Raw genomic sequence first — 125,159 nt, 5'->3', positions numbered from 1 at the left:
CTCCAGCAGTGGTGCCATGTCTTGCGACCGGCAGCAGGGCTGTTCTCATCCAGGTTCTACTGGTTAATCTGAATCCCTGCTGTCAGAGGAAGCAAACCAGCAGGTGCTGCAGAGGCTGCATTGCTGGGTTCCGTGGAATCCAGCTGCATGCCAGCCCCTGTTGCACAGTAAAATGTTTGGACTATCAGAGAGATTTGGTTCACAGTCATTTTCTTGCTACAGAGGTGTTTTGGGACACCTTTCTTTCCTCAGCTCCCCACAGAAAGTTGCAGGTATCTTCTGCAGCTCCTAAGGTCAGCAAAGCTGGCTGCTGCTAGAGTAGTAATTGTCTCCCTGAGGTGGTGGGATTCAAGTTGTTAAGTAAAGGCTGCAGTGCTGCTTTAACAAATCATGCCTTGGGATTAGTAACTTCATTTGGGAGTAATGTTGAGTGAGTGTATGATGTTGGCTTCTAATTGGCTTCCTTTTAAATCTCTGAGATAGGTACATTCTTCAGACATGCCATCTTCTCTCCTATTTGTATGTTGCTGATGTTTCATTGACCGTCCTAATAAAAACAGTGTCACTTTTACATGTCATCATCATGTATCTTCTTGGAGACCATCCTAAAAATGGGAAACTTCTGTAATGGTTCTTTCTCCAAAGTGCTGGAAAAAAGGCATTTTAGAGTCTTTGCCATACCAGGAAAATGTCATGGTGAAAGGAACCCCAGGCTGTGGAGACTTTGCATAAATCCTGGAGGGTCATTTGGAATTTTCAAGTTTTGTTGCCAGTAAGTGAAGAGAGAGGAGGAAAAAAACCCAACATTAACTCTTAGTGGTAGAATCAGTCATAAACCAGCATGAATTCTGAATCAACTTTGAAAACTGCGAGCTGTAGGCGCACTAATTTTCTTACCAACACAAGAGGAAGGGGGGACTGAAGCAGCTGCGCCCACTCTACCCATAGTCCCCTCAGCCCTGATGATTATCACTGATAGAGGAATCCCACAGACAAAACTTATACATAGTTCCAATGGGATTTATACAAGCAAAATCACTTTACTGTACTTTTCTGTATGTACTTGCTTTTTGCTGTTATCTTTGAAGCCATTTGGAACGTTCAGTACTTCCCGCTCCCGTGCATCTTACATTAGATTCATGTTAGATCCCCTATAGGGCAGAATCAAGGCTGGGTGTGTGTTGTCTGTGGTAGGCATTAGTACTTTCTGCTGGGAGCGGGCCAATTTGATTAATACTGAGAAAGATTCTTTCAAAGATAGATAATCAACCCAAGCCTGAAAGTGTGTATCAGCCTCTTGATGTGAGAGTCATAATGGCTAGTACTGCCATCAGAGTCATGTTTATAAATCTATATGGGAGATTTGCTGCAAAGGAACAAAACCCAGTGATATTAGTGCTTATGCTCATTACTGGTAGAGCTGACACAGCTGAGCACGGAGAGAGCTTGAGGCTGTCACTGAAAACAGATGCACCTTTCTTTGGTTTCAGCTTTTTTACCTGGTGGGCAAAGTTACACTCCATGCATAGTCTAAATGAGCCAGTTCTACCTTTTCTCCTAAATCTAGATGAATTATTTTAGCACAGTTCTGTCTGGAGGAACACTCTTGCTGTCCTGATGATGCAAAAAATTCCAGTGATTTTCATACCGTTTTTGTTTGTTGTTTGTCATGCATCCATGAGAAAGCATGAATGTGTATGTATGTCTAAGAGTACTCATTTTCTGATCTTCAGAATGGGCATTGTCCATGGGGACAAATAAGATGGTGTTAAAAATAGAAATTTCACTTAAAATTTGAATGCTAAGTCAATAAATCAAAACTCAAATATAAGTATGAAAATATACCTGAAAAAGACATCATATGAAAAAATTGAAGAGCATTTTTGGTATCATTTGCTGTTACTGTGTTTATTCCTTAAACAGCTGCTTCTCCGTGTCAGTACTGTGAGATTTTTTTGTTGTATTATCACATAGTGTTAGCCTTATTTTGTCCTAACTGCAGGTTTGAATGGAAGATGTTATGCTAAAGACCTTCAAGCAGGTCTGAGAACTAAAATTGACAGTATAACTTATTTTTTAATTGGCTTTCTCCTCAATACAGAATTGTTTCACAAAGAATATTGCAAGATCTTGGTCAGTCCAGGTTTTAATGACACAGGTATATTTTTCAGAGCTTCCTTTAGAATACCACTCCGTAGCCTTGTAGATTGTCACCGTTAGACTTTTTTTCCCTGTTTAAAAGTCTTATACTTCCCATTGCCTAATTTTATGTAAATGCTTGTCATTAATATATATCTTTATACAGCATTCTGAGTTTATTATCTTTTAGTAATTGTGTCCTATTCCTTTTAAACTTCCTTTAGCCAAGTTCTGTGCATTCAACTCACTTGCTTTTTTTTAGAAATATAATTTTAATTTTCACTTGTCTTGCATACATAGCAGCTTATATTGTCGGGGTTTTTGGTTGTTTTTACTAGTTTCAATTCGGTGGGTTTTGACCCTACTTTTTTTTCTCTTCCTAGAATTGTTACCAAAGAGAAACTGATTTAATCTTATAATTCAGGTAGCTTAGGTAAACATATAAAACTCATCCTAGAGTGAGTAATTACTGAGAAGGCTGGGATCAGATAAGATGTAACCCTGCAAATTTTTCAGAAAAGTGACATTAAGACAACTGGATCTCAGTTTTTTATGTATATTCTAGGACTTGGACTGAGGATGCCTATTTTTCTAAAATTTGCAGAGGCAGCTGCCTGCTTTTGAAACTGTCTAGCACCTTTTAGAAGTCTGTACTTTGGCTTCCCCAGCACCAGAACACAGTGAAACTACACCCCTTTGCAGAACGATGACCTCTAAAAGAAGTTGCATTCTGGCTTCCCTTGGCCCATCTTCAAAGACAGCCTCATTTTCATTGTCCATCCATCAGGAAACCCAGAGGATAGCCTTTGAATCTTCCCAGGGATTTTTGTATTCCCCACCACCCCTCCAGTCATCCAAATCCCTTGCTGTTTCCTGGCTCGGGAGATGGAACCACAGTGAACAGCAGTGTACCATCCAGGGAAAGAGCAGTTAATGTGGAAATGCAAGGAAACGAGCATTATAGTAGTTTGATATAGTTTGTTTTCTAACTGTACAGACTGAATGTGGCTACTGGGAGACTAAGTACATGAATATTTGTGAAGTATTTAGGTTCTTCCAAAGAAAGTTAGAAGTGTACAGTAAGATTATTTTCAGAGGAAAAACTAATCTCTTCAAGGACCATCTGTGCTGTGACAGCAGAAGTCAGTCAATTAATGATGGAGAGGTTGTAAGGCACCTCAATAGAAGATAAGGAGGCTTTTGTCATTAAAATCAAACTGTATGTTTGATACATGCTTTCCCTTTAGTATTACTGGCCTTAGATTGAAAGGTCTTCTAGGCTATGAGTTGTCTTTATATGTATTTAACAGTGTTTAACAGAGCAGGACCTCTCCTATTTGGTACCTTGGGGGAATATTAAATCTAACATGGAGAAAGCTGCTTAAAACAAACATTTCAAAATTACAGTTGTAATAAGGTAGTACATATGAGAATTCAAATAGATTGACAGTTCTTATATATCCTTCCTGATGTGTTACATTGCTCCTTTCACTTAAGATAGGATTCTGGTCAAGAACAAAAACCTGTCTCGGCTCCAGGCCTTTAGATTTATTCCTTCTCTTGGGTATCTCAGCTGGAGTGTCAAGACCCAAAGAGAACAGAAAACACCCTCTAGCATACAAAACCTAAGGTATTTTACCTGTTTTTTTTTCTTTCTTCTTGAACTTATTTTCCATCCTTGAGATGTTAGTACCAGCAGGCAGCAGCAGTCCACTTGATTCCTGATAACACCACACTGCCCAGGGAAATACTGGTACAGACTTCTCAGCTTCCCTCCAGCCCCCCAGGCCGTGAAGACAGGAGGAGTCTTTTGCATTCACTAAAACAACAGGTCTGAGGAGACCTTTGCCTATTATGCCAGGGAAAAAAAAATAATCCTCTCTTGTCAGGATGGTCAGAGATAATAGTTCTATCTATCAGATAGTTTGAGAGAGATCATTTGTAGCAGTCCACCTTGGTTTCATTTAGCTTTCTCTTCTTGTAGCCCTGGTTAAAAGCTCCTGCATGTATGGTAAGGGGTTAATGCAGTTCTCCCCACAAATACCTGTAACACACAATGTTGCTATGCAGGCTTTCCTCAGGATGACAGGAACAGAACTAGGATGTTCTTCCCCCACACCACCACTTTTAAACAATCTTTCAGATGGTTGTTACATCCCTCCCAGGGAAGCTTTCCTGGGGTGTCAGTGCCCTGCCTATACCCGCTGATCTGAGCAATCCCCTGTCGCAGTTCCAGCAATTGCTTTTGTTCATTCCTTTAAGCATTCCTTCTTGCCTACACTACCAAGTTTCAGTAGCCCCGGAAATCATATCCTTCCCAAAGCGCTGGACCCTCCCGCACATTTCATAGCATAGCAACGTAACTCCATTACCATGGATCCCAGACACAGGCGTGCAGAATTTATCTAACTAATCGAGCGGCTAAGGGACACCAATTCCAGCTACAGTCAGCTTGGAGTATAAAACAGTTACAGCTAAAAGATACTCTACAAGAACTTCCCTGGGAGGCAAAACAGCGAGATGTGTTTTCCTTTTTTTTCTTTTTTAATGGCCAATGTAATGGGTATAGTCTTGGTAAACAAGAGGACAGAATTATTCATTCATCCCTAAATTGCTTCGCACTGAGGTATCACACCTGCATGTGGTATGTGAGAGCTGGGAGCTCTTTCTTTAAAATACTGCCACGTTGTAGAAGTTTATTATCCAACTTTTACTCTAAATGTGGTTTTATGCATTGCCATCTTTTGCCCAAAATCAAAATACACTCTAAAAGAAAGATGCACTTGGTTGCTCTCTGCAAAGCAGCTGGCATGACTGGTGTCAAATGGAATATAGAGCAGTTGGTTTGTCCTTTGCCACATAGCAGTTAATGAAAACTTATCAAATCTCAACTAGTAGCTAATTGGAAATCTCTACAAGAGCCATCTATACAGCACTGGTCTTCCGGAGTAAACCAAACCTGATAAAATCTGTTCTTATCCAGGGAAGAAATCTGTTCTTCTGTATTCCCTGACTTCAAGCACCTTTGGCAAGGTGTTTGCGACTGTTTGCTGAGCATGTTATTCAAAATATACAGTTAAAACAAAGTGAGAGGGTTTTTTTCTAATTTTAGGTATACATTGAAGCCCTGATATAAGGCCTATTTGTTACAGAAAATTTGAACGCTTGCCATGGTGGGCAAATCTGTCTTGCACTAACTTGCAGAAAAATAGTGTCTTGTTTTAGAAATACTTCAAACAGGGAGGAAGGACACTTAAAACATGGCTTTGAAAAGCATGGAAGGATAATTCTTACCGAGTTGAGATGACAAAAGCATTTCGCATTAAGAAAATTTTAGAACTGACTTGAGACCAGCTTATAACAAACCTTGAATTACAAATGTAACCTGTTTTTGTAACAACAGTCTTCACCAAGCAGTGCTGTTTTGGTCAGCGATGAGTTCTTTTGTTGTTGGAGATGGCTTTCAATTTCATGATGTTGCAATCGGAAAGCCTTGAAGGTTTCAGGATCAGTTCTAATATTTTCCTGTTGTTAAGCCATTTTTAAGGCAATATACGGTTTATGGTTATTTTCCAAACATGGGTCCAAAATAAAAAGTCCAAGAAAGCCCATCCCATAATTCAGGCTGACTCTAAGTGTATGCTTCTCCAAGTTTGGCAGAGTGTGTTGTGTACGCTGGTTGTGTGATGAATGTAACATTTTATCTGAGATTCGCCTGCTCTTTCCCTCCTTTGAGGTATTTCTATTTTCTGTTATTTCTGTTTTCCTAGGGCCTTGACACTGTTATGTGTATTCACGTTGGCTGGTTTATGAGAGTTGTGAATACACAGCTAACAGTGATTTATATAACTGGGGTCTTGAAGGAAGATGAAATTTAACAATGCAGAGGAGACAAAAAAATCAGGCTTTTAGCTGTTACATCCATTCCGTTTATATTCAAGGTATTGCACGGTTTTTTCTGTATTTTATTTCCCTTGATCTATTCTTATTTTTCTTCACGTCTTCCATTCAGGTCCTCTTTATTTTGTCTTTTCCTTCAGAAAAAGTTACAATATGTTTTTCTTGACATTTCTACTTAGATATTCAGTACATCTCTCCTCAGCTGGCTGAGGGAAAAAAGCCCAAACTACTCATTTGCCCTGACAAGTGTTTTCGCTCTCTGTGTTTTCAATGATTGGTTGTGCTGTGCACTTGACTTCTGCAGCAGCTAATAAGTAACTCCTGATCCTGCAAAAGCTTCCAAAGGTTGATAGATACCACTTGAGGTCTCATTTCACAGGTAAGTGACAGCCCTTTAACTCAATTATAGCCCAGTGCAGCATAATTGGATTCACTTGTGATCCTCTACCAACCAGCTACTACAGTTAACTTACGGGGAATGGGACAGTATTCCTTTTTCAAGGGGAATTAGGGTCTGTTGTGCTTTAATTTATATATTGTTTTAAATCCTCCAGCCTGTTTCCACCATAGCGCCAATTCTTCCATTGCTGCATCTGCTTATTGTTTTCTAACTCCCTTTTTTTATACTGAAATCTATTGCCCTTGTGTTAACGTGTTTTATAGTAGTTTTCACTAAGACATTTGGGGTTTTTAGTTTTGTCTAGTTAGCTAGACACTTTTGTCACGGTGTCCCTCTAATTAATATGGCCAATTTGTCCATAATGTCAGTTAGTTTGTGGAGTAGGTAACTGCAATTGTGACGATCATCTAAATTTGTTCCTTATCGCACTGGTAGCAATCCAGCAGACCACTGCCACTAGCACCAAACTTTCCTGTAATTCTGACATTGTAGTGAATTCCTCCCCAACTGGCAATAAGAAGGTCTTACATGGCTTTTTCTCTGCTTGAATTCTCTGTTTTCTGGATTGTGAAATTATCCTCTGCATAATTCAAGAACCATTTCATGATCTATGTTTAGCAGAATTTGTTACCCAACAGATGTCTGGACAGTTAATGACCTCTGTAAGTACAGCCCTGTGATTTCTTGCTACTGATGGTCCAAGAATTTTTAATCTCTTCTGCTACAAGTCAGCACTAGGGCAGCATGTCACCTCTTACTAAAAAACAAAAGCATAAAATGTGTATAAATTTTCCCTTCAGAATTGTTATGCCGTGTCAGAAGTGGTATTTCTCCATCATCCTCTTTTGAATATTTATGTTCATGAATGTATGCATACATAAATGCGCATAGTTCCATATTTTTCTGGCCAAAAACAAAGGACATGAATAAACCCTCCTGAAATTAATCAAAATATAATTTCAAAGAAAAAGTACTTCCATAAATACAAGTCAGAACTGACACTGCCAGCCTTCAAGGGTGGATGACTAGAAAAATTCCTGGTAGGAAAGACTCTTTGATTGTCACTTTTATGCATATGGCAAATGTCCATTTGGAGGCACTGGAGCCAGATCATTAGCCCCAGCTAGTGATGTGTTCACACTGAAAAATCACGCTGCAGCTGCACAACCATTCCCTCTTTCCTCCTCCCCATTCCGATCAGGACTGAGCCCGTCCCTCCATAGGAAAATTGTCCTAGTTTCTCTTCTGTTTTTTTCTCTCTTTTCAGTTATCAGCACTTGGGAGAAGAAAAGTATCGGGCGGGATTGTATCAAAGAGGAGGTAAGAGAGTCCCTAACATCTGGCACTCCTCTCGTAGGCGAGGGAGTCAAGGAATTGAATGCTGATTGATACAGGTCCGGTCAGATGTCCCTATGGAGGGATTCTGCAAGCCAGATGCCAAAGACCCTAGAATATGAATCTGCACAATGAAGTGCTTGAGAGGATGACCCATACTTTGCCGCGTGCTACTGTGAAGGCGAGAAACTGGACTGCCTGCACCCAAGTGCTCCTCTAGCAGCTGGGCTCCCGGCAGCTGCCTGGAACTCCCACCACCTAGCTCCTGAATACTAAGAAGTTTGCTAGATGTCTTGTTGGTACCTGTTCCTACAGTGGAAGGGACATTGTGGCCAAACTGCTTGATTGGAAGGTACCAAAACCCTGGAGAAAGATTCATCAGCTGGATCTACACTGGTAAGGTTCAGAGGCCAATGCTTAGGCACTGCTATGCAGAGCTCTTACAACTGAATCGTAAACATGTTAGCTGGCAGTTTTGGCACGCGACTCTTAGCAAGCTCTCAGATGGTACCTGGACATGGCTTGGAAGACAGCATAGAGCAGGGACTCCCCCAAAGGGCAGTTTTACATCATCACTCTTTCCTGGGGGAAGAAGAAAATGTAGTTCTGTGATGCAAGCTGGGACACATCGTTTGGCTTCAGAACCAATGAACAATCTCTGGTCTGTTTTATGAGCAAATAGAGCTGGACCCATCCTGGAGCAGATACCAGAATTTCTTGCTATCGTTTTGGCCTCAGGCCTCTCTACCTTTAGGGAAAGGTTTCTTTTTTCATTCAGTTCTGTGGGGTTTTTTGGTTTTTTTAAAATGTGTTTCATTATATGCATATATGCACACCTACCCATGTGGCTTTTCAGATGGAGAGACCTATTTCCAACACTCATTCATTACAATTTGAGGGTCTTTACATGCTCTTAATTATTACCTGTCCCTTCTCCAATGTCTTATCACTTGAACACTTTGGGAGTACTAACATCGCCAATTCTTACAGTGTTTCTTGTCATGGTTCAGTGAAAAATAACTATTGCCCTCCTTCCCTCCTATTACTGTGAACTAATATAAAACACCAGACAAGTTCTTTTGACTTCAAGAGCATCACTTGGCCTCATATGGAGCCTTCTGAGCACCTTTCTTTTTGACACTAACACCTGATTTAGAGCCTCTGTGTGAAAATTTTCCTGTGCTTATATTAAGCATACAGTACAGAGGCTATTCTGGGGCCAGTTAGCCTGAACATCAGGGGCTAATCAAAACTACTAAGAATGTCAGACTTTTTTTTTTTTCAGTCAATCCCAGATGGGACTGACTCAGGAGTTTATTTTGTTTTCCCATTTGGAGTTTCCTCATCCACTTTTAGAGGTACAAGGTGTACATTCACCAGTTCCTCAGTCTTCACAGATGTATTTCTACTATCTTGTCAGATGGTATTGTTACACAAGGAGGTCACCAAGTTACAGATGAGGACATGACTGAATAATTGGTTTTCCCCTCCAAACATGTGTAGCCTTTTGTCTCCAGAGCATTTGCTATTTTACAAATAAAGAGTATTTCTCCCACTTTCGTGAATTTTCTCATTTGGTGGCTGTCCTGGAATGGGCCAGTGCTTCCACACCCGCTCTCGTCCCAAAGAATGTCTCCCCAAAGCAGCTAAACCTGACTCAGATATGGTTCTCTCTTCAAAATCAAAGGGCACTCTGTAGATTCTGACTATAGACATATGGGCCTACTACTGTGCAAGATGTTCAAAGCAATCAGACACTCTGGCTATAATCTATCTAGAATAAAAATGATGCTTATCAGGAAGGGCCATGAGATAATTGGGGAACCAAATGCTCCACAACACCATCTGCGATAGTGCCCATCTAAATGTGGCATCACTGGGACATATATATGTGCTCACCAGCTGAGGAACCCCTTCCTGTGGTGATGGCCAGAAATGCTGACTTACCTGCTAAAGTGAAGGTGACTCATAACATTTGCACAGAATAAGACATGAAAAAGTTTGATTAGACAATTTGGGATTCTTTTTTAACTCCTGGAACAGCCCTATGGTACTGAATCGTAAGTCCCTGTATACACTGAAACTTCTGCAATTTTGCTCTCAAGCTGCTTCTCAGGATTTCTTTGCAGGAATTGTTTTCCACAGAAAGGATGAGTTCAGCCACCCTGCTTCAGGAACGACAAGCTTTTAAAGTAATCTTTTGCCACAGGTTTGAGTCGACAAAAATTGGCAGCTTTAGCGAAAGTCTACTTAGTTTTTTAAAGACTCAGATGCTTGTTTTGTACAATATGAAGCTTTCCACATAATTGCAGTAAGGGGTAATCTACAAAATGGCTTGACTTCAAGAAAACTGTCTAGCTCCAAAAACTTTCTATTGAAAAATGCATATTAAAATGATGATAGAGCTTTGTTAGCAGTAGTACCATTAGGATCTTTTGGCCATAAGTTGTATCAGACTTTCTTTTTTGTAAACTATTCCTTCACTCCTACTTCTAAGGTACTTTCAATATTAGCAAGTAAAAAACCGTGTTTAATAGTTTAATAATAGTTTTCTTGTTTGATTTTCTTTTTATATGCTCAGATCATAGAATCACAGAATGGTTTGAGTTGGAAGTGACCTTTAAAGACCATCTAGTCCAATCCCCCTGCCATGGGCAGGGACATCTTCCACTAGACCAGATTGCTCAAAGCCCCATCCAACCTGACCTTGAACACTTCCAGGGGTGGGGCAGCCACAACTTCTCTGGGCAACCTGTCAAGTGCCTCACCACCCTCCTCGTAAAAAAATTTCTTCTTATGTCCAATCTAAACCTACCTTCCTTCAGTTTAAAACCATTGCCCCTTGTCCTGTCACTCAGGCCCTGGTAAGAAGTGTCTCCATCTTTCTTATAAGCCCCCTTTAAGTACTGAAAGGCTGTAATAAGGTCTCCCCAGAGCCTTCTCTTCTCCAGGCTGAACAACTCCAGCTGTCTCAGCCTTTCTTCATAGATGTTCCAGCACTCTGACCATTTTCGTGGCCCTGCTCTAGACCTGCTCCAACTGGTCCATGTCTTTCTTGTACTGAGAATTCCAGAGCTGGACACAGGACTCCAGGTGGGGTCTCACCAGCGTGAAGTAGAGGGGCAGAATCACCTCCCTCGACCTGCTGGTCATGCTTCTTTTGATGCAGCCCAAAATACTGTTGGTTTTCTAGGCTGCAAGCGCACATTGCCAGCTCATGTCCAATTTTTCAACCACCAGTATCCCCAAGACCTCCTCAGGGAGGTTTGCAATCCATTCATCACCCAGTCTGTACTGATGCTGGGAATTGCCCCAACCCAGGTGCAAGACCTTGCACTTCGCCTTGCTGACTTCATAAGGTTTCAGATGGTTGGAAGCATTTTGTCAACCTAACAATATCCACTGTAGGCCCACGTGTAGTAAAGGTGAGAGAATAAAAAAAAATTGCTAAAAGACAAAAGTTGTTGTAAGAAAATGTTGATATTCATTGATATTCCCTGGACATGGTCTTAATTGTACACTTTAGATGAAAGAAAAGGAAATACTTCAAAGCTTTCATATAGTTCTTGCATTATGTAAGAGAAATTTATTTACCTTTCAAGGAGGTTACATAGGTGATTTTAATGCATTTCCAAAATAGCAAATGTATTTATTGATGACACTACATGATTCTTAAATATCACAGAGGGAAGGAAGATTTAAAAAAAAAGAAGTTCTGAAGTCCTGAGGCCTAGAAAAATACAAGAATAAGGAGCTTAGAAAAATTAGTCGTCAGAAATTTCCACCAAAAAGACAGTGAAGTAAGTTACAGAGGTTTTTTACAGCAAGTCGGGAGCCCAAAATATGAGTAATACTATAGCAGGATCAATGAGGACAAAGGAAACAGCAATAAGACTGCATACAATGCCAGAACTGCTTATGGGGCAAAATGTATGAGCCAGGAGTTCTCATTTGCAGCCCACACACTGATACAGCATCACTTTTTTTGTTCTCACATGTTCACAGTCAGTTACAAAGCCAACAGCACTTGCATGGCAACTAAAAATGAGTGTATTTCTTCTCAATAAGGTGCTACACAGGGATACTGCCATGCATATTTTTTAAAGCTAATCTTTTTCTCCATAACTTTGACCTACAGCAGATTCAAGCTGTGTTTCTGATAGGTCCTCATTTTTTGAATGCCCGCATAAAACAAAACTAATGAAATATAGAAGAAAACTCTCATAATGAGCATGTAGGGCTTATTAATAGAAAAGTGATGGGCAGTACTATTCATTGTGTGACTGATAAATACCTGGACCACAATAAGGAGCAATGTCTAAATTTGAGGGTGCATTTTTGTAACAAGTTTTGTATTTTTAAGCAAGATGGACAAGCGAGTTTTCCATAGAACATTTTGGTGCTCCGTGAAGTTTGCCTTTCTATATAAAGAGCTCATCTATATTCGTTTCCCACACGCTTCCAAGAATGATGTAGCATCTGAAATTAAAAATATTTTTCAGTAACTATCTTATGAAGGCTATCACTGCTGACAAAACAGGGGAAGGAGAGAATTTTAAGCATGCATTTTTGCAGTTGCATGGAAATGCAAGTTTTGAAGAAATTGTAAATCCCATATACTGTAAAGTTGGAAAACATTTAGTTTACAAACAGGCAGAGAAGAAAAGCATGGGAGAGAATAAAATACTGCCACGTTCGACAGCTATTGAGAGGCAGCTCTACTTGTTGCCAAGTGGTTTTACCTCTTTTATGTGGTTATCTTTTGTGTATGTAAGTTCTTTGGTTTTGCATGGGTGATTGAGGAAGAGGCCTCAGAAGCCGAAATCTGGCTCGCTGTCAATGGAGCAGTTTTAAATTTAAGCACTGAATCTATCAAAGTGCAGTTTCACTCCCACACTAGTTGCCCTCTTGCAGAGTGAGAGCAACTGGAATCAGATTACTTAATGGCTCGAAGGGGCATGTGTTGAATAGTTTGGGCCTAAAATTTAATTGCCATAAAATAGTTTTTCTTTATTAAAGGCCTGTTCTTGGGATTATTAATATTACTGTTATTATTGATGAGCACTTCACAAAAGGACTGTTTTTCTTTGTATCCACAAAGAGGCCAACCTGTTTATTAAATTGTCAGTGGCCCCAGTGCTTGCCAGTTTTAGCTGAAAGGTATGCGAGATGTCACTATGTTGCCGGATCATGTAATGATCATAATTTTGCAGAAAAGTTACAATTATGCCAAAACAGAACATATTGCTGCGCTTTTTGGCCAAGGGATTTCCCCTCCTCTTGTAACAGAAGTTAACAACTTTGCAGACAGGAGTATCTAAATACAGGGCTGACAGCATAGCTGGAAACCCTCCAGCTCCCTCCTCTCTGGGCCACCCTTTTGACCTGCAGGTCGGGCTTCTCTCCTGCTTGTCGCAACTGTCACACAAGACGTGATTACCTACTTTTTTAAACAAACGTAGTTTGTAAAACTCAGAAGAATCTCACCGATAAACCAAAATAAATAAATAAATAAGTAACAACCCCAAGCCAACCAACAAACTAAACAGAAGATGGAGCCAGAGAGCAGCTTTTAAAGCAAATTGCCAGAGGAGATGGGGAATTCAATTTGCTCCAACTCCCAAGCTTCAAACAAGGCTGCAGATGAGGAATTGGAGAAGGTCCTCCAAGACTCTGGGACGGTACGAGGGCATTGAAAGTGGCTCCACTGTGTGTGAACGCATCGGTTCAAACCAGCACTGCTTCTTCCCAGAGGTCTTCTGTCGTCATCCTGTACATCAATACATGAGCCAGGCAGGCAGCCTAATTCTGCTCTATCCAAATCAAAGGAGCGAAAGTCAACCCACAACAAGAAAATAAAGGCCAAAACTAACAGAGGGAAGGATGTTTCATTTACCATGGTGGCATGCCAAAATGCAGAGTAAGAGAAATGACGCAAAAAACCAAAGATGAGGTAATATTAATTCAGTATAAAGAAAGCTGCATTTTTCAGCTTGTTTTTCACTCTGTGTTACTGATGGATATAATATTCCAAGAAAGTTCAAATAATCCAAGCATACCATACTAGTAACCACACTTTCTACTGACTCAGAATTTATGTTAACAAGAAAAAGAACCTTTAAATGAAGTAGTCATAGAACTTTTCTTCCATGTAATTTTTATGATTTCCTGCAAAATGCACATACCAGAGGAGCATCATATAATTCTTAACCCTACAATTTTTTTTTTAATATAGAAAAAGAACTGAATAAGCTTGTTTTTCTTGGCTTCAAATTCGGTTACTAAGTCGTCTTGCTTTCGGCCCTAGCAATATTTTTAATCCATGCAATTTGACCTGAAAGCTATGACAGAAAATTAAAAAAATCTCCTAAGAAGTATTTAAAAGATTTATTTTCTGGGGTTTTTTTCAATTATATGGTGAACCACTTTTCTAAACTACCCTAATTTTGCTTCTGTAGGTACTCATTAAACTTGATGTCTACAGCAATTCTAACTTGAAGCCTTTTTGTCCATTAGTTTTTGTCATTATAGGAGAATTGTTTTTTTAAAGTTTTTGATTGAATTGTGTGTGACAACAGTAGATCTGGGAGAACACTCAGGTCTTGTTGGCAATTTCAATGCCTTTTCCACCATTACAACAATATTCTTTTAGCCTGTTGGGTGGGATGCAGGAGGAAACTCCAGGTTCCCATCTCACTTTGAGATCTTTCTATTTCTTCTCTGCTTCCCCTCCTCCTCTCTCCAGTTTTCCATGCATTACTTTTTCTTCCCTCAGTCATAGCAAAACTGCTTTTGTGTGCAGTAATTTCCCAACCATATTTCCCCATCTTATAGGGGAGAGCAGAGCACTGACCTCAAGTTTGGACATCTGGTAAAGTGATGTACTAGATCTCAGGACACCTTTCTATTATTCAAGTGCCTTCCTGGTCTTTCAGAGGAAGTCACCATTACAGATAAGCTTTAAAACATGTCCTGAAGATTTTTATCTTGACTGGCCTCTGGAGCCTCTCTTGAATTGTGGGGTTTTCTTGTTTTTTGGGTTTTTTCCCAAAAGCGTAACTTACTTCCAAAGATCAAACCTTTATATAAAGCATATGTTTGATTTCAGCATATTATTATTTGGCTTTGGTCCAAAATGCATGCCCCCCTTTCAGTGTTTTCCTCCAAACAGTGTCTTAAACCTTGAAGGAATAGTGTTGGACCTGAAACTGTTTAAGGATGTAGGAGAGACAAGGTTAATAGCAAAATGTAGTATGTCTCAATAGGCAACCGAAGAAAATCCAGCTCATTTTGGGGGATACACAGGATCTACTTCCAGTCCTGTGAACTACGCCTTTTCCTATCAAGACATTCATTTTCTCCATTATTTGCTTCCTTAAAGGCCTGTTTGGCAAAAAGTATTCTGGGTCTCCCAAGACCCGTCAGTCTGTTGTCTCCAGCATACTCTCAGTCCCTGTTTATCTGTCAGCAATGCACAGTGCCCAGTCTTGAATGCAAACAACTGCAAAGACAGCAGACCTTGCCAGACTTCAGTTTTATAAAACATTTTTAGATACATATCCATTCTGAAAACTATCACGTATATCGACATCTTTAAGGAATATCTCACACGTCTCATCAAGTAGCAAGACAAGCATTTCTAGCTGTTGGTCTAGCCTAGGACTGCAGGATCATCCATAGTGGTAAGAGGACTGGTCTTTGCCTCTTTAGTAGTAGTTCTCTTCTAAGAATTGTGAGAAAGCGATCTTATCTGTTGTGATCACACATCCTCTGGGAAATAGTTTGAGACTGCAGATTCATTTCCTATAAGCCATTATACAGCCATTGGCTGTTGCTGACTGGACCTTTCCTTCCACAGTACACTTGTGAACCTCAAATAGTTTAGTCAAGTAAAACTTAAATGTCTTGCTGTGGTCCTGCACAGAATCACAGAATCACTAAGGTTGGAAAAGACCTGTAAGATCATCAAGTCCAATCAAAAAAAAAAAAAAAAAACCCCACACAACAACAACAAACCACAACACACCAAAAACCAACCCACCCAACACCACACAGCTCCATGCCCATCAAGCTACATCCCACAATGCCACATCCACACGCAGATACTGCAGATACTGCTTGTGTGCCTAGCATAACACACACATTACTAACATTGATTACTAAACATCGTGAAAATTTAGGTTTTGCCCCAAAGAATTTACTGTATCTTTCCTCTGTTGCCTATATCTACTGCATAGGCAACATAAGTGATGAGTGGGCAATCAGGATTTGTTCTGTTGCTGCCACTGCTGTATGTTACTCCAAGAGAAAAAGTAAACTCTTGATCTTTGAGTTTTTCATACCTGAACTCTTGCAAGTCTCCCCAGTTTTTCTGCTGATGGGCAGGAGCACTGAATTTTTTCGTGGAGAGCTGCTGCTCGTCAGCTTAGTGTGGGTAAATTTAAAGTTACAGCTGAAATAACGCTTTCCAATCTGCTGACGAATTCTGCAATGTAGGACAACAGTTCAGACATTGAGCATGATTTTCCAGAATCTTTTGAGACAGATTATGAAAGTTTGGTGTATACCTCAGGAAGAAGTGCTTTTTCACTGGCTTTAGCACAAAGTTTTGGGTAAGTTATCTGACCTTCTTGGACCTCAATGCATCCACCAGGAAAAGTGAGTGAAAAGTAGCATCTTGCCAAGAATGAGCTGCTGGAATTCTGTTGCGTTTCCCTTGGGAATCAGCTATCAGATGGTGAATTTCTACTGCCATCATGCAAGCAGCACTGCCACGCTGCAAACCTGCCACCAACCCCTGCCTGCCCCAAGGCTTGTACTGACCGTTACCTCTGTCCGGGCTGGCCCCGCATTTTATTTCCCCCATTTCCAACACCGAATACTGAAATTCACGTAGAAATTGTTCAATTATGTAAACGTTGTGTGATGCAGAAAATACTACAGAAAGATTAATACAAGGTCCTACTGTCTAACGTAGCAGCAGAAATCCGTATTTACCTCACGTGCTGACCTTCAGTCCCAAGATAAACTCAGATAGGAAAAAGTGATGTAAACAGTGGGAAGCAATCGCCCCGTTTAATCTTTACTCCCCTTTCTTTCGCAAAAGGGTTCCCAGCAGTGTGGCTGCGGGACGGACAGCAAAGCAGCCTAACCGTGCCAGCGGAGGAGCACCAGGCACTTGTCAGAAGCGGGACCCGTTTCCCTGGCTGCCCCCTGAGGCGTACCCGTGCTCGGCCCGGACAGCCCGCGCCCCTGGGAGGGCGGCCATGGAAGGAGATGTGTGTTTAAACCACCGTCTGGGCAAAGGTTTTCCTTTGCAAAGGCTCGGCACAGCAGCCCAACGCCGCGAGATGGCGGCGGGCGGCCGCCATTACCCCCGCGCCCCCCTCAGGCCATCGCGCCCCGCCCCGCCCGGCCCGGCCCAGCCCAGCCCGGCTCGGGGGCGGTGCCGCCGCCGCCGCCGCCGCCGCCGCCGCGTTGGTTCCTGCTTCCCAGGGAGCCCACAGCGGCGCCCGGCTCCGGCAAGTCCCTCCTCCGCCTCGGCAGTGCGGGCGGCCTCCCCCGGCCGCAGCCTCCTCCGGCCGCAGCCTCCTCCGGCCGCAGCGGCGGTGCCCGCCGGCCCTGCGGCGCCCATGGCGGCGGAGCCTCAGCCCAAGGCGCTGACTCGCAAGCCCCTCCTGCTCAACAAAGTGGAGGGCTCGCAGGAGGTGGTGAACATGGCAGCGATAGTGCCCAAGGAGGACGGGGTCATCAGCGTCTCCGAGGACAGGTACCGGGGAGCGGGCGTCCACAGGTCCTGCCGGGCCGTGGCCTGTCACCTCCACCATCACTCGTCAGTGATGGCGGTGGTGATGGTGGACCACCACCGCAGGACCGTCACTGACGAGTGATGGTGAGAGGTGGCCGGTCCTGCGGTGGTGGTCCACCACCATCACTGAGGAGTGATAGTTGTGACAGACCACTACCGTCACTGATGTGACCGTAGACTCCACCGCCAGACTCCAGGCAAGCGTCGGGGTTGTGGTGGTCCAGCATGGGGACGTTGCTTTAGGCAGCCACATCTGGTCTGGGAGGGGAGGGAGCTTGGGGCAGGGGTCTCCAGCTTGGTGTCCATCTCCTCCTCCACCACCGCGTTGGTCAGGTCAATGAATGGGCTGGCGTGCTGCTGAAACGTGCAGGACTTGAGTGACTTTTCTTAACGTGGGTAAAACGGGATTTGAGATTGCCTTCATCACAAGGATTGCTGGGGAGGCTGGGGAGGTCTTTGACCTTGCCTAAAGATTGTGGTGGCATTGGCTAAAACAGTAGTTTTGGTTCCCGTTTCCCCTCTCCAAATGTTTCTTAGTAATTGTTTAGAAATACCGTGTATCAGTGATAAGATCTTGGAGTTAAATCCCGTGTTGTAAAGGTGCCAAAGAGGAGAATGTTTTCAGGCCATTTAGCTGGGCTGTGCAGGGTCTGAGGCTGCCCAGAGGCAGCTTTGTCTCTTCTGAAAGAGCTCAAACTTAATTCAGCCCTGCAGCTGGAGCTTCAAAACTCCATCCTGAAGGTGCCTGCCTTTAAAGTGAGAGCTCATTTTTCTTCCGGAGTCCATAAATAATTATTTCAAGCAGAGTTTCTTTGCAACTCGAGTGCACGGTGTGTAACCTGTGTCCCTAGTCTGACAGACAAATGTTGACCAGGGTGTAAATATGTTTTGATTCTCAAGGCTTTTTTTGGTGGGCTGTTTCTCTTGGATGCCTGTTATCCTGTTGAGTGTCTGCTTTTATATCTCTGCCAGCTTTCCGGAAAACTGTCAGTATTTCTTTCATCTTGTCTTTGTCCTCACGGTAAGTTAGTTTTCAGCTAGTTGTCAAATATGTGCAAATTTAAGATCACTTGAGTTCATCTAAGCTGTGGTCTCCAAGTGAACTCTCATGCCTCATAGCAAGAGAAACTGAGCTACATAAAACAAGTACACTATCAAAGGGATTTCAAGCGGAGTTCTACATTGCTACGTGCTCATGATTTTGTTGTCTTTACATTTTTCGTGTATTTGTTGTGAAGTTGAATAAAGCTTGAGTGTGTTTTGGCTCATTGTAGCTTGTTAGGCTTACTCGGCCAATTCTTTTCATCTGTAAGAAAGTATTCCTAAAATTCATTTGCTCTTGTATAGGTCTCAATCTCTGTCTCTCCCCCCACCTTAGAAAAAAATGAGTAGCTTCTGCTGTTTTAGCATGTATGAGTTGTTGAGAATAGATTGATGCTCCAAGTTGAGATTTCTGTTTAGAGAAAGGGGTTGACCAGAGATCTTTGTTTCGCTAATAACTGAGATGTCAGGTTCAAGAAACAAGTGGTGAAGCGGAAGCCAGGGGTTTCACACTAAGAAACTCTTAGTTCATGAGCAACCATCTCTCTTCCTTCCCATCCCAGAGCAAACCCCTGCTTTAGGTCAGTTAGGTCCTGCTTGCTGATGAAACCAGGTAAAGAAATCTGCTGCTAGATGTGCTAATAGATGTATAAAGTTTTGCTGGTGATACAGGATAGCTCTATGGACATTAAAATACTGTAGTAAGTCTGGAGGTTCCCAGGATATTTTCTGTTTAAAGGCACTAACCAGGTAATTTGCCTGCTTGTTGGGCTGGTTTGCAGTGTCTTTGAGATGCTATAAACTACGATCGTGCTTTTTATTTCTTCAGGCATGAAGATGTTGATTGATGGCTTTTTCTTTCATTTTCCGCCTGCATTAGCATTTTTATAGTAAGTAAAAGGTTCAGAGTCTAAAACTTATTTGGAAGGAATAGCAGGCTGGGAGTCAAACTTGGAGGTTTTAGGATATGTGGGGTGGAAGCGTAGTTTACCAGACTTTCAATACCTGTGGCTTATGATTAGGCTTGTGCAGATCCTTATGGTACCTTTTCCTGTTTGAACCTGCCTTCTAGTGTTAGTGTTGACGTGGTTATTTAATGGCTTTGGAATGTTGAGGGCTTTTAGAGATTCATGGAAACTGTAAAGGACGGTTATGGAGATGTTATCTGTCTCTTTAATTGTTAGCCAAATAAGTGAGTTTTGGCTGTGTTTCCCAGCCTGTGATATATACTGCTCATATGACGGAAATGCTCTGAAACTTTTGCAGAGAGCTTCAGCTGGAATGACTTGCCATCTCCAGCACTTGCTTCAGGCTGGGGAGGACGGGTCTTCTGGAGATGAAGAGTAGGGAGTTCTCCGTTGGTTCACTGGTTAATGGCTGAACATATTGTTGTTGAAGTTGCTAGTAGTCTTAACATACACAATAACTAGGTACCGCTTTAAAGGTTTTCTTTAGTGCATGATGTGGCTCTGTACCCATAAACCCTTCAAAGCAGGAGCTCGGTCTCTAGTCTCTGTTTTGTATGGCACCAGTGGTTTTATCTGGTTTTAAAAGATACGGAAGTGGTTTCAGCTATAGCTTGCAGACATAGTCATGCATTATATAGCCTTGAATCATTGTATTTGTAGCACATACATGCATGTGTTTTAAGAAATAAAATTAAAATTAAGTAATAATAGTGTGGTTATTCCTCATAAAGAATAGTATAGAAGGGGAAAGAAGGAATCTTGGGGGGGGGTGTTGTGTTTATATAAACTAGTTTATCTAAACTTTACATAACCTGCAAGGTTGGAGTTTCTTTTCAGTGTGCATCACCTATATGCTCTACATATTTTCTTTTCTGAATCCTAGTCAGTCATGTTAGTTGAACCATGTGCATTGTGTCCTAATCTTAGTTAATTTGGCTGATTCCTTACTAGGGCAAAATAGACTGACTCTGTATCACTTTACAGTACAACTTGCATTGGGAGGGATAAGATGTAATTTTATTTTGTGTTTTTCTTTTAAGGACAAGGGATGCACCTGTCTAGGCTGGTGAGAGTTAAAGGCGTGGCAGCATTTGTTACCAAGAATGTATAAATCTGATGCAGGAGGGCTATAAGAAAGAAATTATTAGCTTTCATCCATGCTCTTTTGCCTGCCAGCAAATGGGTGGAATTAACAGACACTTATATCCAAAGGTGTGGAATCTTGAGTGATCCATAGTATTGAGTGCCCTAGGTGCTACATATGAAGCTAAAGTGGGATTTTCCTACTGTGCACAGCTGGCCCTAAGTTGTCATCAGCTTCCAGTGTGTTAAAAGCACATGCTACCATTTCAAAATTGCTGAGCATCCTTGTCTTTTGTTGCCTTCAGAGGGAGATGTGGGTGTTGGGCACGTCTGAAAAGTAGGTCACTGGCGTGTCAAGTTCAGACATATCTAACTCCGTGCTCCAGAGAGATTTAGTGTCATTAATCTTACCTTAGCATGGGTATACGGTGGGAGAGGTGCACTGACTCACCCAGCTTTCAGTGCAAGCAGTTCTGCTTGGTGTTGGCACACTTCTGTGTTTCTCAAGAGCCTGCCAGTGATGTGAGTGCTAATTCAGCTGCTCATCGTGTGACACCATGCAAGACTGGCAGGAGGCGGCTAGGTGTCATCGTGGTAAACCTGCACTGTGCCACTAGCCATCTTTTTTTCCACTAGCTATATTGTAGGTGAGGAAATTTTAGACATGTGCTTTCCTGATAATTATGAACTCTAGTCTGTGCCCTCTTTTGGGTGGGAGTTCTGTGCTCACTTCCATGCTACAGACCTTGGAAATGTAGGTGTTGCAGTCAAGAACTGTTGTCCTTAAAGTATTGACTGGAGGTAAAAGCTTTCACAGTCAACTGAAAATTGTCAAAATCCTTTCTTTTTCAAAAACGGGCATTCCAGGCTCCTAGAAGGTGACAAAACCTAGGAGAAAAGTATTTATGCCATAGGATTTTTTTTTTTTTTTTAAATAAGGGAACAGAGACCTTTGTCTTTACTACTTTGTATCATCTTAAGTTCCTTTTGAACTGAGATGTCTCAGCGTCTTTGTATGGATTGCTGTACAAACAGTGAGCCTAGACTGTTTGTCATGTAAATTTATAGTAGTGTCTTCATCTCACATAGAGAAAACTGTGCAGAGCTTATATTGCTAGGCTTGGTTTACAGTTTGAGGTTTTTAAACGCAGATGTGTGCTTAAGCTGTTGTCCAAGACTTGTCTTCTGGGTATGCTAACTAGCAGATTTTTTAGGGGATACAAAAAATGAGTGACTGTCTTGTGCAGATGAAATCTCGACTTTGCTAAACTAGTGGTGAACTAGGAATGTAACAAGATATGTGGGGGTTGTCTTTGGCGTCCTCCTGACATGTCTTCTAGCATGGAGAAGGGTGATCTTTCCACCCTTAAATATATCAAAAGGAATCTTTTGCTCCTTGTCGTTTTGTTGTCGAGATCCAGGACATAAAGCATATAGCACTATAGTTCATGTCTGTGAAATACCTCTAATGGAAAGGTTGGACTCTTCACTTGGTGCTGCATCCAGGCAGGACACGAGGAACTGCAGACCCTTGGTAAACTTTCTGGGTTTCCTTTCTCCTGTGGTGGAGGGGTAGAGGGCAATGGCTTTGCAGAGCTATGGTTGCGATACAGGTTTGTAATTCTCATCTAAACACAGGGTTATATCACTGACGGCCGCTCTGCTTTGTGTGTGGCTGTTGGTTTGCAGCAGAAGTGCAGGTGGTGCAAGAACTGATTTTGATGCTGGCTGTTTGTATATGTTTATCAGTCCAAGCCTGTAGGTTATTGCAGCATTAGCAGTAGTTTAAGTAGTGCAGAAGGTGTGGATGTTCTTTACGGGTGTAAAAAGACTTGTCCCTGCCTGGAGGTTCTTTAAATTTTGATAAAAACGTCAGTCCTTGATAAAATTCTTGAGAGGAAATGAAGGAACTCTATGTTAACAGTGCAAAGGTTCATAAGAGACCTATTGCTGTAGATGCAGCTTGTTTGTCTGAGTTTTTTTAAACTAATTGGATGTGTTGCAACTTGATGACTGTGTTTGGAATAAAGCTCAGGGTGGAGGTTAGTGCTGGCTGTTTGAGTGAAGGAAGTGGATGCTGGCAAGAGGTTTAAGACAAGACAGGAGGTCCAAAAGCTCTTGGAATCATTGTTGCAGATGTTGAAAAGTAACTGTTCCTAATTTGACTAACATGTATCCTGTTGAGATGCCAAAATCCTGGGACTAGCACATAAAATGTTTTGCTGAGTACTTGTTGGGGATGATAAACTCTACTTATTAACTTGTGGGAGACCTTACAATGTATTTTTTTAACCCCCTGTGGCACTTTGTGCCACCAGGAGATGACTTGTTCAAGTTTGCCAAAGCTTGTATATCCCTTGCCTTCTAACGCTCTCCCCCGAGTACTTAGTTAAAGATTTAAAGCACTAGCATTTAGTCTTGTCTTTCTGATTTGAGCTATCCTGCAACTGCTAGCTCATGTAGGTCAATGCACAAATTGGTGCAACTCCTGCAGTTGTATTAAGTTCATGTCTTAACTGCAAGGGGGCAGCTGCAAATGTGGCATGATGTGGCTTGGACCGTGACTTGTACAGACCCAGTTTCAGCAGCACAATTAGACATCAAAATAGAGCGGAACATAAGGTCCTTGAGCATTTAGAGTCAGAGATGCAGTGTGTTTTAGTCACCTCTCTGTTTAAGAGATTATTTTTTATATAAAAGGTATAGATGCATGTATCTTATCTTACAAGCTTTATTTGGAATAAGAAGAGCTACTTAATACAACTTCCATTTGCCTTATGGTAGCCTCTTTTTCCACCAGTTGCTGAACAGCGCACTTGAATGCAGCAAGTTTCAGGATGGTGCATCTGCCTCCCATATTAACCAGTTCTCATTTTTCTTCTTGTCTTCACTGACCCCGTCTTAATTTCACTGACATCTGCTTACACAGAGACTGGATCTCTCATCAGTGTGCCTTGTATCTGTCAGACTTGGTGACCTTCCCCTGCAGTCTCTCCAGTTCTGCAGCTGAACAACGCTCCTCGCTGAGAGGGGACTGCACAATGCCACCTTTGTGTGTGCCTTGCAGCCCCTGGAAGAAAAACAAATGCTGGTTATGGAGTATGTGCTGTACAGAGCTGGCATATAACTAAAAATGTACTGTTGCAGGAAACTTGTTGGTTTTTCTCCTAAAGCTAAAGATGGCTAGAGGAGGCAGTGATGCTACAGCATTAAATGGCTGCAATACCTTAAAATAAAGGAATTGCAACAGTTTTGAAGCTACCAGGCTTGTTCAGGAAGACTGGCCTTTCATTGAGGGTCACTTAGCGGTCTGAAGGTATCAAATAGCATGTGAAGTTGTAGCCCAATAGAAAGATGTCAGTAGCTTGTTTGACCTCCCTTATTGGTTATTGAGGCAGACTATTTTCTCTTTCCCTCTCTCCCGCCACACCAAGTCGCATGGTATCTGCAGACAGTGGTCTGTGGACAGGTTTCCCAGCAACATCTTTCAGCTATGTGATAATACATGCAAGAGAACCGCTGAAAAGTGGCACAAGTTTCATAAAATGTTGTTTGTAACAGTCTGAAGAGAAGTCAGAATATACTTGGTGGCTCAGGGAACAAATGGGAAGGAGAAAATGGGAGGGCGTCATGCAGGCACGCACCGCTCCTGTGCTCGGGAGCTCTAAAAACTTGGTAAATGATGCACAATGCTCTAAGGAGAGCAACTGGCTTTTGCACAAGTATCTTCTGTACATCACTGTGTTCTGTGCCCCGTAACCTCTCAGATGATGGAAGGCCATTCGCATGAAAGCACCCCAGAAGCCATGTTTAATTGCCTTGCCCCTGGTGCTTCCATCGCACACCTGTCAAATACAAGTGGTTTTATATAAAACTCTGCCCGTATCTGCATGTATTTGCCTAGGGATTTGATGAGAATTGCAGTAGTCCCTGGCGTAGTCTGTTGGAAAGGCAGGAAAAAGAAAAACCACAGCTGTTTCCCTTCTGCATATGGTGTGAGGGAGTGATGGATGCAGCAGTGGTGCTGCAGGATGCGGCAGGTGGGGATGGGGCACCATGGGAGGGGGCGGGAGCGGTGGCTGTGGGGTGCTGAGAATAGCCATACACAGTGGGATGCATCCTGTTCAGCAGAGCCTTGTCCTGCATGGGTCGTTTTAGGAAAGAGAAAATAAAACTTCCTTCTTTATACTTTGGTGAAGTATGAAATGCAGTAAATGGGGAAACTGTAAACCAAACCTCCACACAGGAATGGCAAGTACCCCAGCAAACAGGTTGGGTGAGTGGATGGAGCAAGCCTGGAGAATGAAAAGGACAATTTTGTGAAAGGAGAAGCAGGAGAGGGCAAGTTTACCAGGCAGGCCTCCAGGGAGGGAGCTTTACATAATTGTGAAACCATATGCATCTCTCAGGGTTCTTCATATGTCACAGTTTGCATGCCTGATGGCTTGAAACTGCACATAAATAATGGTCAAAATGGATATTTGGCTATCAGAAAGAAGGTAATAAATTTTGCAAATTAGACTGTGCTGAAGTTTTAGGTAGACAAAATACAACTTTCACCCTCATAAGAGGGACAACAGTTGTGGAGGCTGGGTTAAAAAAAGTGGTGTTTTAATTTTTCTCTTAGTGAGGCTGCAGGAAATAGTGTTGTGTAACTAACCTTGGCCAGACTTTGAACATATGGGCTTTGCTTGTCATACCATGTGTATTCACTGCTTAAATTAAGTTTTTCAGGGAACTCTTAAGGTTTCGAGCATTGAATCGAAGGCAATGCCAAAGCACAGTTCTGGGTAGAAGAGCACTGCTGTTCTACTGCCAAGTTTACAGAGAAATTTGATCTAATGTTGTCTTTTAATCTCCAAATCCTGTACCATTCCCTCTTACTGTGAGGTAAAAGATCGATGTTCTTAGCAGGTTTTTGAAATAACAGTAGTGATCGATCTACCCCTGAAGGCAATGCTTTTGACCTTTACGAGTCTGTAATAGCAGTTTCCTTAGGAGTTGAGTCCCGCGGAGAGAAATCTCAGAAAAGGCTGTCCTAACGTGAATTGGTCTATTTTGCCATCAGGTTGAATTATCTGCATTAGAATTATCTGGATTCAGGTGACAGAGCAAATACAGTGCCCTGTCTTGAAGGGATATGGAGCGAAGATCCTTGCTTGTGTTTAGAACATGACAGATAATGAGATTTTGCACCTCCAGCAGTTAGTGCAAATTTGATAAATTTACCTTTGGCTTTGAAGTCACTTACAATAGCAAATAAAGGCTTAACTGTATTCTTAAGCAAGTGGTGCATCTGCCTTGCGGAGTACTTTAGGGTCTTAAAGTAAACAGCTTTTTTTTTTTAAAGTTCTAGTAAGGTCTAATCATGAGTTGGTGCTAAAGCTTTTACTTTAGCTTAAAAGGTAATAAGGTATAGCAAAAACATAATTACATTTATGCAAGCTAATGCATGCTAGAGGATGGGTAATGAGAGAAGGTTTTGGTGTTGGTTTAGAGCAGTGGTACATATCCTCCCGGTACAATGGTTTCAAGATTTAGATATATAGGCCTATACCAACAGTCTCCGACTTCCACACTATTTAGCTTATCTGTGGCTTGAAATAAAAAACATATAGGCAGTGACTGAAAGAGGAAATCCAGTAGGTTTGTTGTGATGCAAGATAAGATGAAGCTGGAGAGCACTGAAAATTAGTCTGTTCTGATACGTTCCTTCTTGTCAATGTTTAGCCCTTCTAAAGCAGTACAGCAAAACTTATCTTACAGATGTCTCCTCTGATTTGGATGCTTCTCCGAGAATGTCTACGCTGAGGTTTCTTTCCTTGCAGATGTCAGCTGACACTGCAAGCTCAAGTGTTGGACTCAATATTCTGTAAGGTATTTGCCTATATGCATTTATTACACAAAGATCCAGAAGGGACTGCCTTTTCATTTAATACAATTGCCCCTTACCTCAAAAAACCATGTAATGTAATCCCTTTTAAGAGACAGGTCCTCATTAAGTATTTTGCCCCCTTTATGTATGTTGGAAACTTTAGGAATCTGTGTCGTCAAACTGGAAATGAGGGCTTACATTTTATTTGTAACTAGTTTGCACTAATTTTGCTTATGTGCTGAATTATCCTTACTTTACATATTTTCTTCATGATCCTTAGTGTTATTAAGCTGTATCTTCTCATTCCCCTACTCCATCCCTGTTTTTCGATTTGATACAGGGAAATTCTGTCCCCCCTCTGAGCTCTGCGTTTTGCTAGAGCAAATGCGGTCTGTGGAGTCATCCAATGAATCGTTCAAATTGACATTGTGAAGGCCTCATGTTTTGCAGCACCATGTGCATGGGATAGAATGAAAGTAGAATTTCTGATGAGATGTTTTCTACTTTGATGGTAAGGACATAGCCTGTGGTCCAGCCTAGCTTCTACTTCATGCAGGGTTGACTAAAGACAGCTGCAGAATTCTGGTGGCAGGGGAGGTCCTCTACACACAGTGCCTTGGCTGGATTTACAAATCATGCCTTTGCTTCACTGGCTGTTTCAGCAGCTCTGCCAGCAATAAGCTGTTGTCAATGGCTGATTGCACTTCTGCAATTACTGTAAGTCCAGTAGGAAAGCTCATGCTGTGCTATTCTCCGATATCAGGCATACAGCCCTTGTGCCTGCTCATCCTGTTGGTCCCATTGCTTTAGACTCCTGTGTCACAGGAGTCTTTGGTCAGGCAGTGGCCTTGGTGTAGCCTGCTTTGTGCTGGCCAAGAGCTTGAGGAGCGGTGAAAGGGCCTTTGCTGAAGAGCCCTGCATTTGGCTTCTAGAGATGAATGTTCTCTATGCTTTTAATATGCCATGGTAATGGATTACTTTACCAGTATCTGCTTCTGCCTGTGCTAAAAACTGGAGATCGAAGTAGGGCATTGTGGCAGTGCTAACATGGGGAAGAGAGGACTTAAGCTGGCTCAATGTTAATTTGGCTGAGGGAGGAAGATGAGAAGATAATGTATGTGTCAAGTCAAAATCGGCACCTTTGACTTTATTGTACCCTAGGGCTGGACTAAAGTTATTTGATGACTGGAATTAAGAAGTTGATACTTTTTGCTGCAGTGAAACAATGCATTTTATTCTGTTCCACTGAGCCCTATTTTATGTCCCATTCAGTCAGAATAACTATAATTAAACTCCAAAAGTGCATGTCAGGTCTACCGGTGCCTTGCTTGGGCTATTCTGTGTGCTGCTTTAGCAGCTGAGGCTTTTAGTACTGTTTGACAAGCAAAAGCCTGTCTGATATTACCTCATGTTTTCTACGTTGTGTTGCATCTGAAGTCAGGAATAATAGGAGGTTTTGAGACTGCATTAGCTGCCGTTGCCAGCTAAGAGTGTATGTATGCTGAATTTCTTCAGGCAGGAGAAAGCAGGGTAGGCAGCTAGCTTAAAAATATCAACTGCAATGAGTGGTAGACCGCTGTACTTGGCACAGTGTGTTACGTAGCACGGGTTGGTTACACAACGTAGAGGCACTAATCCATTTCCGAAGAAGAGTGCAGTCTCTTCCCTTCAGGAAATGAATCAGACTTCATAAACAAATCTCTTCTTACTAACTTCTGCAACTGCCAGTAGATGAGAGGGAATAGATGAATCCATCATCATGCTTTCAAACTATCAACTGTTAAATGATCCTGCCAGACTTCCAGCCGGGACATCAGCTCAGACCCGTACAAACACTTACTGAACTTTCAGGTTCACGTTCTGATTCCTGTTTTTGCTAGGTTTATTTGTAGCCAAAAAGCAAAAGCATATAGCATTTTGGAGAACTTGCTGCAGTGCTTGTTGTCCTATGGCAGCCTGAGCTGCGAAGCACCAGCAGATGAGGAGCCCTGTTGAGTGTGATGGGCTGTTGCAGAGACATGCTCTCAGCCCTGCGGCAGGCAGGGTTTCTGCAGGCTGCACAGCTGCCAGGACATTGCTCTGGGGGACATTTGGGACCTCTGTTGTTTGGCATCTCATCTTCACCTTTGTGTGCTCTTTATGGTTGCTTGTATGGTGGGGGAGCACGTGACCAGTGGGAAGGTAGGAAATCCCACAGTAGCTTGTACCACTACTTCAGTTCCAAAGTGTTGGTTTTGGAGTGGAAGATTAAAAGCAAAGGTACGTTTTTTTTGTTAAACAAGAAATGCTAGAAATTCTGGTGGTCATGGTCCTTAGGTTTCCAGCAGTTAACTTTTCCTCAAATATTGTGGCTAAGCCATATTAGATACTAGAGAAAGCAGTGGGGAAAGGGACTTATGAAGGTACTGATTGTTTAAAAAAAAAAAAATTTACATGCTGTAGTGTCTGAAAATGCACGAACTTTATGTGAATTCTGAAAGCTCCTCTGTGATTTAGGATGCTTTTAGTCCTTCGTTCCCTCCTCCCCAGTAGATACTTTGGTAGATAAGAGATAAGCTTGGTAAGGATTTCCTTATTAAGTTTTCATTAACAGGAAACCAAGCCAAGAAGTCTCTATACCCCAACTAGTTTCATCCACAGCATCCTTTTGGTCACAGCTTATATTTATCATCCTTCTAAAAACCTTATAACTTAAACTCTGTTTTGAGGAATCAGGAATGAACACCATTGTCTGCTTTTTACGAGGTGTGAACATGTCTGAATGAATGGCCTGAGGACTGCAAATGTTGAGGTCACCAGCAGGAAGCTTGGATAAACCTAACAAATGGCTTGGTCTGCCTTGGTCAGTGTCTCCCGTGGTCTTTCCTTTGCTCTATAACGGAGCTTGTGTTCACGTGCACTTTTTGACATGAACAGACATTTTTACATGGTTTAAAGAGCCAGATTATTTTAGAAACAAGTGTAATTGTTATTCAGCTCTCAATCACAAAACCAGGACTATTAACTATGTAGGCAAGTGTTTTGTATACAAAGTGATGTGGGAGAAGTAGATAAATAACCATTTTGACAAAAATTCTGGATGTGGGGAAAGCAAATGGCATGGGTAATTACTTAGTGATCTGTGTTTGAGTGTTCTGCATGTGGATTAAAAAGTGCAAATGGTGATTTCAAAAAGTGGGGGGTGTGTGTATTGACACCTCGGACTCAATTGTATTCTTCCAGAAGTAGATGATACTGCCTGTGTTTGCAGGCAGGTTCCTAATTTGCTAGGCAGCCGTTGTGTTTCTCTGAAGCATTATCCTGGCAATGGATTTCTTTGTCTTTTTAGTTTGATTTCCCTTTATGGCTATGTGTGATGACTCTATTTAGGCCATAAATTGCTGTTTATTCAGTTGCTGGTCAATGCCTTTACACTGACCTCAGGCTAATAAAAATGAAGGAGGGAAAGTGGGGAAAATATGGACCACCTTGAGATATTATTGTGGTGTACAAGGTAGCAAGAAGGGAGGGAGCTTGTGAGCAGAGACAGCAAATCCCTTGTTGTTCCAACTTTCCAATTCTTCTAAACAAGCGCAGTGTTGCACAGGGTGGTGTATGTAGGGCGGACTTCAGCAGCATCAATATTGTTCCTCTTTTCAATGATTGCATGAACTAGCTGGGAGAAACAGGCAGCTGAACCCAGGGCCAGTTGCTATAATGACTGTATTTCTAATAATTAAATAGTGTTAGGGTATGTATTGAGGCATGGGGATCTGGCTGGCTATACCATAAGGTTGTTGGTACCAGGCACTGTTCTTGCCATGAGCCAATTCACACAGTGTCGAACAATCCCCAGGCAGGTTTTGGGAGTCAGCTTGGACGAGGGACCATTCCCAGTACACAGCTTGGATGCAGCTGCTGGTTTCTGTGCCAGGTGGCCTTGCTGCCAGAGACTGGTCCCAGGCCTGTGTCATTTATTAATCTAGGTGTGTTTCACATCTTTAGGGCACCCAGATCATGTGACCATCCCTGCTGGTGGGGAGTCAGATTGCCTACAGGAAATTGGTTCTGTGATTTAAAAAAAAAACCAACAAACTAAGCTGCTGGTTTAAACAAGACATAGCCCTTAAAACTGGTCTGCCTGTAAACATTTCTGCTGGTTTAAGATCTGTAACAATAAGTTTAAAAAGCCTGAATTTAAGACCAAAAATAGTTCTATGGCCTTAAGACTAACTTCAACCAGGTGTCCAGGGGAGGGCAGGTCTCCTGGGGTCACAACACTGAGCAGAAGTGCACACGCTGCCAAATCCCTGCATGCAACATCAGCCAGTGACCTGCGGGGCTGGAACCCTGCTGAAGTGCAGAAGTGCCACTTATGGCCTCTCTAGCCACGTCCTCTGGTCAGACCCCTGAGTTAGTTTGCTGCACCACCAGAGGCCCAAGCATTGGACTTGCCACCTGTGCGAGTAGACCTCCCCCCGTTCCTCAATAGCGGTCAAGATAATTTGTCTCCACAAGCCTTTGCTTCAGACACCCAAGGAAGTATATTTGACTGGTGTGAGCAGAGCATTGCTTCGTAGTGTCCTGTAGCTCTGGTAGATAGGACATGAATGCTCCGTTACGTGTCAACTTGTTCTGTGCTTATATTGTCTTGGGGTGGCATCTTTCCAGTGGGCTTGGTGTCACTGCAGCTGCACTGGAGCTGTTCCACGTGCTGCCAGTAGAAAAGCCCAGGCCTCACTTCTCATAAGTATGACAGTCCCTCTACTGTTTCAAGGCAGTGAAAGCTTTGATCCTATATTTTTGAAGTCATAGAATTGTGCTAAGCTGTAGTAATGACCAGTTTGGAAATACGAGCCACTGATAATCTGTCCCTTTGAAACACATATACAGTTGGGTGTTACATGCTGAAGAGACTATTCTTCATTGGGGTGATCCAAATGTAGAGCAAAGCTTGGAGAAGATCAAGGAAGTCCAAAGACCCTCTTCAGGCAGGATTTACCTAAGCTTTTCATCTTTGTAAAGACCTTCAGTCATAACAATGACATTTCTGCTTCTTTCAGTCCCTAAAACACTTGAAATAAGTTGGGCATACAGTTGCCACAGACCTTACTCCAAGCATTGTTTTCCACCTATACATGTTTTCATCCCTCCTGGATTGTGAGGGAATTTATATATTCTGGTTTGAGTTTCTTGTGTGTAGTGTCTTGTTGTAGGAGCCTTTTGTGTTTACTCCTTTTCCACGAAAAGTTTCCTTTTTATTTTTTACTATCACTTTAATTGTTCTCAGGATGGTTGGTCTGAAATTATCCTCTGGTGTGGGTCCTCTGATACTAAGGAAATTGTGTCGAATTATTTTAGCCTAGCCCTAAGTTGTTACAAGATTATGATTGCCTTTTTAAGGTCCAAGATCAGAGGATCAAGAAAGCAACAAGATTTCCTTAGAATCATGTGTACCTTGAATACCCAGGACATAAAAGTTTTACAACAGTCTTTATAGTATTTTTCTACAAAATCTACTGCTTTTGCTGTGCCGCAAGATTGCACTTTCTCACTCTGGACCCAAATAGAAATTCTACTCTGCCTCCATTGCATCAAATCTTACGGAAACAACAATTTTAACCAGATACTAAGAGAGAGAGGAGCAGATTTAGAGTAAAATAAACTTAAATTATGAGTAGCTATCAATTATGCAGAAGTAACGTGAAAATAAACAGCACAAGATGTCTAACTTGGCTCCCCTTCCTCCTATGTAACTAAATTGATATTGTTTCCCTGAAATCACAGATCAGAGTGACATCAGTGTTGCCATTTGGCAATATATTATGGTTATGTATTATCTGAAAAAAATTAGGCAATTGGGGAAAAAAAAATTGCTGAAGCTGAAAGTTAGAAATTAAAAGTTTCTTTGTAGAGGGAGAGAATGTATATTTATTTATCCTGCCTTGCAGAGAAGTTCAATTCTTGTTCAGTTGGCGCATATCCAGTCTCTGCGTTATGTTTCTGACTGCTGGTGGAGCTAACTGCTGCGTCCTTGATAAGTTTGTCTAGGGGTTAGCTGCTGTTGTAAGAACTTAGCAGGGACAGGTGACTTCTGAGTCTCCTGGTGAGAAAATGGCCAGGCTAATGTTCATCCGACCAGGTGACCTAGCATCAACTGTTTATTTATTTCCGCCCCCCCCCGGCTCGTGTTTGAGATTTGGTTCTGGGGAGGATGGTGTCAATCACTGCACACTCAGGGGATCTTGTAGCCTGCCTTGTCCTCCTAGTTGAGTGCTCTTACAGCTAAGCTGTTATGGAGTAAAAATGGGTGTCATGAGATGAGTGTTTGGGATCCAGGTGCTTACACAGTCCAAATTAGGATTGCAAGAGTGTGTCTGGGTCTGGGGAGGATGTGGGATTTCACACATCTTTTTGGCATTTTGCATTGGTTGGCTTGAACTGCCGTGTTTAATGAGAATCCCATTCTTGAGTACCTACCTCTTTAGTGGGAGCAATGCTCCAAACCTGGCCATTACCTTAGACCTGCTGGTGTTTGATACCCCTGTCCTTAAGTTCTTTTGTGGAGCTGGGTCATGGCACTGCTTTCTTTACCTGTCCAGGACTGATTTGGAAGCATCTCAAACATCTGTTTTTTAGTTTTGACTAATATTAATATTTTGTAAATATTCCATGAACAGGACAAAGTTTGATTCTATGGTGTGTGTTTACTTATTCAAAAGCTAAGTTTCTTTGAACAAAAAAAAAGTTTTATCCTTGAGACTCAGTAGTAACTTGACTCAAGTTGGGGAGGGAACAAGAGGAGGAACTTGCTAAGAGCCAATGCTGAGACTTGAAACTTTCTACGAGCACTGCAGAGGAAGCCAACTGAAGTGAAGCTTTTTTTCTCCCTGAAAAAATGTGCAGTGAAAACTTTTTAATTCAAGTACAAATTTTGCAGTATGCAGTTGGGAAAAGATCACTTGAAATTGAATTCAGATAGTCTGCATTGGTCATTACTTCCCTTTTCAAACTATTGTTTATTTTTCTCTATGCTTATTTTGCAGTCATAGATAATGAAGCTTTGTTTGCCTTAAATGCCACCCCACCCCACCCCCCTTTAAAAGGAAACTGATACAGCCTAATGGATTTAGTGTCCCAAGTAGTAGAGCAAGAACATCCTATCTGTGAGGGACTGAGGTAAGTGCAAGCGCACTATCTGGGGAAGCCTTAATGTAGGAAATACTTTCCATGTTAGATATTTGGAGGTTACACGCAGGGAAATACTCAATTGTCAAGTGCAGCTGGAAGGGTTTTCATTACCATGTCTGTCATCACCTCAGTGCTGACCTTATGCACAGACTTCTTGATACCCCAGTAACTGGGATGTGGTGAGAGTCTTGGGGTTTGAAGCCTTTGTCTTCAGCCTGTTGCCTCAGTTTGGATAGATTTTTACCAAAATACTGTGCTGTTTCAGTTTTCTTGTCTGGGGGTTACTGAAGCAGCTGCTTGCTGCTGTCCTTACTTCAGGCTTTATATCATTCATACTTTATGACCTGTTTCCTACTGCTTATTCTTCCCATTCATGTTTTATCTTTAACACAACTCTTCTCAACTCACACTCTCCTTTCCTCACCTTCCTGTTTATTCATTCTTTTGGTGGCCCCATCTTATCAATTTGAAATTCAAAAAAAGACAGCTGCCTCCTTCCTGCATTAACTCTTGGAGCAGCCGCACATCCTTGCTAATGCTGACTGCTGTTAAATACCAATATCCAGCAGTCATCTGATATGAAAGTCAAATGGGGCAGCTTGGATCAGGAAAAACACTGGCACCAGAAATCTGATAAAAAGCGCCTTGTGCGTTGGTGATGTGAAAGGTGTTTGGCATGTTTAGCAGTTTTTATCTGCCCGATGCTGCCTTCTGAAAACCTGAAGTACCCATTGTATCCTTCTGTGTTCCAGTAGCTCCTTTCCCACCAGCAGCCCATAGCAATTCTGAGTTTATTAATGGATTTTTTTAACCTGTTTAAATATTATTAAAAATGCATTCAATTGTTTTGAGTAATTGAGAGACGGTGAATGTGTGATGCCTCTCAGGCAACAGGGAGCGGGCTGGGATGCTACAACCAGTAGAGGAATGGAAATCAAATGGGCAGAGATTCTTTCCTTTGCAGTGAGGTGGAGGGAATGGCAATATTTGCCTTTGCTTCATTGCTTCAAAGCCATGTTTGACTTGGTGAGGAAGGGGACAACAGCTGCTTCAGCAGGTATGTGGGCTAACTCTGCAGTTGCTTGAGAGTGCACAAATGCTGAAGGCTTGCTACTGCCAAGGAGAGGTGACCTTGGTAGACTGGTACCTGCTGGGTAATGGGTGTTTCTGAAAACAGGAGAACTGGGATGCGGAGGGAGTATCTGCACCTTTCCCACATACATGCACAAACATCTGAAGCTTATGTTCTTGCCAATAGCGAGAGTCTTTTTAAAAGGCTGAGTCTAGCAGGACTTGTAAATCACTGTCAGCCCTTGTTGAACCAGTGTGCTAGAGCCAAAACTCCGTGGAGAGAAGTAGCGTGGTTGAAATCTGTGTAAAAATAAAGGGTGCCAGAGGAGTAGACAGTGTGGGATGACTGGGAGAACTGATGGGAGTACAGAAAAATGTCTCTAAGCTTTTAAGTGCATGATTTGGAAGTGGACTACTGGACTGTCTTCTTTGGTTCCAGTGTCTTAAGTAGGCGTTACAGGTCAACCAGTGGGAAATCCAGGGAGTAGATCCCCAGCATTCAGTGGGCTGTAATTAGCATGTAGTTGCCATACCATGAGCTTTTGCTTCTTTCTACAGAAATATTTCCCTTTCAAAAAATTGATCAAACAAAACTATTAAATGCTCTGGCCAAAAAAAATAAAAAGTGAGTGGGAAAAGCAAAGACAAACCTTGGTCTTTCAGACTTATGTGAGTGAAGCAAGTATTTCAAAGGTGTGGTGCTGGGGGGAAATGATGCCATTTGTGAAGTCTGGTTGTTGTATTTCTAAGAGCCTTTGTTAGCTTGCATTTATTTATACTGTGGAGCACAGATGATGAAAATTTGCATGTATTTCCAGGACAACCTATTTGTTCACTGTTCAAGGTCATAACTGTTCTGGGTCTTTCTTGTAAACTTGCTGTTCCTGTTTATTGGTATTATTTGGAGCAAGCTGTACAGCTGATCTGTTTTAGGGGCCAGAGCCTGCCTACAGGACAGCTCTGTCTAATCTCTGAATGGTATTCTCCCTCCTCCCTGCCAACTGGAATAAAAATTGGTTATAAAAATTGTTACCTGCCACTGGCCTCTGAGTAAATTATTAAAATACTGCCCTCCATGTGGACTGCTTCCCTCTGGATGCTCAGTAGTTGGGACATCTTTGAATTAAATAAACTGCTTAATCTGCTGCAGATCGTTAATGATTTACATTTCTTGATATCTGCTCACAAATTGCATATATCCCTCCAAAGCTCACTCTGTGTGTTTGATAAGACACAATTCACTTGTAGTAGATGTGAAATGTGGAAGAAACTTACTGGACTGTCAGGTTGTTGCACCTGGATGTTTTCAGCATGTCTCAGATACCAGAACAGGAGAGTGGGAGGAGGAACTGCTTGACGCAGCAGAACACACATGGATTTTTGAAACCAAAAGAGTGGTTTTTAGTTTGTGGGAAGCATATCTCATGGTTTGAGGTAACTGGATGTATTGTCTCAGCCTTTTTTCACAGTAGCTTAACTGTCTGCAGGGAAAGCTGTTCCTCCCTTCTCTGCCCTCTGTGTAAGAAGAAATCCTGTCTGAGTTGTGAAGAGCTGAGCCAGAATTACAAACCTGATTTAATTTTTCAGGCAGTGCTGACCCTGCAAGGCAGTGGGATCATAAAATACTCTTCCCTTATTTACTGCCTTTACCCCATCTCAGCTCATCTTTTTCCCCGGCAGATGCTGTGAGCTGATTTTATGCTTTAACTAATAGCACAAGGATTTACTTGCCCAATGGGTGGTCTCCAGCCGCCTTCTACTTTGTATTACCTTTTAAAATCTGGTGTCCTCTGCCAAGGTCAATTATAGATCTAGTCTGCTTCAATCTCCTGCCATCCTCTGCTTCCAGCAGCCCTCGAATAACCCAAAGTCATTACTTCACACACCTTTCTTTGCACTGTCCATGCCTATGCTAATAGCTGCCTTCTGGAAGGCAACATCTCTGAATGAAGTGGTGTAGAACAAACTGTGTTCATGTGCATGCAATCCCTCTGCACGTAACTCAGGCCACTGTGAAAATATAACTTAACTGAAAGATCGGTGATGTGTAGTTGTCTTGATTAACACCAAGTTACACTTTCCTAAAAAGAAACTGTACAAATCATCCTCTTGTTGCCAGTAGAATAGCTTAGTCTCTCCACATCTTTACTCTCCAAATCTTTACTATTCTTTAAAGAGGATTGCCTGATTTGTTAACAGTACTAACAGGCGTAACACCATCCTGACCATGATAGGGATGGCTGGTACAGCGCTAACTTGCAGCATACGCTGCCTCTAATGGTGTAGCGCAGTGGATGATGTGCTCTTCATACCTCCATGTGCACTGTGCTGCTGTTGTAGGCCAGCTCTGTGGTACGCATTATAAAATACTTTGCACCTGTTTTAATCTCCTTATCTGTCAGCTGTCAGTGTTCTTTTATGTGAGTTCAGGAATCCTTACCTGTCTAAATTTGGGCAGGCTGGTGTGGGAGCTTACTGAAAGCAAGGTCTCTGGTAAGGAACCATGTCTTTATTCAGGATGGGGAAAGCTGATCAGCTTTTTCCAGTGAACATGTACAGTTGCTCAGTAGTTAAATCAGCAATGACGTTGTAATGTCTTTGCTTTGAAAGTACTCTGCCTCAAATCCCTGATTCCTGTGAATATATAAATATTAAGACCTTTATTGTGATCACCATGTCTAATAGCATGACCTAGTAAGAACTTACCATTTTTGAACCTCAAGACATTGCCTTTTGTATTAGCTTGGAATAAGATTTAAATGTGAGGGGTTGCAAGACAAAGAAGCAGATATTTAGAGCTGATTTTATCTCAAGACTTCAAATCTGTTTGTTCCAAAATAAGACTGATACTTCCCCTATGAATGGCAGCAATAAAGATCTGGAGAATGCAAGCTGAGACAGCATCTGGACAAGGAATTGCACAGGACTCTACTTGTAACCCTCTAGAGAAAAATAAGTCAGTAAAGTAAGCTAGTAACAAGGTGCCAGCAGAGAGGTTTTAATAATGTTTGATGCTTTTGTCATGAACTGGAAGCTGTCCCTTATTGCAAAGTGGAAGTTACCTATAAGGCAACGACTAGATAAATGGACTGAAAGTGCTACCAGCTTTATTGGTTTGGTGGATGGGTAGCAGTCTCCTAAGCAGCTGCCTCCTGTCAGTACACAGTTCCACCAGGTGTCTTTACAAAGCTGCACTGTAATATATTGCACCATTTCACATATTTAAAAAATGTATTTTTCCATACCTGAGGAGATAGTTGGTCTTGTGTTCTCCCTACACTGATGTAATAGACGTGGCTTTCCTGTCCCATCTTCACAAGGACAAACCGTGATGTATACCATCAAGGTTTTCCCTGGCATGTGATTGCTTCTGCCTGTTGCTCTCTTTTATCATTTTCTTTCCACCTCTCTTGCCAGGAACATGTGGTTCTGGGATTGCCCCTAGGAGCTGTAGCTGGCAAATCCTCTGTTCTCTCTCCTACCAGTGCAGTGTGGGCCAGTTGTCTGCCCCAAATTAGCAGCTAAGCTGATTGGTTCTGGAGAGATATGAAGAACTGCAGGAGAACATAGCAATTGGATAGCAGTGTGTCACAGAGAGAATCTAATATTGATAAATATACAAAATATGGATGAGAGAAAAAATGTAAGTTTCTATCATGCCAGTGTGAATAAAAAAAAAGGTACAGCTGCTGCCAAATAAGCAAACGCTGCTAGGGTACCTATGGGGAGTAGATGAATAAAGAAAAGAATGATAATGCTCTTATAATTCAGCAGGTTTGTCTGTGTCTGGATTGCTGCGTTTAGTACAGAAGATGCCAGTTCAGACAGGATATTGCCTCATTAGAGGGACTGGAAGACAGGCAAGGAGAAGGGAACACAAGAACAGCTTTCCCAAAAGATTGAAAAATTGATTGCCTTAAAGAGGAAGCATGTAAGAAGTGACAGGAGTATACACAGCAACTAACCACTGGAGAAAGTAGAGACAGCAGAAAATTCCAATCTTGTAACACAAGAGCAAGAGGATGTTCATTGAAATTAGCAGTTAACAACCTCAAAGATGATAGAATAAAAATAGCACAGTATGAAGTTGAATGCTGAAGAATGGGAAAGCTGTAACAAGGCTATATGAAAGAAGTATCTGAATGTGAAGAGGCACTGCATGTTTGAGGTGGATTTTTTTTAATAATCTAAAGTTTAGGATGTGACGTTCAGTCTTGTGATACAGGTTTGAAGAAAGCTTCCATTCACTTGTGTTGATTTCCATCTCCCCACACAAGCTCCACAGAAATGCAGAGGTGACAAACTGTGACTGTCTTGTAAGCCCTTGAAATGCCAGGTCACCTCTTAATTACAGAGTCAGAGGTTTGGGCTTTGCTGGCACCTCACAAGGCACTCCTCAGTATGTGTGATAAGAAGAAATCTGAGAACCCCTGGCAAGGCACTTCAAGGCTGCAGTTCTTTTTCAGCTGAAGAACAAACCTTTCAGGATGGGGCTGGGTTTACATTGGTTTGCCCTGTGTTCTCCATCCCTTTTTGCTGGTACTAAAGCTTCTGGGCTTGCTGCTTTCTTTCCCAGAGAGTACCATGACTCCCCAGCCAACGTTGTCCTGCTGGGTCAGAGCAACAGAGTGGCTTCTTGCCTCCTCTAGAAGGGCAAAGCAGGTAGGAGTTGGGTTTGTGCGAGGACAGTGAAAATATCTGTGAGTCAGGCTGCCCTGAGAGGAAAATAGCAATGAGCAGAAAAGCTGAGGGAATGTTTTATCACCCATGAATCATTGTTCGAGTTCAATGGTAAACTGGAGGAACTAGAAATGGGATTCCTCTGCAGAAAGTCTTTGCTCAAGGACAGCATTTCCAGAGGCGTCTTGGTGTGGTGTAGAGCACGCAAATATATTCCAAGTATATGTATTTGCTGTCTCTGGAAAAACAGTGCCATAATTGTTTATCAATATTTGAAATACAAAAGCTTATCTGTTCTTAGAGAGGATGTTTCAATAAGCCTTCAACATCTACAACCCCATGTGACCAGCTGACTGTCCTATGTGTTAGCTAAGGAACTTACCTATACCCTACGGGTATGAGGGTTGTGTTGTGTTTTGTTTTGGGTTTGTTTTTTAGTTGTTGGGGGTTTTTTTGCACAAAGAACGAAACCAGAGAAACAATTAATTAAAATGAAAGTTCATATAACAACAGAAATAAATGTGTAAATTGAGAGGTAACACTTTATGGGAACTGTGTGGATGTTAGAACTTAAGAGCTGTTTGCTTAGAAAGGGGTTCATTTGCATCAGGATGTGATTGATGCTCTTCTCAAAATCCAAGAAACACTGGTTTTCCCCTACAACTTTGTGTTGCATGAATTAAACGTTAGGTGCTTTCTGACTGAGTGTGATAAGTGTAACGTCAGTGGAAAACAACACTTTTACAGGTTGTGCATGCTCTTGTCTTTTTGCAGCTAGAACCCTATTTTCCTTATGCTAGGATTCTCAAATATCTGCAATGAATGGTTATGCTCTGTTTAATACATCAAATACCCTCCAAGAAGCACTGAAGTAGTTAATGATTTAATTTAGTCTTTTGCAATGGATGATGCAGATGACTTACAACCAGAAATCAAAATGCTGAGAGAGCGCATCACCCTATGGATGTGGAAATGGGGGTTCCTTCCCCTGCAGAAAAGGCATAATTTACTCGATGCTGCACTTTATAGTTAACCAAGGAAAACATTTATATGAAAAATAAATTGAGGCCTAAGGGTATGACGGTTTGAGCCAGGATCTCTCGTCTTCCTCCATATCCCTTTATTATTTGCAAACTTTTTTTTTTTTCTGCGTTCATCTCTCCTCCCAGGTGCTGTGCTGTTTTCTTACTGATGCGTTGGTATCATTGCAGAGCAGAATGGGAAAGAAGAGTAAAACTGAGGAAATTCTTTCTGCTCCAGCATACTAGCATTTATGTTTGTTATAAATTCCAGCTGGGGACTTAATTTAGTGCTTGGGAACAAATATCAATATTTTCCTATAAACTAACCTATGTATGAATAGAATTTCTTAGAAATGTCATGTTGGTGGTATGTATATTGAAAATGGGTATGTCCACCTTTCGATTCATAGATTCAAAAGCATAAGCTTACTTTTTTATCTGTTGAGTTCATTTTTATGCAGAATGAAGCATGCATAACTTAAAAATGAACATTAACTTAGTTGATAGCCCTTAGCAGCTTTGGAAAAAAAAAAGTGTTCTGTTCTTCTGGACTCATGTTCTTACCGGGCAGCCCGAAGCAGGCTCGTGACCTGGTAGGTTCTCGTTCTTTGCCTTTGCTACATGGACAATTTAGAGGGGAGCTGGAGGGTTGCTTTCTTGCAAATCGTGGATCCGCTAGGTATTTTTAGCATGGTTCCACAGAGTCACTTACTGCATAGCAGGCCTGTATTTTAATCTAATGAGGATCTTGTTAATAACTTCCATTACTGAAACATTTGAATATGAGAAGGAGGTGAAAGTAATTGGATTGCAATAATTAAATCATCCAATGCGATTACCTTCAAAAGGTTGTGTGTTTATGCTTCCCGAATGCAAATGGGAATTGATCAGTACAAGAAGCACGGAAGCTGCACCTGTTCTAGAAGGAAATAATTTGGTGGGGTGGGAGGGGCGGTCTGTGGGTAAGAAGGAGGGATGATCATTTTGTTACCCCAAAGCTATCTAAGGAAGACTGATGCATAGGTCTTAATGAGGGAGTTAATTTTGAAACTTTGCTTGAACAAAATCCTAGTGTGGTGTAACACTCATTGTTTAATAATTCCTAGAGCTGTAGGTTGATGCGCACTGAGAACTCCAGCTCTGCATTTACCTGCATTTGCAGATAAAATTAACTTCCCTACAGCATATATGCCGGAATGTGGTAAGTCACTGCACTGCTTCATGAGATATGTGATGAGCAGTGCTTTTGTGGAGCTGCTGAAGACCTGAGGCAGCTCGACTCTCTGAATCTTGTTCTAGTAACCTCAAGGTAACACAGTATTTTTATGTGGTTGTGACTTCTGGTCCATTTTCTGGGTCTGTCTTTACTTGCCCGAAGTTTCTGCAGTGGAAACTGGTTAGAATCTGATTTTGGTCCAGTGCCTGAACAGCAGAGCATGCACGGCTTCCAGGCATATGTGCTCGGGTAACTGGAAAAATCACTGAACTGCATTGCTCTTGTCCAGAAAACTGAAAAATGGGTGGAAACTGTTTCACAGCTGAGTAGTAAAACTGTCATGTCACTGTCATTTTTTTGAGTCATAAAAATCCATTTCTCCTGAGGTTGTCTCCTATGAATCTTTGTTTTCTAGTCGCTTCCCACAAAATACCCCAAAAGCCCTCTATATAAACCAAAACTGTGTTAAATAAAGTGGTGTCTCTTTCTCTTAGGTCTAAGTACCACTAATGGTTGTAACAGTTTTTCCCTGACAAACCCATGCAATTCTATAGCTGCATATAACCTACAAAAACTGTGACATTTTCCCTATTATGCAATATGCATTTGCATTTAGTTTACGGCAGCATGAATTAAATGGGGAAATATCTTACCAAGCATGGTTTGAGTTAGGATGTTGTGTAAGCTTTGTGTGAAAAAATTCCTGCCTTTTGATCCATCTGCCTGCTTGCTTGGCATACTGTTTTGTGCAGTGTTTTTTTCTGAAGATAGGTGGTAAATGTACAGTACCTCAAGTCTGCAGTTTTTTCCATAGTATACCTTTGCACTGAGCTTCATTCCGAGATTTTTCCACCGTGTTCCTCCTAAGCAGAAAGAAACTAGCAAAGTGCTCTGCAAGATCATTGACCTCTGAACTTAGTTTGCACAACACTTCAGTAGCTCATTCCCTGCATCTTGAGATGTTAGCTCAAAAAGACATTATTCATGATCAGAAGTTTCATATAATATATATACTTTAATTTTTGTAGGACCCAGGGTCTTGCTGGGGTCCACAGCAAGAAACTATACTAGTGACTCTGAGAATGGATGAGGCAAGAGGCATTTGCAGGGGAAGATTATGAAGGAGAGCACATAAGACTTTTTAGATTTAATAAGGAGAATCATTAAAGGTAGCAAAATTCAGATTCATTGCCACCAGTTGATGGTCAAAAATGTCCATGAATGAAGCCCCTTGTGCATTTCTCCTCTACCCTACTCTTTGCACCAGACTGCAGAGCTACTCCTGAGGTCCTGTTCAGCATCAGGTGTGTGCCTACATTGTAAATTCTGCATCTGGTGTCATTGTTGTGTGGTAGAAGGAGAAATGAGAAGTCTGGATGTTTATTGACCCACACCTAACAAGTGCTGTGTAGATCATTATCATGGAGATTGCTGTAGTGATGAACCTAAAACGTTCTCTGCTAGCCTGGGCGTGTATAAAATCAAAGCAGTGGCTTTTTACATCACTGGGTGGGATTGACAGTGCACTTGAACGTTCAAGGAATCATCAGACTCCTTCCCCCCACACAGTTGGTGCCTGAGCTACAACTGCAAGATCCAGATGCCTTCATGTGGTTTTCAGTGTGCACCCTGTGCTGTTCATATCTGGGACCGTGTGCAGCCATTATTTGGTTCATCTGCTTTGCAGCAATCATGTTTCTCTGGTGCTTCTGAGCTTTGTGCTCAAGCGTTGCTGGACTGGTGGCAATGGCAGCGGCGTTTTGGCTACAACAGTAAGATGTCAAAGGTGTTGGCTGTTGGGAGCTGGCCCAGCTTCCTCTTGAAGCCATACCTTACCGCTCTTATGGCTTTGTTGCAGGGCTTGAGGCATACAGAGTGAAGAGTGCGATTATTGCTCAAACAGCTTTTATTTTATAGGAAGCCTGATGCTTGAGTTACAGACCGAGGTTACAATGAAGATATTGTATCTTCTAGAAATGCCCTTATGTAATCACTGCTAAGAGAGAACCTCTCTAGAACAGCCCTGAAATAAAGCCCATACTTCAAAACTCTTTAATCTTTTCCCCAGGCATTGTTGCCCTTTCCTGAACTAGTAGCTCTTACACTTCATTTTAGAAACTGAACCTGCCCTTTTGTAATATGAAAGAACCTAAAACAGATCTACAGTGATTTATAGCTGTACAGCGTCTCATAGTCTTAGAAAAGAGTCCAGTGAGTAAACCCTTGATTAGTTCAGTTTAAATCACACATTTGTTCATCAAAACTGGTGAAAACGAGGTAGAATCTGGAATGTGCCCCAAAGTCATAGAGTTTATGCAGAACCCTCCGTCAGAGTTGTGTGATGGGCTTTGCGGGGACTAACATGGGTGAGCCTGAGAGACACAGTCATGTACTTCCCTGTGTCTTTGGGGTTGGGTTTGGGGGTCGTGGTGGTGTGGAAGTGTTGGGGTTTTGGGTTGGTTTGGTTTTGTTTTAGTTTTTTTCAGGAGGACATAAGATGAGGACCTGTTAGATAAAGTCCTCTTGGTGCCTGAGGTTTTGGCACTCTGCTATTAAATTTCTTTTTGTTTTCCCTGAAACACAGGCTGGCTCAGAAATCAGTTCTGGTTTTGACTTTTGCTCTCATATATTTTTCTTTCAAAATTTATCAGAGAAACGAAACTCCTTGTCGCTCGTTCCAGTACATTGGCAGTGGTTCATGAGCTGCCACTAAATGTGAAAGGTCTTTCATTCTTTCAGAAAATCCCAGTAGCAGCTCATGTCATTAATTGTTGGGAGCCAGAATCTCTTCACATCTTTTGCCCACAAAAGTCCCTGGAGAAGTTGGGGGCTTTATAGTACTGTAGTACCTTTAATGCAATTGTTAAATATTCTTCCTTATCCCACTTCTAATGACAATGTCTCTCTGTTGAAGGCAGTAAAATTGTCAGTGCTGTACTTGGACTTCAAATACTACTATTGCCATGTTTATTTAATGACAGCATATAAGGCTTTTGCTGTTTCCAATACAGATATTTAGTTTCCAGAGAGACATGGCTTTTGAATGCTTCTGAATTGTCTATTATTGGATATTTAGTAACAGGTGTAGTTTTTAAATTTTTTGTTTCAACACTAAAGAGGACTTTAATATATTGATGGTGAGAATATGTACTAATGCTCCATTAGGTATACCTGAAACCTTACAGATTGCACTAACCCTGGATATAGTATTATCCTAATCTCTTTTCCTTTCTTCTATTAAATAGCTAGATAAGCATTTTAAAGAATTTTCCAGAATAGTTTAGTGTCTTCTTTTTCCTATTTGGAAACTGTTCTGTAACTGTGTTAAATCAGCTCTGTGGTTAGGACAGCTGACAGAAGGGGATGTCTTTTATTTTTAACCATGTAATGTCATTTGCACTGACCTACCTCCCTTTCCCAAGTAGCAGTAATGCGCACAGGGCAGGCGTTAATCTCTGGATGAGCCTGATACAACCTTAGAAAGTGTCAGATGAAAATTTCTGTACCAGGTGCTCACTACAAATAAGAATAAAACTAATTTCACACATTGTACTGGGTTTGATGCTTACCCCTCTTGGTCCCTCAGCAAAACAGGAGATCAAAAAAACCCCACAATATATGGTCCAAGGTATAAACAATAATGATGAGTATGTTAAAATGCCATTTAAAACAATTTTCTGAAGCCCAAGAATACCTACAAAATGCTGTAGTGAATTGTATGTGTTGAGGGTTGCTCTGCTCTGTTATACAGCTGGTGTATGCCTGCGGCATGAAGGCGATGATAGTGAGTTACACAAGTGCATCTCAGCGAAGAGAAATGTTTTAAAAGCAGGAGTGAGGAAGGAAAACATTCACAAACAGGAAAGGAGGGATCTGTTATGGGAAGCTGATGTATCGGATTTCTTCGCTCACACTGTACAACTAGAACTGGTGGTTTTATGGAGAAGTGGAGTGGAATAGGGATAACTTGTTTTTCTAGGTAACGGTGGTGTTAGATGTCCCTACAACAGAGTTCACAGTATTGCAACATGCAAACATCTTGGGACAGTGCTTAGACATGTCTAATATGTCTGTACTGTATGCAACACCAGTATTTGTCTTTTGCCTCAATTTCACACAAGGCACCAAGGAGAAAAGACAAGAGCTCTGCCTATGAGTCAGTCACAGAGAGTCAACTCCACAGCTCCAAGCAACACCCAGTTTTCCAGCAGTGAGATGACAAGAAGCTCAGGCCAAACTAGGGATTGAGTAGAGAATCTTGCATCCTGCCCGGCAGCATTGTGCAGACTTTCATGGAGTACACTGCAACCTAAATGCATAAACTAGGATTTGTATGAGCAAAATGTCTTTATCAGAAGGAAGATACCATGGCATGTACCACTGATTGAATAAATTTCTGTAGATGGTGAAGTGCAGAGCTACCATGCTGAGGTGGTCATGCTGCTGTTGACATAGGCATCTCCCTGGGTAGTAGGTGCTTAGATGAAGCCTACCTCCTGCTCATGTGCACAGCCTAGCAGTGCTTTTGAGACCTGCCGGTACAACCACAGCCACTTGGACTTGACACACATACTCTTGAGCATAACAGAGAGAGGCAATTTTTCTTTTAAAATATACATTTTTCACATCCCCTTAATATATGAAGATGTAGCCTGTCTTTTGCATGGCAGAATTATTTCTGTATAGCCTGTCTCATTTAAAAATAAATCATCTCTGTTATGAAAAGACTAGAAGAGTATCCATCGGTTTGACAGGTTCTAAAAATCTTTCCAAGTCAATTCACTGGCAACAAAATGAAGGGACAACTCATTTCCATGGTGATGACGACTGAATCACTCTAGAGCAGGTGAAGAATAGATCCTGACCTGGGTGGGTGCTGTGTTTAAGTCCAGTAACCATGCAACCAGCAAGTACTCTTTGTGCTATATATCCATAAAAAAGCTTATTTTCATTCATGCTTGATTTTTTTCTTTGCATTCTTTAGAAGCTTCAAAAGCTCTGGGTTTCACATCTAGTGGGTAGTATTGTGTTAAGAAGTATACAAAGATGTGCAGAACTGCAGCTAAAAGAAAAGGCACTTTCTTTCAAGAGCGTTTGGCTTCTCCCAAGTTCAGTTGCTGGCACAGTTTGTTCTTTAGCCCGACTCTACTTTGAGAAAAAGTTACCCAGAAAAGTTTAATAAACTGAGGTCAGTTTTTCTTCTTTCAATAAAATGCCTTATCTAATCCAGTGATCTTAAGACAAGAAAACAATGTTACCATTTTCTGACATAAGGAAGAATTTTTACGCTTTTATATCAGCTTATACATAGATATTGGAATTCCATTATAATGCTTAACATAACTTTGAAATGCTTGTTTTAAAGCTGTGCATAATAATTTTCCTTGATTTTAAAATAAATTGTTTACAAGATCTTTTGTTTTCCTTTATTTAAAATTATTTATTGGGAGATAAATATTTCTGTAAACAGTTACATGAACTGACTTGCTGGTTATGTTCCCTTTCACACACCTTACAGTTAGATAACATCCTTTCATACTCTTTTTATTCTTAGAATGCTTTGTTTCTCATTTTGCATGAATTAGTCATTGAATGGAAATATATTTGACTACGTAATGAAATGAGCATACTATGTGCCTACAGAAGAGGCCTACACTAGTAAAAGTAGTTTCACTCTTAACTAGGAACCTTCACCGGTTTGTGGGGTTTTTTTTAACTTAAGTAGAAAATATTTTTTGTTTCAAAAGCATTCAGCTAAGTCTTAACATTGACATAATTGTCAAATTAATTAGTAAGTCTGTAGTGGGTACAGTTTAAAAAACAACAACAAAACCAGCCCAAAGCATCCAAATTATTGCCATTTTTGCAAATAAATTTGTTTTTTATTTCCTCCAGCTTTTGAAAAATCTTTTCTTGTACATAGTCCTTTTTTTAACAAGTTGAATAATCTGTACTGTGTTGTACCGGATTTATTATTTGCCAGAACCTTAAAGTGGAGAGGAGAGGCAATGTTCTGGAAGCCTGGGAGTTTTGAAACTGGTAGCACTGAACACACGGATTGGGATGATCAAGAAAGACAAGTCTCTCAGAGGATATTGGTGCATCTCCTCAGGGCTGTTTCATATTGAGTTATTTCAGCTCTCTGTGATTCATCCCATTATTTTTTTGTGCACATTCATTCATTCCCATGATAACTTCACTTGTCAAGGATAAGCACATTAGTAAGAGCTCGCCTGTTTGGGAAACAGAACGGCTGATCTGATTCCAGAATTACAGTGACCACCTTCTTAGCAAAGGTGGACCCCTTTGGGTGGACCTAAAGGTTTTGGACCTTGCCCCAAACCTGGTATACAGCCCCGTGACTGTGGGCATGTTCCCAGACCTGTGTGCTGATGTCCGGACGCAGAGTGATGCTCTGACAACAGCTATGGTTAGCTACAGTGAGAAATGATAGAAGGATTTGGCCCTCTCACGATCAACAACATGATAGCGTTGTTATCAGCTGATGAATTGTCCCTGAAAAAGTATTGGTGGTTTTGCTTCAGATCTGCTGAAGAGCTGCTGATGTGTTTGTTGTAAAAAGGCAGTTAGACTTAGGAGGTAATTATGCTGAATTTTGTATATTTTGGGTAATTCGTGAGAGCTTTCTAACCATGGGACTTGCTAAACCAGTGAAATACTAGTTTTTAGAGCTGCATGCTGTGTCAAAGTGTACGCCTGAGACGTTTCTAAAATGACGCAGCTTGTGTAGTGACCAAATACACAGGTCTCTGAATTATTTGCTGAAAAACTAGTTTGGATGCAGGGCAGGATGAGCAGAAACCTGATTTTGGATATATGCAATCCAGGAACACATAGTGGTGCAGCCCTTAGCTTGAAGTTTGCAGGACAGAGAACTAGTTCTTGAATTGCTTTATTATATTGCATGGCATGCCTGTTCAGACTCGATTTGTGTATGTAATGTCTTAGATCAATTTATATTATATTATATTTTATTATATTACATTAAGGTATTGCTCTAAACTTTTACTGGCTAAAAAGGGCTGAAATCTGCTTTTCCATGAAAATGAGGTAACAGTAGGAATGACCATGTAGTCTTCTCCATAAGGTATATTTCCACATGTTTCATAAACTGGAAAGAGCCATTCTTGCTTGTTTTTTTTCCTTAATACTATCAAGTGCCCATTATAGATTTGCTACAGGAAAATAAGGCTTATGTTTAACAATAGTTTTTTAGATCCCTCTTGTACCTACTATTGCGTACTCACTTTGGTGGAAAAGACTAAATAAAAGTGGGTAACGGGGTAAAATCTATTGTGCTACACTAACACGATGCTGTCTTGGATAACTAAATTTTCTAGAGAAGGTTCATACATTTGGTGTAAATCAGTAACACATGGAATACAGTATTATATGGAGAGTTTACTAGTTAAAATTGGCAATGATAAGGATTTGAGGAACAGTAAGGTGGGTAACAGTTGTCTGTAATTGAGGTGACAGTGGGCTATGCAGGAGCAAGCAGGAAATTACTGGTTGCCTGCTGCTTTAACTGGTGACACTAGGCATGTTTTGATGAAATTAGCTGATGAACTAAATTTAAGAGAGAGCTTCAGTTAGAAAGAGGCTTCAGAGATTGGACGAAAACAAATGGATGACACTGAGGACTGAAATAATAAATATTTAATGACCCAGATGGTACATCAGTCCAGATCCTCTGCTCAGGAAACAAGCAACAAGAGTCTCAATTGTGTGAAGGGCATGGATTGAGTGACAGGGAGCTGCCAGTGTGATATGATTATGAGAAAGTAAAAGTAATGCTGAGATACATTGGGAAGGTCTTCTAGCAGAGAGGAAACCACTGATGTGTTTGTGGAGAGGCCTGGAGCACTGTGTGGTTCTAGGTGCCTCTATATGAGGATGGCAACTCCAAACTGATGGGGCAGAGGAGGACTGCCAGGCTGTCTGTTGCCTTTTCAGAGAAGGATAAGAGTTTGGCTTCTTCAGCCTGATGCTCAATGGGCATCTGATAGCACTTGGAGTATACTGAGGAGAGGAGAAGGTCCTAAAGCAGAAGAGCTCATTGTTGGCACAAATGGACATAATCTTAGTAACTAGAAGCTGAAAATCTCAGAACCTCTTTCCTTTGCTTAGTGGTTTTCCTGAAGCAGAGCAATGAAACAACAGGCAGTGGATGGACCAAGGCCTACCCTGAGAGCAGGGGGAAGGCTTCTGCAGGGGTCTCAGCAAGTTTGCAATTACAATTACCTGCAAAGGGGTTGCAGAGAGGTGGGTGTTGGTCTCTTCTCCCAAGTGACTAGTGACAGGACAAGAGGAAATGGCCTCAAGTTGCGCCAGGGGAGGTTCGGGCTGGATATTAGGAAAAATTTCTTTCCGAGGGAGTGGTGAAACACTGGAATAAGCTGCCCAGGGAAGTGGTGGAGTCACCCTCACTGGAGGTGTTCAAGGAATGTGTGGATGAGGCATTGTGGGACATGGTTTAATGGGCATGGTGGTGTTGGGTTGATGGTTGGACTTGATGATCTTGTAGGTCTTTTCCAACCGTTGTGATTCTGTGACTGAGTGGGCTGATACAGGTGTGCTTTCCTGGGCTACCTGGGGTGTCCCAGAATCACAGAATCACTACGGTTGGAAAAGACCTGTAAGATCATCAAGTCCAACCTGGGAAAAAAAAAAACAAAAAAAAAAACACCACACAACAACAACAAGCCACAACCCACCCAACACCACAGAGCACCATGTCCATCAAGCTACATGCCACAATGCCACATCCACACACATTCCAGTCCTTGGGAAAGGCAAAGAACAAAAAGTCATAGCAGTTTCCAAAGACCGTTGTGATGTGTTTAGCCAAGATGCTGAGTACTACATGAAAACAAGGAAAGGGCTACCCTCATCACCTTAGAGAGGTTAATCTGAGGTTGATATATATGGTTGCTGTAGGAGTTTGCATGTTTATTTTCTCTCTCAGCAAAATAATTTAATTTTGAATGTGGTCTTGTGCGTTCATCATCACCACTTTGTTTTCATTCATGGTTACTTTTTCATTCTTCCTCATGTGTGTGTTGTGTTTTTTCTTTTGTAGAACAGTTCGTGTCTGGCTGAAGAGAGACAGTGGGCAGTACTGGCCCAGCATATACCATGCAATGCCATGTAAGTATAAGGAGACGTTCGCTATCTACTACGTGTTTGCAAAATGGCTTTTCTGGTTTAGATGAAGCTTCATGTTTACGACCATTTGCAAGCTTACCACTCCATATTAAATATTATTCTTGAACAAGCCTCGTGCCTTCTGTGAAGCTTTACCAAGTTGCATGCTAATGCTTCTGAGAGGCATCAGGGATTACAGCAGCAAAAGGATACAGACATGCTAGCAAGGGATGAGCATTTAATGCAAACACAGATTAAAAAATGTGGGAGCTCAAAATGTAGTCTTGCATTCTGCCACTAATGGAGTCCATAAAGCTTTGTAAGTCTCCAGTATAAATCACTCTACTCGTCCTACTGCATGTGCTCAGCCCATTAGAGTGCAATAGTAAATGGTTTTATTTGATAAGAACTTAATATCCTGCAGCAGCTAATAGGATAGAGAGGGTACTAGACAGGGAAGGCAGCTCTTCCAGTGAAGAAGCAGAATCATTTTACACCCTGCAATTAAATGTGGAAAATCAGGTCTCCCTGATGGATCCCTGCAGTATGATCTGCTATATGTCTCCTCTCCCAAAGTTCATGCTTTAAAAGAAACTGCAGATCAATGTCCATTTTTTCAAGAGACAGCTGAAGAAATCACAGCCCTAGCTGTTTGTCATAACCCCCGTGGTTGAGTGCAGGAATATAACTCTGCAGGTCACCAACGGCAGGGGTATGCTGATGCTCCTCAGTCGGTTTCAGATGTCCTGGGTTAGCCTGTCTTTGGAAAGCTTATAAAGCTGACCTTAAATCCACAGATTAGGGAACATTTATCAAGTCCCATCGAGGTGTTCTTCCTGTCTGGAGAAAGAACTATTTTAAGCTAAGGTAGCTAGATTTGGAAGAGACATCTGTCTCCATGATACGTAAAATATTTAATAGATATAAGTTGTAGTACCACAACATCATCAGCTTGGGACCCTAGACTGGCCATGGTGTTTGACTGCCTGCTCTAAGAAAGCATTCATTTGGTAAAAAGGAGGATCTCTCTTCTTCCTTTGGTGATGGACTAGCTCATAAGAATATGTCAAGCCTCAAAGGTACTTTCTGCTCAAGATTTTGCACAAAAAGGTATTGGAAACCAGCTAATGATGTGGTAGTCTGTGGAGCTCTGTCACAATCACTAGCAGTGGCCTGAGTTCCCTTGACCTGTCCCAAGAGTTTTGCTTTCCCCAGTCAAACTGTTACGAAATGGCTATTTTAGCAGTTTAGCAATGATACTTCTCTTTTTCCATGTGGTGTTTTTGCATACATTTGCATTTTAAAATCTTGTTAGGTCCTCTTCTGGTCTTAGCAAGGCTGCATTATTGTTAGTAATAACAGCTTCACTGGAAATGATGGACTAGATCCAGATCCACTCAAAGGGGACTGTTTTAAAACTCCTTCATAAATTTGAACACCTGCCACTGCTCCTTCACTTAGAAGGCTGGTAAGCTTTTGAGTCATGAGATATTAAAATTATGCTGTGTTACTCACCAGTTTCAAGAATGATCAGGTATAATTAATGACTGGAGCAATGCCAATTACATTGTTATCAGCCATGGCTTTAAGCTTGGAAATCATAAGGAAGGGCTCTGAGTCAGCCTCTGCACAAGTCTGCACTTGACTGGAAATGATCATTTTGTTTGTTTCTGTGTGGATCACCTTTTTGATGGTCCTCTGCTTTAGGTTCACATTGGTTTTTGTTGTCTAGAGAACAATGACTGCCCAGAGGTTCTCTGTGTAAAAAATGTAGTAGGCACGATGGTGGCTTTGTGCTGCTTAGCAAGCTGTGAGTGGCGGTTCCACCTATAGATACACCATTAGCATGACTCCTGACTTTGGTTACGGTGGCACATGACCCACACCTTTTTATGATTTGATAACAGGTAGCCTTAATAACTGAGTTTGCGCCCTGGGTATTCTGGGAGATGAGGAGGCTGAGGAGTTGGGCTGAGTCAGCCACGTGCTTTGGTCAAGCTCTGCACCCAAATGGGGCCATCAGTGCATTCTGAACGTGAAACCCATTAAATACCTGGAAAAAAGATCAAGATTGTAGATCCCTTCTGAGTAGGGACACTTGCTGCTCTTTAGAGGTGGGATTTCCCCAATTACGAAGTTTTATGCCCTGCCTATGGATGTTTCTGTGGTTGGAAAATTCTGGACAACATGGTGGCCCCATTTTGGTCATCTCCTGTAGCCCATGAAAAAGAAAGAGCTGTGGGTGTTATACACACTGTTGTATCATCACTAAGGCAAACTACGTAAGCTGGAAACCTGGGTAATGCATCTCCTTCATGCCAGCATTGTCTCAACAGCTATATTAACAACAGACCTCTGACAAGCAGGTTAACCTTCCTCATGGTTAGATGTGTACCCTTGATTACACCTGTGCCACACAGATTATACATGTGTAACCATGGTTAGATGTGTGACTTTTGGGCAGTGTCTGTATAGGAGAAAAAAAACAACAGTAGACACAAATTTATGAAAGAGAAAGGACTTGTAGTCAAGAGAAGTAAGCTTTGCAAAAAAAAAAAAAAAAGGCCACCCAAAAAGACCCAAACCCAACCAAACAAAAACCTCTCACAGATGTGGAACGGAGCAAAGGATTTATTGTAGTCAAGAACAGTGGAGTATCCAGTTTTTGAGGTGGATAATACACTGTCTGTCTTATGATGGTTTTCACAGCTGATACTTTACTTTGAACAGGAGGGTAAAAAAACTGCAAAGCAAAACACTCTTTTTCGGTCTTAAACTATGCCACTTTTAGGCACTTCAGAGGGGGGTACCTGAAGCTGCAGGTACAAAGTTTGTATTTCTCTTCTACTTCTGTCAGCCTCTAATAGCAGTGACACACTGTTGAGAGCATGAAGTATGTAATTGGGCTTTTCCTCCATAATTCATTTTCCAAAGGCTAAAATTAGTGTGTATTTGCCCTGTATTTAAGATAAAGACTACAACCAGGTTTCTGCATCAGTAATATCCTGCCTGTCCTTTATAGTAGTTCAAATCAATCTTTTTCTAGTCTGAAATCCAAATCATAGCTAGGTACTGAAGTAGGGGGCTTTCAGAGTGCTGTTATTTTTCCTGGCCATTATTTTAAAAGGATCTTAAACATCTCGGAAGCTTAGGGTTTGGGGTTTTTTGTTTGTTTTTTTTTCCTTTTTTTTCTACCCCTCTTCTTAATGAGCCTACGTGCTTAAGTATCTGAATGTCATCTTATTTCCACTAATGCATAAGCTGCTGCAGTCTTGTTACAACTGGCATCACTTTAACTACATTAGTGTAGCTGGTGTAGACATAATTTTATTGCTGACATAATGATTTTTCCAAGAGCACGTGTTACTGAAGAATTCCCTTAGGAAAATGATTACAGCAAAATAAGTATCTTTACACTGCTATGACTGTGTACACATGGGTCTGGAATTTAGAAGTGACTTTTTTGTAATGAGCCCGTGTCAAGCAGTTGCTTGCACCTTTTGTATCTGAAGTGTTTCAGGCTATTTGGGAAAAGCATACTTCAAATAGCTAATTTACCTGAGGGTTTTTCTCTGCGAGCTGTTTGTTGCCTTCGGAGTTACTAGTAGCTCTTTCAATGTATGCACAGTGTCTAGCGTTTGAAAGCTGGTATGTAGAATATGCCTGTTCTGGCATTAAGTGCCTTTAAAAGGATTTTATGTATATTCTGCTTAGAATTGCTTTTTTTTCTGTCTGTTTTTCCTACAACTGTCTCATTCTGCTACAACCCTAGAAGCCTCAGTATAATAGTAATGCACCACCATCTGAAGGCGTGATTCAAATTTGCCTTTTCTGATGGAGAGGTATAGAAACGACCAATTTTGTTACTGTTAGTAGCCCTAATTTAAGGTTTCCCCTCTGCCAGTTTCCTCGAACTGAAGTCATTCTTTGATTTAGTTCAGTCAACCCTTCCAGGAAAGAAATAAATTGAGGTGCCTGCCTGGATGTGGATCTAGTAGGCTTTCTGCTTGTAGTTGGTTGTCCTTTAGGAAGTGTTTCAAGGGGGAGTCAATGCTGAAGGTAGACCAAGTTTTGTAGGTCAACAGTCAACAGAGTCTCTTCTTATTCATATGGCTTTGCTGCCAACTAAACTATCGAGGAAGACTTGCTGAGCTATCGACTGTTTAATCCTAGGTGAGACATCACACAAATTGAGAATATACCAGATATACAGTACTGCAAAAGAGAGGACTCCAAGCTTGTTAGTAACAAAACCACTGCGAGTAATCACAATAGAGAGTAGAAACCAAGAGGTGGGAAAAAAAGCAGAACTAAAAGCACATCTGACTGTACTCTATATTTATCACAAGAATATGGTTTAAAAAACACTCTTATCACTATTGACAGAGCAAGAATGCCTGCCCCTAGCTGCAGTTTACAATTGCTGCTGAAAAATGATTCCTGAAGGTTTCTGTTGGGACAGCAGGACTCCCAGCTGCATGCTGCTGTGTTGAGCAGTAAAAACAATCCCTGCCTTCCGAATGCAACTTCACAATTTCTCAATTAAACCAAGCATAGCTCTTGAATTCTTGCAAGAAAATTCTGGTTTTACCCTTGATGCAAACCCTGCCAGATCCTCGAGGGTGTGTAGTATGACTGACTTGTGTGCAATTTAAGAGTATATCCCCATGTTTATTAGAGTAATATTGATATAATAAAGCAATGGCTAGTTTTCAGTACAATCTTTTATTTTGGCCGTAGTATGTGATGCTGTCATAGCGTTGTCTGTGGTGAAACTAGAGTAGGGGACAACTGGACTCACAGTCCTTAATATTGGCTGATATGTTGATTCCTACAGGTTAACTTTCTTAGTGCAGGTATGGGATGCAAGGCTCTGACGTAATACAGCGTTTTCTTTTATTGTCAGTGAAGTTCAGGCAAATGTAAAAAACGAAATTATTCAGCTAAGTAATCTCAGATTTATACTGAAACGTCAGGTGCCTCTTATATCAAAACACTACCTCTGCTCCTGTATGACATGCCTGTTTTCAGATAACTAGTAAGAAAAAATGAAGGAGCTGGAGAAAGCAATAGCTGTTGTTCCATGTCCTAATAGGATAGGGTTGAATGAATTGCTTGCAGGGGCAAAATCAGGATCATAAAGCATGTTAGCTAGTTTTAGGCTTTCCAGAACTTCAAGAAAATGAGAATCGCAGTTTTGTTAACTTCATCAACATGTTCATTTTTTTCAGCTCCATGTTCATGCATGTCTTTTAACCCGGAAACCAGAAGGCTGTCCATAGGTCTAGACAATGGTACAATCTCAGTAAGTACATCCAAAGCTTTCTAGTTGAAATGCTTCCCTTTTGAGAAGTATATGTGTGATGTTGTGGTGAGGGTATTTTTGCTAGTGTTTGGGAGAGAGACTTTTTACCGCTAGTGGAACTGAAGCTGTAGTGTAGAAAATGGCAGATTATTACAAATTTCATTCCAACTGCCACAAAGAGATTGAGTGGGGTTTACAATATTTATTAGGCAACTCAACAAACTGTCTTAATTTGCATATCTTAAAAAAATAACAACACAGAAAAACAGCTGTTGTTTTATTAAATTTGAGTGCCTTGTTATTCATACTATACCAAAGTTTTCTGAAAGCAACAATTAAGAGGGGGGAAAAAACAGAGGCAGAAGTTGGATTTCTGCTCCATATCTAGCTACTTTTCCAAAATTCAGGGTTCCGATTTTGTTTTCCTCTCACTTCCTTTAGAGGAGTTGCTCCTAACTGGCAGTGCTGTTGCTGAAAGATTTGGTTCATTAACCTCTAAGAAAGATCTGTGCTCATGGAAAGGAAGCAGGGTATTAAAACAAGAGTCTGTCTTTTAGATCTGGGACAGAGGGTAGCAGTTGACCTTATTCATTGGATTTTTCTTGTGGGATGATGAGTAAAGAGCTTTATCACTTTGTGGGAGGGTCAGAGAAGTATTTTTCACCTGTGCCTCATCAATAGACTCCTCTTCCAGTTTAAGATTATTTTACCATCATTTCAGATTTTTACTGCTGTTGTCTCTGCCTTATGGGCTTTATAACTGAATGAATGTTTGCAGGTTGACATAAGGGCAGCTGTCTGCACTAAAGCCAAGACAGTTTTGGGGAAAGGCTGTGTGACCCTTTGCCTGTGAGCTGTGTCAAAGATGTGAAGTTTTTGACCTATAAAGCTTTTAATAGCTAGTAGCAGAGATTTTTTTTTGTGCCTGTTAGGAAATTTCTCCTTTTGTATCTAGGAGATGGGACAGCTGCCAGAGAATTTCCTGAACCTCTGAAATTCCCTCCTTCCCACTCTCTGAAATAGCTGTAATTTGCCAGTCCTACTAGACACTTTTGTTTTCACCAGGCCCTTGAGGAATGTGAAGGCGACTGTAAATAAGGTATTTAAATACTCTGGCATGATGGAAGAGATGTGTTCTTTGTCTTCAGGGCATTTTGCCTTGAAGAGTCAGGGGGTGCTTGAGTCTGAATGGAGTAAAATATTTTCCATTCTGAAGCTAAGGAAGGTAAAAGAAATATGCAGGTGGTAAACCAGCATGTGACTTTGGATACTTATAGGTATATATTGCCATGTCCAAGGCAGATTCTCTTTGTTGCTAAGCTGGCCTTCTCTTTTCCCAGTCTTCTGGATACAAGTACATAGGAGGGGGGAAGGGCTTGTCTGTGTTGCTTGATCTACAAGAAGGGTCGGAAGGAGGATCCGGGGAACTACAGGCCTGTCAGCCTGACCTCGGTGCCGGGGAAGGTTATGGAGAGGCTCATCTTGAGGGCGCTCACGGGACACGTGCAGGTTACCCAAGGGATCAGGCCAAGCCAGCACGGGTTCATGAAAGGCAGGTCCTGCTTGACCAACCTGATCTCCTTCTATGACCAGGTGACCCGCCTAGTGGATGAGGGGAAGGCTGTTGATGTTGTCTACCTGGACTTCAGCAAAGCCTTTGACACTGTTCCCCACAGTATTCTCCTAGAGAAGCTGGCGGCCTGTGGTTTAGACAGGTACACTCTTCGCTGGGTAAAAAACTGGCTGGATGGCCGAGCCCAGAGGGTTGTGGTGAATGGGGTGAAATCCAGCTGGCGGCCGGTCACAAGCGGAGTCCCCCAGGGCTCGGTTTTGGGACCGGTCTTGTTTAATATCTTCATTGATGATCTGGATGAGGGGATAGAGTGCTCCCTCAGCAAGTTTGCAGATGACACCAAGTTGGGAGGGAGTGTTGATCTGCTTGAGGGTAGGAAGGCTCTGCAGAGGGATCTGGACAGGCTGGATCAATGGGCCCAGGCCAACCGGATGAAGTTCAATAAGGCCAAGTGCCGGGTTCTACACTTCGGCCACAACAACCCCAGGCAACGCTACAGGCTTGGGGATGAGTGGCTGGAAAGTTCCCCTGCAGAAAAGGACCTGGGGGTGTTGATCGACACCCGGCTGAATATGAGCCAGCAGTGTGCCCAGGTGGCCAAGAAGGCCAACGGCATCCTGGCTTGCATCAGAAATGGTGTGGCCAGCAGGAGCAGGGAGGTGATCATGCCTCTGTACTCGGCTCTGGTGAGGCCGCACCTCGAATACTGTGTTCAGTTTTGGGCCCCTCACTACAAGAAGGACATTGAGGTGCTGGAGCGTGTCCAGAGAAGGGCGACGAAGCTGGTGAGGGGTCTGGAACACAAGTCTTATGAGGAGCGGCTGAGCGAGCTGGGGTTGTTTAGCCTGGAGAAGAGGAGGCTGAGGGGAGACCTTATCGCTCTCTACAACTGCCTGAAAGGGGGTTGCAGAGAGGTGGGTGTTGGTCTCTTCTCCCAAGTGACTAGTGACAGGACTAGAGGAAATGGCCTCAAGTTGCGACAGGGGAGGTTCAGGCTAGACATTAGGAAAAAGTTCTTCACTGAGAGAGTGGTGAAACACTGGAATAGGCTGCCCAGGGAGGTGGTAGAGTCACCCTCCCTGGAGGTATTCAAGGAGCGTGTGGATGTGGCATTGTGGGATGTAGCTTGATGGACATGGTGCTGTGTGGTGTTGGGTGGGTTGTGGCTTGTTATTGTTGTTGTGTGGCGTGGGTTTTGTGGTTGTGTTGTGGGGTTTTTTTTTTTTTTTTGTGGGTTTTTTGATGTGGTTTTTTTTGGTGGTTTCCCCCCCCCCCCCCCCCCCCCCCAGGTTGGACTCGATGATCTTACAGGTCTTTTCCAACCGTACTGATTCTGTAATTCTGTAATTCTGTAATTTAGTTCCCTGTTGCTGCAGGCAGTTGTGTGGTAGAGGATTGTGCAGAAAATGCGCTCCACAAACTTCCACAAGTGATGAAATGTTTCCCTCTGTAGCAAACCTAAGGCTTATAAGAGAAGCCACAACTGTAATATGCTACAAGAAGTGGTGGAAGTGGGAATGGAGGAAGGGCAAGTGTAGCCCCATATTCAAGTCCCAGAAATATTGGGGTGTTAGAGAAAATACCCAGGTACTTGAAAGTGGGTTACAACCATCCTCTGGAGGAAAGGATAAATTTTCCTTCCTGGGCACAGCTATGATGATCAGTTTAGCATGGGGGTGTATAAACAGGGCACACTGAGCACAAAATAAGAGAACTTAACTGCAACAAGGTGACCTTAGTGCCCTTAATTTTAACCATGTGGCCCTCAAAGGGAAAGTACAGGCAATTCACTTGAGCAGGTTGAAATATTTGGGAATTAGTCAGCTGTTCCATGTTAGCACTTCTGGTAATGGCCAGCACCCTTGTGTACGCTGGGTGCAGGACCAAAAAAAATGCTGAAAATCATTCTGCATCTTCACTTTGACTGTGTAGAAGGAAAGGACTCCCGGCAAGGGCTGTGAGCTGATACAATACTCATAAGAGTGCCACATAATCTCAAACAAAGGAAGTACTGCCTTTACTTTCAGATGTAAATGGGGTAAGAAAGTGGAACTGCCTTTTTTCTTTTACATGAGATTTTTGTAAACTGTATGGGTTTTGGTTATAAGCCTGGCACCTCAGAAATGTGTATGGTGCATTCTGAGAAGGATGGGCAGCAATGCTATTGTCAAAGAAAGATGTTCCAGCAAAGCCACCATGAGGTGAGCTTGTATGGCCACCTTTCCTTGTGAAACAGGGTGACAATTTTTGCTTCTACAAAGATGAAGAGATTTTTTTCAACCTTCTGTAACTTCTCAGCATGAGGGCTGCACAAACATTTGTGCAGCATAGTAGACCATTCTCCTGAGTGAAAGATTGTCTAGCATCTTGCTTGAAGAGCAGTGGTACCTAAAGTAAAAAAAAAAAGTTTCTGTGATCTTTTTTTTTACACTTTGCAAAACTTTTTTGAGAAGAAATGGCATTTCTATTACTTTATGTCTTAGGGACTGCCTGAGGTCCCTTTTGGAAGCCAAAATACCTTATCATTGTCATAAACTCTTTGCTCTGAAGTGGAGAAAAACATGCTTTAATGGGTGCAAGTCTCTCACAACAAGAAGAAACAGAGGAAAAGTATATTACTTGCAATAGACAGGAGACTTCCACAGCCAAGATGAGACTCATCACCTAATTTCATCCATCTGAAAGTTAGCTTCCTAGATAAAGTTAATAATTAGGTTCTGCAGCCAGTAGAGCAGAGGTGAACTGCCTTTGGAGATACCCATGTTACTTACCCTAGAAACAGTTTTAGAATGGCATAAATCTCTCTCCCCATTTCTGGGGAGATTTAAATGGGGGATTTAGTTTTCAGGTAGCTGAAGCTGAGTTAAATAGATCTTTTTTGCTGACCATACCTGTGTCTAGATAAATCTGTTACACGCTTAGAGCAGGGCCACAAGGACAACAAGGTACCAGAATAACCCCTTCAGAATTCTTCCTTGGGGATGGTACTTATTAAGATAGATTCATCTTCCACATCACTTGATCTTGCAGGTGTCTACAGGTTTGGCTATAAACAGCACTTTGAATACCTGTGACTGAATCGGGCTCTACCTGCTGATGTGCACACTTCCCCTCTGCCACTGTGGAAAGTTTACTATTTTTTCCTTCAAGAAAACTACATGATACTTTCTGTCCTCTCCCAGTTTTTGTACTTTATAAAAAGTGAAAACACTGTAATAATTTTACAGGGTTTTCTTTGCAACAAACATAGATGTAGGGTCTGACAGTAAATTTAAGATTCTTCATTCCCTTCCATTTCTGAAGCGGGTTTGTTGTTCTCTGGAAGACATGGTGAGAGTGCTGCCGGTCACTTGTGTTAACAAGACAAAGTCAAGCCTTTAAGGAGATCTGCAATATGCTGTCAAAATGGCATCATCTATCAGAGTACAAACTGTAAAATCCCTGGGGTGGGACCTAGGTTGTGAATGGGTAACACATAACTTACATATAAAGATTATTAACTCTCAGAAATTGATTCAGTTGCCTAAGCAGAGGTCTCTAGTGCTATTTTGGGATGCATCAGTTGGCATCCACCTGCAGCTCTGGAAAGGCATGGGTCTTCCTTAGACCCTGGGCCATGTCAGCCAGCCCCATGGCCAAGGACTCTGACATGGCACACACCTGAGTATGGGTTTTGTTTGCCTTAACAAGAGTAATTTGAAACAAGATGCTGATAATATTTCCAGGGTGAGGATTTACAGAGGTCTTAGGCTCAAGAGAAGTTTATGATGGGTGTATATGTTTCAGTGTGAGGGAGATGTGCTCCATGAAGGTACAGTTGCGTCTTTGTACAACAGTGAGCACTAGATTGGACAGACTTTTCAAATGCTCAATACTTCCCCTTTCTGCTTTATGAAGGCTTTCATGGTATCGAGTCACTGTTGTAATAAGCTTACCTGAAACAGCCAAGACTGATCACTAACATTTTCATGTTAGCAAAAAAAACCTCTGAAAAGCAAAGTGCAATCTTGCTAGAAAAGATGTTTTTAATCCCTGCAAGGAGGGGTTTTGGGTTTGCCCTCTTGAGTGCTCTGATACATCCCAGCCCCTTCTGTGCAAAAGGGCTCGCACAGGGCTTAGAAATCTTTCTCTGTTCTGTTAAAAACACCAACTGAGCTGTGTAGGTAACCCCAGCCTTTCTAGCTCATTAAGAAGAGCCAAAAAGCTGCCTAATGAGAACTGACCGTCAGCAGCCTGAGAGGAGCAAAACATCTACGTATGGAAGGATAAAATAGCAGTTTCTGCTGGTACAATGTTAAAGAGATGTAGTCGGTGCTTTTGTAGTGCAGATGACACAATGTATGTGCAATAGGGCATGAATTTCTTGAGCAAGGTGCCCTGTGCTAAAATACCTGTTTGTTGATGCAACTAATACATTTGGCCTTGAGAGGGAGAGGGGAATGAGTGCAATGGAAGAACATGTGACAGTATAAAGGGCAGCAGGGAGTAAAAGACCCGGAGAAAGATCAGAAAATGCAAAACAAGAAAATGCATTGCAAATTATCATATGCTTTCAAAGGAGAAAATGAGAAGCGAAAAGTCTTCAGGGGAAAAAAAAAAAAGAAAAAATTATATCCAGTATTCAGGTTAATGGAACTGTGTTTATTTCGTACTGTGTTTGTTCATCTCTTTGGATGGAGCGGTATATTAATAGTACATAGCTGTAGTTTGTATTAAAGCATAAAGAGCTAATCAATACTTGAGCAAACCTTACAAACTGCAGTTGTGTTTGATTCACTGTATTATAATGGAGAGATTCAAAAGCCTTTCAGTCTTCCACTGAAACTGTGGGACTGTTCAAATCACAGAAGAGAATGGCTACATCACATTTATCAAGGGAAAAATGCAAAGAAAAATGAGAATGCAAACCACACTCTTCATCCCACCTAAAGTCATCAACATCTGTGTTGCCACCACAGTGAAAGTTGGGGTCAGTACCAGGACTGCCAAATTGGTAGGAAAGGCAGACATATTCTCCCACCATGTGTTGCAGCAATTGAAGCCATTTCCCTTTAGGTAATGACAGCAGAAAGTTTGCATTCATAGCAAAGGGTCTTGCTTCAAGTAGGCTTTGTAGTAAAGCATTTCATGTGGTGTTTAGCATTCTTCAGGCAGTGGTTAATGAAAACCACTTCCCCTGTAAGTTGCTAGGGAGGTATAGCAGATTTTTAACGTTCTGTGGTTTGTAGAGTTAAGGTGACCCTGGTATAGAAATCCAGCTGACTTAATTGATTTGTTACTGCTGTTTAAATAACACTGTTGTCCTCAGCTGCCAGGGGAAAGCTAATGGGAGGTGGAGCAGATTAAGAAAAAGAAGATGAAGCAGAGCAATTCAAGAGAACGTATTTATAACTAACTTATGATCAGAAACCTAGAAACAGCAGAATACATAGCTGCCTCAACTCACTCACAGTTGTTTTCCTGGAAGCTGGGTCTGTAGATATTCCACAGATTAGTATTGTAGCCTCTTCACCTCGGTGCCAAGCAGTAGATATGATGTGTTAGGGTAATTCTGGTGGTGGAAAGCCATGCAGATTACCTACAGTGACCCCACAGAAAATGCAGACTGACTTTTTCTTTAATTCCGGTTTGGAAACTGTGGGTAAATACTGGCTTTTCGGTGGTTAGAATGTCTTCTCATGCTCTTTCGCGGTAAATGTTTGGTTTGCCTTAAATATAGTCTGTAGGCTCCTGAAGTCCCCTCCTCTCCACCTGCATGTTGCACAGTGCTTTTGACAGTGCATAAACATGAATATTTCACAACTGTATGCTTTAAAATTTAGCTTATCTTGTGTTTATAATGCTTCTCTTATTTTGGCCCTATTTCCAGATTAAATGAGTTAGGTATTACTTCTGTCCCCAAGATAGATTAGCTCAGGGAGTTTCTGTGTAGTATGCTTTACATTATTAATATGCTGTGTTTTTACACTCCTTGTTTTTCCTTTGTGTTTCTCTGAGTAGGTGGTGTACGCATGTAGATACCTGACAGCAGTTTGAAAGCTAATTCATGCGGTGGGGCGGCAGAGCCTACCCTTTGCCTGGGTATTTCCTCCAGAGAGATGTTGCAGGAGTTTTGTTGTGGACACTCCGGCCCTGCTTTGAGCAAACTCTCTTCTTCAAAACGAGCAGCAGGGACACCCAGGTGCTCAGTCAGTCTAACCACATGGGGTTTTTCCAGGAGCCGAGGCTGCCATGCAGACTCTTAGCTGCTGTTTTCATCATTTCCTCGTGCAAAAGCCATATCAGCTGTTAAACAGCAGCACCAAGGCAGCAGGACTGTAGAGCCAGTCCCCATAGGTGTGCACTTCCCTGGCCGCAGGAGCAAGCCTGGCTGGGTCACACCACGCATCTCTCTCCAGGCAGCCACAGCCTGTGCTAAGGCACCCTCCATCCCATGCAGAACTGCTTGTTAGCCACAACGAAGCAGTAGCAAAGCAAGAAAGTCTGCTTCTGAGATACCAGAATAAATATTAACCAATAGTGGGATAAAATCAAGGGGGAGAAAAAGTCTGGGTTTCTATTTGTCTGAAGTACTGAGAGTCTTGAACAGAAACCTGAAATGTATTCCCATCATGGATTATTGGTACCTAGTTTGGATTGGGTGACTTCAAGGGGCTGTTACATATTTATATTGAGTTTCCTGAGTGTTCAGGTTGGGGTGTAGTGTATGCACATGCATGGATACCTGTGCATACACACATGCATGTGTGTACACACATAGCTGTGTACACATGCAGGTTTCTGCCCAGGCAGTCCTGAGCAATAGGTGTTTGCTATGCGCTAGATCCCAGGTCTCTCATTTTGTGGTACCTCGGCTCATAGCCAGCCATTTCTGTCAGCTTTTTTGACTTCTTGTTTAATAGTTCCTCTTTTATCTCCACCATTCTGTTCAGAAGCACTTGTGATGTTGTTTCTTAGGCAGGTTTAGAAAATGAAATAATCTAGTTTTTTAGATGGACGTACTCAAAATTAGCAAAAGTGTAGATAGGGCTGTGGTTGCAAAGAAGGGAGAGCTTATCTTGGTAATGAATTCAAATGAAAACACTCTCAAACACTTTACATCTCTAAGCACTATTTCTTTTGTTTTTTCTTTCTCCTCCCTCAGGAATTCATTTTATCAGAAGATTACAACAAGATGACACTAGTGAAAAGTTATCAGGGTAAGAATCATGATCCGTGTTAATTGGTTTGTATTGTCATTAATTTTTGTTAATGTTCTCTTAAGGAGTGTGAATGGAGAGAAGTCTCCTTTATAATGTTTGATTTTAATTTTTTTTTAAACTGATGTAAAAGCTGGTTTTATCAATAGATCAATAATGTGCTTTGTTCTGAGATTACAAGACTTTTAAAGAGCTGTTTCATGTTCTGTTTTTCTTTTTAAATGTTCCTTTGGAACATCATTCTGGACAGCAAACTGTCCAAAATCCAGACCATGTTTGGGGAAGAGCAGTATTAATTTTTAATCTTTATTAATCCAATGTATCCAATGAAACTACTTAGGAAACTAACCCGTCTTTTAGGGCTGAGGCATTTAGGACTGTAGCTTTTGGAGTTAGTGTGGTTATATTTCAATAACTGTCAGCTTCAGTAATCTCAAGATTATCAGTGAATACCTCTCATAGTAAAAGGTCCATACTTTTTCTAATTATATTCTGGTATTCACTAATGTGATGTTTTAAGAAACCTAACTATTTATCCTTGTCAAATCTCTGAAGGACATTGCGCTTGGGACAGGTATTCTTTTGGAAGGGGGGAATGTGTATCTTGGCAGTGCGGCAGAATAGCCAGGTGACTGTGGCAGCCCACCCAAGGCCTGGGGAGCACCCCTCATAAAATTAAAAATAAAATTTAGGAGAATGAAGGCTGTTCTCACGGCCTTCTGCTGCAGTGTGCCAGATTGGCTGCTGCTGCAGAGCATTGGAGTAGGCCTTTGGATAGGGAGATGCTATGGAGAACTTCCATGGGTTGTCCTGTGGAAGAACCCCAAGAGTTCAGATGGCATCCCCCAAACACTGGACAACAGTGGACTCTAATGAAAGTCCATTAACATCATCAGAGAGGAGGTACAACTGACCACAGTCCCAACTGGAGTCACCTCCTTCCTAGACTGCCTGTCTCAGCATGGGAAGGTTTTTGATCAGTTCGGGTCATTTTGTGCCAGGACTCTCAGACGATGTATTAGAAGGTTTTATCTGAAAACTGTGGACTTATTTTAGGGCAAGAGAAGCAATATTTGTGCCCAGAATAGTTCATTTCCGTTCTAGCCCAAATCATGGCAATCACTGACAGCAGATGGTGTCTGCCTTTAGGCGCTTAAGCCACTGTGTGCAACACTTATGCAACGCTTGCTGCTTGCTGTGTCCCTCAGGGGCACAGAGCCCCTGCCCCATTTTCCTCCCTCACTTCCAGAGTTTGATGTTTGGTCTCTTCCTTTTTTAAGCTGATGAAAACTGTTTTCCCCTAATTTAAAAAATACTGGCAGTGTGCTAGTGACCTAGTTTTGGGAGTTGAAAGAAAGTGTGGTGATCCCAGGCTGCTGGGATCCCCCAAATTCATGTGTGTGGGGATGTCTGTATAGTAAACCCCTCTGTGCAAGGGTCAAAGAAGCATTAGGGCTGGTGTTCCACTTTCTGCACATTGCTGGCCATATGAGCAAAAGTTTGGTTTTGGAAAAATACACCGTCAGGTACTGTTGGAGATGCTTTTTTTTCTTTTTTTTTCTCCCTCCACTGCTGGCTTAGGGAACCCAGACTGCTGTTAGTGCTGCAAATGGAGATGATGACCAGAGAGGAGGGAAGGCAGGTCCCAATTCATTGCTACAGGAGGGACAAGACTCAATGAAGGGCCATTCAGATTCAGTAGGAAACTTTCCCTGGAACAGCAGTTGATAGCTGCCATAACACGGGCAAGCAGGACATGGGGATGGAGGAGAGCTTCTGCATGAAGACATGCTCTGCCCAGCTTACCAGCAGTGCTGGCAACCCATGCTGAGCTACATAAACCCCTCTGGGCCACTCCTCTGTCCAGACCAGCAATGACATGACACTGAGTAGGTTACGGCAACCCAGGGACAATCTCAGCTTGCCTCAGCTCCACTGTAAAGTGTCACCCAAAGTCCCAAGGGGCAATTGCAGTGGGCAGATTTTTGATGGTACAAGGGAGGAAAACAAAGCAGAGATTCCCTACTGTTTGCAGTGCACTGATGACCTAAGGCTACCTGCTGCTCTGCAGCACAGTGCCTCCCGCCACCCCCATCCATAGAGACATGCTCCCTGATTCTCTGCTTTTCACACCGCATGTTGGTGGGTGAGTGCAGCACCCCTTCCACCAGTTCTCTGAGCTCGGCTGGACCCATACTGGAGGTCTGGGGTGCTGGGGAAGTGTCGCGAAAGCGAGATGCTCTGGGAGCTGCTTTCAGACATGGATTCCCGCAGTTCCATTGGACCACGCAGTTGTAGGCACTTCCAGGCTCCTCTTGCCTCCATCCAGGACACTGGATCTGGGCTTACTGGGGGCGTCACTGGGGCCAGAGTCTGGTGGTGCTGCAGGGACACAGCAAGGAGGAAAGAGCCCAATGTTCACCATGCTCTCTAGGAGAATATGCCCGGAAGGGCTACATAGTCCTTTGGGTAGGCATGTCATGATCCAACAGGGATGAACCTTCCTCACCTGGTCCAGGAGGACTCCCTTCCACAATCCCATCCCTGCAGTACACCTTCCTCATGTGGCTGTACCAAAGTGTAGGGGTTGGCATAAGCGACTTGGCAAAGCCCTGGGCCAGGGAAAAACATAATTAAAAAGGAACATGTACTTTTGTTGGGTATGGTGGCCTTCTAGTGGTTCATTCTTTAAAAGCCTTACTTTTAAAAAGTGTTGGTTTTGTTTAAAGTTTTCAAGTAAGGCCTTTAAATTGGATGTTGAAGAAACCCTTCCCTCCCCTCAGCATCCTCAGCTTCCAGCCTCTGCCAGCCCGTTCCAGCCCCTCACAGGCTGGTCCTGCCACGTGGCTGTTGCTGCTTCTCGCTCTGCACAGCCTTCTCCACCCTGCTCCTTGCAACTGCACCTTCTTGCCCACCCTGCTCCTTGCAACTGCACCTTCTTGCCAAGGGCCATGTTTCCAGTCCGTTGCCCCCTCTGGATGAAATAACAGCCCCTGCTTTTTTAATTTTTTTTTTTTAATTTATTTAACACGTGCTGGTTCTGGCAAGCAGGACTTGTAGATCTGCCTCTGCCCCATGCTTTCTGCAGCCTGCCCATTTCAGGGGTGTCCCCCTGCCTCCTTGCTTTTCAGGCCAGCTCATTCCATGTCCTTACTTCGGCTTTCCCCTATGTACAGCCTCTTCTTCTCTTGTGCTTTTCTTGCCCATGCTAAGATTTTCTTTCTTACTGCTAACTTCCACCTCTCTTTTTCGGTGTTTGCTGCTGCTTTCCACTATTAAAACTCCCTTTCACCCAGCACAACCTCTTGCTCTGCATTGTGCATGGCTGTACACTGGCTGTGCTTCACGAACCTTTGCCTTTACACACAGCATAGACCCTGTGCTCTGGCTGCTGAAGTCTGAGCATGCACCTCCTGGCTGCAGCTGCTTTTCTCTAGGTATAGCTCTTCCATCCTCTGTCCAATCTGCTCTTTGCACAGTGCTCTTTGCTGCTTTCTCATAGCAGGAGTGCAGCTCCCTCCCACCCTCCTGCTGCAGATGGACCTGCTCCCTTCTCCTGTCTGCTGCTTCTCTACCTTCTGTACAGCATAATCTTCCCCCACACATGGGCTCTCTTCTCACGCTGGCTTACACAGATTTGCTCTTGCCTGGTGCTCACTGTGGCTTTTTCTGTACTGTGACCACATTCACCCTCCATCCCCCCTTCTCCATCCTGATGTTGCAGTGAGCAGCTTTGGAAGTGTTTGCTCTACTTTTTTTCTGCACACAAATGTTGATGAAACCTTTCGTGGATGAAGGACCAGCTTTTTGTTCGCTGCTTCACGTCCCTGAACCCATGTTAAACTTAAGGCCCAGACTTCTTCCTTGTTCTACTATCAACTTCCAACCTTCTGGAATTTTGCTTCTTTCAGCCTTACATGGGTCAAATTTCCTGTAAATGACAAATGACTGCCTACATGCGTTTGTTCTCTCTTTCATCCCTTATTTAGATGACCTCCACTGTGTTCTTTCACTTGGTTCAGATATTTCTGCCATCAATGTGTGTGTGGTGGCACCAGCTAATATGTGCAGCGCTTGCAGGTGGGCAACAGAGTGCTGAATTGAAAGCTCTTTTTGGGGAGGGAGCGTAAGCAAAGCTATCACGTACACCCCTTCCACTTCTTGGCACGTACACATTTCTTTAATGTCTACTCCTTACTTGCCAGAGAGAGCTGCCTTACCATCCACAGGCAGTACTTATAGCCAAAGGTACAAGCCCTGCCTTTTAGAAGAAGTTTTAGGAGGAAGTAGGAGGAGATTTAGGAGAGTTGGGTGGTGCCAGCTATCCCCACGGCCAGTTCAAACCTTGGGAAGCTGACACTAGCAGTAGCAGTTACTACGTGCTGAGAACACGGCCCTCGACAGGCGTCGAACAGCCTGATCGCAGCCAGCTTTGCACATCCTATGGAAGTGCATGGGTCTGTCTATGGCATTGCTGGTGCACACAAGCCCCTGGGACATGTATACCAGTGCACCAGGTGCTTGTAGCAGCATGCATCCCATTGTGTCCCTTTCTGCAGTGCACCACTCCACCAGCTAGTGCAGGTGCTCCCAGGGAGACCAACAGATAGGTAAAGACAAGCATTAGTCACCCATGGGGTCACTGATTTTCTTCCCAGAGAAGAAATCTGGAGAATGGAGAGAAGAGATATCTCTTTAAAGGAGTTCAGGTGACTCCTGGGTGGTCCTCATCCCTCTGTCCTGGTTACAAACCTGGAGTTTAAAAGTATATGGAAACAAGAGCCAAGATCTAAGCTCTTCTATGGGTGAGGGTGAAAGCATCTGGGCACAGTTCAAGTCTGATGCTGTAAACTAGTCCAGCTGCCAATCACAGTTATGACAGCTTGTGTCAATGCATCTATTGACTTCTCTCCTCAGGGAATCTGGGTCTGTAAAGCAGTGTGGATCAGGGGCAGATGCTGGCTTGTGCAAGCCTCCTACTCTTTGCTGCAACTAGTTCCCCTCATAGGGTTTGAACACAGGTCTCATCTGTGCTGCATATTTCTATAGGGCAGGCAGCAATCGTCCCATACTGGCCTGAGGAATTTCTCTGCATTTCAAACAGAGGTTTCAGGATGGTTTTTAAGCTTCCAAAGATACTTAATCTTTCCAGTGGGTCAGCTTTTACACAAACAAATACAAGCAGCCTGCCTAGCGTGACACATGTTGCCAGGTCTCAGAGCAGTAATAAACCAGTAAGGCTGTGGATTGAGGAGTATGGCATTTGCTGCTAAGTTACAGCTGGGAATAATTCTGCATGTCTTTCCAGCCACTTGTTTTATTAAAAAGTTGGCTCAATCAGCACTTTTGCGACCAAGCCCACTGGTCATTCATACAAAAAACTGTCTGTACAAGCCTGGGTTTCCTTGCGTTAATGAAAAGCTTTTGACGGCTTTATTTAGGTAGCAGTAGAAATTTATTCTTTCAGCTGTTTTATTCATCTTGCCCAGCTGCGATCTTTTTAGAGTTTTTTTTTATTTTATTTTATTCCAATATCCTTTTTAGCTGGTTTACATGCAATGCTAAAACTTCCCTTTGGTGCAGGGTTGTGCCTGCGCTGTAATTCATCATTCTGCTGGGGTACTACAATCCATAGCCCAGATCCACCAGACCTCACAGTGGGAGGAGTGGGAGTGTAGGCATCTGCACTGCTGTCATAAAACCAGCTCAAAAAAGGTTTAAGTAGAGCCCAGAGTGCTTTCCACAATGGCAGCTTTGTTGGTGATGATACAATGATGGAAGGAAAACTTGTGCTACTGTAGAAGATCAATGGCTGCAATAGACATAGAAAGAATTAAATCTTGCTACTGCTCTTTCTCATGCAAACGCTGAACATGCAGAGCAGGGACCTTACAAGCTTGCATGGTAGCTTGTGTCAACAGGATTATTAAACATCAGCTTCTTCTGTAGGGAAGGGTGAATGGGTGAGTAGGGAGTGGAGGAATTGGGTGCAGTTGGTATTTGCAGTGGTCTTCTGCCCCCATGTTCTTCTCTGCAATGCGATTATATGTCCATCTGCTTAATTTTCAGCTCATCAAAGCAGGGTCATGATGATTCTGTTTGTCCTGGAGATGGAATGGGTGTTAAGCACTGGACAAGACAAACACTTCACGTGGCACTGTTCGGAGAGCGGCCAGCGACTGGGAGGGTACCGCACCAGCGCAGGGGCTTGTGGCCTGCAGTATCCTTTGCTGAGCTCTCAGTTTTATTTCTGCTCTTTGGCACTTAAACAGCCTCTTTGGTTTATTTTTCTAGTTGTCCTCCAAATTTTGTGCCCTGTATAGGTTCAGTGCTTTGTGAGAGAAACTGTTATTTAAAGCCAACTTTAAAAACTGTCTGTTCTCCTTGCTTTGTCTCCTTAATGCATGGTGGCATATTTAGGTCTAAGCATTTTTGAGCAAAACAATGGGCAACCTGCAACCTATTGTGATCTGCTATTGTAATAAATATGGACAGGGCCTTCATTTAAACATGCAGTGCATGCTTTCTTCTAAGAATTAACGGTAGCAAAGTAGGTCGGTGATCAGGTCAGCGTGCCTGTGTGTATGCATGGTAAAAATTAAATTACTTTAATATGAAATAATGAGTACTTGTCCTTCACTCTGGAATAGCCCCCTATGTCCTGGGAGTTTGGGTTAACTAAAGAGTTAAGTGGCTCCAGAAATGGCACTCAAGTGGCTTACTCACCTAGAGCTGCCCCAACTGCCTGACAATACAATAAATATTAATTCAGCTTTATTGCAAATAAAAAGGGAAGTGGAAAAGTACGAGCTTTTAGGCTGAAAGCAGGAGTTAGCATAAACAGACTTTTTGGTGCTCTGTAGTGTACGTAGTATAGATGATGTGTGTTTTGCTAGTTCATGGGAAGTGAGACTGACTCAAAATTACTGTCTGAGCATGGACTTGCTTTATATGATCTGTTTATTCAGCCAATCTAAATGGCATAAAGACTGAACTTAGTTTTTAATTAAATGATAAATACTTTTGAAAGTGTGATGCAGGAATTTGTCCTGTATTTCCTAAACCTCTCTAGAGAACAGACCATTTCGAACGAGTAAAAATTTTGGAGGACACTTTAATTTGGGTCATCAGATCACGCTGGTGGAAGGCAGGGGAAGGGAGAATCATTGACAAACATTGCAAAAAGCTTGGCAGAACCAGGAACGTGGGTTTTTTTCCCCCATGTCCTGTGTGCATAAAATCAGTGCTAAGCAGTTGCTCCTTAAATATCCAGTATGGGCTCTGAATGTGGAATTAAATTGGATGAAGAGGTCAGAATCTGTCCAGATAGGGGGTTCCAGTAGGTGGTTGAATGGGTCCAGATTTTATTCCGTTTAGAATATGATGTGTGATGCCCCTGATGTAGCTGACACTTCCGCAAATACGACAAAAACCAATACTCTTTCATTGTATTTGTAGACTTAACCATAATGAAGGAGCAGAAAACTAGTAATAATTATTTTATACAAGTTTGGGAAGGGAAAGAGAGAGTGTACACCATCCAACTTTAGGACCTAAGTTAGAGAGCCTGGGGTGATGACTCCTCTCTTCATGGCGAAGGGTTACTTCAAAGGTGTTTCATAACAAACCACAAATTGCGTCATCTGGAATAGTCTCATTTTTTTCTCACTCTTTGATTTACTCGGGGAGACCACACTTTTCATATGAACAGGTATGAGCTTGATGCCTAAAAATACATTCTCAATACCTCCTTGAGACTGGAGCACTATTCATGAGGTTGCAGCATACTCTTGTTAAAAGAATTAACAAGCCATGAAAGGAATGCAAAGCTTGTATAAACAATGTATTTTCCTCAGCATTTATCCATCAGATTTGATGTGGAAACTCGGCATGTGTTTGTTGGTGATCATTCTGGGCAAGTGACCATACTCAAACTAGAGCAAGAGTCCTGCAGCCTTGTTACGACATTTAAGGGACACACAGGTAAGGCCTCAGGAGGAGACCCAATTTGGTTCTTGATCTGTGCTCAGTGTCATGGTGGTTTGACTTTCCTGTGAAACACTAGGATGGCTTGTGTCAGTGCATAGCATGGAAGGGAGATCGACCTTAAACTGTCACTACAGCTCAGGGAAGTTTATTCTTTATTGGTAAAAACAAGAGCGATCAGACTTCTGATCAGAAAACTTCTATGGCAGAAAATGCCACAATCAGTAGCTGCTAATTAAAACAGAACGAGACTAGAATGAGCTGTGGTAATTCTGGGGGGAAAAGGATGCTCCTCAAGGAAAGACCCATTTTGGTAGACACTTCTGCCCAAGTGGAATAGGCAAATCTTGGAGGCACTAACTGCCTGTTTCACTGCTGGGACTTGTGCCCCATCACACTTTAGAAACAGCAACCCTGGGATGTGATCCTGCCATCTAACAGAAGAAATGGTGGTCATTCCTCAGCATTTTCTCTCCATATCCCTCCTCTCTGATTGAATGCTAATAGCTTAGTCATGAGGTAGCACAAGGCAGTTCAGTCCTCTTGCTAGGATACCGTGAAGATGCCCATAATACTCCACATTTGCTTCTCTTTTGTAATCTCCTGGGAATGTTGGAGATGAAAAGCTGTGTAGTCACACCATTACCATCCTTCTACCACGCTTTACCGCTCAGTGGATTCATTCATACGAGTGGCAGCGGAGCCCTCTGCCTGCAGAAGAGCAAGATGGGGGTTCAGTATGTTTTCTAGGCTATTAGTTTTCAATTGGCCAACACAGTGGCTGCATGGCCTTTGCTAGAGAGACCTGCATTTTAATCACTCTCTCTCCATATTTTTTGTTGTATCTTTTTATATATATAAATATATATATTTCGCTACATTCCTGTCTTCCACTTTCTGTAATGAAATGACTGTTGTGTGCATCTCCTGTTTCAGGTGGTGTCACTGCTCTCTGTTGGGACCCAATACAACGAGTTTTATTCTCTGGCAGTTCTGATCATTCCATCATAATGTGGGATATTGGAGGAAGAAAAGGAACAGCCATTGAGCTGCAAGGACATAAGTATGTTCAAAGCCCTTCCTTCTGCTTTTATGGGAGAAAAACTAAAGGCAGAAGCCACATCTGAAAACAAACAACCTAAAGGTTACAGTCTTCACATGCCTCAAGCTTGTATGTGTGACTCCCTGTAGTCCATATGCAAGTGGAATAAGTTGCTTACAGTAAGTTTTTCAGTGTTGGGCCCCCTGGCTGGTTTGAGAGTCTGCAAAGGGTGGTGAAGGAAAATACAATATCTATAGTCCTGAATGTGTTATGCCAGAGCCTGCACCTTTGTTGGAAAGAGGAAGGTCCTCAAAGGAGAACAGCTGCAGGGAAATTCTTGCTTTTTAGGTGTCAAGGTCTTTCCTTCCCCTAGAGGGAGCATCAGGCTTGGACAATTAATCCCTTTTTCCTCTGTGCACTAGCTTTTTTCATGCCACTTTGCCTACAGCTTGAATTCTAAGTAACGTCCTTTACCCATAGGGGCCTTCACCGTCTCCTCAATGCAAAGAGGCTTCATCTTTGCACGTACAGACATAGCATAGTAGATGTCGCTGAAGAAGAGTAAGCCTGTGCTGGGCATTGAGTAGAGATCAGAATGGCTCTAGTTGTAATGACCTCCTAGTCTTTTAACGCTGGCAATGCAACAAGTTTGTTTCAGTGTATTGGGAGTGCATATATGTGGGGCTTGCGTGCCAGGCTCAGGTCTGGAGAAGCAAAATCCCATGGTGGTTTTGGTCTAACAGTTTCTTACATATTCATACTTTTCTTCTGAGTGATGCTGCACTCTGCTGAGCGATTTGGATGCCACTGGGATTTCAGAGCACTGCAGAGAGCTCTTGCTGAAATTCCCAGATTACCCTCGTTCGTACCCTACCAGCGGTGCTTGCTAATGCACCTCTGCTAGATTTATTGCTGTGGAAATTATTTCTCCTAATCAAATTTAGCCTCCGGATCTTAATCATAGAATCATAGAATAGTTTGGTTGGAAGGGACCTTTAAAGGTTATCTAGTCCAAACCCCCTGCAATGAGCAGGGGCATTTTCAACTAGATCTGTGGCACGGCTGTTGTCTGGCACTGTACAGCATAGAGACCTGGTCTGAAGGACAACAGGGACTAAGAAACATTTCACCTGATGGCACCACTGTTGTCAGCAGGTGGGTGCTGTGAAGGCAGGCTGTGTTGTACCAAGCTGTTGTGTTAGCATGAAAGTCCTTTGGGTAGATGAGACCAGTGGTGGTAGCAAAGAAAACCAAATGTTATGGGATAGCTCCAGTTGCTGCATGCTCGGTTACTGATTCTTCTTAAACTTGTTTTTTCCATAACAGTGTTGTACAGTCTTTGTTTCCGGTGTTGTAAATAGCTTGAGATGAGGCCTGGTTTTCTTTCTTTTATGAAGGAATGAGCACAGCTTTGAGGGTTTAAACTGCATTATTTCTCCCATGCTTGTTAGTGCTAAAAGAAAATCTTCAGTAGTTCCTCAGTGCTTCTTTCCTGGATGTTGCAGAGATTTATGAAAACAAAGTTGTTACTGACTTTCTGACAAGAAGGTACCTTACCGGGGCTGCGCTTACGCATCTAGATGTGCCTTTGGAGAGGCCCGGAGCTGCAGCTCTGGTCAGGCTTCCCAGTGCAGCTGGAACCTCCCATCTTAGGAGCAGCAAAAGTGGTTATCGGAACAGGTCTTTGCTTTTGTGGATGCTTTTGAGATGAGCATGGTTCTGGTTCTGGTCCCAGCTGGACAGCAAAGACTGATTTGCATCTGATGGATGCCACGTATAGTGAGGCGGAGGGGGAAATATATGGGCAAACGAGTGGTTTATACCGCTTTATTGTATATTCTACACTTACTTGTGTGCTAGCCATAGATGGTTCATTAGTAACTGTCTTGTTTCTTTTTCAGTGATAAAGTCCAGTCTCTCTCCTATGCTCACCACACTCGGCAGCTCATCTCCTGTGGTGCGGATGGGGGAATCGTCGTCTGGAACATGGATGTTGAGAGGCAGGAGGTAGATACTCAGTGCTTGTAGATTTGGTCTGAAACAGTCTTGGGAAGAAGGGGCCTTTATAAAATGTGCAACTACCAACCTGAACAAGATCATTCCAGGCTTTAAAAATATTTTTGGACATGTGCCAGTTGTTATACAGCAATTATGCCGTGCCTTTGATAATATGGTACAGGGGAAATTGTCTGGCAGAAAATGTATGTTAAGTAGGCTGCTAAATGGCTCTTACCCTTTACATTACTGCACTGAAAGACATCCTTTAATGAGGGTATTGTGAGATGTTCTGCTTTGTTTTTCAGGACATGATGAGAAATATTATCAGTTCAGAGATAAATGGATGGATTGATAATTACTAGGGGTCTTTAAGAAAACAAAACAAGAAAGCTCTTTGTCACCTCTGGAAACCTACAACCCAGTTTTTTTTTTCCTGTTCTTGCTAAAAAGACATTTAACTAGGGTTTCAATCTCACCCGCTACTCGGTCTTACTTCTCTCTGGTCTAACCACGCAGAAGTGGGGTAAACGATGACTTTGCTGATCCAGACAGTAAGATTTCACCCACGCGCTCCTGATTGCTTTTGTGTTGCGTGGCCAACAAATGTAAGCAGGTGCAAAAACGCACCCTGGGTCTTTGGCACTGTGGGAGCAGCCTCCACTCTGCAATTTCTGAGACCTGACTCAGAGAGGGGGAGCAAGTACTGTGCTGAGTGAGTCAGGCATCAGCCCTGCTCAGCAGCGTGGCAAATCCTGGTAACATGAGTCTTGGCAAACCTCTGCCCTGTTCCTGTAGGGGGTAGGAAGGCACCCCAAGTACCCACAGTGGGTAGGTCTGAGCAAGGCTTTTGGCAGCATGGGCTTTCACCAGCTTTGCTGGTTCTAAAGGGTTTTGGCCTCCCTGGGGTCATGTGTGTCTCCTTGGAGCAAGGAGGAAAGCTAAGCTGAAAATTAGATTTAAAAAAACTACTGAAATAAGCCTAGGCAGGAACTGAGCTCCCTTTTTTATGTGAATTAGCATTCCAGTTGGCTCTCTTTAATTGCTAATCTAATGGCCAATTATGTAATCGGCTCCAAAAGTGAAACGAAAGCAGAGTGGCTTTCTCCTTCCCAACAGATGTTTCCTTTTTTCTGCCACTCAAACATCTAGAAATGAAAACCTTTATTTATTTGCTGCCTTCAAAAGGCTACAGTAAGGGTTAAGACTGGCTTGTTGCAAAACAGGCAGCCATGCTGTGAGAAGGCTGGTTTAAAAAGTGGAGGAGAAATATAATTAGCTAAATGAGGGCTTAGCAGCAGGTGCTAATGGGTGCACTGCTTTCTCTGACTATGGCTATGTGGGCTTGTTCATGTTATCAGTAGTGCAGTAGGGTGTTCTTTCTCACCCTTATGTGTGATTTGTAGCACAGACACCTCTGACAGCAGGAATACCTCTTACAGTATTAAAGAAAGAAAGAAATAATAAAAAAAAACCCACCACATCAGCATTTCAGATACCTTCTCCTTCCCTCCAGATGAGTAGCCTGGCTATTGGAAATACTAACTGCCCCTAGTTTCTACCAGAGGGAATAGCAGATGGACAGGACAGGACAGAATATTTTTATATGCTTGATTCCAGACTTGGAGAGGTGGGGGAGACTTGTTCGTTCCTGGGTTATTTTTATGGTCTTATAATTGAACTCTGCTTCATGATTTGGGTGAGAAGTGTTCCTCCCATGTCCTTCAAGGCTCAGAGCTGAACCAAAAAAACCATCCTAGGGAACAGTCAAAATGGCATCTTGTGAAAATGGGGATTTTTAATTAAGTTTAGTTGGCCACATTACCGCACCGCAATGCACCCTTCTTGCCCTGTCTCTAGGCTCCATTGGAAGCTTTTCTGTTTGTTGCTCGCTCCCACTTTATGTTTATGTGTGTGTATTGCAGACCCCTGAGTGGCTGGATAGTGACTCCTGTCAAAAATGTGACCAGCCTTTCTTCTGGAACTTCAAGCAAATGTGGGACAGTAAGAAAATAGGCCTCAGGCAGGTTTGTATGCATCCTTTGGTGTGCTAACATGGTGCAATTAGGCTTTTCTCTCATAATAGATCATGGTAACCTTTTTTCCCCTAAAGCCTTGAGAACTTGCACTTTGTTCTTCCACTAAGTGCCAGTAGTGGGACAGTGGGCTCCCCTCTGATGAGGCTTGATTTTGTGGTTGGGAGGAACACACTTCTTTTTCTTCTATTTTTCCTCCTCTTCTTTTTTTTTTTTTTCAAGTGAGTCCCAGTGGCAAATGCATGTAATAAGTCTTAGGCTGAGTAAATTGGTTTTGGGCCTTCCATGGCTGTAGCCATGTGGGATTTTGCTTGTTAGTTGAATGTATTGTAGAAAGAAATTTGCAACTGCTTTTTGGAGATTGTGCTGGAACCAAAGCTGTTTTCAATGAGGATGGGTAAACATCTGTAACTGCTCAGGCTGTGTTGGAAAAGACTTACTGGCCCGCTTGGAACACGTTGCTGCGTTTTCCTGCCCAGCAGGAGTGGGCCGCAGATTGCAGACTTTTGGGAGAGGGGTGTGAAAATGCTGAAAGGGATGTTCTCATGGACCTTGGAGAAGTCTGGTGTCTGGTGCAGAGCTGAGCTGCATCTTCTCTTTATGTAATGCTCATCACCTCAGAGTCTGGCTCTCCAGCAGCTGGTGAGGCAGCCTTGTGGTCCTACACAGTGCATGAGAAAACATGAGGCGGGTAGCATCAAAATGCAGAAATACTAGTGCTTCTGGGGCTGAAAATGGCCAAAGGAGTTGACAGAGATGATTAGGTGGTAGATGTTTATACGTAGAGGCTGGGATGGGACTCCAGAATGACACTGTGCTAATGTAGCCCTGTCCTACCTTGACCTGGAGATCTTCTAATGTGTCATGTGCTGCTGTGTCATCCCCTACACCCCAAAGTGAGACTCCCAGGGACAGAGGTAATTACAGCTCCCAGCCCTGCAGCAGATGCCCGGCTGGCTGGGACACATCTTATGGGTGCATAGCATGGCTTTTTGTCCTGTCCTCTCATCTCTAGCTGTGCTAACGAAAAGAGGACAGCTTGGACTTTCTTCTTCCGCCTTCTACCCTGTTGAAAACCCCCTGTAACACTGGTCACACTCAGTGTAGAAGCCCTGACCCACAGCTACATCCTCAGATGTCAAACGGTGGAGGCGGTGATGATTTACTGGGTGGTGTGTGGTGTCACCCTGGAGCTTGGGAGAGAGGTAGAGTCCACCTAGCCTGGGTAGTACTTTATCTGCCACTTCCCAGTGTCCGTGCTAATGATCAGCTACTGCTTGCCCCAGGTAGTGGAGGAGGGGGAAAAAGTAAGGTCTTTTTTTTTTTTTCTGTGCCCGCCCCTCCCCGCCCCCCCCCCCCCCCCCCCCCCCCCATTTATTCTGAAGTCCTTGCCTGTTTTCCTTCATCTTCCCTTGAAGAGTCACTTTCCTGTTTGGTGCAGCCTTGGATGGGTCTTGCTGGAGTGAGATGGTAGAGTGAGTGGGACCTGAGCAGTGAACTGGGTTTGTGGCTGAAGATGTGTTTCCGCATGTTGTCTCCTACAGCATCACTGCCGGAAGTGTGGGAAAGCCGTGTGCGGCAAATGCAGCTCCAAGCGCTCCTCCATCCCGCTGATGGGGTTCGAGTTTGAAGTGAGGGTCTGCGATAGCTGTCATGAGTCCATAACGGATGAAGAGTAAGTGTGGACTGAGCCAGCTTGCACTGGAGTGGGGGAAAGCTCCTGCAACTGGAAGGGCCTGGGTGGATGTGAGGCTCCGGGAGGGAGCAGCCCAGTGGTGTGGTCTCTGGACTCTTTCAACAAGAGCTTCTGCGGTGCCTACCAAATCAGGAGGAGAGCCCTCCACCCCTGCTCATCTCATGCTGGAAAAGTCTCAAAGTGGAGTTTACAGAGAGGCTGCTGAATTAATGACTTGCAGCAGCATTTCCTCAATAGAGGACATTTTGGGGGAAAATCCTACAGTCACTGTCTTTGCTGATTTTTGGATTTTTTGGATTTCTTTCTTCAGGCGGGCGCCTACAGCTACTTTCCATGACAGTAAGCACAATATCGTTCATGTACACTTTGATGCGACCAGGGGATGGCTGTTGACCTCTGGGACAGACAAGGTTATTAAGGTAGGTTGCTCTAGCTCCTGTATTTCATTTCCCCTTCCTCTCCTGTGTGCTGGCAGGTAAGTCCTACCTGCTTTCTTCCACCCAGAGACCTCTCACTGATGGACTTCTGCCCAGTAAGGACCAAGGAGGTTTTGGTATATGAAGTCATTGCCTGAAGGAGCTGGGACAAGTGATCACTGTAGCTTTTCCTCTGGGAAGACAAACTGTATTTCAACATGGCAAATCTTTGTTTGTGCGGCCAAGTTAAAGAAATAGCTAAAATAATGAATAAGTTTATAACAAAGCCTGAATAATTTTTGAAAAACCCTCACAATGTGTTATGACTATGCTAATTATTCAAGTTAACAATATAGTGCAGGTTTTTTGGTTTTTCTTAAGGCCAGCTATGAACCTGGCTCATAAGGGTAAAAGCATAGTGACATACAGAATGTCATTTGGTCAACCTTCACCAGTCTGAGATGAATGCTGGAAAATGAAATCAAACTTCTTCAGACTTGATGCATCCACCTCTAATCATGTAGCCTCTCTTAAACAACAAAGAAAAAGGTGCAGATTATTTAGAGATGACATTATATACTATATTTTATTATCTTTTACCATTATTCACTATATTGTATTTTATTGCATTAACAGTTGTGGGATATGACACCAGTAGTGTCTTGATGGTACATCAGTGGAACTTGAAAGGTGGTATTTCCAGAAGAAACAGATTTCCTAACCCTAATCATACTGCAGAAGATAGAGAACACTGGGCACATACAGCAGATGAGAAAGGAACTAATGTGTTTACAACAATTTTACGTCCCCTGCTTGATCAAGGCTGAACATTTGCACGAAGACTCTTTCCACTTATTCTCAAAATATACAAGAAGGTATTTTTTTAACTAACGGTTTGTACGATCTGACTTCGGTTGTCTTGAGTTTGTTTGGAAAATCCATGTGTGGTGCAATTTTTAGTTTTTATATTTCACTATGTCAAGATACTTGCTGCTTTGTACAGAGGGTTCTTGGGTTGTTTCTTACCATGTGAGTTTTCAGTATCAGCATACTGTATAAGGCAATCAGCTCTCCCCGCAGCGAGTACCTATTGATTTAGGATGTTTCTGCTGACCATGCTCTCTTCAGTGGAGGAACTCCAGGTGCGGCATTGTGTGTTCTCCGGGTGCATCACCGAGGAGCTGATGGACTATTGCAATTCCTAAAAGGGCTCTACCATCTACTTGTCCTAGCAGGCATTATCCGGAGAGCATTTTATTGGTCTGTAGTAGCTAAAATCCAGCTTCCTGCCTCTTTCCTTGATGCACAGGTTGCAAAACCAGGGGGCAGGTTGCTTAGCAACTAATTTCTACAAAAACTGAAATAGTTTTTCGTCTCAGAGCATTACAAGGAGCACACAGACCTGTTTGAGTTTGATGAGGCTGACAGGCTGATTCACATTAAATTATTTGCAACAGGAACTTTTGGGAGTGTGTGCATGGGGAGGGGCAGATCTAAGACTGGTCTAGGTCTGAAAAGTCTGGTTTACCTCTACCTCTACCTTGCGCAGCAACATTTCAGCATTTAGACCCATCTGTGTTGTTGAAGATGAATTTGATTTTCCTGTTTTCCATACGGTTAGTCATATTTATTTTTTAAAATGCTGATGTTTTTTATTAATTTCCTCAATAGACCAGAAACCGATATTGCTGAACAACACCCAATGTCCTGTTGTCATATTTTATGGTTTCTTTTAAAAATAAAGAGTATTTAAAAACCTGGATTGACCAAAATTACCTTTTTAGGAGGATGCTGTCAAGATGAATAAACAAAAAAAAGCCCTTTTTTCCAAAGGGATCTTATCTGAAGAGTCAGCTCTGTTCCTTTAATCCATTTCATTTTTTAGCACACTATTGCTGATGCGCTTTGAAGAACCTGGTGTAAAGAACAGAACTTCAGACCAGACCTAGGGCTTTCCTATATCTCCTATTTAAGCAGGCCTCCTGGTCTGTAGCTGCTGTGGCACAGCACATCAGTGGTGCTCGGTCTTGCCCCATTTTGGACTTTACTTTTCCCCTCTAAAGTGGGGAGGCCATGATGTTTACCACTACAGAGCACATTGCTACCTAGAGAAGCCTTGTATTTTTGCTTGACTGATAACACCAAAAAAAAAATAAAGCTTCTCCTTTGTTTGCCCAGCAGTAATTCAGTTTGAGGAAACAAAAAGGTTAACACAATCCATGGCATTAATTCTAGACTGGTGAGCTGCCACAGTAAAGGGTGAGTGGACTTGCATGTGTGTGTCACAGGACTGCTACGTATTTTCAGGGAAAATTCCTTTTTTAAACATCCTATAAACTGTCCTTAAGCATTTTGCAGTCATGTTATCTGAAATGATGCCACCTTGGCTATCCTGGTCATACAGCCTGTTGTTGGTTCCCCTCTAGGCAGCATATTTTAAAGCATATTTTCAAACATAATTCACACAGCACTAAAAGGATTCTTTTTCCAGCTTGAATGTTAATTCTTCTGTAAGTCCTCCCACTTTCTCTCCTGGAAGCTAGATACTTATTTCCTCTTGGAAGGCTTTTCATTACACCTTGTGCATGTTTTCTGATGACTGAAGTGTTACTGGCTGACGAAGCTATGCAAGATGAGTGAGTCGCCTGCCAATATTTCATTCCAGCTGGAGAAGGTGTATGAACCTTTGCTGGTCTACGCTGTTGCATGTTACTTTGGGTGCTCAGGGCCTTTTGGCCAAAGACCCAACTTGCTTTGCTGTGCAGAGAGTATCTCTCACGGTGGCAGAAACATGGGACCATCAAAGTGAACTTAAATCATTGTTCAACATTCTGTTCCTGAGGAGATGTAGCAGTTGTAACAAGCCTGGGACTCCAGCGTGAATTGTGCTTACACTTATGGAGCGGTGGAGTCAGCAAGCTGAGGATCTGCCCCTGGGTCAACGCCTAGTCCTTTTGAACATGTAACATTCAAACAAAGGTGAGGAACTGACTCCAAAGGAGACTAGATTTGGGAGCGAAGTGTGTTTTGGACTGCTCTGCAGTAAACTCTTGGCCACCCTGCCTCCTTTTCCAAGCAATTGTGGGTTCAGTGTTGCTTATGGGTGGATGTTGGGTATACAAATCCATTTTGCAAAATTTCCCTTGCTGTTCTTTCCAACTAAACTACCTGCAGGATTATCTGAATTTGACCTGAACATTCCCTTATCCTGCAGTCTCAGGACAGACAGGACTTGGCTTAGAAAGTGATATAACCTGAAAATGAAGCTGGTGGAGAAGGGGAAGTGCGTCCCTTTGCTATGACCTTAAGAGCTGTAATGTAGAGATATGAAGGGAAAATAGGTGTCTCTAATTCAAACAATAATTCCTTTACCTCCCAAATGCAACAAGAAGGATTTGATGTTGGGTGAGTTAAAAAGCCTGCCTTCCTGTTCTGCCTTTTAGGGTAACAGTCTCAATTTCTTCTGTCTTCTAGACCCACGCAAAAAGGGATCCTTGTTGCCTGGTCTTTTTATTTCCATTTTAGTTGCTGAATAATGAATCTGAGCTATTTTTATGAATTGCATTATTGGAGGGGGGGGAGGGTAGGGTGTCTTTCGGTACAGATGTAAACTGTGCAGCACCCCACACACACTCAAATGAAGCCAAGTCCCTTTTTCCCTGGGGTTGCTGAAGTGCAACAGCAGGCTTTTAGTGATATCTCCTGCTGTGCCAAGGGGCATACGAACAATGATGGCCTTCCTCTGCTCTTCGCTTAAAAAAACTTGATTTTCATTTCTCTCTTAGCTGGTGTTTCCTTGGGGGGAGAAGCAGTGTTCTTCAGAGCACTGCCAGCTGAAGATGAGCCAGCAGTGTGCCCAGGTGGCCAAGAAGGCCAACGGCATCCTGGCCTGTATCAGAAATAGTGTGGACAGCAGGAGCAGGGAAGTGATAGTGCCCCTGTACTCGGCGCTGGTGAGGCCGCACCTCGAATCCTGTGTTCAGTTTTGGGCCCCTCACTACAAGAAGGACATTGAGGTGCTGGAGCGTGTCCAGAGAAGGGCAATGAAGCTGGTGAGGGGTCTGGAGCACAAGTTTTATGAGGAGCGGCTGAGGGAGCTGGGGTTGTTCAGTCTGGAGAAGAGGAGGCTGAGGGGAGACCTCATCGTTCTCTACAATTACCTTGAAAGGGGGTTGCAGAGAGGTGGGTGCTGGTCTCTTCTCCCAAGTGACTGGTGATAGAACGAGAGGAAATGGCCTCAAGTTGCACCAGGGGAGGTTTAGATTGGATATTAGGAAAAATTCTTTCACTGAAAGGGTTATCAGACATTGGAACAGGCTGCCCAGGGAGGTGGTTGAGTCACAATCCCTGGAGGTATTTAAAAGACGTGTGGATGAGGTGCCTAGGGACATGGTTTAGTGGTGAACTTGGCAGGGTTAGGTTAACTGTTAGACTTGATGATCTTACAGGTCTTTTCCAACCTAAATGATTCCATGATGCTATGATCTACCTGCCATTCTTGGTTTTAAAATGAACAGTATCTGTAGCGCTTAGGCAGGTGATGGGGCAGGCAGTGGTCGCATACACAGTGCCTGAGCAGCTGACTTGAGCCGCTTGTGTTCCAGGTGGCTGAAGGAAGATCAACCTGAGCCCTACAGTTCAGACTTTTAAAGCTGAAAATATTTAAGTAAAGGGAAAAGTATGCGGGCAACTGCTTGCAATGATAGCACTGATGTCCTTCCATCTGCAGGAGACTAACATCATGGTTAGACATGGTTGAAACGGCATAGTGCATAGGACTAAAGTCAGCCAGCATAACAGAGAATAGTCCTGAAGGGGGACATTAGTGTGCTCAGCTGCTAGCACTCTGTCTACAGCTGCTCTCTACAGTGAAGCCCAAGTGACATCCTCACTTCATCCTCTTGAACTTGAGGCCATCACCTGAATGTCAGCACATCGACTCTTACTGGTAACTCTTAGTGGTAACTGCACTTTGCCTGAGAGGGTGGCATGAGTATCTCCAGTATGGGAAAAAGGAGGGATGTGTTCCCTCTGTGTGGGGTTGGTTGCGGATAAGGTGGATGGCTGGATGCACAAAAAGGATTGTGCATGATCCAAAAAAGGTGTAGGGGGGGAAAAAGTTTGCTTTATGCCTACTGGGGAAATCGCTGTTAGAGAGGAACTTTTTTTCCCAAGTGTGTCCAGTTCTGGCCTCCCCAGTACATGGGAGAGATGAAGCTACTGGATAGAGTCCAGCAAAGTGCCACTAAGATGACGAAGGTACTGGAGCATCTCTCCTATGAGGAAAGGCTAAGAGAGCTGGGACTGTTCAGGCTAGAGAAGAGAAGGCTCAGGAGATCTCAGGAGTGTGTATAAATACCTGAGTGGAGTGTGCAAAAAGGATGTAACCAGGCTCTATCAGTGGTGCCCAGTGACAGGAACAGAGGCAATGGGCACAAACTGAAACACAGGAGGTTCCCTCTGAACATCAGGAAACACTTTTTTTTCACTGTGAGGGTGACCGAGCACTGGCACAGGTTGCCCAGAGAGGTTGTGGATTCTCCATCGTTGGAGGTATTCAAAAGCCATCTCAGCATGGTCCTGGGCAACTGGCTTTAGGTGGCCCAGCTTGAGCATGGGGGGTTGGACCAGATGACCTCCAGATGTCCCTTCCCACCTCAACCATTCAGTATTTCAAAGTCCACTTAACGTCTGTGTCTACTGCATGAGTTAGAAAATTTAAAAGAAAAAAAGGTTTCTTTCTTTAAATCTAAAATACTTGGGCTACTAACAAATTAGCAAATGCTACATATGTTTGTCCTTGCTGTTCCCAATAGGATTTGGGTAAAACCAACCAAAATTCTGTTTTGTAGCACACAGGAAATAGGTCGACAATGTGTGGTTTTACAGGGCCATGTCTTTTCCAGGAGACCACATTGAGCACATGGGATGTTTTCAATTAGGATTTAGAAGGCTTTGTTTCTATACGTGACAATAGTATGCAACAGTAACAATAAACTTGATCCTTTTTTCAGGATGGATTAATGTGCTAAGTCCCTTCAGCATTGACCTCTTGTGTAATATTGAGGAAGAAACATTTTTCTCTTCAAAAATTGCATGTGAAATTTGGCAGAAAATCTTTGTTTCTCTGAAGAAAAAGGTGGTCCCGAATTTAACAATAACCTGAAGGTCTGGAATTTAAGTTTGAGATTAACTCTCTGTGGTCATATGTGACTTTTCATAGCATTTTCCCAGTTTGGGTGATCTTCCCTTGTGACCAGTCTTTGGCCACCTCTGAAATTTTGTTTGCTGCAGGACAACATTGTGTTGCTAAGACAAGAAAGAAGTTGAGTTCAAAGGCATTGAAATTGGTGCCATGTGGGGACATCGCACTCGAGACAAAATGAAAACAAGAGAGCACAGTCTACTGGCAAAGTCTTTGCAAAGAAGAGATGCCAAGAGAGAATGTTATCAGCATACAAAAAAAGCCAGTTGTGTAGAAATGAATATTCATCAATCAGAACTGTACAAAGCTGAACCATCCCCTGTCCTAGCATTGTAAGCTGACCAGCAGCCCTGGTCAGGATCCAGAAAGCCATGAGGAGAACAGAGATGTTCTAGTGGTGGGGTGGTAGATTGAGTCTATGAAGAGCTGACCAATTTCTTGTTCTTTGGTTTAATTGCCCAATAGTATTTATCTACTTCAAATAGTGCTGTGAGGCATGCATTAAATGTGGAAGCACTTCGACATTAAAATGATGGGGAGGAGACACATCACTACTGAGGTGGTGCAGAAGAGGTGTCAGGCCTTATGAAGATAAGGGTTTTGCCTCTCTCCAGTTACTTGTTCCCTATAAACTAAATAATCCGAATTTATTTAAGGTTTTATCACCTTTGTACTTTCCAGGCTTCTTTACCCAATTTTTTCATCTCTGTTCACTGAATTCAGCACCTTTGCAGATACTAAACAAATGCAAATATTTTATAATAGCTCAGGGCTTCCCTCAGATGTGAAGACCCATCATTAACACCTCTACTTTATCCTGTCCCAAGAAAATTTGTGGGGTTGCCACCACCAAGTAATCAAGGAAGTTTCAGAAAAAAATGAGTTACACAAACTTGATTCATCTTCTTGTTACCACTAGTTTCAGGTGTGGTTTAGTTTTCCAAAGGCTGAGCATTGCTTCTGACTCACTACTTGGTAAGTTAACTTCACCACACTGACCAGTATCTTGCGGGCTTTGTTGTCTTTCAGAATAGAGGGATTTTACACTAAAAATAATCTTACTGGCTTTTGTTCAGGTCAGTATTTTCTAGGACTACTTGTCAGCAATTTGACCATCTTTTGTGCTAATTATAGTGTAACAATTTCTAGTTCTGTTCCATTATGTGTTCCATTAAGTGTCTCCACCGTAACTGAATAAATTGTGCTGGTTTAACCCCACTGAATTAATTTCTATCAGCTTCTGGCTATTACTTCTCCTTCTCTGTGTGTGTTGATTTGTAATGAGGAATTAGTTTTACTGAGTTTTAACTGGACCCGCTTATCCACCTGTTCTGTGAGTTGGCCTAAAACTGACAACTACTGTATGGGCAAGCATGGTCCTTCCTTTGCCACGACCAATTCTCACTCCAACCGCCCAGCAGCGGGTGAGCAGCCAAGGGAAGCAGGGTGTTTGGGCAGCGAACGGATCACACAATTTTGTGTAGCCCCAAGGCTCCCTGGGGCTTGTGGATTCTCAGCTGGGAAGTAAAAAGAAGATGCTCAGGAAGATGATTTTTAACCACCAAGAAAAACACCACTTCCTGGCAGCTGCCTGAAGTTTGCACCAGTGCAGGTTTTACCCTTTTCCTCTGTTCTAGCAACATTTTTATCCGTAAAATACCACTGCCGCTGCTGGCACAGCAAAGGTTGAGTTGTTTCTCATGACGGTAGGCTGAAAACCTGGCCTGCTGAAGACCTTTGGCCAGGCTGGCCCTGTGTCTCTTTGTAAGGCTGTGTGTTAGATTCTACTCTGAGAGACAGCAAGTTTCCTTCACAAGGATATATCATTTTTTATAACATTTATCTGATGGCTCCCTCTAGAGAGAGGAACATAACTGAAGGTCTTGGATTTGGTCACTTTTAGTTCTAGAAGTCTTTTTGTTACTCCCCATCAGACTCCTTGCCTTTTCAATGCCTTCCTTCTCTCATTGTCTACATCACTGCTGTTAGGATGACTGCAGGAATACAGGGGTTTCAAGTCATCTTATTTGCATTTAGAAATTATCTCCTGTAATCAGTCACTGATTACCTAGAACTACCCCTTCCCAAAGAAACAAGAGCCATAAGCCTGGTGGACAAATAGAAATACTCTGAGCTGAGCTGGGAGAGATCTGAAGCTTCCTGCTACTATTCAGAGTGGTAACAGCTCGTTTAAAAAGATGGTAGCACTAATTTTAGGTAAGTAGGATCTGGTGTCATGAGAAAGGGAGCTTTATTTTTGCAGGGAGTGTGAGACAGCAACACACACAGGGAATGGAAGAAGGGCATGGGCAAAAGGGACTTATGGATTAAACTGGTTTATAGGTGCCCTTCTCCACAGGAGTCAATAACCACCACGTTGTTCTCTGAAAGAGTAACTCCATGTTCACTCTCCACTCACTGAGTTAAACATTGGTTAATGAAAACTAGTACTGTTTCTACTGCTATGGCTTTAAAAATGCTGTTATTCAAAAAATACAATTAGCAATTGAATTGAAAATTGACATGTCTGGCCTAAGGCTGTGTCCCACCAAATAAGTTGTTCACAGTGACTTTTTCAGCACTGACTCAAGTCTGTTTACATTCAGGTCTATAGTAAAACTCCCCTCTTTGAGCCCAGGCAGGGCATGTTCAACATCCCACCTGAGTCTTGTTCAAGGGAAAGGGGTGTCCCTGCTGGCATCTTGCGAACAGTTAATGTGGAGAGTTAGAACAGCACAAAAGCGGGCGGGTGTGTTGGTGCAAATGCAAAGAGTTAGGAGTTGGAGTTTACTCCAAAATAGTGAGGTATATATGGGAATCCCCTGCTATTCAAAGACAGACAACAAACAATTGTTTATACCTTTAATCAACCACAGGTTATTTTGTTTTTTTTATAAAGGATAAACATGGCCCAGAAATGAAACTTAGAAGAGGAAATGCAGCTTACAAAATCATCTGGTATCTGTTACATTGATCTCCTAAAATTTTCACCCAAGACAGAGAAATGTTTCAGTGGCCGCTGCATCACTGCAGTCAGCCCCGCTGCGCTGTGGATGGATGGGCCCTGCCTTTCCATTAGGACATGGGGAAATGACTCTACATGTGGTCTGTGGCACTACATTCCTCTTTATGCAAAATCCCCAAGAGCAAAAACCTTCCAACTAGGTGACGTCACAAAATGAATGTGAAAAACAACTGAAAAACATCAGAGTCATAGAAGCCTGAAAGCTGATACAAGAAGTGTTGGGCTGAGCGTGGAAAGGGAAGGGCAGTAAGAACAGCTGCTGTGCTTGTCATTCGGCTCCTATAAACCAGGAGTGTACTGACATCCTCAGCGTGCACTGCTTAGCAAGAATTTGCGCCACCTTGTACTTCCGGTAATCTGTCCCTGGAGGCCGTTTTTCTCTTGCCCTTAACAATTTTATAGGTGGCACTAAATGTGTTTGCTTACATGCAGGTACAAGTTATTCTGGATTGCATTAACACAAAGCATCACCCACACGCCATCTTTGCTCTTGTGGAAAAGGGCTGAAATAAAGCATCAACGGGACCATAAGCCCAAAGTGTGGGAGACTTACTTCAGATTTTGTTTCTAATTGCTGTCCTGTGTTTTAACTCTTTTTCAATCACAAGTGCTCTTAAACCACGATATTGGGCTTTTTTACACTGTGACCAAACTTTGATTAAAGCAGTTTTCATACCTTTGGCTTCATTTTTAAGCTGTGACTAAAAAGAAAAATACAAGCTATTCAAATACATCAGTACAGAATGTGGACTATAATATATGTTATATATTGTGCACTTCTAGTTATTTTTATGAACTATTTAAATATCTGTCATGAAACTTTTCTTCTGTACTGTAGAACTGAGAACTTGACTTACATACTCAAGTATGCAAATGTCTTCCTTAGGTTTGCAGCTACTGGATAGAGAAATGTAGTTATTATATATGCTTTCAGCCATGCTCTTATTTTCAGTAACGGTATTTAAGAGTTTGAACCATGTAAAATGTCAATACCAGACTTCTAGGAAATAAACATCTGTATGAGCCTTGCTGTTGTTTTCTTTCACTGCACTGCGAGGAGTTAAGTTTCTAAAATGAAGCAATAGTTTGAATGCTGATCCAGCCTCTTCAGGAAGAGCTGTGACAGCCTGACATGTCTCAGCCCTGCTTATCATAGGAAAACTTATTTCAGGGCCTCTCTGACAGTAAAGCCTTTATTTCCAAGGAGACTGACAACAGGCTGAAAAGAGAAGGTTTTTCTAAATTGATACTTAATAGGATGTGTCTGAATAATGAATAAATGCCACCAGGCAATAGGGTATCTTTTGAGAAGCTAAATCAAGTAAAGTAGACATAACGAGTTTTCCTCTGCCCATCAATATGGCCTTTAGCTATAAGTTACTGTAGAGAGCTCAAGAATGCCTGTGTTATATTTGTGTCTAGGTCTTTTGTCCTACCACACTGGTCTACAGCCATGTGTAAAACAGTAGTGTGACATTGTTGGGTTCTGTATGCAGTTTGCTATCAAACACACTGGGTTCAGGAGAAAATGCGTCACCACTATTGTTATTAATAGTCTTGGCTTTGCAGTAAAGCTGAAATGCATAAGACAAAATGAATCCCACCTGAATGTCTTAGTCCGAGCTGGTTGTCTTCACCATCAGTAGAAAGACATTTCCTAAACTAGATCCAGTAAATCACTCTGAAAAAGCCAGTTTTCCCTCTACTGATTTACAGGGGGAGTAATTCAAATGTCCACAGGTCAGGTAAGATGAATCCCATCTTCTGTGTCTGGAAATAAACAGTTCCAGGCAAAATACAACCCTCACATCAGGAGGTGGACTTCTCCTCTAAAACCTGTGCTCCCCCAGTGTTCCCTTCCCCATCTTAATCCATTCATAATGATAAAGCAATTCCCTTTGATCTTCCACAGAAATGGCAAGCATGTACAGCTTAGCATGTTGTTTCTTTTCATGCCTAAAGTCATGCAGCCATTTCTCCACCAGATCCAACCATGCCTGGGTGTGGTATTTGTCGAAGCCTCCTGCTGCATGGTGTCTTGACATAAATGGGATAATATTCAGCCCTGGCTCCATAAAGTAATGTGGAAAGCATTTGGCAGCATTCCTAAATTCTTGCTCTTTAAACATGAGGAAGCAGATCACTTCTGCATACCAGCATTGATTTATAGAGACTGAAGGCCATGAGGAATCCTTCCATTTAAGCTAGGCAGGCGATGCAAGAGAGTGTTTCTGCATTCCCGATATAAGCTTGAGCCCAGTCACCCTCACACAGTGAAGGAAGCCACCAACCTGTCAAATACAGTAGGTAAACATTGTTTAAAACATTTACTGCTTCCTTCCTCAAGTCTTTCATGAGGGCTACTGAAGGTACACTTTTCTGCATTTCTCCATGCCGAGTGTTTTAAAAGATTTGGGTAACTTCACAAAGCCTTGGGTTCTATTTTAATGCCTCCCAATTTTTCTTCCAATTCAAAGAACACAACCTTACTGTGTCTTGAGACAGCAGGTGCATATTCACAATGGGTAGCAGAAAAAAAAAGTTGCAGGCACCCCTCTCCCCCATGATGAGAACACCTGAACACAATTTATTGTTAACAGGCCTATAGCATCCTACTTCCCCTCAACAGCACACACACTACAGTACTGTTACTGTGTAATTAGAAGCTTTGTGGTTATGTTGTCTCAGCAGTGACACTAAATTCCTGGAGAAGTGGATTTAAACTTCTGGGAGAACTCTTCCAGCACCTCCATTAGCTTCTCCTCATCCTCTGGTGGACTGTGGGTGCTTGCCAGGGGTAAATGCGTAGGGACTGGTTGCCTGTCTGGAAGACAAAAAATAAAAAAATCCTTATGGGTACATTTAACAACCTCTTCTAGCACAAAGGAGATTTTTCTGCTAGGTTCTATACTGCCCAAACATACCTCATGGTCTTGAAGCCAGGAAACTCACCTTCTAGGTATCTGCAAACTATGTTAGTTAAGCATATCTTCCCAAACAGAAATTAAACTAATTTCATTTGTATTCTGGAACTGGAGTGATTGTCCTTTAGCACAACATGACTTAGACTGGGGAGCAAGACCTCACTCGCAGCTAGGGACAGGATAGATAAAGGAAGGCCTTTACTGGGGGGTTTGTACCTGCTCTTTGTCACTAGTGTATCTCCTGTAGACAAAGACCAATAACTTGAGATTACTGTTGCAGGCAGAGGTTGCTTTTCCACCATGAGACAGGGTTTTTCCTTGCCTCCTGGATAATGTTTCTAGTGCTACACGAATTCCCCAGCTGGGACTTTGTAGTTTGGATTATATCTTAAAATGCTTACTTTCATCCTGAAAAATAAATGGTTAAATTCTAATTGCTAAAGAACTTATGCTTATTGCTCAATTGCCCTAAGTAACACGTATCCAGTATACAGATGTCTGACCTAATTTTCTCAATTCGATGCTTTCATTGGTTTTCCAAACCTTGTACTCCTCACTCGCTCCGTGTAAATATAGCTATCCCGTTCTAAGGGATTTTTCTCTCCAAAATCATGGTATCTAGAGCCTGGGAACCTTATGACAGTGCTCTCAGATGTCTATGAAGCAACCAACAGAGCACTGGTGCAGCACTGTTAGTCTATTTTAATAAGTCCAACTTCCGGAGTAGCCAGCTGAGACTAAAAGAACAAGCTGTTGCAACACTGGGCATCAGATTTCTCTGAAAACCCATCAGGCTGCCTCAGGCTTCCCAGGGGAACAGAGATGTTTGCTCTCTTAAAAGCAAATGTTGTAACTGGCTGCACACACCACATAACCTCTGCTTATGGAAAACTGTGGAGAGAGAAACATGCAGAGGAACATTCCCTTCTCCATCACTGAAAATGAACTGCTTCCTACCTAGCTGTAGTGCTTCTAGTAGCCTGTGCTAAAGTTTGGGAACTATGTGTGAAAGCCAAGTTCAGCGTCATGGGGAAGATGCTTCTACTCTTTGGAAAGCAGGACTCTGTCAAACATTTTGTATTTATTTTGGCAGATGCAGAGAATTCCGGTTGTACGAGTCATGTTCTCACTTCCCATTTTTTTTCCCCTCAGGAAAAAAAAATTGCTGGCTTTGGCTTGCACTCAAAGGGAAGAGAATAAAAGAGAACGGAGGAAATGGAGGGAAGGTGTGACTGATTCAGGAAATGGCTGTCTAGGACCAGAAGAGCAGGGTTTGTGGTAAAGTGCTCCTGCACACAGAGCCCTTTACTGAAAGGGCCTGAAGAGGGCCCATACTAATCTGTGGCTTCCAAAGAGCAGTAGGAGAGAGAAATGACTAACTTCATCACTATTTGATAAGCACACGACACGGACACGGGACTTCTCTTGCAGCCTTAAGAGCAGTCATACCAAAACCAAAGCTCTCAAAAGTCATTATCTATAGCTAAAGAGCCAAGTCGTGTTCCCTGTTTACTAAAGATGGGGGTAAACAAAGGCCAAAGGAAAGAGCCTGCTGGAATTAAGATCTAGAGCAAGGACAACTGAGCAGAAGCATTAGGACCATAGGAAGGTGACCAGAGTACAAAAAAGGCAAAGCCTGGTTCTACAAAGAAGACTGACCAGCTGGGATGTAGGGTTTCGGCAGGCACCCCATGATGACATGAAAAAGATCTGGTTAAACATCTGTCAACCAATCCTGTGTGACTGTCTGGGAGGGGACAGAAGGGACAAAGTCAACCCAACTCCAGAAAAGTCTGAACTTCCTGCATGCTCCACCTAGAAATTCAGTGAATCAGGATTTGAGTGCCACATCCAACAAAAGTACTGGGCTTCTGTAAGCAATTACCCTGAGCTTTTCCTTTCTCCTGCTGGACTGACCTGCATCACCATTAAGACATCTATGCTTTCAGCTGCTCCTACTAAGATGCCTGTCATTTGCCTAGGAGAAAAGAAAGGCTCCGCCCTATTTTTCCATTCCCTATGCTTACAGTGCCAAATGTGCCACTGTGCTCAACTCTCTGCCCAGCATTAGAGAAAGGGGGAGGTGGCAGTTCTAATTAGCATGGAAGGATAGGAAGAAAAGCCTGTAAAAGCAAAGCCAACCCCCAGTGCTCTGTGAGAAGGATGCTAGTTTCCCAGCACCATAAAAGATGCTGTTTAACTGCTGTGATTCACCTTCCTTTGACACAGTCGTGCATACAGCCATTCTCATTAAAAAAACACCCAACCCTCCTTAAAGAAATGCTTTGAAGGCTCCATCAGCTACTTTAGAGGATAAAAGCAGGAACATAACATCTTAACTTGGTCTTCTCTGGTTGCACAATGCTCAGTTGAACTTTTAGTCTTGGAACGATTTTGAGAAATACTTTATCCTTTGAACAATGGTCACCTCATCGAGCCTTCATGCCCTTCCAGGCCAGATGGGGATCCTACAGTTCAGGCACCTTAGGGATCTCCACTGCTGTGCAATGTAAGATGCTGCCGCCTTACCTTGGAAGAACAAGCCGCTCGGTAACTTTGTTGCTTCAGGTGATACGGCCAACCATACAACAGTATCAGCTCCCTGGGTCTCTGTGCGCAGAGTATTCTTCATCTTCTGATAGAAATCTGGCATTGACGATCTCACAGCTAGAAAGAATAACAATGGAATGCAAGGCTTTTTTGATTAAAAAAAAAAGAGCAGCTTAAGGTTGCCATTGTGAGTGTAGGAAGAAGAGAAGGCATCTCAGTTTATGAAAGCTAGGAGTATGATGACTTGTGGTGGAATAGTGCTAAACTGACAGATGATCCACCAGTTGTTTGTTTGGGTCAAATTACAGGGACAAAACTAGTAGGAGCTGAGACCAGGAACAGTGAGAGTCCTGAGTCACTTCCATTCTAAACTGCAAAGAAGTAAGAGAGGGGAGAAACAGAAATACCAAAACCCAAGTATTCTAACAGGATTTTTAGCTCTTATTTTCTCCAGTTTTAGGAAACCAATTGCAGCATTGTATTTAAAACCTGTATGGTGAACAGTACCTAAACCAATGACATAATTCATGTTTAAACTCTGGTTTCTTTTTCTTTTGTCCAACAGGTGATGATTGAAGGCCCATTTCCTGCAGCTGTTTATTTTTGGGGGTTGGACAGTCCTTGAGCTTTAAGGTGGGATAACTATTCATTAGGTTTGAAATCCACAAAAGATGTGCAAAAATAAATGTATTTTAAAGAAAAAGAAATACTAGGATATTTAGTTGGAAAGGGCAGTTTTCAAGCATACCGTAGGTGGAGTAAATGCTTCTGTCATCAGAAGCAAATTTGAGAAACTGTGTCCCTAGAAAAGACCTAGAGATAGGATTGCTAGTCTGCATCCCAAGCTTGGGTGTTAGGGGCTGGTAACATATGGCGGAACGCAACATGCATACTGTATAACTGATGCTGGCCCACCTGCTGAGACACAGTCACTGAAGAACAGCTGCAGCTCAGACAAAGGGCTGTCTAGCCAAACACGCTGCTTCTCAATGGCAGTAAATGTTTAGAGGAAGAGCGGAGAAACAGGGCTTGCACAATGGTGCGTGCTCCATTTTCCTATATGCCCTTGCAAATTCCCAATGTCTGCACGTTGGCACTCAGAGGCAAAAGCTCTCATCTGTGTGTTTAAGAGTCCCACTACAAATGTAACTTAAATGTTAGCTTAACGCACTATGGCTCTGCTGCGTGTTTGCGTGGGGCTGGAACCATTCATTGCCCATTATTATTCTCTGGCTATACAGATAGCAGACACCGTGCAGAACAGAGCTACCAAGAGGGTACAAAACTACTTCAAGCACCAGTTTGGAGCCAAGAAATCACTGCACCTGTTGGACAAATCTACCAGAAAGTCTCATTTCTCTTTGCTTTTAGACTAATCCTGAAAAGAAAAAAAATAGAGTGTCAGGCAGATGTTACCTGGAGTGTCTGCCCAGCCGGGGTGCATAACAGAGAAATGGATGTTTCTGTGAGCTTTTGCCCACTGTTCTGTCAAGACAACTTGCTGTCTCTAGGATAGAGCAAAAACAGCCAGACTAGCATCAAGTTCAATAGCCTGTCCACCAAGTTAGTTCCTAGTGAGATAAACTACACCAAACATGCTGTAAATACCAGGGCATTTATGTATAGCAGAAATATACCCTTGCTCATCCTGATTGGATTTATTGGATAATTTTGTCAAGAGACCACCATGGTCATTGCAATCCATATCCTGGTGACAGCTTACTTTTAAAAGTGGTTACACTGCTTTTACTGATCACGTCTACTTGCTGCAGACTGTAGGTAAGAACTAAGCGGGCAGAAAGTGTCAGCTAAAGACAGTTTTCCCCCTTGAGACTTAAATCAAACCAAATGAAAGTCTAGCCATGCTCTCTGCACAAGATAGTATGCACTCATAAGTGCATGCCATCATATCCCTGAAGATTATAGCTCTGTATGGGTTGGATGCAATAGGAAAGCAACAGTCAACAACAGGCTTTTTTGCAAAGCAGATGGTATAAGCCACCTAGCAAAGGAGTGCTGGGCTTTGATTTCAAAACCATGGACTGTACCTTGTTTTGTGCATACACCATAGTTCCATCAAATGTCCCATTTCCTGACTGCAAGTCAGATATGTTTAATTTTTGAACTAGCATGCCCCCCGAAGAGACAGTTATCTGTAATCAAATGAATGAAAAACAAATGAATGGAAAGCAAACGGATGAAAAACAAAACCAAGAACTCCCCACAATCGCACTCATGCATGTAATGTGGTCTTCAGGCCATATTTTGAAGTCCCCAGGAGGAGGATTCCTCTGCACACTCTTTGCACTATGCTTGTGCTCATGTGTGGAGCATACCTGGAGATGAGGTGGAAGACACAGAATTTTTTTTAGAAAGTTATTTTCATTCAAAGTGGTGTTGACTCCATCAGGGAACTTTGTGCTTCTTCCTTTTGAAAAGTAATTGGGAGAAAGAAAATAGCAGAATTGCACTATTTGTAGTTTATGTTTCGCATTTATAGAAGCTAATTAGAAAAGAGACACTGCACAAAACTTGGGAAATTTCATTTAAAAAATGTACCTGCTGTCCGGTTTTATACCAAGACCTGTAAGGTTCTTTTAAGCCTATATTCCTGTTATAGGTATTTTGCACAATGCTGCAAGAGACAACTTGCCCCAGGGAAAGTAAAAGGGGAAATTTCCAAAGGAAGTGTTTTACTCTGCTTTCCAACGAAGGGCTGAGAGCAGCAGGCAGGAGCTTTGCCTTAGAGAAGGAGGTTGTTGTTAGCAAAATCCAGGAGGATTCTAGAGATGCTTACAGCATTATAACTAATCCTGCATTGCTAGCACAGTCAAAGAAATGCTGTCACAAACCAGAAGGTAAGAACAGTAAAACACCACTTTTCAACCACCTTGCAGACTCACCACTCTGGCATCAGCTTCTTTTTCCAGGAGGGGCAGCAGGGCAGTTGTCAGAATGTATGTACCTACAAGAGAGACAGACGCCAACATTAATTTTTCTTCTTAAAAAAGCCGCCTTCTCTCTCCATCCCCTATCACAACATCTCTTTATTTCTGAAACTTCATCTGAATTTAATAATTTTCTTGCTGCTTTACCTGCAATATGTCTGTTCAGCTTGTAGTGGTCCACATTGCTGCATACTTCTCAAAAGGCACATCAGTTATTTCAGACTTATGTTTATTGTACCTATAGAGCAAACTGATCACTACATTCCAGCCATGACTGTGAAAGCAAAATGGCTCAGATATGGATTTCCTCTTGGGTGAGGTGATGCCAGTGAAGAAACAGGGAATGCATTCCACTCCATGTGTGGCATATATACACATATCTATGCCAGGTCACGAACAAGAGAAGGAAACTGTGCTTCACACTTGTGTTTCTTAGGCCCTGGCATGTGCACGTAAGACTCATCCATTTTTACCTTCTCACTGTGAAATCACTCAGAGTACCCCAACACTTCTGATTTGTGTTGCACACAAAAACTGCCTCTTAAATCCCCAGCATAACTATTACAGAAGGAACCCTTGGGGGGAAAAACATTAATGTTGCATGCCCAAGGCTGAGCTAAGATTACGTGGGGAAACTGAACTGTGTCCTTCCCCACTTTAATTGTGCTCATTTAGCATAGATTTGTACACACCACACAAATATATTCCATTACAGCTGTTACCATGACCAGCAAAGTTTGTTATTCAAAACATTGTTCAGCTGCTAGTGTGTTTGATTCAGACACACCTAGTGATGTTTCACCCGCTCAAGTGCAACACAGGGATTTTTGTTCATCTCTTCAGAGATGTGTTTTATTTTTTTCCCCCCTTTAAACTGTGTTTAAAAAAAATGTTTAATTCAAAATGAATCTAGCTCCATTTAGTCTAGTGTTTCTTCACTGAGTATAATACTTCCCTCTCGTCTCTTCACAAATGGCTCTAGTTCAACAATTCTATGTCAGCAATAAACGTATTTTTTTCCACGAGCTACCAAGGCCATGTTTTTCACTAGACATGAAGACTTCAGCATGTGTCTTTCTAACCTCTCTTCCACAGAGGCAATGAGATCACCCAGTTAAAATAAAGCATGTTTATAAATATGCTACCAAAATCAAACATGTTACATGCTTGGTGAAGAAACTGTTCATTTCCCCTGTCAGTCACAGCAGTCTTCATTTTCTCTATATAATCAGAGGGACATCCATATACACACAATATATTTAAAACCCTGGCAAATCAAACAAAGTGAATGCACAGATGAGTAAATGCAGCCTGTCTTCAGCAGAAAATGCAAGCAAAGGCAATTGCCAGTGAATAACGAGAGCCCGTACGTCTCCCCTGGTAGTGGCGGGGAGACTGAATGATGACATCATTACAACAAGCACTACCGCTGACTGTCATGGGAAACTGCCACAATGTAAAAGGAAAAAAAAAAAAAAAAAAAAATCACTTCAGTACAAGCAGAGAGAGCCTGGATTAAATGATTAAATTTTGATTTGCTATGGATTCTTCAAATGCAAAATAACATCATGTCTTGGTTAAATATGCTGCATTTCCTAAAGGCAGAGCTGCAGTGCACCAGCTGTGAGGATGCTTGATTTTACTGTCCTGCAGATTAATTTACACTTTTAAGGGGCTTCATGTTGGTTTGTTAATTCTAAAGGGATGCAAAGATGAATGCATTAACATTGCCTCATTAACAACTGGGGTTTGTTTTATTTTCCAGCTGGATGAGAGAAATGTTCAATGCCAAAAATCCTGCTTATAGCAACTACAGCTTGTCTGAAGTTTATGTTCTTATTTAAAAACCACAAACTAACTGCAAAGCCAGTGCCTCCTGTCTTCAAGTTTATTAAGAATTCAGTAAATCCCACAGAGCCAGAGCATTCAATCTTTTTGCCCCACAAAACCACTTGCTCATTTGCTTTGAGATAGAGCATAAAAAGACCAGTGTTGACCCCAGCTTCCTATGGTAAGCACTAGTATCTCAAAACACACACAGATGCAACACATCAGGCATTAAGACTGAAGCATTTCATTTCTCCCACTACTAAATGTTTCACCAACTATTATCCCCGTTTTAAGTGTTTGAACAAAAAATCCTTAGTACTTTAACATACATACTTGGATATTATACATTCTTATTTGTGCGGGCTAGTCCATCAGGCAAAACAGCCTGGACAAGAAATTTAGTACAATAATAGTAGAATAGATATACCTTATTAGTAAGGTATATTGTTGTTTGGAATGATCAATTGAAGCCTCCACATTTTTATTCACGTAAAAGCTGGCACATAGTTTGATGGTACGTTCAAACAAATAGGAAGAATGCTAGATACAGCCAGTCTAGAGGTCTGGCACAGCCATGAGCCTCATGGCATGTATTTTGCCAAGCACAGCTGTATTGCAGCATGCAGTAATACAGAAATGAATTTCTAAGTAAAAGGGGAAGCCGCAAATAAATGCATTGCCTGCCATAGTCCTTATAAAAACATGAATTGCATTAACAGTATAAAAACAAAAAAAAGGAAAAGCTTCTTATTTTTAGTTAAAAAAACCCCAAAACACTCTGCAAGGAAAACCAAGACTGATTTGGTAGAAGAAACTACATTCCACTCTCCCCCAATTAAGGGAATCAAGACAACATCCAAATTGTATATGCTTTTGCTAATAATTGGTATCAATATACTAGATATCTGCCTTTCCAAAACGAACACTTCAGCATTCTAGTATGTTCCCTTGACACAAAAATAATTTTTGACTGTTAAAGGTGAAACCTCCTCCCACAGAGCTTAGTTAAAAAATGGTAAAGCATATCAAATGTGATTAATGCTTGATTATCACTTTGTTCAAACTACAGATTTTTTTTTTTTGAGATTTCTATTTTTTCAGTTGTTTAAAAGACCAAGAGAGAACACAAAGGTGCATGGAGGGAAAGGCAATGACCAACAGTGATGTGCCTTGCACTGAAAGCATTAAGCATCAGGTATCTTGGTGATCCTGCCCCTCCTGTGACAGGACCTTCTGGATTCTGCCAGAAAAAGGAAGACCTTTTTTCCCAGAAAACAAGAACCGCCACTGCTTCTGGGGGATTCTGGAGAAAGCGTGTCCTTGTATCAAGCAGATACCCTGTAAGTGGAAATGCTCAGCCTTGAGGACACCATGTTTCCCAGCACCTGTTCCCCAGCAGTTGTATCCATGACAGAGGAGGAACCGAGAGCCCTCTGGGACATATGGCAGCTGGGAGCAGGATGTTTCTTTCTGAACAGTTCTCCTGGACTACAGCTCATTTCTTCCACAAGTCTGAGTGCCTGTGGAAAACAGCAGGCTACTTTGATTTACTCACACAGCAGAAACTTGAGCAGCAGCCTCATTCTCACATGCATCTCAGACCCAGCAGGCAAGGAGCTATCAGTACACCTCCAAGGCAGTGCTGGACATACGGCTGTACTACCCGCATTTATGACTGTGTGACAGAGGTCAGACTGTTATACATCACCTTTTCCTGCCATTGGAAGGTATATTGTCTATATGGCCTGAAACTTGGCTCCCACTGGTGTAAAGGTGGAAAAAAATCCACCACTTGCCCTCACTGAACTCTGCTGAGGTGAAGAGTTGACTAAAGAAACCTATTGGACAAGCTACATCCCTGTTCCATGTGATGAGATTTGACACAGTACTTGCTGGCCGTGTTTCCTCCAGTTAAAGAGGCTCCTGGGATTGATGCACAATTTCTTTTAAAGATAAACATCCTCTCAACATTTGCTTTTCTTTGGAAAAATTCCTGTAAGTTTTATGTCTTGAAGCTGAGCTCACATAATAGGAAATCATGTATAATACAGCGTAATTAAAACCTTCCTATAAGGATACAGCAACTCCACCATTACACACCATTCAACCAATTCTATCATATGGTAGATTAGACAGTGTGGGTTGTCAGTCTGTGCATTACACATGGTAATTCCAGTAAAAGCAACGAGCATGGCACTTAATGAGAACACGCTTTGTTCATACACACTCCCAAGTGCTGATCACAGTAATGTTTAAGTTTCATGTTTACTTGCTCAAAAAAAATTTTTTTGTTTTAAAAAAATTGAATTACCATGCATTCCCTTGTGGACCATTTTGCCCAACTGCTCCACTTGCCCTGAGATCTCCCCAGTTTAGTTGAGTAATCCGATATTGTGTTCTAATTAACAACTCCCATTTTTAACTCCATATAGTGAGCTCCCTCTGTCAACCTGCATGAGCAGTAACTCAGTGGTTTCACAATCACAGAGTGAAATTTCTAATGATGCACATGTAGAAAATGAGGAGCTGTTAAGGAGATAAACATTCAATTTGTACACTAAGTTGTTTTAAAAAAAAAAAGATAAAACCCCACAAAAATCAGCCTGTATGCTTCATAAACTCCCAAATAAAATTAGGCTACCTTTCATGTGACCTGAAGTAGAAGCTGAGGAGACTCTATGGAAAACACTTTTGTTAGGTGTTGCAGGAAGGTAGCTCTGCATGTTCTTGCAACAGTTTGTTCACCGTGGATCTCATCATCTCTACCACAGCATAATCAAAGTGAAAGCTATCCCTGTGCAAGGGACAGAAGTCTACAGCATATTAGACACTGATCTTTCCCACAGAAGGCTACAAATTTTTCTGTACTAGAACATGAAACTAAGCAAAACATAGAATAGCCCTAAGAGAAAATATAAACAAACACTGTGAAGGCAGATTTCCAAAATACTGGTGTTGTAACTCAGCTTTAGCCTGCTAAAACCTGGAAGATTCCTTAGGATTCATGTATTTCAGACCTAGAAATCAACAGGATATAATGTATAATAATAGTACATGAACACATACTCCTATCTGCTTACAGACTTAAAGTGACCCCAAAACCTGTACTTTAGAATTGACTTATAAAGATAATTATGGTTTCAGCAGAAGTAATGTTGTAAAGCCAGTACCTGTTTATAACATCAAATTAATTGATGATGCAATTATTGCAGACCCAAGTGTCTTGGTGGATTCTGGGCCCCTGACTACAAGAAAGACATCGAGGTGCTGGAGCATGTCCAGAGAAGGGCGACGAAGCTGGTGAGGGGTCTGGAGCACAAGTCTTATGAGGAGCGGCTGAGGGAACTGGGGTTGTTTAGTCTGGAGAAGAGGAGGCTGAGGGGAGACCTTACTGCTCTCTACAACTACCTGAAAGGGGGTTGCAGAGAGGTGGGTGTTGGTCTCTTCTCCCAAGTGAAGAGTGATAGGACAAGAGGAAATGGCCTCAAGTTGCACCAGGGGAGGTTCAGGCTGGATATTAGGAAAAAGTTCTTTACTGAGAGAGTAGTGAAACATTGGAATAGGCTGCCCAGGGAGGTGGTAGAGTCACCCTCCCTGGAGGTATTCAAGGAGCGTGGGGATGTGGCATTGTGGGATGTAGCTTGATGGGCATGGAGCTGTGTGGTGTTGGGTGGGTTGGTTTTTGGTGTGTTGTGGTTTGTTGTTGTTGTGTGGTGTGGTTTGGTTTTTTTTTTGTTTGTTTTTTTTTTGTTTTGTTTGTTTTCGGTTTTTTTGGGGTTTTTTTTTTTTTTAGGTTGGACTTGATGATCTTACAGGTCTTTTCCAACCTTAGTGATTCTGTGATTCTAGAATAGTTTTTGCTTGATGTTCTATCTGGCAATTAGTGGTAAATTGTTGGTGAGGTTTTTAATCTGCTAACATTCAGATAAGGGCAGGCAGCCAGCACCACACTCAGTGAAGTTTTCCATCTGCCTGAGCTGTGCAGTATTATTAGGAACAGTGATTTCAACTGTGAAAAAAGTGGGAACAAAAAAAAAAAATCCACTGTTATTGTACAGATTTCAATGGCTCATTCATCTGGTAAAAAAAAAAAAAAAATCAGTTAAATTGGCTTGCTTTTTTTATGTCCAAGTCTTAAAAAAAAAAAAAAACAAAAAACCAAAAAAACCAACCTGACATTCTTCCTTGACCTTGTTATCTTTTCAAGCCTTCAATTTATGCAGTTCCAAGTAAGAGACATCCCTGAGTCTGTTTCCTGAGTACAAGATCAGGAATGAAGATTTTAGTGTGCTGTTTCTGAGGGCCAATTCCACCACACTAGCAATAACTGAGAGTGTATGGGAAGACCTAATGAACATGAAAGACAAAACAAAGGTTTACATTTCCCTTGAATTACAAAGCTCAGCTCAGTAAGGGTTCCTCTGTGTCCTGGGAACCTAGGCTTCGGTATAGCTAGTTGATTTGCAATTATATTTAACCTTATCCTTTCACATAGCACCTCTCATCCATAAGTCTCAAAGCTCTTTAGAAAAAAAATTGGTATCATATTCTCCTTTTCATAGGTAAGGTTGTCTTGCCAAAGATCAGGCACTGACCTTATGGCAGGCTGACAGCTGGTATCCAAGTTGCCTGACTTCCAAGTAGTTCAGAACACAGTCCACCAGGCAACACTGGCTTGTGTGAAACACCAGTTAGATATGGTTTACGTAGGGAAGAGACTGACAATTATCCATACAGGTTAGGCAATTTGCCATAGGTGGGCTGTATTGCTACTGAGGTAGAAAAGCATCCTGAGCATTCCTCTGGCCCTACCCCTTCTTGCACAGAAAGTAAATGTATATGGCTATATTATTAAAACATGAGAGTACATTAGACTGAAGAAAAGATACATACTGGGAGCATCATTTATTTATCTCTGAGTGTGTTTTAGCATCCCCCTGGCTGGTAAGTAGCAATAAAAATGCAACATATATGCCATTTTTCCATGTCAAGCACGAAGATGTGTTGAGTAAAAGTAAAGTGAGGCAGGCTATAAAATAGAGGAACAAGGACTGTTTAAGCCAAATGTCTAGTGCTTCAATAAGAACATGCTTCTGTTGCCTCCACTTGCCTACCAATGCTGACATTTTTTTTTTTTCAAAATGGCTGAATGGTGTCAGTTTGAATAGTCTTTGTTGCGAATCTTACTAAAACAAGTGAAATAAAATAAAATTTAAAAAAAAAAAGTAGTGTTGACTCAGAAGTCTGCAAGTCTCGTCAGAAGAGATGATTGCTTGTTGTTGCCCGGCTCCCGGATACAACCCTAAGTACAAGGCCAGCCCACAGGAGGAAACGTAAGGGCAACAACACACAAACTAAAGGATACACAAATAAAATCTCCCTATCAGGATCAGCACCTCCCCCGGAAATCAGCCCACATTACCCCAAGCCAACGCTCAATTTTATGCTGAAGGCGTGATTCAGTCAGCAATGTGTCATTTCAGACTCATGTCTGGCTAGTACTCCCACATTACAGTCTAAGTGCTCCACAGCTCTCTACACCTTCACTGAGCTCCAGCAATCAGAGCAATAATCCTTGGGGATCTAGCAGGGAAAAAAGGTAAGATATTTCATATGAGAGCAACAAAAGAACCACAACAAGCCACGCAGCATCTGTGCCTGAGCCCCATTTTAAAGATCACAGAATCATTAAGGTTGGAAAAGACCTGTAAGATCATCAAGTCCAACCATCAACCCAACAGCACCATGCCCACTAAACCATGTCCCGCAATGCCACGTCTACACATTTTTTGAACACCTCCAGTGATGGTGACTCCACCACCTCCCTGGGCAGCCTGTTCCAATGCCTAACAACCCTTTCAGTGAAAGAATTTTTCCTAATATCCAATCTAATAGTCTCCTGGCGCAACTTGAGGCCATTTCCTCTTGTCCTATCACTCGTCACTTGGGAGAAGAGACAGACACACACCTCAGCACAACCCCCTTGCAGGTAATTGTAGAGAGCGATAAGGTCTCCCCTCAGCCTCCTCTTCTCCAGACTGAACAACCCCACTTCCCTCAGCCGCTCCTCATAAGACTTGTGCTCCAGACCCCTCACCAGCTCCGTCACCCTTCTCTGGACACGCTCCAGCACCTCAATGTCCTTCTTGTAGTGAGGGGCCCAAAACTGAACACAGGATTCGAGGTGTAACCTCACCAGCGCCGAGTACAGGGGCACTATCACTTCCCTACTCCTGCTGGCCACACTATTTCTGATACAGGCCAGGATGCCGTTGGCCTTCTTGGCCACGTGGGCACACTGCTGGCTCATATTCAGCCAGCTGTCAACCAGCACGCCCAGGTCCTTTTCTGTGGGGCAGCTTTCCAGCCACTCTTCCCCAAGCCTGTAGCATTGCATGGGGTTGTTGTGACCCAAGTACAGGACCCAGCACTTGACCTTATTAAACCTCATACAATTGGCCTCGGCCCATCGATCCAGCCTGTCCAGATCCCTCTGCAGAGCCTTCCTACCCTCCAGCAGATCAACACTCCCACCCAACTTGGTGTCATCTGCAAACTTGCTGAGGGAGCACTCGATCCCCTCATTGAGATCATCAATAAATATATTAAACAAGACCGGCCCCAAAACTGAGCCCTGGGGGACTCCGCTTGTGACCGGCCGCCAACTGGATTTCAGTCCATTCACCACAACTCTCTGGGCTCGGCCATCCAGCCAGTTTTTTACCCAGCAAAGAGTGCACCTGTCTAAGCCACGAGTCGCCAGCTTCTCCAGGAGAATACTGTGGGAGACAGCGTCGAAGGCTTTACTAAAGTCCAGGTAGTCAACGTCAACAGCCTTTCCCTCACCCACTAGGCGGGTCACCTGGTCATGGAAGGAGATCAGGTTGGTCAAGCAGGACCTGCCTTTCATGAACCCGTGCTGGCTGGGCCTGATCCCTGCACGTGCCCTGTGAGCGCCCTCAGGATGAACCTCTCCATAATCTTCCCCGGCACCGAGGTCAGGCTGACAGGCCTATAGTTCCCCGGATCCTCCTTCCGGCCCTTCTTGTAGATGGGCATCACGTTGGCAAGCCTCCAGTCGTCCGTGACCGCCCCCCATTAACCAGGACTGTTGATGAATGATGGAGAGTGGCTTGGCAAGCTCCTCCACCAACTCCCTCAGTGCCCTTGGGTGGACGCCATCAGGCCCCATAGACTTGTGAGTGTCCAGGTGGCACAGCAGGTCGTTAACTGCTTCCTCCTGGATCATGGGGAGACTATTTTGCTCTCCATCCTTGTCCTCCAGTTCAGGGAGATGGATACCCTGAGGATACCTGGTGTGGCTATTAAAGGCTGAGGCAAAGAAGGCATTAAGTACCTCAGCCTTTTCCTCATCCTTTGTGACAATGTTCCCCCCCGCATCCAGTAAAGGATGGAGATTCTCCTTGGCTCTCTTTTTGTTGTTAATGTGTTTAAAAATACATTTCTAGTCTTTCTATTCTAACCAGTATTATTTTTGCACATATTCATCTTATGTACCAGAGAACTTATGCGTAAGTCCAAGAAAAGATCATAGAATAGAATCATAGAATCATTTAGTTTGGAAGAGACCCTTAAGATTGAATCCAGCCATTAACCAGGACATAAAGTATGTTTCACGAGTCAGATGAACTCTAACCACCATTATGCAAAATATCCAAAAACAGACTAACAAGTCAGTCAAGAGGAAAATTTTCCTTGCCTGGATTTAAAAGCTCCACAGCATTTTAGACACCTAAATGAGCAATTCTACAGCTTATTTAAATCTTAATCAGATACCAGATACTGAATTCAAAGACTCTGCTCTGCATTTAAAGCACGTTATAGTTCAGTTTTGCATTCTTTGACAGTTACAACCTACACACTCCTTTACTAGACCAAAGCTAAGATCCAGGGTAGAAACAGTCAAAGAAAGATGGAAGGAATGCCCTGCATGTGAAGATCTGGGAAAAAAAAAAAAAAAAATTTCCATCTTATTTCTGCAGAAATTAGGCAGTCATGAGTGATTGCTTCCATGCTGCTGATGAGGGGGACAACGGCAGATTTTCAAAACAGGGGCCTTGAGCCCATGTCACCCTTCAGGCTTTAGCTTTTCTGGGGAGAGAGGCAGAGAGGGGAATTTAGTTTGTTCTCTCAGACCACATTCTAGTTTACAGCCAACCTATACACCCAGCCATATCTAATTTAGTCAAGTTTTTCTCTGGGAACCTATAACCACAGATAGTTACCAATACAGAAATAACTTCTCTACAGTAAAGCACACCCAAAGGTACCTAGTGCTTAGGGAAATGACTTAACACAGCATCTACTCTGCCATGCATTTCTCCATACAGCCTTTTCCTACTATGACTCCAGCAGATACGATTTATTACCCCATCTCTGACTTGGAAGAAAAAAAATCTGCACTGTTGATAGCATTGGTCCTTCATGTGCATCTGACCTGCAAGTACAGAAGCTTTCTCTTGCACAGCCAGCCTCTTCCAGCTCAACCAAGTCCCACTCCATTCTAAAAGCCTCAAAATTTAATCCTTATTGTTGCTTAGAGAGAACCAGCCTAAGCAAACAACCCTGTCCTTGTTTGAGCTCTGCAGAAGTTGGTCAACGAGGATGACTTACCTGTTTTACCTTATCTGCTCAAATATGCAATCACCTCCTTGACCTTCTCATACAGTCATACAGCAAGTGATAGACAAATGAATAAAGGAGATCTATATGAAACATTCATAAAAGATAATACAGGCATTTTCCCAGTTCACTACAATCATAATTCAGCTTCCTCTGTGCAGGTGCATATCTCTAGTGAGGCTGACTTACAGCTGGAAAAGCAGAACTCACTGCTTCTACTTGTGTGATAAAAATCTAATTCAAGTGATGCACTAGTACAGTTCCTCAGCAATTATTTTCCTCCATGTTTAAAACTAAACCAAAACATGCTTTCATGTTCAGACTGTTGTATTTGTTTCAGTCTGCTTCCCTCTGGAAGAACTGCAGCTTCGTGCACTGCTGGGTTTTTGTTTGAAAGAGCACAAGAGGCTTAAACTAATTTAAGGTGAAGAAATTTCTCAAGGTAGAAGTTCTTGTACTTCTGCAGCCAGGGGAAATTTCATGGCAAAATAAAATTCATTTTGAATATTGACCACGAGAAACAGAAGAATGGTAGCAGAAGATTAATTTGAAGAAAATGAATCTGTGCCTTTATACTTGAATTAATTGTCAGTTTAATGCAGATAAAACAAGCTGTATGCACCATATCAGCTAAACACAAGACATTTCTACCTAAAAGGTTAGTTTTCAAAAGTAAATAGGAGTTAAGGAAGCAACACAGGAAAAAGGCTAAGAATAAAACCCAACAATTGTTTCCAGGCTGTATTAGTTCTATAAATGCCCGACCTTTATAGCCTAAGCTTCCCCCTTCCTCATCCCCAATACTGATGAACAGTAGGAAAACACAGAAACAAAGCACCACAGCTCCTCCTTAATGTGTCATTTCTGAATATATTAAAGACAGTCTCTTGGGAAAGCCACCTGCATAGAGGCAGAGGGAAAAGAGAGCGCCAGGACTGTTGGTTGATGCAAGCACCACATCTCTCATTGCAAAAGATGCAGCTTTCAGCCCTACAGCTATCAGTGGTAGCAGACAGCTCTTCTCTCTGCTGGCTGGCTGTTTGCTCACATCCTTTCCGTGGCTTTTATGGGGGAACCTTCCACTTCGCTTGTTGTCTTCCCTGATCATCCACATCTCCCCTTTCCCCCTTTATTTGCTTCCCTTAATTTGTCCCTCTTATACCTCCACCACACAGTTCATAGGATACACCCCTTATACATGTGGAGTGCCTAAGACTTACCCAGTACTGCTCAATCACTTGACTAGACATTGCATCTGTTTGAGAGTGTTAAGGGCACTATATATGGCACAGTCTTTCCTACACGGTGCCTCTGTCACATCAAACAGAGCTGTTCAAGCCTACTGAAACATTTGAATGTCTTTTTAAATATCTGAACGTGCTGCAAGCTCCATCCAAGCCACAGGAGCGCACTTACTACAAAGAGAGTATCATTAGCAGCACTGCTTGGAACGAAGTTTCTTAGCAAATTTCAGAATCAATTTAATTAAATCTTATCTGCTTTGTCAACTGATGCTATGATAAAGGCACTGATATGAGAACAACAGAAAAATTGAGAAATTAAATGACACTCCAAACAAGCTGTAATATTTCTTCTTTTCCTTTCCTGCTCCTTCCCTGGCATAGCAATAGTATGATCCCTCTTTGAGCAGAAATACATACCTCATGAACCCAGCTGTAAAAACACACTTCTCTAAGCAAAATAAGTATATTTCAGAACTAAGACTTTAATACTCACCCAAAGTGTTTGTTGCAAAGTTTTTTTCAAGTCCATCTTCAGTTAATTCTCTGTTATTCACCATACATCCTGCATTGTTGATCTGTAAGACAACTCCCGTAAACAAAAATAATCTACACAAATATCTACAAACAAAACCACACATACAAGCAGTCCATGTTAGTTTGCTGTTTTCTGACACTGCAACACAGAGCTACAAACTGTTTCAATAAACCATGCTATTCCGAGTCACACTACTCTGTCGCGGATCATAAAGGTTTTTCACTAAAGGATCTTCAGACAAATGGCTCACCACAGATGTATTACACTAAGAGCCAACAGTCCTCTTAGTCCCTTACTCAGTGTTTTTAAACTCTTTTCTCACAGAAAGTAATATGCAAGTTGTAGAGCAGATATTAGAACACAAATATGCAGTGTAGTTTATTAGTCTCATCTGAGAGACCTCACTGACCCCACATCATCCACACTACATGGTGATGAATTCTCCATTAGGGGAAAATTCACTATGGGAAGCTGTGCACATGCAGGAACTCCTACCCTCAGCAAATTAAAAGAATTTGCTCCAAACTTGACAGATTAGCCAGGTCAGCAGCTTGCTGCATCCTAGTTAGCCCTGAGAAGAGCACAGCTAACCAGCAGTGCTTCACACTGACTTTGTGCCCTGGTTGTAGGGGCCCCAGCTTTTCTCTCTGCCTGGCAATCCTGCCAGATACCCCACCAGACTCATACATTGTTAAAACAGCGCTGCACCACACAGCATCGATGTACTGTAAGGTAAAACCTCATGAACAGCCAGAAACTTGCAAGCTGTGTGCAGCTAACACATCCTCAGACACACTTCCTTCTCTGCCTTACCCTTCAGAGGAAGCTTCGAGGTGGGAAAGAAAAGCTCAAAAGAGATCTGCCCCTGCATACCTTCCTGCTCATTCACTGCTACTCCTCAAAAGCTGTTTTCCCATTTCTATCAGAATTTCCTCATCTAGTAAGCACCAAAACAACTGCTCCAGATGCCTCAGTTTTAGCACAGCTCACAGACCAAATCATCACTGCTAAATAAAGGGGAAAAAGTACTGAACCCCTTACCAGCCACGCTGCTTAACTGCTTGCTCTCTCACTGGCTCTGTTTTAGGCTGCTCTAACTAGACCTTCCTTTAAGAAGGACTAGCTTTAAAAGGGACAAGGTTATTAATAATGAAAGTCAAACAGAAAATGTGTGTTAAGAACCTCAAAAGATGCAGCTAAAAAAAAAAAATATCACTGCTTTTCTCTCTTTTTTGGATCATGTCTTTGTATGTGAACCAAGAATGGACAAGAGCAAACAGACCATGGAGACTACTGCAAAAACATTTAGAGAAAATTAAGCAGAGAATTTTGTGACAAACTGTGAAATCTAGACTACCTGTTGGACAAATTCATAGGCTACATACTCCAAAGACAGACACATGATTTAAGTATGCAAACTTACCAACACATTTAATTTATGTTCATTTTTGAATTTTTCAGCAAACTTCCAGATTTCCTTGGGATTAGATATATCCACAATATGCAAGAAGATATTCTAAAGGAAAAAAAGTAAGTTACAATCAACAGGGACAGTAAAGAGCCCTGCTCACTGCTAAAGCCTGTCTAGGTGGAAAGATATTTAAGCAGCATGAAAACATGTTATCTCCAGAACACAGCTAAAACACTTAAGTTAACATGCACAACTGGGAAATCTAATTCTAGTCCTCAAAACATGCTTAGTCACTTGATTCAGTTGCTTCTGAGCCATAGCTTTTTAATGCCGAATTTATTAAAAGAGAGCCCTACTTATATAAATATATGCGACAGACAGTCAGGCATAGCAGAGAACTAGAAAAATATTGCAAGGCTTGCAAAACTTTATTTAAACAATTCATATAGCAGCTTCCTCTTTAGCTGAAAGCAACTTTCCAAAGCAATGCTCAAGGTCACAACATTAGAGAACCATGTAGGTTGGAAGGGACCTCTGGAGGCCACCTGGTCCCACCCCCATCTCAAGGCAGGTAACTGAGATCAGGTTGTCCAGGGAAGTTTTATCTCCAAAGATGGAGATTCCCCAGCCTCTCTGAGCACCCTGCTCTGGTGTTTGATCACCCTCATGGTGAGAAAAAAAAAAAAAAAAAGATATTCTTACTACCTAGTCAGCATTTTTCCCTGTTGCCTCTCATCCTTTCACTGCAGACCTCCAAGAGGAGCATGGCACTGCCTTCCCTACACCCTCCCATCACATGGCTGTAGACTACATTAAGACCCATCTCAGTCTTCTCTTCTTAACACTGAGCAAAACCAGCCCTCTCAGCCTCTCCTTGCACATCATGTGTCCCATCCCCCTAGTCACCTTGGCAGCCCTCCACTGGACTTGCTCCAGGACATTGATGACCTCCTTGTCCTGGGGAGCTCAAAACTGGGCACAGGACTCCTGCTGTGGTCTCACAAAGGCTTAATAGAGAGGAAGATGCACCTCCCTCAGCCTGCTGGCTACACTCCTGTTCATACAGTCTGGGATATGGTTGGCCTTCCTTGCCCCAGGGCACACTGCTTGCTCAGGGACAACTTGTCACCCGGAGGTCCTTTTCTGAAAAGGTGGTTTCCAGCCAGCTAGTCCCAGCCTGTACTGTTCCATAGGGTCACTCCATCCCAGGGCAGGATTGTGCATCTGCTCTTGGTGAACTTCATGAGGTTCATGTCAGTCCATTTCCTCCCCTGTTAAATCCCTCTGAACAGCAGCCTTACTCTCCAGCTACCCCCTCCATTTGAGATCATCTGCAACCTGACAAAGATTGCACTTCACTCCATTGTCCAAGATGTTAAAAGAAAGTTTTTGCCCCTGTATTGATACATGGGGGATGCCACCAACATGGCATTATTAATCATGATCAACAGATCATCTTTATACTGTTGATTGCTACTTTCTGAGCCAGATGTTCCAGACAGTTTACCACCCAGCTTGTCATCCATCAGTTCAAACCACATCTCTCCAAACTGGCTACAAGGATACTACGGCAGATCATGTAAAAAGCCTTGGCAAAGTTAAGGAAAGTGGCATGTACTCCTCTCCACTTGTCCATAGGCAGAATCACAGAATCATTTAGGTTGGAAAAGACCTGTAAGATCATCAAGTCCAACCATCAACCCAACAGCACCATACCCACTAAAAACCATGTCCCGAAGCACCACATCTACACGTTTTTTGAACACCTCCAGTGATGGTGATTCCACCACCTCCCTGGGCAGCCCGTTCCAATGTTTGACCACTCTCTCAGTAAAGAATTTTTTCCGATCATCCAGTCTAAACCTCCCCTGGTGCAACTTGAGGCCATTTCCTCTTGTCCTATCACTCGTCACTTGGGAGAAGAGACCAACACCCACCTCTCTTCAACCCCCTTTCAGGTAATTGTAGAGAGTGATAAGGTCTCCCCTCAGCCTCCTCTTCTCCAGACTAAACAACCCCAGTTCCCTCAGCCGCTCCTCATAAGACTTGTGCCCCAGACCCCTCACCAGCTCCGTCACCCTTCTCTGGACACGCTCCAGCACCTCAATGTCCTTCTTGTAGTGAGAGGCCCAAAACTGAACACAGGATTCGAGGTGCGGCCTCAGCAGTGCTGAGTACAGGGGCACTATCACTTCCCTGCTCCTGCTGGCCACGCTATTTCTGATACAGGCCAGGATGTTGTTGGCCTTCTTGGCCACCTGGGCACACTGCTGGCTCACCAAAGGCAGCGATCAGGATGGTCAGGCCAGACTTGCCTTTGATAAATCCACATTGTTTTTTGCCAGTCACCTTACTGTCTTTCATGGGGAGCAAGGTGAGGCTGACTGGCCTGTAGTTCCTTAAATCCTGCTTGCCTTTTTTGAAGATGAATGGTTTGCCTTTTTCCAGTTAACAGGAAGTACCTCCCACTTTGAGGAGGTTTACCTTGAAGACCAACCAGCTTTCCCAAGGCCTTTTGCTCTCCATGGCTGTCTCCCATGGGATCCTGCCAACCAGGTCCATAAAAAAAAGACAAAAATCTGCTTTCCTAAGCCCAAAGATTGTAATTCTACTACTCAACCTTCTCACCTGTCTCGATCTTAAATTCCATAATCTCATGGCCACTTCTACCAAGGCAGCTATTCAAGGCTACTATTCACAGCAGGTCGAGCAGAGATCACCTCTAGCTGGCTTGTCCAACACCCCTATCAAAAAAAACTGTCCTCGATGCTCTCCAGAATTCTCCTGGATTGTTTATGCCCTGCCATGCTGCCAGCAGGTATCAGGGTGGTTCAAGTGCTCCACGAGTACCAGGACCTGTGATCACGATGCTCCCCTAGCCCTCTGAAAAAGGCTCCATCTACTTCCTCTACTCCATCAGGCAGTCTGTAGCAGACACCCATCATGATGTCATCCACACTGATCTGACCTCTGTGCCTTACCCATGAGCTCTCAACTGGCTTGTGACCCATTTCAGAGCAAAGCTCCATGCATTCAAGCCATTCCTTTTTATAGAGCACAACTTCTCCTCATCTTCCCAGCTTGCCCTTCTAAAAGGGCCTGTATAGATCCATTCCAGCACTCTAGTCATGCCAACCACCTCTCTCTAATTCCAGCAAGATCACAGCTCTGCAACCAGGCATGGACTACTATTTGTTTCCTATGCTATGTATAGTCATGTACAGGCATCTAAGATGGGCTCCCAGTCATGTTGCTTTCACTTGAAAGCTGTGAGAGCCTTCTCCATTTTGCTGTTCTCTAGACACATACTCATTGTCCCCATGACTCCAGTCCTCTTCTGGGTTTGGTCACTATCCCCCAGTGAAAACTGTTTAAAGCCCTCCTCACTAACTTAGCAAACCTGTTGGCAAAGATACTCTTGCTCCACTTTGTCATTCCTGCTCAGCAATGCTCATTTCTCAGAGAAGGTCAAAGAGGTCACAAAGGCCAAAGACAGTGACAAAGGCCAAAGTGACACCAGCTGCACATTCAGGTGTTGACCTGCAGGGTGCATATGCTCCTACCCAAGCACTACTTGGGCCCCCATACCATTCACCCTCTGTAAGCACTCTTGATGAACTCAAGGTCACCCCTCACAATGTCATCAATGACCATGTGGTTGGGCAACAAGAGGTACTAGTCTGAGGTCCAGACAAGCCTCAGCAGACTCTCCACAACACCCTAGATCTGGGTCCCCAGCAAGTGACAAACCTCTCAACACATCAAGCCAAGACTGCAGATGGGTGCCTCCATCCCCCACAGGAGGGAGCCTCCAGGCATTATCACCCACCACTTTCTCCCAGTGCCGACAACAACGGTTCAGGCTCATCTGTTTCCAACACCTCCCCTAAGAGAGCTTGTTCTTCCTTATCTGTTACCATGGCACTATACCTATCCTATAAATGCACATCTGCAGGCAGAGAGAACGAGCCTGCCTTCCGCTGCCAGCATTCACAAGCTTACATTCCTCTCCATCTTAGGAGTCTCTATCCACCGCTTATTTGAGCATAGCTTCTAGCTGTCCCTCCTTCCACACAATGTGGGGTTTGTACTCTTCTACTGTGCAAAGACCCTGTCATTCTCCTGTTTCTGTTCCCTGCGGTGATGCAGCCTGCTCATCTCCTGCCGTTGCTTCACCTAGCAGCTCAGCACCTTGACCACAGCACAACCCAACAGATGAGGCCATCATCATGCTCTGCCCCAGGCTCAGGGAAGAGTACCAGTCACTCCCTGCAGCCCAACATCTGCCACAGCATTCCTTTGGAGCTCTGTCGGGGCCAGCCTCCCACATGCCAGGCGCAGTCGCTCCAACCAGGGCAGGAGAGCATGCTTTCAGGTGCATCACTGCACCCACTCCAGCTGTCTCCGAGTGTCAGATGCCTTCTGCACTCCCTTCCATGCTAACTGCTGCATTAACTGCTAAGTCCTTGTTAGCCACCCCATGTCACAACAGTCTTGCAATGTTTTGAAATAATATGGCTAGGAATGCGGATGCAATAGAGTTAAAAAAAGGAAAAGCCTGATGTAGAGCAAAGTTATAATTTTCTAAACCACTAAAGCCAGAAATATTTCCTCTCTCCAAAACATCAAAAACCTTTTACTGTTTGTTACAGGCTATTCTCTTGCTTTTTGCAGATTTGCGCTCTACTTAGTACAAGCACAGTGGCATTTATCAGCATACAAAAGGCACGTCAACTCCTACTCTTCTCCTAGATAGCACTTAGTCTCAAAGACACACCACAGATAGTCTTATGACATATCCCAGGAAAAGGCAGTTTTAAAATAATTATGCAGAGGATGTGTTCTCATGCAAAACAACAAATAATCATTAAAGGCCCTCCTCTCTTTCCAAGTTGTTTCTTTAAATACTCATTATACAAGCAAATGAGATAAGTGAAGAAGCTGAGAAAATTATAAGGCATTATTCCCTGCCTATAATTCCGCTTCCCTGAAGATAAAAAATGCATGACTTTCTTTCTAGCCATTGGATTTCAGCACCTTAGTTGAGTTAGGTCAGAATTTTCTCACTGTAATGTTCATTTCTGATCAAAAATTTGACACTGCTCTACTGTTTCTAACTGGATACCTCTCTAAAAACTTTCCACTTTTAAAGCTACTACCATTATCTACTGGAACAGAAGAGCTGAAGTTTTTTGGGCAGATGTTCAATATTAAAAGTGATTTTTTCAGAGAATGAAGAACATCTAAATCAACACTTACCTGCTGAGGACTGTCACATCGGCTCGAAAAAGGACCCACAGGCCTTTTCCCTATAAAAGTCCCCAATGGCAGCAAAGCCATTTTCAAAGTGAGACCTAATCTCTGTGACTAGATCTACTTTAACAGATTAGGAGAACTTCCCAGTTCCCAGGTCTAGGTGCAGATGCCTGCCAAATAATATCTCCATTTCAGCACTGAACTCCGGCATGTGTTGCTGTGGAAGATGGAAAAAATCTTTGGCATATACTACAACAGGATCTCTGTCCAGATGATCAGGAAGAGCAAGTTAAGTCTGGATACAGCTTGTCAAGTTGCAGATAAAGCATTTTATTATCTCCCCAGATTGCTTCTGAATGAGTACTTATAAAGAAGGATGTTCCTGTGGACTCCTTATCAAAATGACTTCCCAGTGCAGTCACATGTCCCACAGAGCCTCTTGTACAGCTCGTCTAACACTTCACTGAATGCTGCTTTCTATACAAGTGCCCTGTCCCCAGGGTCACAAACAAGTTCTGCAGTGCCCTCATACTCTTTCATGACTAGAGAAACTACAGGTTTGCAGCCTACCAAGAAGTGGGAATGCAGTAATTGTGCTGCTTTTAGAGGAAGAACATTATTTGCATCAAGTTTTGTTTCACCAAATGACAGAAAACAGAACATGAAGGAACCTTCAGAGATCAAACTCACCCCTCTTCCCAGGCTGTCTGACTGCAGTTAGAAAAGGAGGTAACACAGATAATCACCAGTCTTACTATAGCCATGGGATTACACAGCTACACTGTTTCCAGACAGCTGGAAAGTATTTCTTTCTACATAAGGACTGATCTCATTCACCTCCATTAAAGAACTGAAGTGTAATGCTGGTTGTGTCACACTAGGGAGCTGAAACCAAGAGCAGAAATTTAGTCAATATGGTATCTCTAACCATAAAAAGTCTTCAGAATTTTTGATCTACAGGAAAAACTATTACTGGAATCAAAATACTCTGTTCAAGAGCCAAGTCACTATTTAAAATGAAGATAGCTCTCCATCCAAGTGTTGTGGGTTAACCCCAGTAGGCAGTTAAGCCCCATACAACCACTCACTCATTCCCCTCCCAGTGGGATGGGGAAGAGAATCCAAAGGGTAAAACAGACAAAACTGGTGGGTTGAGATAAAGACAGTTTAATAAGTGAAGCAGAGGTCTGTGTGCAAACAAAGCAAAATAAGGAATTCATTCACTACCTCCCATTGTCAGGCAGGTGTCTAGCAATCCCCAGGAAAACATGGCTTCATCACATGCAACAGTGATTTGGAAAGCCAAACACCATAACTGCACATGTCCCCCCTTCCTCCTTCTTCCCCCAGCTTTTATTGCTGAGCATGACATCATATGGTATGGAATATCCCTTTGGTCAGCTGGGATCAGCTGTCCCAGTGTGTCCCCTCCCAACTTCTTGTGCATCCCCAGCCTGCTCGCTGGTAGGGAAGCATGAGAACCAGAAAAGGCCTTGATGCTGTGCAAGCACTGTTCAGCAATAGCTAAAACATAGGTTGTCAACACTGTTTTGGCCACAAATCCAAAACATAGCACCATAGGAGCTGCTATGAAAAAAAAAGAACTCTATGCCAGCCAAAACCAGTACACCGAGATAGAATGATGACGACTGCACTTCTCCATAAGCACACCCTCTTGAGTAATTAGCAAAAGCTACAGTATACCCCTGTAGCTGTCACTGTTAAGTGATATATGCAGAAGCAAAAAGAACATGTAACAGAAGGGAGGAGGTAAGTAAGAGATATTATAAGAAAAGGAGATGGAAAAGTATGTAGAGCATGGGACTAGGATGACACACAGGACTTCACAGAGCAGCCAACCTTAACAAATCAAGAGCATGTTATTCAGACACATAAAACCTTCAACTCCAATGCTGTAAAACCATAGGTGTTGTTGCAAGAGTGTTGCAATGCATTAACGTTTAAAAGCCTCAGCCACATAGTTAGAAATAGTAAGTAGGACATCACAAAACGTATTGACCACAAACACTGAATAAAACAGCATGCTGCTCGTGATGTTACTAATCACAAAAAACATCACCTAGTGAAATTAAATTACTTCATATGGATGATAAACTACTACATGTTTCCATGTCCATATGAAAATACTATTCAAAACAGAACAGCAAAAATGACAAAACAGAGTATCTCAAGGCCTCTGACATCTTTAATATTAACAAACTTTGAAGGGTAAACAAAAGACTGAAAAACAACTCACCTGATTGCCCGTTTCTGCCACTATTTCTCCTTTGGCGACCTCAGCCCGTTCCTTATTTCGGCAAACCAGATGAACCGTGCCACCTGGTGGATTTCGACAAGAAACACATTTGATAATTAATTACTAACTGTGTTTCGGGGAGGCATCAGCAAAGAGAGAGGGAGGGCCAGGAAGTGATGTGCAATTTGCAGTTCTTGTTTGAGGTTAGTTTTTGATACAATCCAAATGAAACAAAAAACCTTTTGTGACTGCATTCCAGTTTGTAGCAAATCTATAGCCTGCTAGCAGCAGTGGCAAGATTGGTCAGATAGTCACCAAAATATCACGGGAGCTTCCCAGCAGGCAGAATGTTCCTGAGCTATGCACAGCCAACAGTCCCACTTCTCTGCTGCCAAGAGCTGAGTGGTGGCTTTTCATCAATGCTGCTGAAGCTCAGATCTGTAGAGCTCTCAGGGCTCCCATGACACTTGCTGATGAGCTGGCAGCTGGTTAGGGCCATAGCAGCCCATAGCAGTCCATAGCAGTCCCAGCTCCACCAGCCTTGGGCCATTCTGAGGGACAAATTCCCTAAAAAGCAGTGTCTAAAAGGCACCGACCCAGCAGTACCATCAGGCAGACCGGACACACCAAGAATACCAACAGGGTCTGTCAAATGACTGAGGTAAAGGTCTTTCAAACAAAAGGTTTAGGACACGAAGAGTGGATATAATAAGAAAGCTGGAAGATTTCTGCTTGGCTCTGGTCCCTATGAAGGCAGGCAGGAAGGAGAAAGTATCATGCTGTAACAGGGTCCTTGCACAAGGTTGCACATATGGAAAAGGCCACTGCACTCTAGGTACTGTCTGCTCAAACCATTTTCTGTCAAGTCTGCACATCATGTTTAGAGTTGATAAAATACCAGAGCTACACTGGAAATTGAAGCTAATGCATCTGTATTGTAAATGCTTCCTTTGGCACATGCCTTAGAAAGTTCAGTAAAGGGCATGAACATCACAAGTGACTGGAATTGCTCTGTGAAAAGGAGATAAAAATGCCAGATATCACAATTCTTCTCAGCAGGGGAAGATATGACAAGGATCATGGCCACAAACTGCTGTTTAGGAGGCTCAGGTCAGGCATTAAGAACAAAAGTTTTCATTAGTTTTCTTCTGAATAGATCAGGCTGTCCCAAGAGGCTGCATAATTTCCATCCTTGTGGGTTTCAAGATCCAGTGAGACAAAGCAACGGCTGTTTTGATCTAGTGTTGGCAACAGTCTTGCTTCTAGTGGGATGCTGGACAAGATGACCTCTAGAGGTCCCTTCCAATCAACTTTTCTATGAAAGGAATACGCAGGGCAAGGCTCCTCTCAAAGGCCTAGATACTTATCGTGACCTCATAACTTAGCCACGTTAAAAAGAACCTTCAAAAAGAGGACTGAAGTACAGGTAGGCGCAATTCTTTTTTATTTTTATGCTTTGTATTCTCTGATCATTACAAGTAATGTCTTAATCTCAGTTACAAGAGTACCTGCACTCTTTACTTTTACCTGTTGTAAAGGTGTTTTATGGGTTGCTAGCAGTCCACCACTAGAAGGCTCAAGCAATGTAATCCCAAAGGACTGATAACAGAAACAATGGTGCCGGGTCACTCTTCTAGTGCCCGGAATCCAAATGCAAGACACCATGTCTATAGGGATAGAGCAGTCACACACTGCACAGCCCAGCGTGGAGCCTGATAATGAAATTTTCTGTCTACAAGAAAGGTTTTTCCACTGAGCACCACTACAGCAAGCATACTTGGCATGCAGCTGATGCAGGCAACAAGCCTCAAGGTTCTTCTGAAATTTTTTAACAGGGTCCGATTCCTCCACTGCACTGCCAGAGTTGGCTGGGTTACTTTTACCAAGCGCACAACTGCAGGCAGCAGTGGGATACTCCCAAAACCAGGATAATCATAGAAATTACACTAACCAATGAGAAGACTGCATCAAACTGGAAGTGCAGGTCACAAGACATACAGAAAAGCTCAAATCTGTGATACCCATAAGACACCAATTCAGAGAAAAGCTGAACTCAGGCTAAAGAAATTGTCATCAAGACTGTCATTATTTACAAAGATCTGAAATGCTTGAAGGTAAAGCCAACATAGCCTGGTCATTCTTTTGCTGATTCTGAATGCCTTATTTTCTCATCATGGTGTACTTGAAGAGATTCAGCTAGAAGCCAGAGCCCCAGCAGCTGACATTGAGTTTCAGAGCAACACATGCAAGGATGGGATCAGGAAGACACTGTTAAGTCATTTTAACTCCACCGGCACAGCAACACCCACACAAGGTATCAGACAAGCAGTCTGAGGCCAAGGTTGTTCTTTGGGCTCCAAATACTAGACATAGTGACCAGATCCTATGCAGATCTGGTCACCTTGACAGTTTGCAAAACATGGTAGGCGTATCTGTTTGTAAGTGAAACAGTCACCAGACAAGGCAATACTTACATAAGGCTATGTGGCATAGTGGCAGCAGTGGGAACCTGAAATCAATCACATACTGGCACTGATGGGGATCTTTAACCCAAAGGCTCTTTTATGCTAATAATTTTGAATTAGTTTAATTTAACCAAGTCGCCACTTTCCTTCATAAGGTAGTTATGAAACCTCAGCAGGCAAAGAGAGACCAAAGAGCTGCAAGCTCCTCCCTTTTATTCTACATGCCAAAACTCTTATCACTCTTGCACAACAGGAATTATTTTGTCAAGTCTGAACGGGATTATGTTTATCCTTCTAGAGTAGCTAGTTCCAGTTCATAACATCTCCTTGCTTACAGAGAGCAACAGAAAAAATGGTTGCATGTAATCAGTTAAAGGGCACAAACTCGAGGTTATTGCTAAGATCAAGCACAATTACATTGCTACTTTCATACTCTCCCATCTCAGCTTAGCAAAGCCAACTGTTTTCTTTCATCATGCAATACATTTGCGACTTCTGCAAAACAGTTCAAATTCAGCCAGGCTGCTACTTGTACCCAATCAGCCTTAAACAGACATTGATCTGTCACTAACATCCTTAGATGCCACTATAACACAGATAGTTTTGGTAAATGTATACTTAAGAAACACTTTGCAGATCCTCTCCACTAATTTTGTTTCGTTATTCCAGCTTTCACAGTACTGATTGTGCTTAAACCTCTAACCCACGCTAACAGCCCTGTAAAATAACACACCTGATCCCTTACGCCAGGGAGCTGTGTCTTTGTGTTTGTGCTGGAAGGCCAAACCTGCTTCCTTCCATCTTCTCTGCAACAACCCCTCAGAGCTCCTTATTACAGCCCTGCTCACCTCTCCTCGCTATCTCTTTGGCTGTGGCCTTGCCAATGCCACTGTTCGCGCCGGTGACCAGAAAGGATCTTCCAGCCACATTCACCTCCACATCGGCTGGATTGAAGTGCTTGGAAGCAGACTCATAGCCACTCCTGAATAAATCAGAGACACCTGTGAGAAACTGAAAGACAATACTTCCAAAAAAAACACAGAGGAGGGTTGAAAACCACTTTTCCCTCACAGCTCAGCGTACTTTTTTTTTTCCATCAGGCACAACACACACTCACACACAACACCCCCCTCTCCCCATTACTCTGTCCTGGTGGGACAGGCCACACGAACTGCCAGTGACACCCCAGTAAGCGACACGGCAACAACTCGAGGCGTTCACCCTGCCACAAGCCACACGCCCCGAACTTTGTCACTCAGGAGGTGGCCCGGCTGCGGCACTGCAGCTGCCCCAAGGCAGGCGCCCGAGAGGGCCCGGGGCGGGGCGGGCCCAGGCGGCACCGCCGGGCAGTTCTCACAGAGAAGGTGTGGAAATTCGCGGGCCCTGGCAGGGGTGGGGACGCTTCGATTAAAAATATTAAAAAACCCACCACCTCGAAATGGTTAAACGCCCGCGGACGCAGAGTAACGCCCCCAGCCGGGCCGCGGCGCCCGCCCCGCCGCACAGCCCGCAGCCGCCCCACGCTCCCCGGGGGCAGCTGCCGCCCTTACCTCGTGTACTCCCGCAGCCCCTTCACGAACCACACGGCGTTGCGGTACCAGGACATGGTGCTGCTGCCGCCACAGCGGTGCTGGCCCCGCCTCTGCCCTTACATAAGGCGCCCGGTCCAGCCCTGCCCGCCGTTAGGTAAGGGCCGAGGGCCGGCCCCGCCCTGCCTTTGCCCGTTGCTGCCGTGGCCGCCATTACTGGCTGGGCGCACGAGGGAGAGGGGGGTGCGATGGAGGGTAGTGAGTGCCTTGGGGGGGGGGGGAGCTGTGCCCCCTTCCTCCCTCGCAGCCGTTCGTGAGATGTTTTTTCTTCTCCCTTCCATTCTCCCCCCTTCTTCCTTAGCCAGCAAGGAAAGAGGGCTGCTTTTAGCCACCCGACCTGGGTGCCTCCAGCCAGCTGGGCGTTTTGGCAAGTGCCTCAGTTAGTCCCTGCCGTGCTGGAGACTGCTGTGCCTGGTGAAGGCGGTGGCAGAGGAGGACGGGGAGTTTCCCAGGGTGTCTGCTCGGGGCAGATGCCGCTGGCAACCAAGACGTGGCTGGAAATGGGGTGCCACGTTTTAGGGACGGGAATCAGTGCTACAGGACCTTGGCCTGCATCCTCTGCTCTGGAAGGCTGTCAAAGGGCAGCTCTTGCAGAAACAAACAGCTGTGTTGCACCACGCCAAATAGCACTTTATGTAACAACTAAACACATGAAACTCCGTCTCCTACTAATGGAGTAAATTATACCAGTAAGAAAAGGTATCAAGTAGCCATTGCAGTAGGGGGAGTGAAATTTAAAATGTGTTTTCAGTTCCTCTGGTATGTGCGTTGGAGCTATGAAGCCCAAGAGAATCACTTGGAGTTGCACATCTGGACAGCCCATGTTAGCCATAAGGAGGTTGTCGTTATAAGTATAATTGCGTTTTAAAGCGCATTAAAGAACTACGCACTTACAAAGTTCAGTGCGCAAGCTAGATAAATTCGTGTATTTTATGTGGTATGCAGGGCCACATGCAGAGAAGCTGCCTTGGGAACCCTATCTAAGATTTCAAGAGCTTAAGTTATCTGGTTTCAATAGCAGAGGTAGTGGCAGAATGGGAATATTCTGACTTTTTTGACCTTGTATGATAGCCTGATACTCCTTTTTCTAAATCTCTTCACTCTGGCAAAGGCCTCATACTCAGGTCTTCCACTTTCTCAGCATGTTGTGTAAGTATTAGGCTCTCACACAAAAGGTACTTCCCACCATGAAGTTAAAACTTTTGAAGTCAGCACTGTCTGCTTGTACTAGGTATTGTGTGTGAAATAAGAGTTTTTTAGAGGGCAAAAAGACACATTTTCACAGTAATACTTCCTTTTCTACAGAGACAGGAGGTTGCAGAGAAGTGGGTGTTGGCCTCTTCTCCCAAGTGACGAGTGACAGAACAAGAGGAAATGGCCTCAAGTTGCGCCAGGGGAGGTTCAGACTGGATATTAGGAAAAATTTCTTTACTGAGAGAGTGGTGAGACACTGGAATAAACTGCCCAGGGAAGTGTTGGAGTCACCCTCCCTGGAGGTGTTCAAGGAATGTGTGGACGAGGCGTTGTGGGACATGGTTTAATGGGCATGGTGGTGTTTGTTGGTTGATGGTTGGACTCGATCTTACAGGTCTTTTCCAACCTTAGGGATTCTGTGATTCTGTGACTATCCAGCTAAATGTCATACCTTTGCACCAAATCTTAAAATGCTTGTTCTTATTAAAACAGTTGACAGAATTTATTTAAAACCAGCAGCCTGAGTCAGCTTTAACTGATTTTGTTCTTGGAAATGGCTAGGAGTTTTTCACTGAAGAGTTCCTAAACAATTCATCCTGATTCTGATGCTCGAAATGGAGACTTCTGGCCCAGAAAGGAACAGCTTGGCAATAGTGTGAGTGGCAGAACGTTATTTTGTATAATGGAAAATGAATGGCAGCCTGAACTACAGATATGTACTATGATGTCTGTAAGTATATAATTGTGAGCGATATGGAAATAGTTGTGTGATCATCACCTACAATGTGCAATTAGCAACCAAAACTGTACAGCCTAGACTGCTATAATGATGTTAGATAATCACACCCGCTGTGAACAGAGCAGATGTTAGGCTTCTGCGAGCCCTGTGTACAGGCTGAGATAATGTCCCCTCTTCCTACTTTCAGTCCTTTGCCCTGCTAGCCTTTCAGCTTCTCCCT

At 42.8% G+C, this 125,159-nt stretch overlaps 2 protein-coding genes across 3 annotated transcripts; one reads left to right on the top strand and one right to left on the bottom strand.

The window, feature by feature from the left end:
- The first annotated feature begins 17,406 nt into the window (after positions 1-17,406).
- WDFY2 (WD repeat and FYVE domain containing 2) lies at positions 17,407-81,697 on the top strand. The gene is made up of 12 exons (XM_059821856.1): positions 17,407-17,543; positions 50,812-50,879; positions 56,108-56,181; positions 64,899-64,953; positions 71,023-71,173; positions 72,824-72,936; positions 73,876-74,002; positions 75,883-75,988; positions 77,902-78,003; positions 79,557-79,687; positions 80,019-80,127; positions 80,761-81,697. The coding sequence occupies exons 1-12, from the start codon at positions 17,407-17,409 to the stop codon at positions 80,788-80,790; spliced, it is 1,203 nt and encodes a 400-aa protein (XP_059677839.1). The 3' UTR covers positions 80,791-81,697.
- A 10,342-nt stretch (positions 81,698-92,039) lies between these two features.
- Positions 92,040-123,023, bottom strand: DHRS12 (dehydrogenase/reductase 12). 2 transcript variants are annotated; one of them, XM_059823548.1, is made up of 10 exons: positions 122,968-123,023; positions 122,266-122,399; positions 118,953-119,035; positions 111,452-111,544; positions 109,987-110,068; positions 97,732-97,793; positions 96,865-96,981; positions 96,245-96,335; positions 94,808-94,945; positions 92,040-92,178 (listed from the first exon to the last, which is right to left on the bottom strand). In XM_059823548.1, the coding sequence occupies exons 1-10, from the start codon at positions 123,021-123,023 to the stop codon at positions 92,051-92,053; spliced, it is 984 nt and encodes a 327-aa protein (XP_059679531.1). In that variant the 3' UTR covers positions 92,040-92,050. The 2 variants fall into 2 exon arrangements, with proteins under 2 accessions (XP_059679531.1, XP_059679539.1); XM_059823556.1 differs by having other exon boundaries at positions 96,877-96,981.
- Positions 123,024-125,159: the final 2,136 nt, after the last annotated feature.

This window comes from Gavia stellata, chromosome 1 (assembly GCF_030936135.1).
Source record: "Gavia stellata isolate bGavSte3 chromosome 1, bGavSte3.hap2, whole genome shotgun sequence".
NCBI classification, from domain to species: domain Eukaryota; kingdom Metazoa; phylum Chordata; class Aves; order Gaviiformes; family Gaviidae; genus Gavia; species Gavia stellata.
Note: the sequence above shows the minus strand (reverse complement) of the source record. Positions and strands in the feature narration are given on the sequence as shown.

Excerpts from the sequence above, each read along its gene's own strand:
- DHRS12 (XM_059823548.1), bottom strand. The coding sequence starts at position 123,023 with ATGTCCTGGTACCGCAACGCCGTGTGGTTCGTGAAGGGGCTGCGGGAG. Across the intron at positions 96,982-97,731 it reads AAGAAGCTGATGCCAGAGTG|ATAACTGTCTCTTCGGGGGG; the intron begins GTGAGTCTGCAA and ends ATTTGATTACAG. Across the intron at positions 96,336-96,864 it reads AAAACAAGGTACAGTCCATG|AGACAGCAAGTTGTCTTGAC; the intron begins GTTTTGAAATCA and ends GCTCTATCCTAG.
- WDFY2 (XM_059821856.1), top strand. The coding sequence starts at position 17,407 with ATGGCGGCGGAGCCTCAGCCCAAGGCGCTGACTCGCAAGCCCCTCCTG. Across the intron at positions 17,544-50,811 it reads ATCAGCGTCTCCGAGGACAG|AACAGTTCGTGTCTGGCTGA; the intron begins GTACCGGGGAGC and ends TTTCTTTTGTAG. Across the intron at positions 64,954-71,022 it reads ACTAGTGAAAAGTTATCAGG|CTCATCAAAGCAGGGTCATG; the intron begins GTAAGAATCATG and ends CTTAATTTTCAG.